The sequence below is a fragment of the Argiope bruennichi genome, chromosome X1 (assembly GCF_947563725.1).
Source record: "Argiope bruennichi chromosome X1, qqArgBrue1.1, whole genome shotgun sequence".
Classification (NCBI taxonomy): domain Eukaryota; kingdom Metazoa; phylum Arthropoda; class Arachnida; order Araneae; family Araneidae; genus Argiope; species Argiope bruennichi.
Genome location: NC_079162.1, coordinates 7825142 through 7967504, shown reverse-complemented (window position 1 = coordinate 7967504; position 142363 = coordinate 7825142). Strand labels below are relative to the sequence as shown.

Sequence of the window (142363 nt, the reverse complement as noted above, 5' to 3'; positions counted from 1 at the left end):
ATTTAACTGTAACTTTATAAAATCAAGGTGACTGAACGTAATTCAATGTATTACATTCTTTTTTAAATTATCTTTAAAATGTTATACAGCTTTAAGGTACTATTGCGATCAATCAAATCTCAAAAATGCACTTTTCCCGGAAGCTTTCCACAATTTTTGCCAACACACACACACACACACACACACACACACATACATACATACATACATACATACATACATACATACATACATACATACATATATACATATATACATATATATATATATATATATATATATATATATATATATATATATATATATATATATATATATATATATATATATATATATATATATATATATATATATATATATAATTCTTTTATTGGCTATGTTCAAATGAAGAAAAGCTAAATCTTATCGACGTCAGCAAGATGTACTTCTTTATTCTGTTTATTTAGCTGTAACTTTTAACAAAAAAAGTGAATTGAACATCATTCAACGTATTACATTATAGAAAGAGAGAGAAACTATAGTCAGACTACGTGTAGCCCGTTTTCCGATAATTATAACACTTATTTTAACTCATTCATATACACATTTTTTTTATTGCGAAGTCAAAATTTGCCACCCATTCTAGAGTGAGTGTTATGCTATACATATAATCAAAATTAATTCATTACTGGCGATAAAATATTTTGCATTCTTATATTTACAGTTATCTTCGTATTGATTACAAAAATACTTTATAATATTTCTTTAAATAATTTCACCGTAAGCACTTAGAGAAGAAAATCCTTTTATTGAGAAAACAAATATTTTTTAACTGAATTTAAATGAATTTTTCTTTTGATTAACGTGATTCACTGCTGTAAAAGATGCTTTTCTGCTTTTGGCTTATATATATATATATATGTGTGTGTGTGTGTGTGTGTGTGTGTGTGTGTGTGTGTGTGTGTGTGTGTGTGTGTGTGTGTGTGTGTGTGTGTGTGTGTGTGTGTGTGTGTGTGTGTGTGTGTTGGCCCAAATCAGAAAAGCATCTACATTATAGAATAAGGTAGAAATGTTATTGTTCAATAGGAATTAAGATGCTTCCCTTCAAACTGTTATAGGAAAGAGAATGTTATATTTTATCTCTGAAATCAATACTTTGAGAAATATTACGTTTTCTGTATTGTGTAGATCTTTGTTCTTGTTCCTACGAAATAAATTTAGTTGCGAAAACAATTATATGAAAAGCTGAATTTTCATTTTTTCCCCTACTGTTTTCTGTAGTTCTTCCCCGAGTTTCTGAAGCTGATCTCTCTCTTTTAGTTGCCTTCTTTGCAATAAACGTAAAAATACGAGCTTAGAAGTGAGTAATGGTTTATATGAATTCATATCATCCTTATAATGCGTATTGTTTCTGAATGAACGACAATACATACCTGCTCTAAAATCAACTTTAGATTTACATTCTCTTCGTTTTCGGCTGATCATTTATTTACACTTTTTCTTTAATATAATAATTTTATAAAATCCTTCTTTATTAACAAATCGACTGAAATACTAATGACATTGCATTTATGAATCATTTTTTAAAAAAAATGAGTCCATTTTGAGTCAGGTCAAATATTTTCAAAGTGTATTATTTGTCTACGTTTCCGTTTCTAAATGGATCATTGGGCGTTTTTCCAACACAAAACATGGTTGAGAAATTTTTATTCACATTCAAAAGAAATGTAGAAACGTTTTTGTTGTTGTTCAAGAGGCTCTTACTATATATTACACATATATTTTGAGAATTGGAGTCTTTTGCTAGAATGATTCTCGTGAGTCCTTTCGAAATAATATCTATTGAAATAACATTTCAATCGCACAGATATTGTTATAAAATACTCATGAAGTATCTTATGTTGAATATTCCCTCATTGGATATCTGACTGCACTTTCCAATGCTCACTTTTCGTTGAAAAGTCATGTCATTGGAAAAAAATAGGCTCATAACAATGAAATATCAAATCAATGGGTAGAAGTCAAAAAGAGAGAGAGAGAAAAGAAACAACGTTCACATTCATTCAAGTGTTGAATTATAAATAGATTGCTTAGAGTTATCCCCATCTCTTTGTTGCTTCGTTTCTACACATTTGCAGTGTGGAGTTGATGTGAATGATGTTTATACATAAGTTTAGAAAAATAAATTTTTATACCGCATATTTGCTTCATTTTTATGTCTAACGTTTATTTTTCTCTGAAAGTTGTTTAAATATCATTTCTATTCATTCCATTTATTCCCTGCCATAAAAGTGGAAGGAAGTTTTGCGGTTCAACATATATTTTCTAGATTTTCTAATTCCTTCAGACGGAACCCTATGAAATATTGATTCCTAAACTTTGAAAGGGCCTATAATAACAATACAATATAAATGGACGTCCAATCTATTATTTGCGAATAAAGAATTTCTCATCGACATTTGTTTTTGATATACACGTTAGTTCATAAATGATCATTCAAAAATTGACTTTTCCCTCCCTCCATAAAAATGCATGCATTTTTTTAGTGTTACTAAATGCTCTTCGAGACATTGCAGGTGGATTTTATCTGCCTCAGGCTGCAGTTACCGACAAGTGAGAATATTGGAGTGTTCTCAAAATTTATGTCCAGGAGATTTTTTTTAATAAAATAGACCTTCTAAGAAAATCTATTATCCAACGAGTCATTGATTATTTTGTTCATCATAATAATGAGAGTTTGATATTTTTATTCCGCATTCCTTTGTTTGTTAATATGCGAGTCACAATGCTTCATACAACTTCCACATTAGCGTATACTGTAGGGCCATGAGACTGTAGTTAAAATAAATATTCATCTCATCATAAATTCTTAAATGTTAAGTAATAAGAAACAACAGAAAGGGACTAGGAACAGAATCAAAAAAGATACATATCACAAATCCTATTCTTTTGTGGAGTTCTGAAAATGACTTCAATGTTTTTCAAAATAATATTCAATAAAGGATGAGTTGAGTATTTTTTGCAGCTGCAGAAGAACATTTTATACTTGAAAACAAAAGCAATTTCAACTCCTTCGTTTGAAATCAATTCAACGAAAGAAAATTGGTTCTTTAAAGTATTGAAATGAATTGTTAGGAAAAATTTTGCTCAAAGACTCGACTTAAAGGGAGAACAGTCAGAGTTAAATGCAATTTTCATTTCACTTGTAGAAAAGATGATTAAAAGATATAGAAAGTTATACAAATCTTAAGAAACAATAATTGAATATGAAAACCAATTTTGAAGCCATTGACGAGTTGAGATCCCTTATTTATGATGCATAATATAGTAACATTTCAACTCAACATTCAATTCATTAACAACATTACTAATATTTATCTTCATCCATATCGATTTCCGGTGTTTGTATCTTAAAATCAAAATCTTAAAAAAAACTACTACGAAATTTTAAAAACATCTTCATTGCGGAACCTCTGGATCGTCCCCAGTACGCCTAGCTTTTAATTCGTGCCTGTTTAGAGTAGCTTGGCTTTTTTCAGCTTCAAGCCCGAAAAAGCTGTGTTGGCCAACCCAAGCTCAGTGTGCTTTAATATTATCGCCTTTTAGGATGAAAACGTTACTTACTGCACCTACATAATAAGAAAAAATTGAATCGAAAATAATGTATGTAATTGTTACGGAACATTATTGCGCCTCTTTTGATGATATATAAATGAGGCTTTTCTCAGAGGCATACACTTGGCTCACCAAAGAGTAGCTTGGCTTTTTTCAGCTTCAAGCCCGAAAAAGCTGTGTTGGCCAACCCAAGCTCAGTGTGCTTTAATATTATCGCCTTTTAGGATGAAAACGTTACTTACTGCACCTACATAATAAGAAAAAATTGAATCGAAAATAATGTATCTAATTGTTACGGAACATTATTGCGCCTCTTTTGATGATATATAAATGAGGCTTTTCTCAGAGGCATACACTTGGCTCACCAAAGAGTAGCTTGGCTTTTTTCAGCTTCAAGCCCGAAAAAGCTGTGTTGGCCAACCCAAGCTCAGTGTGCTTTAATATTATCGCCTTTTAGGATGAAAACGTTACTTACTGCACCTACATAATAAGAAAAAATTGAATCGAAAATAATGTATCTAATTGTTACGGAACATTATTGCGCCTCTTTTGATGATATATAAATGAGGCTTTTCTCAGAGGCTCACCAAATATATCTATTGGATGCAACTGGGATAATAACAGGTTTCCGGCTTCACAATTTTCTAGTTATTTTATAGACAAAATTGAACTCATCAATAAAAGGAACAGACCTCAAATGATACATACATGTGTCCATTTCAACCTTTCATTTTGCATTTAGTCACTCCAAGCAATCCACTAGGTAGGAAGTTAAAGATTCGTTTGTTTTGTGTACTCTTACGCTGATGATTGAAACCGGCTGGAATTTTTTATTTTTATTTTGATATAAGCAATTAGTTGAATGGCAGCAGGGGAATTATTATGTTAATGACGATATTAGTAACGTTCCACAGGAAATTTTAGATTTCTTTATGCAGATCTGATCTAATCATTTTAATTATTTCGACTATTATATGTTAAAAAAGAATTAAGTAAGAAAATAATTACATATACGATCGTAATTTAACCATACTAAAGTTCTATTGATTTTATTTCTAAAAAAAATTCTAGAAAAAAAGTTACTATCTAATAAAAACAAAAACAAAAACAGATAAACGAAAATATTTACAAATTATATATAGAAAATGCACAAAAATAAAAATGAGAAGCTTCTTCAAATTTCTCTACGCACTCCAACCAAGCATGATAAAATCATTTAGCGACTAAAATAGCCGAATCCCTAGCAATAACTTTGGACACTAATATTATTGCGCAGATTATTAGGCTTAAATAGCCGCATCGTCTTGTCTTTTGGATGACTGACATGTTGGTTACTCTCTCACTCCAAAAATAGAAGTGCCTCAGAGGAGATGCAGTTGCCTAAAACAATTTAAAAAAAGAAAAATATACACAATGAATAACAAGTATGAAATAGTAGTCGCAGGAACTCCAAAAAAATATGAAACTGTCTTTCATGTTCGTCATAATAAAAAGGAAACATTTATATACACTCAAATAATTATAACTAATTTTACTTTTACTAAATATGCATCGTAAACCTATCAAAGATTATGCATAATAGAAATGCAAATAAAAATGGCAATACATTTGTTACTGATAGACATTACATTAAAAAAAACTCTGCTTAGTAAAATACTTCTTATATTCATTGTACTTAATTTGAAAATCACATTTTATACGTTATCACTAAATATTATCAATATCCCAAACTGTCATTATTTTACAAAATCGGATGATCGTGCTTTTCTAATGTTTAATACCTCGATTGCATCGGGGGACACCGGTGACCGGCGGACGCATATAAATTACATCATCAAAAATCCAGCGCGGTAGTCAATGTAAAATGTCAATGCTATTGAAAGTATTGGCAGACGATGTGAACTCGCGCATTACCTTTTATAAAAATAAAATTAAGACAAATATCTGACGTGGTAAAGAATCTATAGGTAGCTATCTCACTACACCCCTCAGGGGCTCATCTTCTTTAGATGAGTACGGGAGTCCCAACCCCGAGGTATCCAGAGATCTTTTCTTATCCCAAAGGGTTTACCGTCTTCAGTAAATACGAATGTCGCGTCCCCGGGTTACCCTAGCGATCCTTCATTAATTTTTATTTCCCTTTTTATATAAGTTGAATTGATATCTCATTCCTGTTTGTGTTGGCTTTTTGATTTCTATTTGAGTTATATATTAAACCCATGTGTTGGCCGTGCATGGCGACCCGTTAGGAGCAAAATGGCATTTTGGGGTCACTTTGCGTTCCTTTGGCCTAGGTTGCTCCGTAAGTCGGGTGACAGTAATGAGCCCGTTTCTGTCAATCGGCTGGCAGTATGTGAAACCACTGCTTGAAGGTTGGACTTGTAGTCTCTGTAGGCCTATATCCCGGTGCTACCCCTAGTGGAAGTACCGAGGCTCGGGAAAACCAGAGTTGTCAACTGCCTTCCCTTAATGACCTCCATGGTGAGACGGGGGAGTACCGGGATGAACATCACTTACAAATTATGGGTTTCCAGAATTTAGGTCACGACAGAGACATGCGGTCGTCATGAACTATGAGAGTGTTGAACTTATCGGATGTATGACTCCGCGTTTTAAAGTGCAGATTGTAAACGCTCGATACATAAAATAAACATTTCTTATTTTAGGATATTACGACCAACGATTGAAAGTGTTTTAAAGAAATTAAAATCAAAACACAAACTACTTCAAATCCAAGCAACGGCGAGCATCTCACTCGTTCTATTTATTTTTACAATATGAACCTCGTTGCCAGATGCAACAGCAGAAAAAATAGTTTCATTTAATACAAAATAATATATAAAATATTTTTGATGCAATTACTTCAAAAACAAACATGAACAATTATAACAATTAAACAAATACAAGACATTAATAATTATTTATAATATTTAGTTACATGTGAACCACAACAACTTGCGATGATGAGTTGCGTTACTCACAACCTGTTCCTACAAACTTATTATAGTTAAAAGAAAAAAGACAGATCTTTTGATGCCGTATCAGTGATTTTGATTAACAAAGTAAAAAAAGAAAATGTTGGAGAAGTTAAATCTATAAAAAAATAATGAAAAAAAATGTAAAAACGGTAATCTTCTGGTTGAAGTCTCATCCCCAAAACAGGCCACATCAATAATGAACTTGAAAAACATTGGCAACTATGACATAATTTTTGTTGCACATGCTAGACAACCAATCGAAAGGTGTAATCTCAGAATTAGAGCTACAAAATGACATAGAAGAGGACGTACATGATGAATTGAAGAGTCAAAATGTCACATAAGTAAAAAGGATCAAAATAAAAAGAGATGGGAAACACAGTGCAACAAAACATCATTCTTAGTTTTAATCTACCAATAGTCCCTAAATCTGTAAAAATAGCATATCTCAATTGTTCTGTCCCGTCTTATATTCCAAATCCTTTGCACTACTTCAAATGCCAAAAGTTTGAACTCATAATACAGGCCTGTCGTGGTACTCAAACATGTGCGCAATGTTCTGAGACTGGCCATGAGAGTCAAACATACTCAGCTGTTAACCTCCTGCATAAAAATGATCATCCAGCCTATTCCAAGTCTTGCTCTCGTTGGAAATAGGAAAAGGAAATCAAAACCAAACAAAACCTCACTTTTAAAGAAGCCCGAAAATTTGTAATGGAGCGAACTCCTATAATTGGCATCTCCTACTCTACCGCAGTGAAAGGAGTGATGGTTTCAGCATAAAGTCAAACATAACAGGAAATTAATGAACAAGAAGACAATAACATTCTCGATTCATTCAAACTAAAACTGTAGCTGGAAGTCCCAAAAACACATGTACAATAGACAATAATAACAAACATACACAATCAAGCCCTTTAAAATTCAACAATGAACGAAGATCCTCATCTTCTAACAGTTTAAATCCAATTTCTTTATTGCGCATACCTACTGCCAAATCTGTTAAAAGGATCCACCAAAGAAACTTCTGAAATCCATAAAAGAAAGAAAAGCTATGCAGAAAGCTAGAATACAGTTACAGAAGAAAAACCTAGATGATAAAATAAAAGACTCAATAAAAATCACACGATAACAACAACAACAAAAAAAAAGTTATTAAAACAAACGAAATAAGATGAAGACCATGATGAAAGATATGAAATTAAGATTCATCCATCTGATGCAGTATCAACAAACGGGGAGGAAAATTTAATTATTGAAAGCAAAAACATGGCAATCAATTTTTTTTTTGTTGGAATTACCAAAGTTTCCGTTCCCATTTCAAGATACATATTGCTATACCAGCCTTGATTTACAAGAAACTTTTCTTACACCGGACCGTTCCACTCAAATGAAATATTATAGCTAGAAAACACTACACCCAGGGTGGTGTGGCTCATTTTAATTTCCCGTACAGAGAAACGCCTCTAAATACCCTTATCCAAGCAGTGGCAATATTAGTTCCTTACTAACAATTTATTGTATTTACTTGCCCCCGACGATAACATAGCGCAAAATGTACTTAACAATTTAATAAATCAGCCTTTTATTCTAATGGGAGACTTTAATGGACACATTTTAACTTAAAAGTACATATTTTAACTTAAAAAGACAGCAAGGTGAAGTGTTGATGGAAGATCATGATCTCAGTTTATTGAATAATAAAGTGTGTGCATATTTTCATATACCAAGCCGCACGTTCCATACTTTAGATCTAATTTTATGCTCTCCAACTTTAGCAATAAAATGGGTTTTTAGTGTTGCAGAGGACCTCTATAGCAGTGATCACTTTCCCATTATTTTATTATACAAAGATAATGATGTCACTTATCTTGAAAAACCAAGACGATACATTTTTAATAAAGCAGACGTGGCTCTTTTTTCACAAATAGCTGTTATTACACAAGATATGGTGGATAATGAAAAAATAGACAATGTTATATAAATCATAACGGATAAAATTCTGACTGATAAATTGCTGCGAAGAAAGAAGCCAAAGCCTGGAATAGATTTCGACGTTATCCTACTACGAATAGTTTTATCGACTTTAAACAAGCTAAAGCATGTGCTATATTAATTAGACTGAAATGCCAGAAAAATACGAGGATGGCATTTGTTAATTTAATAAAGGGACGGATTAGCTCCAAACTGTTATGAGACAAAATCAGTAAGATGTCTGGCTTTTTTAAAAATGGATTTCCTTTAACATTTTAAAATTCAAATGGACAACTTATTATAGACATTAAGGCAATAGCAAACACATTAGCTAAGGTATTCTCCAAAGCGTCTAGTGCATAACCTTACCCCCAGGATTTTATATCATACAAATTAAACGAACAAAGAAAATATTTAAACTTTACTACAAACTCTAACGAGGACGTCAGTTTTATAGAACTAAAAAGAGCATTGCAAAAATCTCGGGCTACTTCACCTAGTCCCAATAATATTCATCTCAATATGATCAATAATCGTAATGAACCATCTTTAAAAAATATCCTGCGACTACTTAAGAGAATCTGGCACGAAAACTTTTTTCCTAACTCTTGGAGAAAAGTAATAGTAATTCCGATTGCTATACCAGGGAAAGACGCCAAAGATCCAAACACTACGGGCCCATAGCACTTACCAGTTGTTTGTGAAAAATTTTGGAGATAATGATAAATGCTCGATTGATAGATGATCTAGAAAGAAAAAACTGGTTATCTCCTTTCCAGAGCGGTTTTGAGCAACGTTTTACAATTAGAAACGTCAATCAGAGAGGCTTTCGTGAGCAAGAAACATTTAGTTTCAATAATGTATGATATGGAAAAGGCATACGATAGAACTTGGAGATATGGTACACTGCGGGACATGTATAGAATCGGCCTCCGCGGGAACTTACCAGTTTTTATCGGAAACTTTTTAAGGATGAGAAATTTTCATTAGGCAATATTCTATCGGGCAGTTTCTATCAAGACGAAGGCGTCCCCCAGGGAAGCGTCCTGAGTGTAATTTTATTATTATTAAAACAATATTATCAAAAATCTTCCTCTAGCCGTTAATGGTTCATTGTATGTTGACGACTTTCAGATACATTGTTCAAGCAAAAATATGGGTTTCATAAGGGAAAAGTTTCAAGAAGCGATAAATAACATACGTGAATGGGGAAAAATTAACGATTTTATTATCTCTTCTCAATAATCTGCTGCAACTCACTTTTGAAGAAGGTAAGGATTGCACCGAGATCTGAAACTTAAATAACCAATTGATTCCCTCTGTTTCTGAAATAATGTTTTGGAGTATAATATTTGATTCAAAACTTACCTTCGAACCACACATTAAATATCTGAGTAGGAAATATACGCTTTCTATGAATATAATGAAAATACTCTCCAATGTATGATACGTGGCAGAAAGCGGCTGCTTATTCAAGATATATAGAACAGTTATACGATCAAAACTTGATTATGTAGTTCTGTTTATGGATCTGCTACGAAATCTACGTTGCAACCTCATAATCAGAGTCTTCGAATGTCAATAGGTGCATTTAGAACTTCTCCAGTTCTGAGTTTATATATTATATGAAACGAGCCTTCTTTAGAGCATCGATGAAACATGTTGGCACTTAATTTCTTTTTTAAAATAAAAAGTGACGATTTTCATCCATTACATTATAAAGTCATAAATCTAATCTATAGTTCATTATTCGCATTGAGATCATCATTCATTCCCACTTTTGGTTTCAGGATCAGGCAAATTCTCAGAGATATAGAAACAGCAGACTTTCCGGTCCTTAATAAATCGGATGAAATTCCTCTGTGAAAAAATACGATTATAAATTTTATTGATACATTTAAAAAATGGCGTAATCCGACAACATTAAATTTGGCTTATTTAATACTCACAGACAACAATTTTCTAATTATGAAGCTGTTTTTACTGATGAATCCAAGGCCGGTAACAATGTGGATGCGGCTGTAATGCTTGGGCATGAGATTTTCTCAGAAAGGTTACACGGATTTTGCTCTGCTTTCACATCAGATATTTACGCTTTATACCGGGCTCTGATAAAAATAACAGAAAATGATTACAAAAAAGATATTTTATATACAGGCTCAAAAAGCATAGATTCAAAAATGTTTCTCTTTCAAGTCATCCATTAGTGGTGAAATATGCAGAATATTATCTTTATTTATCAGAGAAAGGCATACAGCTAATATTTTGTTGGATTCCTGGGCACTCAGGAATCAAGGGAAATGAAAGAGTTGACAATGTTGCAAGAAATTCTACAGCAATAATTGAAAATTTTATTCCCTCAAATGATGCTTTGCAAGCTATGAAAAATTAACTTGAGAAAAAATTGCAAAGTGTTTGGGACCAGCAAAATAAAAATAAGCCATATGAAGTTCAGCCCTTGGTACCTACAAAAAATAATGAATTAAACCGAAGACAATCAATTCTTTTTAAACGTCTTAAAATCGGACACATTAGACTAACACACAAACACCTTCTCAATTCGGAAACAGAACCTACATGCTCCTTTTCTCATTATCATTTAACCATTAAGCATATTCTAATGCAATGCCCTAATTCTAGTATATTTAGACTTGACCATTTTGATAAAAAGAATATTCCATTTAAAGACTTGCTCCACCCAAACTTGTTTTTGTTTTTACATAACATTAGAATTGATAAGCTCCTTTGAGTTTGTTTATTAATTGATTTATTTCTCAGTATTTTTAAGAACATTGTATATTGAGACAAGTCATGCGTTTGGAGCAATATGGTCAAATATGGCTTTCGCGCCAAACAAACAAAACAAGACAAACCTATCTGTCCAGAAACTATAAAACCATCTCTGTAAATATAAAATTCGAGGATGTTGCCCCCCTCAGGGGCTCACCTACTATAGGTGATTACGGGTGTCCCAATCCCGAGGTACCCAGGGATCTTTACTCCCGTTATGTTTACTCTCCACTGTGCCTTCTGCTGTCTCCTTTTTTCTTCCTTCCCTCGACGGCAAGCGAGGGACCTCTCCATGAGAAGCTGTCGCCGCTCTGTTTGCTTCTTGCTTCTCATGGACAGCCAAAAACCCCACGTGTTGGCCGTGCGGGGCGTCCCATTAGACGGGTGGTACATTCCGGTCTCCGATGTATCAATCGGCCGGTATCCCAGACATTTAACTGGGCTACTCAAGGGGATCAAGCGAAGGTGTCACTCCTTGGGCTTGGCGTTAAGGGTGGTCACTGTCCCCGGGGGTGACTCCTAGCGTATAGGTTTCGATCAGCACCATGGTAAGTGCCGAGGCTGGGGTGAGCCAGAGCCGGTGGCTGCCATCCCTTGTTGGGCTCCGTGGTGGGCGGTGCCGTCGAGCCCGAACCTTAATCCATATCATATGGGCTCTTCTAACGTTGTTGTAGCATCATCTAATTCTCGTTTCATGATCATTAGTACTCAAAATACATTTCATAGAGTTTCTCCTTTCCTTATAAACAAATTAATACAATCAACAATTGGTGAAGTACAAAACATTAAAAAACTACGTTCTGGTAACCTTTTGTTGCAGACTTCCGAGAAACAAGCTCTTCTTATCAGTAAACTCACCAAATTAGGAGATTTTCCTGTCCAAACAGCCTTACTTAAAACTTTAAACTTTTCACGTGGTATCATTTCCGAGCCGGATCTCATCGACTTATCTGATGGAGATCTTGTAACAGAATTTTCAGACCAGCAAGTATGCGCCGTGCGTCGTATTAACATTCGGCGTAACGGTCAACTTATACCAACAAAACACATTGTATTAACTTTTCAAACGCCAGTTCTTCCTAAGTCAATCAAAGCAGGATACCAAATCTGTAGAGTTCGACCATATATACCTAACCCTCTTAGGTGTTTTAAATGCCAAAGGTACGGCCATTCCCAGCAAGCATGTCGTAGCAAAATGATCATGTGTGCAAAATGTGCTGAACCTGGACATGAGATAAATAATTGCCATTCAGACACCATGAAGTGCGTTAATTGCTCTGGGTCACATACTTCTTTCTCCAAGTCTTGCCCTAAATGGACTCTAGAGAAGGAAGTTATATCCACAAAAATACGAAAAAATATATCCTTCGCAGAAGCAAGAAAATTAATAAATGATAGAACTCCAAAAGTTGGTGCATCTTACTCTGGTATACTTAAAGCAACACTAACATGTAGTAGTGCTCAAACCGATTCTCGTATAACTCAATTACCACCCACTAGTTCAGTTTCAAATCAAACTACAAAATTGCCAGCAGTCTCCTCTGTTCCTTCGATGTCATCCAATTATCCTGTAAATGATAAAATTGTCAAACGTAATTTCAGTAATAAAACAAAAATCTCCACGACATCATCTCTTAAAGCGATTAAAGTAAATGCAAAACAAAGAACAAAAAAGAAAGAATTATTGAATCGACCCCTTGTGGCAGAAGATTTCTTAAAAACTTACACGTCGTCTTCTGAGTTCTCCGATATGGAGTTAGACCCATCTAGTATCTCTAAAAATCAATCAGGTGGGGAAAAAAAGAAAAAACCTCCAGATAAATCCCAATCTTGATGGCCAAATTTATTTCCTGGAACTGCCGTGGTTTCCGTAACAAAACAACTCATATTAAAGATTTAATTAGTGAAACCCATCCGATTTGTATAGCTCTACAAGAAACGCATTTGAAACCGTCAGACACTATGAAAATCAGACGTTATAGCTTTATCCGAAAGGATAATGAATCTGATCGAGCTACTGGAGGTGTTGCTCTCCTTGTATCCCATAATACACCCTCGTCTATCATTCCATTAAATACAAATTTGCAAGCTGTTGCTGTCCGAGTTTTGAACCCTTCTTTGACGACAATATGTTGTCTTTACTTGCCACCCAGTATTTCGGTAGAATTAAGACATCTTAATGCCTTAGTGGATGAATTACCATCTCCTTTCATCATAGTTGGTGATCTAAATGGTCATAGCCCTCTCTGGGGAAGTAAAGATGTTAATCCTCGTGGGCGGCTGATTGAAGAATTTATTAATAACCATTCACTATGCCTGCTCAATAATGGAGAAGAAACATATTTTCATCATAGGAGCAAAACCTTTCATTCACTAGATCTCGCTATATGCTCACCTTCTCTAGCTCCGTACTTTAATTTTAGAGTGGGAACTGACTTGCTCGATAGCGACCATTTTCCCATCTTTTTAGAACATTTAACTGGAAGTGGTGTAAATACTCCACGTCTACCACGATATATTTTTCAAAAAGCTGACTGGATAGACTTTACCTCAAGGGCACAGATAACACATAATATGTTAGAGAATGATGATTTAAATAGCGTTGTAAACCTAATAACCGATACTATTATAAAAGCTGCAGATGCTACAATCCCAAAATCGAGATCAGGAAAAATCAAATATAAAAAACCATGGTGAAACCAAGATTGTACAAAGGCACAAAAAGATCTTCAGAAGGCCTGGAACGCCTTTAGGCGGCGACCAACAACGAATCATTTGATTCTTTTTCAAAAGGCCAAATCTATAGCACGACGAGTTAAGCGACGAAGTCAGAGGACTTATTGGATTAAATTTGTATCGAGCATAAATTCTGATGCAACTTCCAAATATATGTGGACCAGCATTCGAAAAGTATGCGGAATATATCCTGATCGTTCCATCTCTTGCCTGAAGAAGAATGGGGAAGTTATTTCCAGTGTTCGGGAAATGGCTGATGCTCTTGCAGAAGTGTTTGCCTCTGTATGTTCAGCAAGTAATTACACGGAACCTTTCCTCACGCACAAAAAATACCAAGAAAACATCAAACTACGCTTTAAAACAAAAAATCATTTATCTTACAATGCTGATTTTACCATCTTGGAGTTGCGCAGAGCATTATCTGTCACAAAACAGACAGCACCGGGACCGGATGGAATTACTTATTCAATGCTGCAGCATTTATCTGACAGATCCCTCCAAAATCTTCTGTTCATGTATAACAGAATTTGGAAAGAGCATGTGTTTCCCGATAAATGGAAATTTGCAATAATAATCCCTGTACTGCCAGGAAAAGATCCACAAGAGCCATCTAACTATAGACCAATAGCCCTGACCAGTTGCTTATGTAAGGTTTTTGAAAAAATGGTAAACGCACGCCTCGTTCTCATACTGGAGGAAAATGAATTTATTTCCCCTTTTCAAAGCGGTTTTCGGAAGAATCGTTCAACAATTGATAATATTTTGGCCTTGGAAACGGATATTCGAACGGCCTTTATAAAAAGGAATCATTTGGTATCAGTATTTTTTGATATAAATAAAGCATATGATCGAGCATGGAGATACGGGATCATGAAAAATATTTACGACCTTAAGTTTAGAGGGCATTTACCTCTATTTATTCAAAATTTTTTGCACCAGAGATATTTTAAAGTGCGGCTTGAGAATACCTATTCTAATGTTTTCTGCCAAGAAGAAGGTGTTCCACAGGGCTGTATATTAAGTGTGACACTCTTTATTTTAGCTCTTAATCCTATTTTATCTGTTATACCAGCAACTGTCAACAAGACGCTATATGTAGATGATATGCAAATTTCTTGTTATGCCCGCGACATGCGATACATTGAGAGGCAGCTTCAGACAGCGATAAATAACATTGTAGAGTGGTCAAATAAACACGGTTTCACATTCTCTCCTCAGAAAACAGTTGCTATGCACTTCTGCAAACGTCCCCTTCATCCAGAGCCAGAGTTGTTCTTGAGAGGTAATTTAATTTCCATTCAGGATCAGCACAAATTTTTAGGAATTATTTTTGATAAAAGATTGACTTTCCTTCCGCACATTACATATTTGCGGAGTAAATGCCTGAAGTCATTAAACATTCTGAGGGTTTTATCCAATACTTCTTGGGGTGCTGATCGGACGAGCCTACTAAGAGTTTACCGAGGTATCATTCGATCAACAATTGATTATGGATGTGTTATTTATGGCTCTGCTAGGCAATCTTACCTTAAACGTTTGAACGTTGTTCACCATCAAGCTCTCCGAATGTGCATTGGAGCATTTAGGACATCACCAGTAGCTAGTTTGTATGCTGAAGCGTTTGAGCCTCCTTTGTCAAATAGGAGAATGAAGCTATCATTGTTTTATTTCTATCGTATTTTATCCAATAACCGCCATCCTTTTCATGAGAAAATCCGGAATGACGTTAAAGATCGCTTGTTTAATTCGCGCAAATCCTACATACCTCATTTGGGATTGCGTATACAAAGAATATTGCCAAATGATTTTAGCGATATACAAATATATGCGGATGATAGTCCAAATACAGCTCCATGGATGGAGGATAAATTACACTTTGAAGACCCTTTTAAACAATTTAGAAAATCAGACACTGATAGCTCGGTTTTTATTGCACTTTTTAAACATCATCGTGAATTTTATTGTTCTTATGAACCCATCTTTACGGATGGTTCTAAATCATCTGATCATGTGGGTTGCGCATTTGTTCATGGACATCGAATTATAAGTTATAAACTTCATCCTTTTTCTACTGTTTTTACCTCGGAATTAACTGCTATTTACTTAGCCCTCAAATATATTGATGAACAACAGATCCATAAGTCTGTTATTTACACGGATTCTCTGAGTGTTCTGCAGACTCTAAACTCTTCATCTCTTGGTCATCCACTTCTACAGGAAGTGAAGAAGATATACCGACTTCTATGTTTAAAAAATATTAGAGTTTTGCTTTCCTGGATCCCTTCACACATGGGCATTTCTGGAAATGAAATCGCAGACACAGCAGCTAAGTCGGCGAGCGTAATCTTGCCCCAACGTCTTTCTGATAAAGATATGCATACAGCGATTATTCGTTGGTGCTATCGCCAGTGGCAAAATGAATGAGACATGGAAACTAACAACAAGCTTCATTTTATTAAACCACAATTGGCCAACTGGTCTTCAAAACTAAGCAGACGCTATGATGTAATTTTATCCCGACTACGCATTGGTCACACTCGCTTGACACATAGATTTTTACTTTTTGCCGAGCCACCACCAGTATGTTTTAATTGTGGAGATATTTTAACAATTCGTCACATTTTAATAGAATGCGCAAGTTTTACTGATCTTCGTTGCAAGCATTTTAAGTCCAACAATTTTACCTTAGATTCTTTATTGGGTGAGACGCATCATCCAAACATTTTTTCGTACATTAAAGATGTTGATATCATCCATGAAATTTAACTTATAGTTTTAATACCTTCTTACCTTAACTTTTGACTAGTTTGAACACTGTCAGTTACACTTTTTGTAACGATAAACTACTTTTTATCTTGCTGTGAAAATTTTAAACTGCTTCGGTGCAGCATATTCTATATTAGGATCTTGCGCCAAAAATCCAAATCCAAATCGCGGATGTTGCTGACCTGATACCGACTTTCAGGGCTTCTCTAGATCGACAATAGGTAGGAAACTGTATGCAGTTGAAACTGGAACTCATAAATAAAAAAAACACTGGAATCTGTTGCAATGGCGCTTTTTCAAGTAGGCGTTGCAAGCTATCGCCTCGTACTTTAAGACCAAGGAGGGGACCTAAAACTCAATTCAAAGTATACTGCAGTTCCAGACCGATGGCAAATTTTTGGAATATGGCTTCCTCTTTTTTCCTTTAAGAAAAGAAAATGAATGAATGAATGAAATCCGAGCGAAACATAGGGGAGAGACAAAAAATATAGATGAAAAAATCAGACCAATAAACAATTTCAAAAGCAGTAATATTCAATAAGTTTTGAAGATGAAAATATGATTTAAAAATGTTATTATTAAATGAACAATATCTTTTATGCTAAAAGAGTAAAAAGAATTGCTATTAGTCTCGTCTCTTATTGATCCAATGAAAAAGAGAAATTTTGATTCGAATTATTTGCTTTAATCATCACTTTCGGAGCACGTTTTTTTTTCTTTTTTCGCTGGAATCAACTAAAATTGCCAATACTGAGATAATTCTTTTTTTTTTCATTTCAAGATGTGATCGCTTTTCAAGTAAGAGATTTCAATTTTCAATACTGCAAGATCAGTTAAATTAGTAGAAATAGTATACCAGCATTTTTCTAAGTCAAAGAAAAATTCTAAATTAAGTAGGTTACAAATGGCAATGAAATATTTCGATGAATATCTTTTAATGGATTAGCTTCCTTTATTTGAAATCTGGCGGAAATCCATGCTCATTCGTAATGCAAGCAGAGAGAGAGGAATACACAAAGAAACATTTGAGGAATCCATAGTCAACCATACCTTTTTTTATTTAAAATTATGTAGTACAAGAATCAGGTCATGAAAAATGTATAGAATAAATTATCACAATTAAAAGCAAGAAAAGTCATAATTTTGTATTTTGATGCCTTCTTCTGTTTCTATGTTTTTAAACTTTTATCCTGTTTTTGTTGCTTTCATTTCTTTTACCAGCATTTCAGAAGTATCATTTTAATAATACCAAGTTCATACTTTTCTGCACCTTCTAAAATTTAATTTTTTGTTGTTATTTAGCATCATAATTTCTATCATAATCGTTCAAAATGTTTTTAATTTTACTTCCTTTATTAGAAAATATGATAATAGACTGAATTAGATGTGCTTGAAATTTTTCAACAAACTTGAGAAATCGAACTCAAAGGATGTCGTTAAGCTTCCACTAGAATCAGCGTTTTGGGTATTCAGAGGATTCTGTTTAAGGCCTTTTTTCCATTTACGTCACCTCTAAGGATAACTAGAGAGTCCAATTTGAAGACCACTGCATTATATTGATTTAACAGAACACCTAAAATTCTGAATAACCTAGCTTTGACGAGGGAAATTTCAAGCAAGAGAAGACCGTTTAATCATTTTTAGAAATTAAAATAGCTGACAAATATCTTTGGATAAATTATGAGTCGGATTTGAAATAAAAATTACTAGACCTCGCTGCGTTTCGTTCTTTTATAATACTTGAATGAAAATATACCAATTAGGAGGGGAAAATGACTAAATGCACAAAGTTTGACACAATCATATTAATTATAATTCCACTATTTTTTCACGACATGCTTGCCGTTTTAAACTTTTTCCCATCTCTGCAAATGCATTAATCTGTCTAAGGTAAAATGTCAACCATTAACTCGCCTCTGTTATATATGATATCTGATTGACACAGATTACGGTACGGTCACAAATTACAATTTTTTTCAAGCAATGACTCGGAATTGTGGCAATCTACAAAATTTCAGTTAGAACCCCACAAAAGGAAAATTGAAGGTTTCTCAAGCGAAGGACTTTCCCCGCTTCTCAAGATGGCGTCCGTTTGGCGAACGTTTCATGGGCTTGGCAAGAAATAGTATTGTAATATTAAAAGCGACTGCATCTAAGAAAGGGTTAATAAGCTTAGGCCCGATCATAGCTGGTTTAATCAAAGTCTCATTTGGAAGTTAATGGGACTATTTTGGGATATATTCTATAATTTTCAGAAATGACTGGATTATTAGAAAGGCCCCTGAAAAGACCTTTCAAATTCCAGATTTCCACGACATATATATATGCATATATATGAAGAATTTGTTGTTTGACGACAGATTAAACTTGAACTAAGGCCACAAGTTGGGTTTTAAATGGAACTGGATCTTGAACACAGTTCCCTAGCGGGATTCCGAGACATTACCACTAGGCTATAATGGCACTTAGATATTTTAGCCTCCTTAGAAATTATTTAAAAATGTATCTACCTATAGTGAAGAAATGATATATTATTTTCTTTACTTTTCCACTTCTAAAAAATAGTTGACCGATTTATTTTCTTAGTTTATTGCTGAATGTTGTTAAATATTTTTTATCCAATTTTTTCAGGATACAAGCTTGGCTGTATCTGAATTCAGATCCATATATGCCTTTTGAGCGGCTATTTTGTGAATAATGAAGACTCTCTCCCATCCTGATAACCATTCATTGGAGTGCCAGGAATCTGCTTTCATTTCAAAGCTTTTATATGAAGCATACAGAATCATTTATATTGTCTGTAAAAGCATTAATTCTTTGGATAACTGAACTGCTTTCTTCATAGTTTCGGAATGTCTCCTTAGTATACTTCCGAATATATGTTTTAAATAATAGATGAACTTATCAAGCGCAATTAAGATTTTAAACAGGTAAGATTAATTACTTATTTATATTTATATAAATGTAGTATTTATTTTTAATAGTAAATTTGCTTTCATATTTTGAATGTAACTGTAAATATTACTTTGTACATGAAAAAGAAATGTAATGGTCAAAAAAATATTCAACAACGAATTTGATCGTAGTTTTCGGAAAATTTATAATTAGATTATTTGATTTCCTGTTGGTCTAAAAACACAGCCAGCTATGCATGACGTTTGGTAACTGGTCTTTTTCACCAAATATCAAAATTTGAAAGAAATGAGTCAGCAGAAAGACTTCTCGTCCATCCGTTTCAACGCGAACACGCTAACTGAAACATCAATAGCAAGATCAGGGAAATAATTTTGCCAAAGCATTAACTGTCAGTATACCTCCTATATATAAAAGTGATAATTCGGAAAACTTCAATAAAGGAAATATACTATACTGTTGATTCATATCGGACCGATGGGAAGGATACCTCGACTCGGTTCTCTTCACAATGTTTTGAATTTCAAAACGCGTTAGATTGGATTGGTAAAATGAGAAGGTCGAGATTAGATGATGAAAGATGAGAGGGATGACTTGCTTACAGAGAGAGGCAGAAACACCTATGATTGATTTAGAAAATATATTTTTTCCAATATATTATAACATAAAGTAGATATATATAACTATTAATTTATTTAAGCAGAATCGAACAAATAGTAAACATTCAATTAAAATGGAAATACATGAAGAACTTGAACCCAAGATCGCCCAATTTTATGCAGCAAACAAAGTAAACACTCATAACTCATCCTCCTGCAAATGCTTTCATTTTATTAATATCACCCCTTTTTTTCTTTAGAGAATCTTGATAATAAATTAGTCTTATATCCTGCCTGAATTTATGTAAATTTTGAGAAAAATATGAGAGATTTTGCGGTGGGGAAACAAATAGCATTAGAAACAAGAAAATTGATAATAAATTTGAAGGAAAATGGTAAATCCTTAGATGAAATAGAAAAAAACGTTAAAAGATGCCACTGCACAGTGATGAAAATTCTTGACAAATATTCCAAATACAGACAGATTAAAGATTTTCAGGGAACAGGAAGATCAAGACAACTTACTGATACCGAAGGAAGAACAATAAGTACTACTAGAGATCAATACTAATCCAGCTGCGAGTACTATTAGAATATCTCAAAACATGTCGCAAAGATCAACGAAGACAATAAGTGCAAGAACTATAAGGAGGGCTCTTCATGAACATGGGTTACATGGCAGCATTCGACGTAAGAAACCATTCATCACGAAATCGGACCAGAAAAAGCGTTTGCTGTATGCCAAAAAGTACCTTAATAAGGATTTCTATTTTTGGAATATTTTATCTAGTGATGAGAAAAAAATGGAATTGTTTGACACACAGAAGCTCACAAAAATATGGAGACCAAAGAATGAAGAATCCAGTAATAAATATTCAGTTAAGGCAATTAAACGTGATGGGAGATATGTTAGATCTACGGGTGCATGGCGGTAGCAGGAATCGGTAATTTAGTATTTATCGAATCTAAAATGAACAAAATGGGCTATAGAAATATTTTAAAAGATAACGTTGCCCTTAGTGTAACGAATTTGGAATTGTCACGAAGTTGGATCTTCCAACATGATAACGATCCCAAACACACATAAAAAATTATGAAGGAAAGGTTACTTTATCGTGTTGCGAAGACTTTGGACCATCTTCCACAGTCGCCAGATCTAAATCTCATTTAGAAATCTCTTGAGAAAAATATGCCAAAGAACCATTTCTAAAAAGGAAGAATTCAAACTAATTGTCACAGAAGAATGCCAAAAAAATCCCGCCTGAAATAACAAAAACGGGTCACATCTAAGCCTAGACGATTAAAGGCAATGATAAAAGGACCGCAGAGAAAATATTGATATTACAGCTTTCATCATTTTTTGTCTCTTCTCTGTTTACTTTTTCTTGAAACAGAAAATCTGATGCTTTACTGTCTTAGTTGAATTATCTCTTTTTCTATTTTCATATAATTAAACGTTTGCTAGTTGTGGCATCCTACATGAATAAATTAACAGTTGTATATATCTACTATATTTGAATACTATAATATATTTGAAATAAAACGTTTTCTATATCAGTCATGAATGTTTACTTTATTTGACTCCCACTGTATAAACGAATTTATTTCCGCATTTTTATGGTGTGGCGATTGCTTTTATTCATTAAAATGTCTAAGCATGATAAAAAATCATAATTGCAATGAAAAGATTTTTAATCGTTATTATGCTATAGCATTTTATACTGGAACGTCTCCACAAGCAAAAGTTATTTTATATCCATTTATATTCTGTTTACTAAAAAGTAAAATTAAGACTTTTAATTCACTCAAGGCACTTTCATTTAATAAGACATTGGAATTGCGATTTCTAAGTGGTTTTTTTCCCCCAGAAAATATTAAGATTAAGATGAAAAAATTTGCTATTTAGTAGAGAGAAAATGTGACACTTTTAATATTAAACTGGAGAATAATATTAATATTAAACTGTAGAAGATATTAATATTAAACTGTAGAAGAATGTTTTAATATTAAACTGTAGAAGAATGTTTTAATATTAAACAGTAGAAGAATAATGAAATTTAAAGCATAACTTCATTACATTTTATTTAAATAAAAAAGGTAACAAATCAACTGAAATCTAAGTTTTAAAGGATATCATTTGATAGCTATTTTTTAATGAAAGCGGTGAAATATTTGGATTTTTCTATTGACATATATTTAATAAATGTCGCTTCTCTCTAATGAGTAGAGGCAAATGTACTAGACTGCAATTTGCACGAGACTCACTGCGATAGCTAAATTTCCCAATATACAGGGCGATTTTTTTAAAACTGACACTTAAGCGATGTCTGCAGCTGAAGCTATTAGCTGGAAAGCCCCAAAATTTGTTTTGGGAACTAATAACGACATGGGAAAAAGGAATCCGTAAGCAAAAATCTTTCCAAAACTCACCGACAGGGGGAAATTTGGCGCTTTGCGCATAAACTGGAGATTTCACTGCAAAATAAAATTTCTGACTATGCTTAAAAAAATACAGTAAGAAGAAAAATGAATTAAATAGCAGTCATTTTACTAGAAATGTGTTTCATTCAAGGAAATAATTCCCCTAATGGTTGAAAATAACAAATGAAAAACAAATTTGGAATTAATGTTCAATTTTATTTAATTCTTAGTTCATTTTTCTTTACTGAGTAGTTTCATTTTCTCTTCGAAGAGATCGGTCATTTTCAATGTGACCACCGTTTTCTTGGCCCCAAATATTTCCATTCTGTAAACAACATTTTCTACGGCTGATCGTACCATATCACTAAGAATGTTAATGACAGTCCTTGATATGCTATTTTTTAAACTCAACAAGTTCGACACTCCACCAATATAAACCTTCGATTTTAAATAACCCCATAGAAAAAAATCACATGGAGTTAGACCTGGGGAGTGAGGCAGCCACGCAACAGGAAAACAGAGACTGATAACCCTTTTTTCTGTAAAGTGATGCCGCAAGAATTGTTATATCGATCGACCAATGTGTGGTGGTGCTCCATCCAGCATAAAGATTTTCCTGTCTAAGCACTGCGTTTGTTGCAGTTGTGGAATTGCAAAACTTGTCAGCATAACCCGATACTTTTGCGTGTTGACTGTAGAGGTATGTGGTCCTTATTGGGGTAATAGTTTCGTAAAATAATGATCCGATGATGAAGTCTTCAGTAACATCAGACATTTAGTTGTGCGAATGGAGTTGTAGATTCCCACGACCTCTCAACCTAACCGAGATGGGTATGTGCGAATGGAATGGGATTTCTTTAACCACATGGGGATGTTCGGATGCCCAGATTCTGGAATTCTGAGTGTTAGCAGTGCCATTCAAATGAAAATAGGCCTCATCAGTCCACAGAATTTTCCACGGCCAGGAATCGTCAACCTCCATCCGGGCAAGAAAAGTCAGAGCAAATGTTAATCGCTGACCATAGTCGTTGGGTTTTAAATCATGCAGGCAGATAATTTTATAAGAATAAAACTGGATAATTTTTTGCAAAACTTTCCTTACTGTTGAAGCACTTTAGTCGAGCTGTCGTACAACTACTCGCGCGCTGCTACTGCCAGCAGTGGTAACCTGGGTGTTTTCACCAATTGCAGTCATTAACTGTTTGTTCTGATACCGGCATCCGTCCTCTACTTTGGCGAAATGCAAGAGATCAAATTTCTGAATCACGGCTTTCAATACATTAATCGATAAAGGGCCTTTACGCAAATTATTTGGACCCCTAAATTTATGAAGAGCAGCCGCTGCATTACATTGGCCGAGATAAAGTTACGGACATTGTGGTAAAGTGAGACCCATCTTACAGTCGACTAATGCATTCGAATTGCTGCTTTTATAATACCGGATTACTGGTGCTACTGTCGACTACGTCATCAAAAATTTGCATTTTGCAGTTTTACTGGAGTTTTCATGCAAAATTTCAGTTGAAATAAAATTAAAGCGCCACTTTGCCACCTATTGGAAGAAAAATTATTTTCATTCTTTAAATTCTTTTCATTCTTTAAATTCTTTTCATTTTTTAATTCTCTACTGAGTAAAGAAAAATGAACAGAGAATGAGATAAAATTGAACATTAATTCCAAATTTGTTTTTCATTTGTTATTTTCAACCATTTGGGGAAATTATTTTCTTGAATAAAACACGTTTCTAGTAAAATGACTGCAATTTCATTCGTTTGTCTGTTTACTGTATTTTTTAAACATAGTCAGAAATTTTATTTGCAGTTAAATTTCCAATTGATGTGAATTATTATGTCCCCAAACCAAATTTTGGGTCTTTTCAGCCAATAGTTTCAGCTCCATAGCTTTTTGAACAGTGTCAGTTTTAAAAAATCACCCATAATTTATTTTCCAACTATGTTTATGAAAGGATTAGATCCATTTTCATGACTTTGTGTAGTTTTACTTGAGATGCTTATTTTAGTAATAAAATTTAAATTCCAGTGAGTATATATACATACTTTATTAAATTTTATAAGCAAGGAATGTTTAAAATACCTGAATGATATTTTCTTGGTTAAGTTCCAGTAAGTCTCAATTTTCTGGAGCCTTCATTTTTAAATCGGAAAGTTTGCAAAACTCGTTAAATTAATCGTTATTAAAAAAAATGCACTCTGAATTTTGGTCCAACGCAGTAAACCGAATGAATATTGGAAAGAATTATAGAATTTAGAAAAATTGCTCGGAGATAAAATTGACATTACTGAAAAGTTAATATTTGAAGTTTTAAAATTGTGTGAAAATGAATTTGGTTATGAAAAATGTTATCATTTCTAGAAATTTCGTTTTTGCTCAAACGGTGTGTTTCTTTAAACGCTACTCAACATCTCGATACTTCTAAAAAATATGCGAGCAGAAATGCACCATTAAAAATTACCGGTTTCACTGACTCGCCTATAAACGGATCGTATAACGTTTTGAAACTTTCTAATTGAAAGTCTTATACATGAGCAAAATGATTTGTAAAAATTATGTAGTATTAAATATCTTAATCATTGTATGGATTTCTAGTTAAATTAAAACATTCTCGAACCAGAAGTTGTCGTATTATGTGGTTAAAAATGAAACAATTAAGTTAAGAACCAAGCATATGCGAAGGAGGACAAGCCATAAAAGAAAATGAAATGCCTTCATCCACTTCTTTTAGTTCCAAATGCTTATGGAAATCTTTAGTAGCATAGGCTGCACCTTAATTAAAAAGAGGGTTTCATGTATCTTGGGTATACGCCGGATGGTAAAATAATGAGAAAATATTTGTTGCTGATAATGGTTAAGTTTGCTTCAACCGGAATAACACAAAGGCGCCTACACAATTTGAAATATTTTTGGATGAAATTCTGTGTCCACTATCTGTTTCGTTTGACGTGGCGGTGGATTCATCCAGACAAATATTTCAAAAAAATCCCCACTTTTTAAAAATTTTTGAACACATGAAACGACAAAATTCACGCGTTCAATTATGCAGTCATAACATTCAACGACTCTTTTCGTGTTTGTTGCTATTATTCATTCATCGGGGTTTATTTTCAAAATTATTGAAATCTTAAAAATTATAATTCTTCAATTTAAATATTAAAAACCTTTATTGCCGTTTTTTGTTAAATTGTCGTTTCTCTTGCTAATCTCATTTTTAGATAAAACCTTTCTAAGGATTTTTGGATAAATTGTGTTTTTAATGTGGTCTCACTAGCTTTAAATTAGCCGAATGCTACTGTAACTGTAATTCAGACCGAATATTCGAGTATTAATAGGAAAAATGGCCTTGTCGACAATCTCATCAATTGCCAGGATTATAATTACTGCTAATACTGGAATTTTAGACTCCTATGAATAACTGGCAAAATCTATATGGTGGCATTGTATCGAGTCTGTAAATTTAGCGAAAAACATGTTTGTATTCAATCGATTCGATAGTTGGAACGTTGAATTTATAAAGTCATCTGATTCCTGTAAATTTTATTGCTATGTGTCCATTGTAACCGTGGTCCAATTACTATTTTTAAACAATTCTTAACATATTCTTCTAAATGGCAAAAAAAAAAAAAAAAAAAATGTAAATTTTATGCAACGAGTCAATAAAGTTTATAGAGAAAAATAACGAAATATGAATTTTTATGCAATCCCTATTCTAGTCATATTTTGCTAATTTTTTTTATCAAGTTTCGCTTTAAAATTACTTTTCAGAAAAGTTTTAAATTTTAATCACGTACTCAAATATATACATATACAAACTTATTTCTCTACCATTCTGTGATTTCGCATTTTCGTATGTTAGACACAAATTCTTATTTTTGAGTAAAGTTGGTTGATTAAATGATTTTGTTTTAAAATAAAAATTACATTACTTTGAATTACCTAAAATGTATTTGAAACTTGCATAAAGAAGCATCTTATAAAAAAAAATCTGAACTAGTCCTTGAGTTTTCATGTTTAATTTTAACCATATATTAAACTATTCGAATGGTCGAAAAATGGTCTAAATGAAGTAAAGAATATTATTTTTTGCTGTTTGAATCAATAAATATTCTGATGAATTGCGAATTTTATATTTTTATACATACCCTAAATCCTATGAGTCATGTTAAGTAAATTATTTTTGAGATACTAACATTTTAAATAAAAAAGCAGGTTCACTGTATTGCGATGAAAGCTGAATGAACTGTGAATATTATTATTTTACAAAAATGCGCTATTTTAGACTACTCCGTTTATCATCTCTAATAAGGTACTCCAATCAGCTCTTAGTTTGAGTAACCTAAAATTATGAAATGGTAGATGACCCTAAAATAGTGATCTTCATAACTCGTTTAGACTTGGTCGCAGAGCGCTTTTTTTATTTAAAAGTTGAACCGTCTATAATATTTGACAGAGTATCATTTCTTGGGACGAGAGAACCATTCAAAATGTAGACTTTTTTCAGAAGGACATTTGCTGACTGAAACGAAAATATTATTGACGTTATCTCAATTCTTTGAAAATGAAAGTAAAAACTAAATTTTCTCATGATATGGAGATATTTTCTTTGAGATCTTATGAAAAGATTTTGTTTTCTATACTCCAAAATATTTTTGGTTTCAGCGCAATAGTTTTAATATTCATTGAACTTAGCTAACAGAAAATGATAGAACAAAAGGCTTCTATAATAGTACTATCAAAATAGGAAGCTTAAAAATATTTTTAAGAGGCCAAGTGATTTAAATGATTCAAAAAATATTTCATTCAACCCGGAGAACTAACTGATCGACGAAGACAGTAAGTAGTATAATAAAATGGATACAAAAAAGTGAGAGCAAAGGGTCGGAGATCGGAAACTTTGTTTAGTACATACATTGTACACTTTAAAAACGAAACAAAAAAAATCCATACTGTTCGTTATTATTACGATGATGGTATGCTTTTGAAGGTGAGCAACATTTCCCCTCGCTTCTTTATTCGTGTGAGAATTTACTTTATTTCCAAAAATGACTTGTAGATGGCGGTAGGGGCATCAAACATTTATCATCAACTAGATGACGTCGATGAGGTTGGGTGGTAAGTCGGAATGTTTCCAAATCAAAATGTCTTGTCGGGAAAGAGTGGAGACTAAAGGAATGTCCTCTCTTGACAAGTTGTGAATAAACTGCGATGGCAGAACAACTTCGAAGTAAGTTGAGATTTCTTTGTTTCTGATGAAGTGACCTAATATCTTTAGCGAGACATTGCTGACTCGTGTTAGAGGCCACCTGGTTTCTAAGACAAGGTCAGTGAGTTGTCATTCCCTCTTGTTTACGTCTCGAAATAGCTAAAAAGAGACTTTCCGTATTATATGTACTGTGGAATTTTAAGAGAACAGAATTCAGAGGACATAAGCGCTTACTTTTTCAGAAACCCTGACTGATAAAAACTTTTTTATTTAATGTCACTGGATCTTGAATATTCTCTGTTCATCTTCCGTTCAGATGCTTGGAATATGTAAAAATGTTGGCTTCATAGGACATAACCATGTGGTTTGATGATATCATGGTACAATTTTGGCCTCACTGTTATTTGCAGATTCGAGGCGGGGGGAAACAGAATTGTTATTATAATTAGTAGTTAAAGAACTTTCCTATTAACTATATTCCTTTCCTTACCTAAACATCATGTTTTACTTTCACTTTTTTATGTTGAAACCATGTACATATTATTTTATTGATGTAAAAATGCTTTCCATCCTTTTCCCGCTTAAAAATGCCAGCAAAGGAATTATTTAAAATGAAATCTTTTATTGGGATTATCTCGGATTTACTTGGTGAATATGATGATATTTGTATGCTTCTCTTTAACTAGTCATATGAATAACTTGCACTTTGTATCTCCGTGTGAATAATTCAAAATCAATTAACTTTTATATATATAGTATTTGAAACAAGAATACTATTTTCATATGATCCTTTTATTTTAATAAACTCAATAAGCAAGTCGTTTATTTCAAATAATTTTGCTCCAATATTGTTTTTCTAAGAAAGAAAGACAGTTTATTAATGATTTTTACTTTTTAAACTCAGTTCAGAGAAAATTAAAATATATGGATCATGTCATTTTTTATATTTTTGATTTATATTTTTAATTTTCGGATGGAGATCCACTCAACAAATGATTTTCTTCCCTTTTCACCCTGCATGACATTTTCAGCAATATACATATTTCTGTGCAGTTATTTTAGATCATTTTCTTGAATTATTCTCTCGAAAATTTCCATTCTGGAAAATACTCTTTTAGCGCATTGATTTTGCTTCATAATGAATATTCATCTTCGACCCTTTGTGCCGTTTACTTTAAATCAATGAGAATTTCATTTTTAAAAAAATGAGAAGTAAATGCAATTGAAATTGAGATGTCTATCCTGCTTTCTCTTATTTGATTTCTTGCAAAATATTACTTAATGTTTTGAAGATCCGAAAGAAATTTTATTTGGAAATATTTTGTTATACGATCGCATTTAAAATGTGTTTATTTATTTGCAATTAGATTAACGATCGGATGAAAGCAATCGTGTTATTTCAGGATGGTTATGATTGTGATTTTCTTTTCAATTAGATTGCATTAAAAAGGAAGAGCGCAGGTTACTTTACAATATTTATATGTTGACTTTTCCTGTTTCATAAATCATTGGTTGAAAACTATCAAGCTTTAATTAATACACAAATAACTATTTTTTCAGCGCATCAAAGATGACCGAATATTAAAAAGTATTACAAAATATACTATCTTGACATATATAAACAATTATTTACAATTATAACTTGACATTTAAATTATGTGAATTCCCTTTAAGAAAGTTAAATTTTTGTCAGAAGATGTTTTTGTCTCTAAAAATGTCTCTGAAATCCATGTTTTAAATTTTAAAAATTCTCTTTTTTTTAAATATTATTCTTTAATAATTTATCTTTTGTTTATTCGATAATAGAAATTTTATATGAATTGATTGCATACAAAAGTAAGGAAACTCGCATTTTAAAATTTCTTTAATACCGTTGTGTCATAAAAATGAGGGAATGGAAATTCTCATGACTCTTTCATAATTTTGAATGACGGCTAAAAAATGGAATGACGGCTAATGGTATGCGGCTAAAAAAAGTCTATGATAGGCATTTGATTTATTATTTCACTCATTTTGAAGCTTCTTTGTTTTCACAAAATAAAGTTAATTTAAATGTTCTTTTTCAGTGCATACGATTTCATCAGATATTCAGTATGAATCCATATCGATTAGAATTGAACGGTTATTTGTCAAGGTAATATTTGACGTTCTTTATTTACTTGTCAACAGAGGGGGGGAAAAACCGGTGTGATTCCAGCTCGATATTTTGATGAATATCCCTGAATCCAAAGAAAGCAGTTCAGAAATGACGTCTCTGTGAATGAAGCAAAAGCATGAATGAAATTTAGGATGGGATCTGTACATAAGAATTGCGTATCTGTTTGCCAATGCCTGCGGGTGAGTCCGCTCAATCCAAAGGGTTGGAGACCCAAGCGTGCGTAACCGTATTTAATTCTGTTGAAAATCCGTAGTCTTTTCATTCTTCGCTTGGCTGTCTATGAAAATAAACAAAACAGCAAAATAGACGCGTTCTCGTTCAGGACGAATGAAAATATTACGTACATTATTACTCTATAATATTAATTAAAAATTTTATAAGAGTTCAAAATGAATTTTTAAAATATCTTGTAAAAAAAATAGCTTGCTTATATAACTGCCCCATTGAATACATTTTTCTTTTCAAATTGTAACATAGCTTAAAATAATTTCCATCGGAGAGATACTTCCAATGTTGCACTAGAAATTAAAAAAATTGTAAAATGGAGAATCTTCGCTGATAATCCGCACTTCAATAAATAATTTTATATACTCTTGTAAGAAATTTATTGTTGTTAGGAGAAAATATTTTATTCATACTCATTTCTGATAATATATTATAAATCTTATAAAAAAGAGATGGGAAAACTGAAAGAAGATGTACTATAGAGTTTTCTTATCATTACTTAGAGAAAATAGAAACGAAACCATTAAATCCTACAAAACTTCAAAGATTTCAAAATGTATCCTTATGCATAATTTTTTTTCAAAACTGTGATTTCGTTCAAAAATTTTGGATACTTACTATTGATGTCTAATATAAAGAAGTTTCACAAATAAATATTTCTTGCATTTTCGGGAAGTGAGCACGATGCATTAAGATATGAATGTGTTTTGAATGCTGAGGAAGATCAATCGGCTTCTTTCGAGAATGGGGATGCTACTGAAACAGAGGTGCAATACAAGAACGATGGACAGAGTAATGATAAGGATATTTTTCTGAAGGAAAAATTGGATCGAACGTTCAATTATTGTTGCTCATTATTTAAAAGGATTTATGAATTTCAGAATTTGCTTAGGAATACTTTACTGACGGATTCGAGTCATCTCAGTTGAAACAATGAAGCAAAAGTTTTTTTCTTCTTCTGATCTGTAATTTTCATCATTACAGATGCTTCATTTCAGAAGCACGTGATATTTTCAGAATCCATTCCCTGCAGCAAAAGCTTCTTCATTAAGCGAGTTCGTGCTCTGATGACTCTCTCTATTTTCATTTTAAATTGGAATGATTAAACATCAATTAAGAAAGAATGATAAAATTCTCAAGTCCTATGCTGATCAGAAATTCAGTGCCATTGATGGAAAGAGAATCAGAATCAAGTTTTCTGTTACTTCTATTCACAGAAACAATCGATTGAAGATGGTGGCATAATTGCCATTGGGATATAAGGATAGGGTGAAACAATTACAATTGACGTGACTGAGGTTCGTGAATCAAAGGTAATATTAAATTACTTTTGAAAATCCAAATTTTTTTTTCGTCTCAAAATCACCCTTAAAAATAAGAAATTGGATGGCATTTTGGAAACCTTTATTTTAAGCTAAAATTGCGCCAGCTGTCGTTATGTTGAAAAAGTGAAGTGTGTTATTTGCTCTCTAAAGTTTTAAAATGAATTTTGATTTTCACCTTCAAATTAAAAAAAAAAAAAAATTCTTTTTGTTGAAGGCCAGGGAAGGTAATATGCCCATTTTCAAATTTGTTTCAATGGACTCATTTCTACCAAGTTTTATTTCGATTATAAAGATAAAAAGATATCACTTCATTATTTTATGAAGATATTTAATTTATTTATCTTTGAAATGTAAATGAATGACATTTTATTGAAAAATCCATCCCATTTTCCCGTTAACTACAACGTAACGTAAAAGAGTAAACTCACGATATCAAAATAAGAAAGATCGCTTTATTAGATTAGTAAACGCACATTTCCTTATTTGTAAGAGATGCTTTTGACTTACCGTTCTTTCAAGATAGTAAAATTTTTAACTCGCCCTTAAATCGTCTAGTGGCCGTATGATCTTCAGAAACTTTTAATCATTTTATGCTTCACAGGATCAAGACCTCAATAAACTTATCAGATTTGATTCAGTTCGTAAAATGTTCCAATGGAATTGAAAACCAAATCAAGTCAAAATAAGAGGTATTTCATTTGAATTGGAACATTATGTTGGCATTGCTTGGGAAAAAAACATTTAATGAATCCAAACTCCGTACTTCTCGACCTTTCAAAAGTTGTTTAAAAAAAAGAATGAAAAAAATTCTTTCCTAAAGGAAAGATGGGATAGTTTTCCTCACCATAAAGGAAAAGTTAGCGTTTCGTCAGATAACAGTTCCAGCTAAGGTTAATAATTCAAGGCGTTTCCTTCCGTGTGTCGACTTGATTAGGCCATTCATTTCTAAAGGATTGTTCCGTTTTCTCAGTGAATGGCAAACGAAAATTCTGCCTCATTTGAAGGTGGACGAAGACCTGATCATTTTTGCAGTGCCGTCAAGCTGATAAAAATTTGAACTCTCGGTTTTATATTTACAAATTTTTACAAACTTCTGGCCTTTGTTGTTGCTGGAAATTAAGGGTCATAATAAAATATAATCAAATGACCTTGGAATGCTAGTAATTGTTTCTCAGCTCATATGAAAGTTGAATTATTATAATAACGAAAGCTCTAAAAGAAATTCCTTTTCTTAAAAAAAACTTTTGATTCTAAAGTTCTGCTATTCAAGCGGTCTGAACAGATATTTTGAAGTCTATAAAAATGAAATTAGTTATATGATTGTTGTCAAAAATAGCATCGATAATAAAAAAGAAAAAAAGTGGAAGAATGAGCAAACTGACAGAATATTTATATGCCGTTAACAAATGATGTATTTTCTTTGCTACTGGATTAATTTTCGTATCAAATTTTGATTTAACAATTAAGTGATGTTCTTTTGATGTGTTGATTTATTTGTTTCGCTTTTAACTCTCTTGGTACAGTCTCAAAAAGTATACCGTCAAGATGCACTCATAATATTTTTTCTCTTATTTGATTGAATTTTTTCTTACTTTTTCCTAAATGAGTTCATTGATTATTCTGCGTTGTTTGTGAAATTCCAATTTCATGTCATTAGTTTAGCGATTTACATTAGTTGATTGCTTATTATAATTCTTCTTCAGGGTAACTTCTTTATAAAATTCTACTGATTTATATAAAACAATAGTCTAGGAAAAGAGTTGTATTAAAACTTGATTTGCTTGTCTCCAAGGTGTTTTACCGAGTGTAGATTAAATAAACCGTTTGTTTTTTAAATTTAATGCGTTTCTTACTTTATTTATTATTCTACGACTCTTTTCGATTTTGACGAAGGATTTCATTGCCTAAGTTTCATTTTCATTTTCGTCATTTGCGCAGTTTGTGTATTATTTGTACAGTAATTATTATTTTTAACATTTTCATATATTGTAGTTAAACACAAATATTCATGTATCGTAGAATCTGTCATTGAAATCTTGCCTTATTGAAATGCGTTATATTGATTCACTCTTAAAATGACTTGTGTTAAGTAAGGTATATGTATCACTTTGCTCGATAAAAGGTGTTTGCTAATTCTTTTCTTCGAGTAAAGATATTGACGCGTGTATGCTAAAATTGGCATTCAAGTGACTTAAATCATTCGAATTCGCTTGACGTATAATGAAATATCGAACCCAAACTGAGAAGTAAGTTTCTTGTCCTAACCTACTGTTTTACGCTTTGTAAATTTCGGTATTATTATTGTTTCAACTTCTCTACATCCGTCACTAACAAATTCCGTTTCATTTCATTTTACTTCATTTGCTGTGAATATCGTTTAATTGAAATGACCGCATCTCTGTACGTAATGAACTATTAATAACAACTCTGTGGTAGTATTTATTTCGAAACAAAAACAAATTGTGTCCAAAGTAGTAATCAAAGTTTTCGCTATTTGATGAATAATATTTTCAGTTTAATCATTGGAACCACATCAACAAACACTATTGAAGTTGGAATTCATTTCTATTTCAAAATAAAAATTCCGAATGACAGCTCGGATTTCTTCTCATTACGCAGTTCTATTGCTTTGTTTAAATGATAATTTTGCAGAGTCAAATTCTTCGCTTCGTATGGTCTCTTTTGTGTTTTTATATTGCAAAGGAGCGAATTTTCTTATAGCCAAATGTTAGACAAATGAATGATATACAGGTCTTTGACCTATTTTCTTAATGCGCTAATTTGATAAGCTTTTTCATTTGGCGTCGTACATAGATGAGAAATTGTCTCATTCTTCACTATCGCCCTTATTTGAAACGAATATATATATATATATATATATATAATTATCATTAGTCCTGGAAGACTTGGATTCTGCAGTATTTCAACGAATAATCAATCCTTTCAAATAGGTCGATCAACTGAAACAATCCTTTCAAATAGGAATTTTTTCAACTCAGCCAATCCCTCTTTTAAGGGCTAATATTTGAAGTGAAAAAATATCCAGTTGTTCTTAGAAATCTTTTTTGGAGTAAAATTCGTAGAAAAGGCCTTTTTTGTTATTGGAATTTCATAAAAAACATAAGCTGTTTTGTTTTTCGTATATGCTCAGTTGAAAAGAAGTTTCATTCAGAGAAAATAAAAATGAATAAATGGTTGTTGAAATTTTTTTGATTATTATTTGTAGTGCACTCTGGTGTTGAAATTTATGACTGTCTCTTGATTACGACTGTATTAATACGTCATCTTTCTCTTTTAAAAAAGAATTTCACTCTGCTTTCTTTGAAAGAAATGTTTCAGAATAGCACTATCCACAGTTTTAGATGTTTCATTCTTTATGTATACTTTTCTTCTGATTTATTTATTTTTTCTTGAAATTTTCATTACTTTTTCTTTATATATAATAATTATAGATAAAATAATATATTTTTAAAGTGTTTTTAATAATTCTGAATTTATAATTTTAAAGGAAGTATCTGAATACTTCAAATGCTTATGTATTTTCTAAAAATATTTGCTGTATTTTTTGAAACTTTATGGCAGTTAATTGCTTTTGCTTGATTGCTTTACCTCATATATTATATTTCCGAAGTCTTTAATTTCCTATATATTTCAGATATACAAATGTTTATTTTAGCTGCAAAGTTTTGCTAAAGAAAGAGATACAATTTTATGGAATCAATTAAGATTTTTTGCAGAGAATTTTATTTTAACACTTGCGTGTCTCGTAAGAATTTCTTCGCTTGGCTCCGGCAGCACTAATTAAGATTAAGTTTTTGAGGTTATCGGGAGAGTATAAATTGTCAAGTTTTACTAACACACTAAATAACACTAACACCACTGTGGTGTCGCCGGCCGTTAAGCGATACTTTACGTGCGGCACAACTGTTTTGTCGCCGGACGGCATAGTGTTAAAATACCCTTTTTTTTTTTTTCTGTATTGGTAGTATAAAATCTTTTTACCTGAAACTATTCGTCCTACGCTTGTTAGATGATGTGTAATATAAACTGCATCAAAAGTAAAAATATCATCGAAATATATAAAAAAAAAACTTTTATTAATGACTCGCATTTCAAGAGGCTTAAATTTATTTTAAATGATTGCTTGAAAAAAGGAATAATACTGAGAGTATTTTAAACGTAGAGGAATAATATCTTTACATGTAAATTTCAAATCCTATTCAAAATCTCTTCCAGAGCATAAATGCATTAGTGTGATAACTTTTCTGGTCATTTAATCTTAGTCATTTTTGGTTACCGTTAAAAATTTGTAGAACAATTATGAGGCGCATTAATTATAGTCTGTGTAATTTCTATAAGCGTTTCAAGGACACTCCTTTTCCCTACTCTTCACACTTTCTCCTTCTCCGTTGCCGTAGTTTCGACAAAGCTTTTTTTTTTTTTTTTCTTTTTTTTTTTTTCCCAAGCTAGTACGTTTCAGTAAGGACATCAAGCTGGCAGTACCTTAACAGCTGTGTAAAAAAAAAGTGACACTGTTGTCTGCCTCACAACGTTGAGGCAGACAACCAGTAATGAGGTGGAAAATATGATCTTGAACCGCCTACAGAAAATACACAGACTATAGAAAAGGTGACATCTTGGCGATTTTAAATCCAGTCAATGATTAAACGGGATTTCAACGCCGCATCTCTTATTTATATTCTACTGATTAAAATATTATTTGACATAAATATTTTAATTATTTATAATAAAGAAGCCTGAAAAAAAAAAGGATTTTCTCTTTCTCTCTCTTAATTCCTAAGTTATTATGAATTATTTATGAATGAGTTTGGACAGATGATTTAGTGTTTGTCAAGGAGTATGAGAAATGCAGAACGAAGACATGGTGATCCCCCCCCCCTCCACGTGAGGCAAAATGAATGGTCTGTCACCATCTCCTTTTTTTCCTGAGAATTGAGAAGAAAATAGTCTAAAATGTGAGCAGTGGATTTAAGAGGAATGAATCGGAAGCCATAAAAGTGATCTGGGTCTACAGAGAGATTGAATATGCAGGAGACTTCGTCAAGCCCTGAACTTACGAGCAGAGGGTGTCGATGCCCGGGGGCGCCAATCTGAGCAGATGTCATGAAGAAGAAAAGTTAGGGTTTTTGCATCATTTTTGAAAGAAAAAATGTAATAAAGTGCGGGCAAAAACGATATCATCCCCTGGGTGAAGTTTATATTTGCAAAACCTCTGATATTGACTAAAGTTGAAAATAAAAAAACTATTATCGTTGGGCGTTACGCATTGAAATCCGAGACGAGTAAAATCCGCTTGAATCAAATTTCAACAGCGCCGAAGTTGGAGTGGAAATTTCTGTGATAAAACGTTAAATTACGACCCTGACAGAGATAGTAATGTATTTAATCTCAACTATAATAACAATTATTCATCTGTACCTAGTTCATTGTGAAATAATTTTTGTAATTACATTTGAATGTACGAATAATCGAAAATGAAAAGTACAAACAATTGAACTGAAAGTTTTGTGAAAAGAATCTCTTTTAAAAAAATACTACACGTGGTGTTACTTGTTTAGCGACGAAATATTGTTTTTATTTGTAGGCATTTTTGCTTTGCTCAAAGTTTGTGATTTTAATTATCGATTGACTATGATTGAGTGAATTGTGATTTTTTGAAATTCTAATTATTGTAGAGGGAGTATTAAATTATCTAGAGTCGTTTGTGTCAAGACCCCAATAAAAAGATTTAGTATTTACATGCATAAAATGAAACATGAAAAAATAGAAATAAGGAAAGATAAATATATATAATAAATCTTATGATTGCAATAAAATGAATAAGCATTTATGTATAAAAAATTAAGAATTGATATAAAATTAAAAATAGATATAAAGAATGACACTAGCACAAGGGATGTGCTTACGTAGGAAAATATTTGTCCAGTGAAAAAAATGAAAGGAATCTGAATTTAAAAGATTTAATTGGATGAAAATTTTAAAAATAATTCAATTCAAAAATATTTCGTCATTAAGAAAACTCTCTAGATATCGCTTTAAGTATGATGCTTTCCATTACATCACTAATGAAAAAAGACAAAAAGTTGATTGGATTTCGAACAATATAATCCAAATAGTGTGTCTGAATCTACTTTCAATTGTCATTTTCATTTCAGAGCACATTGTCTTTTAATCTAAGGGATCACAATCGGTATTGAAATGGGATTGAAAGTAGCTGATGGAGGTGTTACTGTTTGGAAGATTTTGAATTCTTTGACAAGCGTGTAAGGTGGAAATGAATGCAAGGAAAATAAAAATAATAATGTGCATTCACTATGCAGATGATTTGAGTTCTCTCTTGATATAGTGATTGACATAAGAAGAAAAATACATGTAAATATTTTTTTTTCATGATAAAATGTTCATTAAATTAGAAGAACGTTGTTTAATTTGAGAAATTCCTAATAAATTCAATTGGCCAAAATTTTTATTGGATGGTTAGGGAAAAGATTTTATGAAACTGGCACTGGAAATGAATTATAATAAAATTGAAAATGAGCATCATTTAATATAAATAATCGTTTGCTGTGAATTTGGCACTAAGAAATTAGGGTACCAACCAGAATTATGGGAATCGGAAGATTATTTCTTTGCTTACCACTTAGCCAGGGAGATATGTTCTGTTGAGTATTTCCAATAAAAACGAAATAAAAGAAATGTGAAGGCACCATCTGGACTGGTCATGAGTGGAAACAAGTGCAGTACAAGGGTAAGCGTAGATTTTATTTCCAGATTCCAATACATCTGACGTCATTCTAACGACCTCTTTTTCTTGCAGCATCTGGGAAATTGGTGAGAGTATGATCTGCCCTGATTTAATAACGGGCGAAAACAATATTATATCTAGTAAAGGGGAACTATAAATGCACAAATGATTTGCCAGAATACTATAAGGCTTAACTTAATACAATTTCCGTGATGCTATTGTATCCTATTCATTAATGATCGTGGCTGCATTCAACGTGCAGAATGTGGAAGTCAGCTGGTCATGGCTTTCTACTGTCGCTTAAGAAGAAAGAGGAGAATTTATTTCACATTTTCGTGGGTCATCAGGTGAATAATATAAGCAAGTAATGCAAAGTGTGTATATATATTTTGGAGGTTTTATGTCATTAGATTCTTGTGATCATTTTGCTTACCCTTTCAAAAACCATAAATTAGTATATTTCATTTGTATATTAGACAGCTTTGCATCGCTTTTTTTCATTTTTGCACATTGATTTGCTATAGAATTTGGAGTGAAAATAATATCTTTTCACTTAATGTTTCGAGGCTGTTGACAGCAAATTCCTTCCCGTGATGAACAATGAATGTTTCGATTACCTTGTTTCGCATTCTGTTTGACATTTGATTTCCTTTTTTACTATTGATTTGCGATATAATATATATATCGCAAAAGAAAGCGGCGAAAAATGAATAGATTCCTTCAACTAAATTATACTATCATTGTTATTTTATACATTTTTCTTGCCTTATTCCACTTTTATGTAACGCATACACAACAAAATGAATTATTTCATTAATAGATTCTTTGTAATAGCGTATTTATTCTTTTTATCCTTCTGTCTTAGTCTTACATATCTTTTTAAATTTATATTTCCTTTTTGGAAAAAATGCAGTTCCTTAGCATAGTTTAGAATTTAATTTGTGTTTATTTAAATAGATTATAACACATTATAAGCTCAAAAATGAATCATTCCGAGCATCATCGCAATCAACTTCCGAATATCTGCGAAGATAGGCGATATAATTTATCACATAAGCCGCCTTGATTAGTTTCTGAAATTTTTGATTCATTAAGAAAAAAAAGGAAACATTTTTTTTTTTTATTTCTAAATTTTGTATTTGTATTATGATCTAAAATGAGAGTTATTCGAGGATGAAGGGTTATAGAAGTAGCCATGTTATAACTTCGAATGCGAAACATTTTCTGTAAAAATAAAAATAAGATTTTTTTCTGTGAGCTCCTAAATTTCGGACATGATCTTGCACATTATCATTGCTCTGTTCATCAAAAGTATTAATGACTAAAACTGCGAAGCTTTTTGTTTCCAGCAAGGGAAGAAAGGCATAATTATTTTTCAGTTTAACGAAGTGAGTCACTGATTTTATGAAGAACAATGAGCAATTGAAGCTCACTTTAGTGAAGTCACAATTCTTTGCATCATTTTTTATAGAACGAACGTTTCTGTCAAGATAAACATTTATTAATCTTGGCTGAAACAATGACCGATTTACAGACACTTATTTAAACAGTGCTTTTAACTTCTTCAAATTTTCGAACATTTGGAATTTATAAAGAGTGAATTTAATGCTGACATCATTTTGCCATTGGGAAATGCTAGATAGGTTCGTTCGTCATTGATACTTCCTAAGTTGAAATGAATTTCAGAAACTTGTGTAGGCAAGAAAGTAACCAAAACGAAAGCATTTGCTTTTAAAACAAAGCTTCATCAAAAGTAATCAAATCAAACCGTTGTTTTTCACAGAAAAAAAAATCTATAAAGGCCTTCTTTAATCAATCCTCATGTTTCTTTTATATTAGAATAATTATCAGTTTAAATTTAATTTTCGTATGGAAATTTTATAAATAAATACTTCTCTTCAAGTATTCCCTTCTTTAAAGTTATACTTAGTGAATGATATTGTTGCGTAGCTAAGATAACAGGGTGCCTAGGCTAGGCATAATGTAGTTTGCAAAACGGGCACATTGCATGCATGCGTTTTCGCTCCAATTTGTCTTCAGTGGGTCAGTAAGTCTAGATAAAACATAGCTAATTCATTTCAAAAAATTATAAAGATTCACTAAGTGTTTTTCCGATGGAGCCCTCCTTGATCCCCGTTTGCTACGCCATTGGGCAATGGCGAATCATGATTAAATGGTATCTAAAACGAAACATCCTCATTATTTACACTTAACGAAACCAAAATATGCTTAATTCCTTCAGCTTGAAAAGAAAGAAACGCAAAGATTTCTAAACGTAGACTAGAAATGATACCATAATATTAAAGGGAACTATATGTTATTAATTAAAATAGAAGCGCTCTAAAATAATTGTGACAGATAACTATATATATATAAAATTGGATACTACCTCAAAGGTAAGCAGGTAGAAATTTTTCTAAATATTTCCTTCCCAATGACATTGGACACCAACTTAACGCATTTATTCCACTCATTGTCATCTAAACATCGTCATTGATTTCTTTGAAAATGAATGCATGCAAAGAAAATATTATTGAAAAACAAGCACACAATTTCAAATTTATAAAATCTGTCATATTCCCTTTGCAAACATTTCCATTGATCAAAGATAATAAATGCCTCTTTCGTGCAGTTTCTTATTCGATTGCGCGAGCTATTCATTCAATAATCTACAAACTATAGTTTCTAGTTTATTGATACAATGTGGGTAATTCTGATTTTGTATTTCTAATGCACAACTTAATTTTATAATTCCCTGCTTATATTAGTCGTACATTTTAAACACAAAAGTTGTTCGCTTCTACTATTAAAACTCGCAGAGTATTAGCAGTTGAAAATAAATGGGAATCATATGCAATTTCATTTCTAATAACTATTATCAGAGTTAGAAAAATTTATTATTTGAATGAAATGTCATTGCAACTTTTTTATTGCTTTAAATGTTCAAGAGGAAAGTGCTAAGACAGTTATTCTATTTGAAGATAAATAATATATATATTAAAGCAGTTTGCGTAGTAAACAACTTGATGAGAAAAATAAAATCATTCCATCGCAAAATGAAACATTTATTAAAAAAGGATTATTATGAACGAACTTGAAATAAAATGTTACCGTAATATTAGCTAAAAATGGTTTGTTTAGGCAGAAAGGTATCTGAAAAAATTCTTCTGGGACATTATGGCATTTTTGGACATAAGAATCTATTTCCCTTTCGTAACCTGAATTTTTGACGTAATCCCAATAGAAGCGATTTAATAGATTTAAACCCGGCTATAGCAGGCACACGGACCTCTGTATGCAATAATACTATCCCCAAACTATTGTTTGCCAATTTCAACTGGCGAAGTTGTTTTCTGTTTTTTTCCCTTCATTTAAAAAAAAAAAGTTTGCATTAATTTTTTGTATCAGCAATACTGAATTCGTTTGAATAGAATATATTTAATTTAAATTCAATTTTTATTTCTGAATCATTACAAATACGGTAAATGCAGTAGGTTTTTCATTAAACTCAGAATCTCTCTGTTTATAATCTTGCTGATATTTCGACTTTATTTCATCTTTATTGACTATTCTTATTATCATCTTGTCATGTAACCCTTCATGTGGCTATCCTATTAAATGCAAAATAGTTCAAAATTTAATCAAGCATTTATTTTTGATTCTTAGAAAAATCTGTTTCGTACTAAAAGAAAAAGTTATCAAACAGTTTTAATTTACCAAAAATTAAAGGGTATGTTTATATTTTAACATATTTTAACCCTTATTTCATACTTCCAGTTTGGCATGAATGATCTCTGGAAATGTACTTATTACCCCTATTTTCAAAAATTAATAAGCTACCAGCAAAATTTTGATGATCTCTTACTTTACAAGATCACTTTATCATGATAAAACTCGATATAATTATTGGAGATATCCTCGAATTGCTCTTTATAAATAGTTGAATAAAATAACTAAAAAAATAAGACATATTAAATCTCTTTAGAGCGAATAATTTAATATTAAATGTATTTTCAAAGCATTGGTAATACACTCTCATGTCAAATAACTGAAAGAAATCTAAGCTTAATAACTCCTTAAGAGGGTTCTTGAGACCACGAATTTTAGCTGTTAAAATCGTTTAATATAGGCGTTTTCAAAGTTTCATAACTTGATCCGATTTAATTGTACAAAAATTAAGTTTTTTTCCTGCGAAATTTACGTATGTCACAATTTCATTACTAAATATGAGTGCCAGAACCGAAAAATTGAATAAAAATGAAGATTTCTCAATTTTTTTCAGCATTACATTTATCGACTTAAACATTTAATTCTTTATTTTATTTAAAGCATTTTGTTTAACATCTACATTTCTGCTTCTAATGATTTACATATTAGCTATTGGATCACGATGAATCTGATTTTTTTTTTCCTCTCTTTTTTTCCCCCTTCAGAAACTCGAGTTTTAAAAGACTTTAGTTAAAGCAATTCTGCTCAAAAATAATAACACCAAAAAATGAAAGGTTACATTGAAATAAAGCTACAGCTGTACTTATTTAACTATATCTTGATGAAAATACGACTCAAAAGCTATTCTTTCGCTCAAAGGGAAATTTGAAATAATAGATTTTAAATACCAGAAAAAGAAAACTCATTTAATTCGTAGAACAGGAAATTTGTTTCTTACAAGTGTAACTACTAGAAACTTTAAATCGCTCTATATCATTGTTCGTTAAATAAATATCATGAAATAATACAATTTAAAGGTTAACAAATTTATGTGAGGTTAAATAAATATTATTAAATAAGAGTAAGTAAAAATATCATTTCCAGTCGTTAAACTTTCTGAAAGCGAAATCAAAAAATAGAAGATTATTTAGTAGAAAAATTATTTATTAGATTCTGCCACCCGGAAAGCATGACTTTCTCTGATCTAATGCTATAAAAATGTTGCCTCACTTGCTTTTCGTGTAGATTACAGAAAACGTCATTTTGAAGCTCAGATGTGAATTGAAATAAAACACATTCATTGTATTTAAAGTTTTAAGTTTCTGAGTTCGATAAAAATTTTTGCAATGAGCAATCTAGCTGAAAAATTTCCAATCTTTTTATTTTCTTTTATGCTGATGCTATCAATAATATAATAAATGTCAGTTCGATGAAGTGCATTTCATTCAATACTTCTTTGAGTTCACGGATAATCGGAGGTTTTAATATTCAATTCAAAAATGCTTATTTTCATCATTTGCGCTTTCAGTTTCTATTCCTTCTGCTACATCTCATAATCACGGCACTAAATTTCCTCTGAGATGTTGAGAAAAAAATTTACTGAGATAATTTTTATAAGCTTTAAATTTAATGCCCCTAAAATGTTCTTCGACTTATTTTTTTAAACGAAATTCTTTTAAATTTTGCGATTTTTTTTGTTTCATGCTTTCTCTCCAACTGCTTAAATCGAAGAATATTTGTTTTCCATCATTGTTACCAAAGATCTCTTTGATTTCTCTCAAGTACTTAATTACTCAAGTTTTGAATTTCTTATGGATGCATTTGAAATGGGTCTATGTAAATTGTTCCTATTAGAAGGAAATAAAAAGATCATTTGAAATGGATTTCTATCGGCGTCTTTCGTTACTCCAGAAAATATTTTTTCAGTTCATTTCTTTCTAACATAATTTCTTTAAGTAACGTGAAACTTAGGTAAAGGAATTTTTATTTAATTAAATTGTCTTGTATTGTTCTCAGTTAATTCCAGTTCAAATAAATCTTGCTTATAATTCTCCTCGAAAATTTCTATTTATGTCTTCAGAAAGAGCAGCTGTTCAGTTTGCTTTTATTTTTTGACTCATTCACTTATTCATAACTGTGCCTCCTATTTTTTTTGAGTGGAAAGATGGCACTTACTTTTATAACATGTCAATATTAATATAACAAGTCCACAAAAAAAAAAAAAACTGAATGTTTGTCATTGAATAAAAGAATAAAATCTCACGACGAATAAACAAATGATTCTTCAAATTCCTGACAAGTTTCAACTTTGTGGTGATTTTTAATTCTGAAAGCACCAAGATGTATGTAATATGAAAACTGAATCTTTTTCAGGCTCAAAAAGTTACTTTTCATTTTGTCGATTTGCTGAAAGAATCGTTTGTTAAATGTAATTGGGATCTATGAAATTCATGCGTGTGTTGTATGCCGTCATCGATGTTTTGTCCTCCATTATTATTTCCATCGTATGGGTGTTTCGCTTTTGTAAATGCCCTTGTGCTTTATTATGTTGTCGTTTCCCATAATTGTACTTGTCAGGAGGAAACGTTTAAAATTCATTTAAGACTAATATGTTACGTCGTTTCAAACAAATGTAAGGAAGAAATTTTGAACATTTCATCTTAGCATTTCTTCTTCGAAGAAATGAGATATTCGTCGGTTCCAGTCTTATATTTAGAAGGAGAAAAAGTTAGAGTCAAACAAGTTTGTCAGTCTTCCAGTGGTCTTGGCGTGTGACAAATAATGGAAAACTTTTGAGCTTATTTTTGAGCGTAAATTTACCATCGTCCTGATTTGATTCGGAGTCTAAAATCACAGACAAAGACGGTCAGTGAGTTGAGTTACTATCCAGCAACAGCGATTTTAAATTCTTTACTAAATTAATTCATGAATAAATTTTGATTTTTAAAATGCTTGTTATTGCTGTGCTTTGTTTGTATTTTCTTTTACGTTTCTACTATAACTTTTTATTTATTTAATTTTTTTTATCAAAAATGAGATTTTAGGACTGTTTTCTGCACCATCTTTTATTGCGGTTACTATTATTTTTATTTTTATTGTGTCAACAAGTTCAGACGAAAATCTTTTAACTTTTTTTTGGCTGGAAAAATTATATGTATAATTGACTAAAACAGCTCATGGAAAGCTTGTCATTTATTTGAATCAAATATTTTCACTAAAATTCAAGTTACTTTTCGACAGACTTTCTGAAAGCATTGGAAATGTAAAGTCCCCCCCCCCACCTTCAAAAGTGGATTTTTTATCTAACTACTGTAAAATGTACATACATTTCTTTATAATCTATAAAACTTTTCTTGCAAAATATGTATATATACTACATAGAATATAAGTGTGCTGCGTTCAAAAAGTTTTGGAATCGAATGTTTTATGGGAAAAACTGTAAATGCGAATTGAAAACTTTTTCTTTGTTTAACCACCTATGTCTTCGTTGTTGGCCGCTGCACTTATTTAGAACTTGAGCATTGTTAGTTCTGAATCAAATTTTTTCTGTCCAAACAAACAAACAAAAAAAAAACTCTTGCATGAGCCGAGATCAGAAGAATAAACTGGTTTTGGATGTACTTGAATGTGCTGTTTTGTCAGATAATTTGACAACAATGGAGACACAGGTCTCCATTGTTGTCAAATTGTGTGACCTGTATCTCCATTGTGGGTGCTTCACATTATCATGTTGAAGCACCCACAGGTCTTCCTAAGATCTGGTTTCGAATGTTTCACAAAATCATGTAGATGTTTGAAGCAACAAGTTATGCATTCTCGGCAACAGTTTTTTTCGACGAGCACTTTTCGTAATTTCGTTGGCAATGCCTATTTTATCATTCGTTATAAATACTGATAGACACTTTCCCGCCTCATCATCCACGATATAGTCTGCCCTTTTAAACCATAAGTGCCACTGTAAACTTAAATTAAATTTAGTTCAGCTTATTGCTGTTTCACTGTAAGCTGATTTGATCATTTGAAAGGTTTCTGACAAAAAAATTTCCTAGCAGTGCACGAAGTGTAACATTTGGAATACCTTTCAAAATCCGATGTCTTTTCCCAGCGACGGAAAATCACGAGGTATGAGCATGCGATATACCTGCTTATTGGGGGGGAAATGCCACTTTTCATTTAGATTCAGAAAAATACTAAGACGTTTCTGAAATTTTTAACATAGTAGTATGTATATTACATTCACTCGAATACAATCATATTGTTGTGGAAGAAAGAGTTCATAAAATATTCGATTGATTTCCCAAATAGAATCCTCACGCAAAAGACTTAAATGTTTGGAATTTCACAGCCAATTGACTTGTGTTTGGCTTGAAAGGCCTTTTTTTTTCTTGTGAAACTAGGAAAGTTGCCATAATCTTAGAAAATACTCGACATTCGAATGGATCAGTTTTCCTTCTCAGGCGGAATCAATTGCATGATGGCGTGATCGTATAAGAAACTGTACTGGTTCAACATTTCTAAATGCTTATTTAGTTTTTATTCTTAACGAAAATAGATGGGACAGCGAGGACACTGTTGCATCGACTTTTCACAGGACAAATTCTTAGTATTCGAAGTAAAGGAAAAGACACATTTTTTTTTTCAATAAAATCGACTCCCGTAGAACATGAATTCGTCTAACACGAAGGGAAAAAAATGCGATAATTTCTCACACATTATGTTAAACAGTTCCATATTATGCGTAAGATAGCATTCTCACATAGTTTTATTTATTTATTTTTTGTTAAAAAAGTAAATTTTTACAGTTATTTGTTTTTTTATATATGAATAGTGAAGCTGACAGTTTGCAAGAAACATCTCATTAGCATTATGCGTAGTTGCAATTTCGGAACATGTTTGAATTTGACATAATTTGCCCGATAATGCATGTTCCGCATAATGCGATTTCCTCTTACGCAGATTGCATGATGTTTCAAGAAATCCATTTGTTAGATAATTGTCCTACAAACTGTGTACGTATTTTCTAAGAACATTAGCTTGATCTTGAAAAGGTTAATACTTATCTAAAATTAGGTATTCTCTGTTCATTGAGTTAAATATTTTTTTTTTTTTTAATTTAAAAATAGAATCTGTTCTTGAATTAGGTAGCTAAGAATGCTTTTAAAAAATGAAATACAATTTTCAAATGGCTTCTGCTAAACAAAATTATACAAGATGCTAAAAATGTTCATATGTAAGTGGTTTTTTTTTTTTGACAGAATTTATGAACTATTAAAATTATACACTCAGTGTTAGTGTCCAACCTTCTTATTGGTAAATTTAAACTGCATTGAATTTTTCGGTATTTAATCTATCTAATATGTCTTTTATAGTAATTTTGGAAGAAATAATTATAATAAGAAATCATTTAGCCTGAAAGATATCAAAAAGGTGTTAACAATGGAAAATATTTCATGAGAAAATATTTAGAAAATATATTGAAAAAAGTTTTTTCAATAAATTGAATTGTGATAAAAACACTTCTAAGAAATGAAATCGGCGGATATATTCTCTGCCAAGTTCTACATGATGAGTGAATCAAAAAAAAAAAAAAAAAATTAGACTTATTTTAATTCAAAATTTCTAATAGCCTTTTATTTTCAGCAAAAAATTTAGTCTTCATAATAGGAAAATAGCTTTTGAAAACACAATTTTATGAATGTTCTAAAGGGCAAAATTTTTTTAATTATTTATTTTCTACTCTTTAGCCTTTAATTTACAATCCACTATTATCAATGTTATGGTATCTTGAAACTCGTTTTTTTTTGTTTTTGTTTTTTTCTGAAAATCTCTGTAAGTGGTGCCTTTGCTATGGCATCAAATTTTAAGTAAATGGATTAGTAATTAAATTTTGAAAATATTTAAATAGCACATTGTCTTCGAAACTACACAGGAATGCAAAGTTTCTGAATTCTAGGACAGTGGGGAGTGAATGAAAGGTGAGTGCTTAAAGACCTCCATCTTTCCAACAAGAAAATAAATCAACTAAAACAAAAATGTCTAAAAATCTATTAATTTGAAACTGGAACAACTACAAAGAATAGAATGCATTTTATTACATTAACACAGACCAACAAAAAAAAAATTTTTTTTTATACTTGGATATTTTTAAACGATTTTAACTATATATTAGGTGTTCATTTCTAACATGAAAACAGTTTTTCTCTGTCAGCTCTACTTTTTGAGATTCAGTGTGTTGCTAATTTATAAAAAATATATAAAAAAAACTTTAAAGATTTAACAACTTATTTCTTGAAGAAGTAAAATACGCGAGAAAAAAATACTCTTTTTACTCAGGAAGTCGTGTGATGATTAAAAGAAGATTATGGTTAATTGGTTTGTTGTGGTTTAATGGCTCAAAAGCTAAATTTGCGTCACGAAAGAAGTACGTGATATCATAGCTTTGGTCATGGGGAAGATTAAATTTCACGAATACAAATGGGTAATTTGTGTGGTCTTAAAAATGGTCAGGAGGGATCTACACAAAATATCCTTGCTTTAAGTACCTACGAGGGTTAAGGAATATCCCTGGATAAGAAAACACTCGCCTACAAGAGTAAATACGGTTGTTAGGGAAGAAATATCATTAGAGAACTTTTAGACCAGATAAAATCATTTTGTCTACGCTACATATATAGTCAGAGTTAATGAAACAGTTTTAAGAAAAACTTTGATTTGAATAGCCCCTGCTTTGCATACATCGAACAAAAGTACCGAAATTTTAATTTTTTTAAGCTCCCCAGATCAGATAGCTCCTAAACTGTTCTCATTTTATTTGTCTTTATTTTCAAGAGCTGGGCAACCACATGACTGAAAGCTACCACGGTGCAGCTAAATTGAGGAACTACAATGCTTGTGAGAAAAAAAATACTCTGTAACGATGTTATATTATTAAAAGCATAAAGTACAAAAAAGTGAAATAAAAATAAAATTTGAAAAATAATTAATTAATTGAAATATACAGGAGATACTGGATACAGGAAGAAAATATATCAATTGATGGTTTTAAGAGAGATATATAAAATTATCATAAGAATTTGATTATACTTTCTTTGATGAAATCTTGCATATTTTTCGATCAACTAATTTCCTTAGCAAATATGTACTTGGTGGGTACTTAAACAAGACTGGCAGAATATACATACATTTTTCCTGGATTATCTGATTTGAATATATGCAAAATATGCTATGTAAACTTTAAAATAAGGTTGGTGTATGTTTTGCTAATCTTTCAGAAAAGAACTATACAAAATGTAAATAAACCTAGTTTGCATAAAAAATTGATAATATTTACATAAATACAATGCAAAGAACTTTTGTAGCTTATTTTCACTTATAAATATTGTTACATAATTTTTATACATCAGTGTTTTATTAATAGCGACAACTCTTTGGCTTTGTTGATAAATTTTACAAAAACTTTGATATCAAATAAGGGAAGTAAAATGTCTTCACGAGAAAATATGAAAGAACAAATAGAATTTTCATTCCTCTGCTTTTAACAATCGAAGAAAAACACTCGATTATCGAAACAATGAAAATGAACAACAGTGAAACACATTATTGCAGCATCTTTTTTTTAATGTTTGCACAAATAAATTAGTAGCTTTTTTTAAAAAATTTTAGGCTGATGAAAAAATTATTTTTGTTTGATTATACCTTTTAAGGTTATCACAAAAAATACCCGAATTTTGTCTGATTTTTAATTAAAATTCTAATTAGACTGAATTTAAAAAAGTTCCGAATTGTTTATTTCTAAAATTTATTTGTATCAGATTTGGTAGCACTGGATCTTCTAGACTGTCCGACAGACAACATTTGTCTTCATTATTTATAGAGATTAGAAAGAGAATATAAGTTGAACCAAACAATTTTTAGATATCGTTGATTTTCGAAATGCCACAGGCGGTGTCAAATGAATTTTGAAAAACACCGAAAGCTAATTTTTTTATATTTTGTAAATAGTTTTTAAAGAATGACAGAAAATTAAATTAGCATTGTGAGTGGCGTTTCGGACTCTAAGATACATTCGTTTAATCGAAATATCAACAGTCAAATGTATTTATTATATGGAAGTACAGTTTTTAGTGAAACTATTTATCGAATTGTCATTCATACCTACCTTATTCTTCATTCAAACCTTCCTATTCTTTTTCAGCAAATTTTGAAGAAAATCTGTTTAATCATTTAAACTTTTCTTTTATTTCTATAGGTTTGCTAAAACTTTTCCTTTCGAATTAAAACGTTTCAAATATGATTTGAACAAATATTGCGTATCTAATTTGAAAAAATTAATATTGCAAATGTGAATTTTTCTCTAAGTCAACATTATTTACATCTAAGGATCATGTGAAATTTCTTCTCTTGAAAATGATATCTTTTAAAAATGAATGAGCTTAAAAGCTTAGGAAAGATTTAAAAAAGTATTGAGTCATCCACAATTGAAAATACTGTAGGTGTTCTAGCCGTGGAACGTGATAATCAATAGTTGAAGAGAAATGTTCTTTTGCATTAACGAAATGAAAAACGAGACCAGCAGTATTTCAGTTTCTTCGGACGTTTTCATTTTTTTTTTTCCTTTATCTTGCTTCCAGAATAAAATCGCTGCAATTGCTAAAAACTTATCTCTTTTTGTTTTCTAAAATCCTATGTGCTTCATGACAAAACCTTGCACGAATGCTTGTATCGACTTTTCATTCATTCACGACTTAAGAAGCAAATCGAATACGTTGAAAAGCCAAATCTAATAAAATTCAATGAGAAAGGTGTTTATTTTTATCAAATTTTTCGTTTGAGAAATAATGATAATAATAATCATTTGTCCATAGAAAAAAAAGGCTTTAACACTATTGTCAAAACTCATTTCACATCTGTATTGCTTTTTAATTTTACTTTATGCATTTGTATTCAAAATGTTTGAAATAAATGTTTGCAAACTATTCGTTGGTGAATTTCTGTAAAGGGCTTAGCTAATTCTGAATCCGTGAAAATTCATGAAGTTTCAGCTCCTTGTTATAGATAATAATTATTCACTAATGAATCTTAACTATTAATTTAGCTTGCATTTATTGAAAATTCACTAAGAAACTGTTTTGATTTAAATTTTCTATAATAGAAGACAAGAGATCGTTTTAAAATCTAATCAGTAACGAATTCTTAATAATATCAAGACCTGCAGCTTTATCAGTTGAAAAAGTTATTGAAACCGATTTCAGACTTCTCTAATAATTTTTTGGTGCGTACTTTCAGATATCTCATATCAAAAATCCGTATATGGACTTTGTATTTGTATTCGAATCAGACTTAAAAACTAAACTAATTGCTTTAAAAATGAATAAAAAATGTGTTACTACTTGTTAAAAAAATATAGATTTCTGGAAAATATTCAATTTTATTTAAAATTAATTCATGAACATCAGTTTTAAAAGCATAAAATAAGTTCTCAGAAAGTGAATTAACCGATAAATCATACATGTTTAAAACTAAAGTTCAAACGCTTTCACGTGCTAAAAAAGGAAAATATCAACTGGAAGATAAATCATTTATATGTGCACACATGCTGAATGGTGTCATCTGTAAATTTTCTTCCAATCAATGAAAATATCTGTAATTCGTACTTACAAGATGCAAATCATGACTAAATGGATGCATTCTGAAATACAATGAAAACACTGGGAGACCAAGAGCAAGCTTAAGTCCTAAAGTGAAAACTAATATACCGTACTTTTAATCATGCTCTTTAAGACATCTTGGACAGAATTAAATTTTTAAAGAGTACTGAATTCTTTCGGAGTGGTGAGTTAGGGAAGGAGCAGCAACTTATGTGCAGACAAACCAAATCCCAACTATTTTCTGAAGATTTATCGGTTGAATCTATTTTAAGGCAATCGTTTACAAAGTCTCTTTGTGACAATGCCCTTTGTTGTTCATTGTGAACGTAAAAGCAATTGTAGTTTAGATGGCAATATATCTGTAAATAGAGCACAGACCCAGACATTTCCATTCTAATAATTCTACTGATGACAGAGTCTCAAATAAATGATAAGGCATGGAAGAAAGATACAATGCATGTAACCCCAACTTCAAGTTTTTAATATCTTTCTTATATGGCGTGATATATTTCGCTCAGAGGCACCAAAACTTATGAAAACAAGGTGCTGAGTGGAAGGAATTCTGCGTCTCTTCCTTAATAACGCTAAATAATTGTCATCCATTGCAGTTATAAATTTCGTACGGTCTCGATCATATCTCCATCAGTCTCGTTATAATCCGTTACTGAATGCACTTGTAAATGGCAATCACTTTTGGTTGGCTCTATATGAAGAATTTTTCTTCGCATCTAAAGGCTTTTTCCATTTGGTTTCTTATTCTTTCTTTCTTTATTTTCCCTCATTTTTTAGAGGGGGGGGGCAAAAGAATATTCACTTATTTATGACATGTATAGCTGTGAATATTTAACTGCATTTAGTAAAATGCATAGTTAAATCTTTTATGAACCAATTTGAAATCACACTAATGCATTAGAATTTAATCTATTGTGAATGACTTTCAACAAAACAATCCAATAAATTCCTAGAATTCTGTTCTGTATGCATCTTTTGTAAGTAAATGACATTCTGCATAATAATAATTTGACGACACATTCAATTTTCTGTTTTAGTTAATAACAATTTTCTCGTAATTAGTTTTCAGAAATCACTCATTACTTAAAAAAATACATTCTTTTTTTTCTAATAGAAAAAAGTTTTACCGGGTATTTTTCGTCGATGTTTATCCTTTTTCACTTTTATTTTTTCTTGTCTTATTATCTAAGGAAAATACACCATGACTGCTTGTGCCAGATGAATTTCCAAATTTCTCCAAACCATTTGTATAAAGGAAACAGTTTGAAGGTGGTAATTTATATTGGTAAAGTGGGAAAAGATAATTTTTTTTAATTGTTACTTAAAAAAGGGGTTGAAGACACGGAGGAAAAGGGGTTATGATGATGAATAATGCTAGTTCGGAACTCGGCGATTCTTACAAAGTAATTCTTCTTGACATAAAATTCCGTGTTCTTTTATTTTTTCGTTATTTTCTTTGTAGCTTGAATGACAAGTAATTTTGGAGTAATAATATGGAATTTAAAGTTGTTATTTTTATGTTTCGAAAAAAATGAATTATCGCTTTTCTGCCGCAACTAGAGTATTTATTAATCTTAAATTACATTTTTTTGTATAAACCCCATTTATTTGCCTGCTTGATAGATTATGTTGTATAAACCTAGATTCTGTATCCATTCGTAATGAATAAAATTACTCTGCAACACTTTCTTTCAGCAGTAGTTTTCACCTAACTGTTAGGGTGTGTATTTTTCAGACTTTTGGTAATTCTATTTTCATATCATATTAAATGAATTACATAGATAAATTTCATGTCATGGATGCAGTTTGGGATGAAATGCAAAAATTGGAATGAAAATTTCTTAAAGATTTATAAAATAAAATCTTTTATCAAATTCATCCATTGTTCGGTTGCGAATGCACTAGAATTCTGAACTAATGACTGAACTAGAATTCCAAATTGCTATAGAAGAAACAAGCGGAAGTCTTGATTTCATTAACATTTTGAATGCTGACATAGATTGGTTTATTTTTTCAAAGGACGGCGATCTTTTTGAAGTTTTCTTTCTCAACAGGGATGGCGTGATTAGAAGCTTTTCATTGTTTTTCCTTGAAGTATTTCAGTTAAAATTCTTGAATCATTTTCATTGTGACATTATTTAAATGAAATTTTGGGAGTCACCCACTGTATTCCGCTTAAGTTTCGTTTCATTCTTCTGTTGACCTGATCCACAAAACCGATTATTGTTGAAAGGAATCAATGTCAAATTGAAAATGGGATTTGAATTCAAGAGAAGTTCTTATGGATGTAAGGTTTCCAGAATTTATTAAAAATTGAATTTCAAAACAAAGAAAAATGTTTCCTCAAGGGCTTTATAAATTCTGCATGAATTCTTGGAAGGAAAGGAAACATATTCAATATATTCTGTTGATTTTCATATTTGGGGCGTTATATAGTGAATAAATCAGCAATGTAGTTTCTTTACGCTTTTGAATAAATGAAAACATGTATGGTTGGATACCTTGGTAGCTTTCTTAATTAATTCATCGATTCAATTCGACCTCGAGATGAGTTGTTTTCTGATTTCAAATTTCTTGCAATGAAAGGTTGAAATCATTCCAAAATGCCAATTATCTTATCTACCAGGGCTGTTTTGAAACAATTATATTCAGCTCAGCGAAAAATAATTACCGAAGCATTTATTCGCTATGGAAAAGCCCATGAAAGGATTTCTTTTCACACATTAACCAAACATGAATAATTTTAGAAGACTATTATGCCATTTAATGAATATTTAAATTTTTAATAAAAATTTAGAATTTACTTATGGAAAACTATGCTTCTTTTTAGCAATTAGACTGAATTTTTAAGGACTCTTTGATGGATAGAAGTTATGTTCAAAAAGACCAAATTTATTTCCGCAGTTTTTTCCCCCCTCAGGAGCACACTTTCTTCAGATGTGACGGGCATCACGTCCCTGAGGTACCCTAGTGGTCTGACCTGCTTTCCAGATTCTCCTCTCCTAAGCCTGCTTCTGTTTTTCTTCCTTCCCTTGAAGACAAGCAAGGGAGCTCTCCATGAGAAGCTGTCGCCGCTCTGTTTGCTTTTTGCTTATCATGGACAGCCGAAAACCCCACGTGTTGGCCGTGCTTGGCGACCCATTAGACGAGCGATGAGCTATGTTCCCCCTGTATTAATCGTCCCGTGGCCCGAGTAGTTTGTCTGCTAGGGATCAAGCGAAGGGGTCACTTCTTGGGCTTGGCGTTAGTGTAGTCACTGTCCCCGGGGGTGACTACAGCGTATAAGTAGCATTATGGTAAGCGCCAAAGCTGGGAATATCTAGTGCCGGTGGCTGCCATCCACTGTTGGGCTCCGTGGTGTGTGGTGCCGTCGGGCCTGAATCCTTGTTAATGTCGCATGGGCGCCAAAAAAACATCTCCCTTCAATGGGCATCAAAAAGAACGCAATTTCAAAAGCTGCATTTTGACTTTTGTTTCGGTATTAAACGTGTTTCTGAAAAGAATGTTTCATTTAATTACGTTTCACCAGTCCTTGTTCAGAAGGCCATTACAACAATCATTAATGAAGTCGTTTCTGTCCGAGACGTTCTGGTGACTCTCTAGTAGAAGTAACTTCTAAGAAGAAAGCCCAGCAAGTTATGAAATGGAAGCTTTAGCCAACATTCCTGTTACTGTCAGTTCTCATGCATCGCTAAATTTCTTCCAAAGGAGTAATAACTCGTGGGGAATTTTTTAACATTCCTCTAGAAGAGATCTCTTAGGAACTGAAACCCGAAGGAGTAACTCATATACGCCACATTACCATCGGCGGGATGGACAACTCCTACCCACCAAACATTACACACTTACCTTCCAAAGACCAAAAATACCTGAATTCATGCAGAATATATAAAATTTCCTGTCAAGCCAGTACATCCTTCAATGCCAGCGTTTCGGCCATTCCAAGGTTAATTGCCGCGGGACACTAACATGTTCAGGAAACGGCCACGATAGCGAGAAAGTAATGTTACCGAAAAATGCGTGGGAATCATACATCATTTTCCCGATTCTATGAGTGGTTTAAATTGGAGAAGAAAGTTACCTCTGTTAAATTTAAAGAAGATATAACGTATCTCGAGGCTGGAAGAAAAGTTCTAGCTCAGACACCAAGACTTAATTTAAGCTATGCTTCTGCAATTAAAACAACCTTCTATGCAAATTGCTCCTGCACAAATTATGCAAAATATGCCACCCAATCCATCAGTATTGAAAAGTCATCCGATTTCTAATTTGAAAATGAAATAAACACCGCTCCTGAAACTGACAAACTGGCCAGACTTAAAACTAATTCAAATTCTCAATGACCCCTTAAACTAAAGCTTTCGAAACGACGAATCTCGCCATAAGATATGAGGTTAAAGTTGAAAAAATCGACATCACAAAATTTGTCCTTTTAGACTTGCGAATCAAAGTAATTTCTATAAGGACTTAGCGTCCATCTAAAAGTCCCGATTCCATTTCCCTTCATCCGTCTGACTAGGAGGATGAATTACAAACGAGTTAAGATGTTTCGCCAAATCTTGATAACACTTGCTCCAATAAACTCGATACTTCTGTTTCTTAATGAGTACTTTCATTTCTTGTAACTATTGTGTTCTTCGGTCCAAATTTGTTGGTATTGAGTATATTATTAATGAACTCCATCCTGCTTGTTTTGCCTTTCGGGAAAAATTCCTGAAACATGACATTGCCGTGAAAATTCGTGGCTATAACTGTGCTCGGAAAGATGCTTATATTGGAAATAATCCTTCTGATGAGGTTTGCATCTTAACTTCCTACCTCTATATGAGTTCTCATCGGAATTTACAAACGTTTTTACATGCTGTGGCTGTTCAAGTCTATATACGGACCCTTGTCACAGTTTTTAATATTTATTTGCCGCCACATTATGTCCTTAACCAACCTGAACTAAATAGTTTAGTGGCCAAACTACCCAAACCTTGCTTACTACTTGATGATTTCAATGCTCATAGTACTTTGTGGGGTTCAGAAAATACAAATTCTCGTGGGCGACAAATTGAAAAGTTTATCTCGGTCTGCTCAATCATGATGAGAAAACCTATTTCCATGAGCCCACAGGTATATTTCACAGTCTATACTAACTATTTGCTCTCCCGATCTCTTTCCGTTACTCAGTTTTACAGTTGGAAGTTATTTCTATGATAGTGATGACTTCCCCTTAATGATCTCCTATTCTGATAGAGGTGGCGTGACTTCTTCTCCCTCGCGTTTCCTATTCCAGCGAGCAGACTGGACTGCTTTCATGCAACAGGCAGTAATTTCGGAGAATATGGTCAGAGCGGCTGATATTACAGTAGCAGAACAAAATGTAGTTGACTGCTTAATTGATGCTGCGAACAATACCATCCTCGAAAGCTCTCCACGTCTAATGAAATTCCCTAGACCGTGGTGGAATAAAGATTGCCGCGACAATCACCGAGAACAGAAAAAGCGGTAGAATATTTTCCGCATGTACGCTACAAAAGGAAATATATTTGCTTTTAAACGTGCCAGATCTAATGCTCGTCGTATCCGTAGGCAAAATCAGAGAGAGTCTTGAATTAAGTTCATTTCTTCTATCACAGCCTTTACTTCTTCGAAACTAATCTGGAAGAAGGTTAAGGCGGCTATTGGAATTTACAAAGAATTCTCCATTTCTGTTCTAGATACAGAACACGGATTGGTATCTTCTCTATTAGATGTCGCGAATACTCTAGGATATTCATTTGTACAAGTTTCAGCAAATGATTCGTATAAACCTTCATTTGTAGCTATTAAGAAACGTGCAGAACGTGTTTTATTACTCGAAAATACCTTCCTTACGATACAGAATTTAGGATGCAAGAACCACTAACAGCTTTATCGAAGGCTCATGATACCAGCCCTAATCCTGATGGAATCACATATAACATGTTTCGTCATTTGTCTACCAGTTCTCTTTCTAATCTGTTATTTTTATTTAACCGCATTTGGATTGAACATAAGTTCCCTTCATAATAACATGAAGCTATTGTGATTCCAATCCTGAAACCCGGCAAAGACTCCTCTAACCTTCTCCACTATAGGCCTATTGCACTCACAAGTTGTCTATGTAAGACACTTGAGCTCATGTTTAATGTCCATCTTTTATTTGAACTGGAGAAAAAAGCATCCAGATATGTTTTCGCAGAGGACAATCGACTTTTGATAATATTGTCCTACTCGAAACTCAAATTCGCAATGCATTTGTCCGTCGAAATCATCTGGTCTCTATCTTCTTCGACATCGAAAAGGCGTATGACCGTGCCTGGCGGTTTGGTATTCTCTCTACACTTGCACATTTTGGCTTTAAAGAAAACTTGCCCATTCATTAAAAACACTTTTTTATCATTGCGCACATTTCGTGTTTGGGTTGATAATTTATATTCTAATCCTTTTATTCAAGCTGAGGGTGAATAAATTCCACAGGGAAGTGTCACACTTTTTATCTCCCATTTTAGTCAACTTTTTATCTCCCATTTTAGTCAACTTTTTATCTCCATCTACCCAAGGTTCATTAGATGTGGAGGACTTTCAAGTATATTGACATGGGAGCAATATGCGCTTAATAGAGCGCCAAATGCAAGTTGCAGTTATCAAACTGGTAGGTTGGTGCGATGAAAACGGGCATGCGATATCTCCTGAGAGAACTCGGATGTGATCACTTTTGTAATAAGAGTGGCATCCATTTGGATCCAAATGTAAAATGCTGGAATACCTGTGGTTAATGAAATAAAATTTTGGGGAATAATATTTGATCGTAAGCTCACTTTCCTTCTAATATTTGATCGTAAGCTCACTTTTCGCAGATGCATGTCTTGCATCTGCGAAAGAAGTGTGACAGATCTTTGAACATTCTCAAAGTACTTTCTAAAACTCTTGGAGAGCAGATCGTACATTTTTGCTTCGAATCTATGAAACAGTTATTCTAGCAGGCATGGATTACGTATGATCTATGGTTCTGCAAGATCTTCCGTTTTACGCATACTGGATACCATACACCACTTTGCTTCAAGAATTTGCTCAGGAGCATTTCGGTCCTCACCAGTGGAGAATCTTTACATCGTCTCTCACCAAATGCAATTAAAGTTGCGGCGTCAAAAAATATCTGTACACTACTACCTCCGAGTTATGTCTGTCCCAAAACACCCTATGCACTCTTTGATCCTTCCTGCGTGCCTTCGGAGATTTTATACGGCTCGACCTCCTCACGTTCTTCTATTTTGTGAGAGAGTTACTCCTCAATGATTCGGAACTCCGTGATATGAGTATTCAGACACTTGATTTATTTTCATTTCCTCCTTGGGATATTCCTCAGTTTTCCTTCACATCGTTCTCTGTTTTGACTGCTGAATTGGTTGCAATAACACATGCCCTTGAAGTGATTTCAACTTCTTGTACACGCACCTTTTGCATCTACACTGACAGCAAGAGTGCTTTGGAATCTCTTTCCAATTTCAGTTATTTAATGCATCCGGTTGCTTTGGAAATCCTGGTTTTTCTTCAATCCCTTGAAAACAAAGGGTTCGAAATTCTATTCTGCTGGGTTCCGAGCCATGTCGGAATACCTGGAAATGAAATGGCAGATGCTGCAGCAAAATCCTCAAGCACTTTTCATGAGCGAGCGCTTCCGCATGGCGATGCAAAGACATGTTTTGCTCGGCAGGTTCACATGTTGTGGCAACGATCTTGGGATCAGCAGATTTCTAATAAGCTGCATTCTCTCCAACCAATGATTCGCTTATGGCCTACCATTCCAGTGCGTGGGCTTGATGTAAAATTGGTTCGGCTCCGCATTGGTCATACACGATTCAGCCATAAACACATTTTATTTGGTGAACCATGTCCAAAATGCACGACATGCCATACAGTTTTAAGTGTACGTCATGTTTTAATCGATTGTCCTGCTTTTAATAATCAACGGTTACGATTTTTTAATACAGTGTCTATAGACATGCTTGAACTACTGGGTGAGAAACCTCACTCTAACATTTTTAAATTTCTGCAGACCATTGGTTTGATGCATTTTATTTAAGTTTTGTCCAATTTGGAATCTTTTTCGTGTGTCAGTAATTTATGAACTTTTACTTTTTTCATGGATGTTTTTTAAATACCGTTTTAATGCATCGGCTTGCGATTGGAATTTTTAACCTTGCCTAGTTTTTTTAATCGGAACAACCTCTTTAAATATCTTTGAAATGCTTCTTACCATTTGATTGGCGCAGCATGGCCAGATATGGCTTTTGCGCCATAAAACCTAAACAACCAACCAACCAACCTCAGTTTTCCTTTATAAACCCTTTTCGTGGGTTTCAAAAATCGACAACGGCGCCTGTTTTTTTTTTTTTTTTTTTTTCCCAAAAACTTTTGAGTTCTCTTCGCTGTCAGTATTCAATGTATTTTTCCAAGACGAACGATCATGTTAGTTGTTTTTGACACGGAAACACTCAGTTACAGTCTGTATACATCCTTTTCTGTTTGATCTACTGAATTGATGGCCATTTTTTATGCCCTATAGAAAATTCCTCTCTGCTTCGAAAGTAAATTTTGTTTATATCGACTGTATGAGTTCCTTAGAAACACTTTCATATTGGCATTCATCTCATTGCCTTGAAAATCTTGCGTTCTTTCAGGACCCTTCGCACCAGAGATATGAAATATTATTCTGTTGAATTCCAGGTCATGTAGGTATAGTTGGAAATGAACTAGTAGACAATGCTGCAAAAACAGTGACATTGTTCATGCAACATGAAATACCATTCTCCGATGCGAAGATCTCTTTTGTGAGATATATGTATTTGATATGGCAACAGTTATGGAATCAACGGATAAATAATAAATTACATTGCATAAAATCTTCAATCATATCCTGACCTTTCCATCCTAAGCGTGAGCTCGATGTCAAATTGACTAGACTCCGTATTGGTCATATTCGCCTAACAAACAAATATCTTTTATCCGGCGACCGAGCTTCTTTCTGCTCGAAATGTCAGGTGATCTTAACAATTCGTGATATTTTTATTGGATCTCCTAATTTTATTCTTCATCGTTCACATTTTTTTAAACTTCTCATTACTGGACACGCGAACGCTTTTGGGGGAAATCCTCACAAAAACTTTTTTTAAAGCAGTGTGATTTTACTATTTTATCTAAAACTCCATATTTGTTTGGCGCATCATTAAATTGTTTCAGAATTTTATCGAAGACTTTTATGCATCTTTCATTTTACTGAATGCTCTTTGAATTTTTATACTTTTTTCTTATTGGCCATATGCAGGGCACAGATGGTCTTTTCTGTCTCTTTTGCCATTAAAACCAACAATCCAATCCAAGTCGCGATCAGTTTGTTGATTCATGTTATTCTGTTTTTATCCACCTGTGTTGTTTCTTTCGTTTGTTCATTTTTTATTGATTTCACTGACATATCCATCTCCGGTTTCAGTGAACCTTTGACATATCTGATTCACTGCGATACAACATCATTCGTTTTCATTAAATATTTTAATTTAGTTTAATTTTAAAACTTAGTGTCCATTCCCTTCTAAGAATATAAAATTGTGGAAGAAAATAGATATAAAATTGTGGGATTCATTATCACACTATTGTTTTCTGGATTGAATAATTAATTGTCGAACTGATGAAATATATTTATTAACAGTTAGAACAATTGAAGACCATCAGGTTTACCTGAAATATTGGTAGTACTTTATTTCAATAAATTCTTTTATGCCTAATTTGATAATCATGGTTAAAAGATTTTTTTTTTTTTTTTCAATTTTAAAATGGTAGAAAGATAATTTTTGTGTGATAATATTTCTGGACATTATCAATCAAAAACGTCAAAATTTTGCTTAACGTTTTATGAATTGAAGTCTTTAAAAAAGGCTTTTGAATGCACAATTCCATTTTCCAGAGTATGTTTGGGTGAAATTTGGTCTTCTAAATCCAACCGGTATCCCTAAAAAGAAACGAAAGATTCTCATTTACTTTTATTATTAGAATGGATGCTGCACTCGGAGCTATAGGGCAATATATTCATTTTTTAGCAAAATAAAATAACTACGCATTTATGTTTCTTTACCTTGAAGTAAAAAACGTTATTTCGTACATCAATAATTTGGAACATTGCATGGTTTTAAAAAGAACGCGAAGTCCATTTTCCCAGTGCATATCGAACTTGTCCAAACTGCTCTTTTGAAAAGTTTAAACTGATCAATTTAATATAGTAATAGTTTACGTATGGCGTTGAAGAACGTATTTGAGGTTTAGGTGTTTGACATCTTTTTTTTTAAATAGCATTAAATATCACAAAGAATAAAAACTTGAAAATAATAAATATAAAAAATTTCACCGGTGCATTAAAGTGCAAAAAAAATTTTTTTTTCTAATTAAAAATCTTGAATTCAAAGTAAAAATGCTATAGTATGTGCTGTCGAAAACAGTAGACCATAATAAAAATCATAAGAAATAAAAAAATCTCAAATATGTATTATTAAAAATTTAAAATACTTTATAAATGTATGTGTAACTGTAATCACATGTACATTATAAATGTATATATGATTACGATACTAATTTCCTTGCTTATTTGACTTAAAACTTTTCTATCTACCCCTCACACTTTTAAGGTTTTTGTTTTGACCTCCAGCTTTAAAAAAAAAAAAAAAACTCCTTTTTAATACACTGATAAAGGCGTTTTACTTAATTATGTTTTGATGCTTTTAGAAAGCGTTTTTTGTTCTTGACTTCCGCTTCTAAAATATAACCATTTAGGAAGAAAAGTTATTTCGATTTATGATAAATTCTTTTCGATTTTACTCCATTTTTTAGATTGTGTTAAATTTCTTTTCCAAATGTTGTTCGATAATTAGAATTTTCAGTGTTTTTTAACATTTTCATCAACTAAAATATATTTCAGGAAAGCATCTCCTCAAGTGCGTTATGCGGGCAAATTATGAATTTCTAATATTTATTAAACCAGCATATTATCCGAATGTTTATTTTTTTTTCTTACTATTCAAAAGTATCTAAACACTATTTTAGTGTTTTTCTTCTATGTTAATATTTCAAAAAATGAATATGGATTTAAAAATTGTGTTGATATTTTATTGTGAAAGAACAACAAAAAAATGTTATAAAACGTTTTCGGGAATTTTGTGATGCGCTGCGATTTAGCTCATATTATATATATATATAGGGATTGCAATATCGGACTAAAATTTCAATACCGGTATTCGGTATTTTTTAGATCTTAATACAGGCATTAGAAATTTTAGAAAAAGAAAGAAAACACAGGTGTTTCTTTGTTTTATTGCCAGTTTTATTAGAGAGTGTAAATATCACCAAAAAAAATTTGTAACTTATAAATTATAACAGTATATAAAGAATCACAAAAAAGTAAAGGAATATCTTATTTATTTAAATGACAAAAAAGTGTAAATATCACTATTCAGTCTGTGGTACTATTACAAATTTTTGAAAAGTGATCTTAAAAAAACATAATACATCAATTGTACTGTCATTAAGCCTGAAAAGTAATTTTATGCGAAAATGACCAGCTGTCGAAAACGCTTTTTCGACATCTACGCTAGTTGGTGGTACTGTTAGCAATGCGCGATATACTTTTTCCAAGTATTTACCTCTAAGTCCCTCATCTTCAAATAAATCGATTTCTCGTCGGATGGTTTTGGATAAAGCTGATTCTGTATTGTACGTTGAAATTTTTATTGGTTCGTTGAAATTTTTTTATTTATCGCTAATTCTAATTTTTGTTCAAGAGACAATTCCTTTTCACTATCGACATTAGTGCCATTATCATCTTCGATAACTAAACCGAGTTCTTCTGAATGTGGATAGATTTGTGGATAAAAAATTTTAAGATATTTTACTATAAACTTAATCAGATTTAAATTGGTTATTTTCTTTCCTTCTTTTCCGTTTTCATTTTTAAAATCATTATAATTATGTAAATACCATTAATTTCGGTATGCCTTTCTTCTGTGCGATTTCTCAATGTAATATATAATTCTTCAGATAGTGATGTGTGCTGTTCTTTCAGTGACTGCAACATGAAATTTATTGTTACATTAGCTCTTAATAAATTAGAATCTCTCCGACATAATGCTTCAATAGTCAGTTTTATTGGAAATAAAGCTTATACAGTTCTGGATATTAAGTCGAATTCACTATCTGAAAAATTAATTTTCAGGTTTAAGTCGATTATTGCTTTTTGGATTGAATTTCTCAGTTTCAGAAATCGTTCCATCATTAGGAGTAAACTGTTCCAACGTGTTTTAGAATCTAATATTAACATATATTCTGTTTTATTTTCAGTTAGTATATATTTTAGTAATATGTCATTTTTTATAGGGGAACGTTTAAATATCTTAATAATTTTTTCGAACTTTATAAATTATAGGAAGCAATTTTAGATGGGTAATTTTCATCCTCATTATCAGTATCTTCATCAAAAATTACATTGTCATTATCTTCATTGTCAATATCACTCTCACTCTTACTCTTTTTAAAGTTGGAATCCGAAGTTTCTATATCCACAGTATTTGGATTCTTCTGTTCTTTATTTTTTTTGATATAATACATCTATTACTCCTAAATGAATTTCATGAGAATAGCACAATTGCTGATTTGCACCAATCAACTTTCCAACTTTTTTCATAACTGTTGCTCCATCAGTCGGTATGGATAAAATATCTTCTTTCAGGGTAATCCATGTTTCGCTAATTTAGATTTAAGCAATTAATTAAGCCATTAATTACCTAATTAATTTCGCCCGTTAGGAAGACATAAAAACAAAAACGTATACTATTTTGCTATGTTGGCGATCCCTGAACATATAGTGGAGACAATTTTAAAAATTTCTAGTAAATACCGAAAAAACGGTATTTAAACTTGTGAATACCGGTATTACAAAATTGTACAAATGGCTTAAAATACCGGTATTCGGTATACCGGTATTGCAATCCCTATATATATACATGCAAATTTTATAATCAGAGACGTACAGATAGGTGACAAAATAATTCAAACCCTCATGCAAAATTCATTGTCCGTTTCAAAGAAGTAGAACTCGCATGTCACTTTGCACTCAAATCTGCGAGCTAGTGGGTGTGAAAGAAAAGGTACCAGTCGCTCAACATCAGTCGTAGGTGTTACAAGCATCTACTGTATTTTCTGAAAACCTCGCTAATGACGGACCTGTCAAAGTTGGAGAAAAACATGATAGTTGGAATAAGGTACGTTGATTGCTCAGTGACGGAAACAGCCAATTATTTGGGGCTTGCAAGGTGTACTGTATCAGCCGATTTGACAGCGTACACGAAATGCAGTTATGTGGACGGGGAAGCTTATTGAGAGATATGAAAGAGTCCCATAATGGCCCGAAAGCACAAACAATCTTTATTCCAGATAACGTCTTAGATAGATAGTCGTTTCTGCTACCCTATTTCAGCAAAAACTGTCCAAAGGGAATTTCATGCTTCGAAAGTTTATGGAAGAGTTGCAATTCGTAAACCATTGGCAGCATTACACCATTCTTTTCACCGGTGCCGGGGTGTAAAACATACTGAAACTCGACTCCATAAAGTGGCAACAAGTTAACTGGTATGATGAGTCGACCTTCTCCATATTTCAGACAACTGGACGAGTTTATGTGAGGAGAACACCCTCAGAAACATATTCTTCTGACTGCTCTTTGCTGACTGTGAAGCATGGAGATAGTTCTCTTATGGCATGGGGTGCGATATTTTGGCGTGGTCTTCGACCACTTGTTACTCTCCATGGGAAAGTTACAATTGCTCACTGTGTCGATATTCTGGGGGATCATCATTTTCTCTACACTTTATTTTCCGCAGAATACCCACTTTATCAAGACGACAATGCTCTTATCCACACTACTAAAATTATCCAAAAATGGTTTTTAGAGCATGAGGAGGAAGTAGGACAACTTGCTTTGCCCACTCAGTCTCCTAACTTGAACGTTATTGAATATTTGCGGTGATATTTGGAGCTCCATTCTCGACTTTTTCCACCATCTACGCTTTAGGACTCGATATTGTTCTCTAGGAAGAATGGTCTCATATTTATCAAATGATGTTCATGATCTCTATGCATCCATACGACGTCGCTTAAATCTGTAATTGAGTCTAAGGGTATTCCAGTCTCCTATTATTAAAGCTTTTCTTTTATTTCATGGGTGTTCGTATTTTTTGTCATCCATCCTTACGTTTGCATTATCTGAATATTTTTCTAGAAAATGTTCATCGGGCAATATATAGTGTACATTTTTAGCTTAATTTTCTAAGTAAATATCAAAATTTATGTATCGCAATTTTTTTAATCTAAATAATATTATGAGATCTTTGAATCTCGTTTCAATTTTAATGTAAAATTTCCATTAAATAAAATTAACATCTAGATAGATAATAGATTCAAATGATACTTGATGAAAAAATGGAAATAATTAAAATCTCAAACATCGTTTCGAAAATTTTCATTATATAGATCATAGCGTTTTCTTTTTTATAGGTACTATCTCGTTTAGATTAAAGAATTCTTGGTATTCGACATTAATATCAATAAATTTTGTTAGAAAATTTATTCAGAATTAAGACAGGAATATTTTATTGCAACTCGAATGTGTGTGTGTGTGTGTGTGTGTGTGTGTGTGTGTGTGTGTGTGTGTGTGTGTGTGTGTGTGTGTGTGTGTGTGTGTGTGTGTGTGTGTGTGTGTGTGTGTGTGTGTGTGTGTGTGTGTGTGTGTGTGTGTGTGTGTGTGTGTGTGTGTGATACTTTTTTTCTAAATAAACACACATGATTGATATTTTTCTTTTTTATTTCAGGTACTTTCTCTGTTTAGGTCAAAGAAATATGTTCATCTGAATGTACTTATTATTTGACAGGAATGATTTCTGTGGCATGTTTTCTGTTGGCTTTTGCTTTAGCCGACAGTGGCCTCGTTGAAACCGCTGAAGAATCCACCTTTGAAGATTGTGGAGATGTTCAGTATGACGTCGAAAATGGAATGATTCGTCTTCCTGATTTTTCTGGCGAAAGTATCCGCGATTTGAATTGCTCATGGAGTTATACTGCTCCAGCTGGTCGAAAGCTATTAATCAAAGTAGACAGCGTCCATCTGCCACCATTGGAATTGAGGACATCACAGTTCAAACTGTACATAGATGATACGTTTTACGATATACCTCGAAACTGTGTCAAGTGCCTCAGGGAAATGGTTGCAGGTAAAGTTCTGAATGTAATATTCACGTCTTATGTATCATCCTATTCAGAATCTCATATTAAAGAATTCAACGAAACATCAGTGAGTGCAGAAGGAATCGGATCTTTTCAGATACGCTACAAAGCATTCGATCCTCACCGTTGTGGTAAACCAGAACAAATTGAGAATGGTCATACAATCAATAAGGGCAGAAAGGTTGGCCAAAGTGTATTTTACCATTGTAATCCACCTTATGATTTAATTGGTGATTCTGAATTGCATTGCATTGTCACGGACGAAAATCCAGTACCAGCATGGAGTAGTAAAGTACCTAAATGTGTTATTCAAGACTGTACTGAGGGACCTGTTGTGAAACACAATAGTCACGGTGCTATAGCCAGTCCAGGCTATCCAACACATATATATCAATTTAATGAACCTTGTATTTGGGAAATTATTGCTCAACCCAACCAACAAATTAAAGTTAGCATTACTTATTTGAAATTTCCAAAACGTGTGAATAATTCTTTTTCGGAAAATATGTTTAGATTGTCGCTCTTGGATGGTGATTCGAATAAAAATGTTTTAAACTTTACTGAATCAATATCATCAAATAACCCAGTTAACTTTACTACTTTAACCAACAAGCTGAATGTCGAGTTTGTTGCTGATACTGACCGCAGGACTAAAGAAGAGGCCGGATTCTATTTAGAATATTCATTTGTTTCTAATTCCTGCTCTAAACCAAAGTCACCTGAAAATGGTGAAGTGATTGCTTATAGTACCGATTTGGGATCCACTGTTACTTACAGGTGCAGAACAGGTTTTATTCTTGTTGGAGAATTAAATGCCGAATGTCTGTTCAATCGACAATGGAGTCACCCAACTCCGTCTTGTGAACCAATTAATGGCAATCTACCTCCCTTCATAACAGCTTCTAATGACAGTGATACGGTAACAGACAGGTTATCTGAAATACCAAGTTTTACAGAGACTGCAAAGCTACCCAAAGTTGGTAAAAAGAAAGCAACTGAAATTATGTCACCGAAAGAAGAACTCAACTTAACTGAGACGAAAGAAAAATTATCTGTGCCAAAGCAAAACCAGTTAAATGAACATTTCTCTTCATTTCCTGAACCAGCTGAAACAAATATTAAAAAATCTGAAAAAGATAGTGGATCTGGGGTAAGTGATTTCATTTCTTTTCTATCCGAAACTTATGGCATCTCTACTACGAACGAATGAGATATTACCTGTTCAGGGGCTGACCTTTTTGAGTACTTGTATTTCAATCTCGAAGTTCCCAAGGATTTTTACTCTGTTTAAGTTTAGTTTCCCTTGTGTTCTGTTTTTTGCTGTACACTTCCATCTTGTCACTCTCAGTGTGGCCGTACGTGTCAGCCCATTGGTAGGCGTTCATTGTGTTTCTCTATATCAATTCGGCTGGTAGCTTGATTACATGATTAGTCTGCTAGAGATATCAAACATAGGGGTAGTTTTTTGATCCGGTACACATATCTGATTGTTGTCACTGGAACTATAGGGTCAAAATGCCAAAAAAGCGATTAGCAAATGAGCATTGCACACTGACCTCCCACTTTGAAAAGTGTCGACAAGTGATTTGTGATACTTCTGCTCAGATTTTTCTTATAAATTAGAAGGAAATCAGACAGAACCGAAGATATGCATGCATTCCCTAACTGCAATCGTTGTCTTGAAGTCACTTTAAGCAACTTCTATAAAGTTCACTGTTGTGGGGTAAGACAAATATTAATTCAAAATAACTATAGAGACTCATTTTCCCGTAAAACCAATTTATTTGTATTTAAACTACACTTTGTGCTCTCAGGTTCAAATATTTACGGTCTTAGTGCCAAATTACAAAATGACTGCTGTACAGCTCGTATTTACATACAAATAAAAATTGGAGTCACTGGAAAGCATGCCATCTGTATTTACAAACTTTAGCCACAGTCTTCGAAATAGTTTCTCCACTTTTATGCTCCGACACAAATCGGATGTGCCTATCGGGCCACTTTCTCCAGGACTGACTCTGAATATATATGTTCCGGTTAGTACCATGAAAAGCGCCGAGACTGGGATGCTCAAAACCGGTGACTGCCATCTCTTGGTGGGTTCAATAAATGGAGGGAACGAATCCTTTGTTTCTTCTGTAAACAGGCATACCCAATAGGAGTTACGTGACTTGTGATGAATCTTAGAGTAAGAATACCGTTTTTGGCGCCATATCACAAATCTTGGCATATTCAAAAACTGTCGCGCAACCTTTTGCTTCCCGGCATTAGGTCTGGTCGGCATAACGTTTCTTGAAAAAAAAATTTTTTTTTTTCTTTTCTTTTCTTGTTTTTAGATAATCATTCTTTGAAAACTAAACACACTGGTTTCGAAAATAATGGTTCCTTTTTCATAACACCAGTTGCGGACCGTATTTACTTTTTTACTTTGTTTTTGTTTTTTACATTAATTAAAAATATTACTTTCCTTCTTTAAGTAAACATTTTAATTCTTCTATTCATTTTATTTCTTTCTAATTCTTTTTATTTCATTCTAATTCTTTTTATTCTTCTATTCTTTTCTTCTTCTTTTTTATTTTCTATTCTATTCTTCCATTTTATTCTTCTTAATACTTCTACCTAAAACATCTTTTAATTTTATATTACATGTTCAAATACTTTCTATTATTATTTCAAACAGATAAGAAAACTTTTATGAAAGCAGATTATAAAATTGACTTAAATCTTTTTTTTCTCAAAATACTGTGCACAGGCTTATGTGTATACTATCTATGTTATTAAAGATGGAACTTATAGAATCTTAAACTATATATTAAAGATTTCTTTTGTGATTTTGTTATTTATTATTGCAATTATTTTTTAGATTAAAATTGTTAGGAAAACTTTTCTAAAATCATTTATTTATTGATTCTTTGTATAAAAAGAAATACCTGTAGAAACTATTTTAGTATTTCAATTTAAAAAAAAATGTTTTTAAGAATTGATAACAGATACTTAATTATTTTCGAAAAGAGAGTAATTTTAGTGAATAGTCATACAATAAAATATTTTTTTCCCGGAATTCAACAATATTTTGTTAATCTAACTCAGTCAAAGCTATCTTGTCATTATTTATTAAATTTAGAGACTGGTAGTAACGTAAAAAGGTAATTGTGAAATAAAATAAGGTAAACTGGAGTAAAATTTTGACAAATGTTTAGCTTAACAACTCAAACTGCTGTTTAGACACGTTTTTAATATTTCTATGGTTTAGTATGAGTTTAAAAAATTTCACTTCTGATTTATAATTTTGCTTCAACTACCGCAGAAACAAAAGTAAATCTTTTCAACGTACTTGGTATCTTAAATGTGTTGACTTTAATACAAAATAATAAAGAAATTCGAAACTTTTACGAAAACGGGGATTTTAGTGCATGCCGTAAGTTATTAATAAATATTGACCATTAGATAAAACTTTTATCTCTAACGATAGCATTTCTTACTTTAATATTTTCTTATTTTTACAATATCCACTAGTTTTTTTTCAGATCTTAATTAAATTTATAAGAACATGTCATTGTTACTTGAACGTTTTTGAAATTTTACTGTATAACATTTTCAATAAAACATACATTTGTGTCTCACTAATTCATTCGCAATGATGATTTAATGCTGTTCACAGTATAATACAATTCTTATGATAAAAAAGGCACTGCATATGGGAAATAATAAGGAACTTTATTTGCTTTAAAATAATTGCACAATTATTAATCGGTCAATAATGTTTATATATACACTTGCATTGGCGAGAAAAAAATCTCGCCAAGCTTGTAGCCAAGCACGTGCAACAAATTCGAGATTAAAATAAAGCAAAATATGATGCAGTTATATCAATTTAAATGAAGCTTAATAACAAGTTAACTAAATTAAATACAATAATTAAACCAAACTATGAATTATTATTCAGTTATAACATCAAAATCACTGAGTGATCCAAGTTACAAAATTTTAAATTGATTTAAAATGGATATAAATAGTATATGTTTATTGTACATAACTGTGAAATGATAAGGACTATCCACTGAAACTTTTTCTTTGCATCCAGTTGCATAGCAAAAATGAACCATGGCTTAAATAAGCTTTAAAATTTAATAGTTAAAAGCGACAAATAATCTGCCATTAAAATATGGAGAATGCGTTTACAGCGAATGCAAATTCTAACCACAAGTCACGTGATTTTGTCTTGTCCTACACCAGAGTAGGGTTGCAGTCCCTCTACTACTATTTCAACTCTGTGTTTGGGCTCCATGGTGTATAGTGCCTCCGGGTTTGAAACTCATACAATAACGAATGGGGAAAAAATTCTTAACTTTCATTAAACACAAAAGTTTGGTCATTTTAACAGTTTCTTTGCTGTCAAACGCGTGCCGCAAATAAATAAAAATTTTCAAATTGCTCTTCTTTTCCTTATTGAAACGGACATGGGTGGATATCAGAGTAATCTTATCTGTCCATAAACTTTTGTCTGAAGATTTGTTCATTAAAATCTCATTTAAGAAGCAATGCTTGGAAATTTCTAAGGTTACACGATTCTGGGAATATTCCCATTGCTGCTGACCCATATAAATCTGTAAACTCTTTCAAAAGTTATTTCCTACTGGAGAGTTTTTAAAAGATCTAATACAAGTAATTACCAAAAAAAGGAGAATCAGGCGGAATAAATAATCTCCTGGCACCAGACATCTGATTTTAACCTTCAATACACTAAAATTACCGCATACTTTGGAATCAGGATACATAAAATGTGATGAACGATCATATATTCTCAATCCGTTGAGATGCTTTTAAATATCAGCGATTTGGTTATTCAAAGGTAATTGCCGCTGGACTCTAATTTGCGCCCGTTATGCAAGAAAAAATCATGCAGACATTTTGTATTCCTGTTCAGTTTAGAAGCAAAATGTGTAAAGTGTAAAGGTCAAATACTTTTCTTTTCTCGCTCTTGCCCTTCTTAAAAATTTGCGAAAAAAATGATCGCTGAAAATAATAAGAAAAAGATAACATCTTTAAGCAAAAGACGTGAATGCCAGTCGATGTAATCCTATATCGTTATATCAACTGATGTAATCGCATACAGTTATATCAGTTAGTACCAATTGATAAAATATTTCATTCAAAATTTATTCAAACTAATCTTGGAGATCTTCCCTCTGATTCCAATACCTGCCCGATTATATTTTACCTGATATAACTCTTTCCAAACAATAACAAAAAAAAAAAATTTTTTTAATTGTCTTCACAGTCTGTAAAACTCAAACTTTGAATCTTTCGACCTTTGCGCTTTCTTCCAACATCTCCTATCCAAACAGAAGAAATCAATTTTACAATATTCTATTGCTTTGAGATAGCTAATCTGTGTTTTACCCCTCCCCCGGGTCCGTATTTGATAGTCCCCCTAGAAGTCTCAAGTTCATCGCTCATTTAGAAGATGAGGATGAAAACTTAAAAATGAGTTACGTCATTTCGGCTTCTCCCTCTACTGCTGCTTTACCACAACTTCAAACATCTTCTAATTAATACTTCCCTCTCTTGAAATTGTCGCAGCATATAGCCCAAATTACATGATGTTGAAAATATTATAAATCATCTTTTTTATATTGAACTCCAAGAACCCTTTTTGTCGTTCAATTTTCCTGTCAAATTTCGTGACTGTAACAATGTTCGGAAGGATTCAGTCACCGGAATTAATCACTGTGGAGGTGACTTCTAATCTGCATCCGAGCACACCTTTTACTTTGCACATATTTTAATAGACTTTAGACATGCATGTTCTTGATCGAACAATAAATACTGTCTGCTGCGTTTATTTTGCCCCTTCATGGTATTAATTAACAACGTAGTGGCCTTCTTCTATACCAATTCTCTTGTTAGATGATTTCAAAGAACACAGTTTTTTATAGGTATTGGATTAACATATTCTCATGAGCGAACTGATTTAACAGTTTATACGCAATAACTGTTTCTGTTTACTGAAAATGATTAAAAAATGTTCTTCCATGAACCCACACTTACTTTTCTAAGTGATCTAACTATCTTTTCTTCTGAACTTCTGGCTTTGCTGCGTTTTACAGTCGGATGTGATCTCCTATTAATGATTTCTTTCTCTTAATAGTCTCCCACACTGATAGTGATAGTTCCAAAAGGCAGACTGGACTGCATTCTCACAATTGACCGAAGCCATTGAGACTGTGATTTTCAGAAGAAGTTCAACTTGCTTTTGATATATTAATAAATGTCTCTACTGCCAGCATTTCGAGCATTCAGCATGCCAAGTTTCGCACGTCTAAGAAGATTTTGTAGAATATGATGTAATGAAGCTCGTTGCAACAGCCACAAAATGCAAAATAAATTTCTAAGGTGTCTTACGCTAGAAAACATTATCTCATTTCAGCAGAACAAAGTCCTTACTCAACCCATTCGGTATCGTGTTCAGAGGGAATTTTGGATTAATTTCATTTTATCCATAACATCATCTACTTCCAGTAAACAATTGTGGAAATAAGTCAAGGCTGTTAATAGGGTTTATTGTGAATTCTCCAATTTTAAATACAAGACATGCGACATATACTACTCCATTAGATATAGCCAGTGTTTTCAGGCAGGAGTTTGATTTATTTGCATAAGTTTTTGCAAATAAATCAAACTTCGCATTTTGTTAAATATAATTAAGAATCGAGTAGAACGCTACGTTGCGTTGTACTGCCCGCAAACCTTTTCCCTGCAATTCAGGATTATTATTATTATTTTACTGATCCTGGCTCAGATGGAATTACATATAACGTGCTTCGCCATTTTAATACAACTTCCCCTTTTAACAGAATTTGAACTAAGCGGTAGTATTCATATTGGCAGAATCTATTATGGTCCCAATTGTTAAACCTACCAAAGATCTATCCAACCCACTAAAGTACAGATCATTTGCTCAAGCTGTCTTTGCAAGCATTTCAAGTTCATAGTCAATGCTTATCTTATATTTGAATGAGAAAAATATGGATGCATTCCAGTGGTTGATTTAAGCATTTTGTAATCTTATGCAGTGCTCAATATTATGCCACTCTTTTGGGTCAATTTAGTTTCACATTTTCCATCCATTTTTATTTTAATCAACATGTTAATTATTTATTTTCGATTAACATTCATTTAAGTAAAATTTTATTTATGTTATTATGATTCCACGTTTGTACCCGATCTTATTCAATCAGATACTTGGTGTAATAACTAAGCGGCCTTCATGAAACAAGCAATTTATACTTAACAAAATACTAGTATTCTTTTATTTCATAATTCAGAGAATTTGTATTTTTTATAAATTCATTTTGCAGCTAGATTGGTAGAGTTCTCGAATTTTGTACCATTTTCCATTCTCGATTTTAATAATGTTAGAACTTCCTTACGAGTTATTTATTTAATTATTTAAATTTTTATCCCGTGTGAGTAATGCCACCTGTAATAAAGAATTTATTCAAGATTTCTTAATATTTATTATAATTAATTATAAATGTAAGATAGAAAATAATTAAAATCTCGAAGAAACACGTACTAATGATCATCTCCTTTGCAGCCGAAGTCCGAACCGCACCTTCTTCAAGTGATCCCTCCGAAAGATGGCGAAAAGAAATCTACTCCCGAAGCACCTCGTGTTCATGTGAATTCCACCAATCAACCACTTCCACCTTTAGACAAAGGCTACGCACAAGAGATCGATCTGGGCGGCTTGAAACTCAACCTCATGATGGTTTACCTAATAGGAGGAGCCGGTATTCCTCTCTTACTTATTTTTGTTTTCCTCATTGTTATTCTAATTTATCGCAGGAAATACCCTGTAAGGATGCGATTCGGTCGGAAGTTTTCGACCTTCGAAAATCCCATGTATGTGACGAAAGATGCTCAACATCCCAGAGAACTAAAGCGATTGACCACTTGAGATATGATATGTAGCTGGACATTTGTATCGAAAGGAAAATAGGTTTTGATATGAAGATGGAAAAATGCCAAATATATAACTTTTCCCAAAAGAAAGAGGATGTCCTTTTAAAGTACGCGCCAATTATTTGCGATTTTGGTATGACTTTAAACCAGTGAATGTGTTCCTTTGTCCATTTTTTAAACATATTTATTATTTTAAAATGTATCGAAAGGCCATTTTTATGTCAAAATAATTTTTGTGATGTCTCTTTCTAAATGTTTTATTTGATTGCAATTCTAAAGTGAATACGCATTTGTAAATAATTTTAGCAAAATATATCTGAAAGGAAAGTAGTTTTTTGCTTTTATTTGTTAAGAAAATTTTAATATAATTTTTCGGTTGTTATTTATGTTTCATTTCTCAATCATTTGCAATGTTATATATGTTATTGATTTTCCGTTGAGAAAATCTCCTACCGTTTTACTTAAATTGCATGTTTAAAGTCGCACTTATAAAGAAATGATTGGGAACTTTTCAAAGGAGCTTTGTTCATTTCGGCTGTAAGACTGATTAACACCGGAAAATATTTCAAAAAGCTCTTTTAATAAGTGGTTATTTTTATATGATTCATACATAATCTTAGTATGATGTCCAATTCAGTTAAAAAAATCTGAATTGACATAGTATGATTCAAGAAAGAAAATCTGAACTTTAATTTTTATATTTCTTTTAATAAATTCTCTGCTACATCTGAAGTATTAAATGGTTGACTCATGTCTTGCTGACTTAACATGGAAAAGCAAATGAAATTTTTGTTTTCTATTTTACTTTTGACAGCATCGATAGGTAACAAAAGTTAAAACAAAGTTAAGTTAGCAGTTAAAACATGTATGGGTTTATTTTAAATGAACTATATTCTATTTAAATTGAGTGAGGATTGAAATTTAATGACATTTTATAAGGCACAAAACTATCTCCAATTAATATAAGCGTTGTTCAACTTTAAGAGCCATTTTATCATGCATGATGAAAAGTATTCAGTATACCTCTATTTGGAAATCATACATGATACATTCATATACCGTGGAGACATTTGGCATTCCCATATTGTTATTCCCATATACACACAATATTATCATCGTTTTTCGAGTGTAACATTTGTTAGAAATTTTCTACGGCTGTTTTTTTATTCATAATGAAGATTGCTCACACTCATCTTCATTTTATTTTACTGAGCTCATTTTATGACTAACTATTTTCGTCGCATCAAAATTAGGAGATGGAAATTCATTTCTTGATCGCTGATTTGAATAGATTTTTGGCATTAAAGTTAGTAGATTTTTTTTTCAAATAGTAGTAATAGATACTTTTTTTTTTAATTTCGCTTAGTTTTTCATAGAAAATTTCTATTTCCTTGTAAAAAATTGGATAAAACAAAGAACTAATTTTTTCGCAAGCAATGTCACAGATCTGACTTCATTTGTTATGATGGTTTGGTTTGATTTCAACATAACGTCATCTAGGTCTGTGGCTTTTAATCAATATCGCTAGAGAATTTAAAAAATCCGTTATATTTCCAATAAATTAACTATTCTTTAAATTTACAAACAGTTTTTAAGAAAAATCTAATTTTTAAATTTGAAATGTCCATACATCAGTAACTTTGCAATCTGGATCTTATATTCAATTAAATTTCCAATAATAATACCGTTTTAATTCTTTGGGTGAAGAAATTTCGATTTATAACGCTGGTTTACAAAATATATACTTTAATTTTTAAAGTTATCTTCTTTTAATATTTTATTACAGTGAAACCAAGTCAATTAATCTGATAGATCGTCATTTTAACATTTATTCTAATTATCTGTTTGTATTTCAGCGTCACAATATGTGATTTATTTATTATGAGTGAGAAGTTGGAATCATGTTTAGTTAAAGACAAGATATTCATAAAAACCACTGGTCTGCTTTAAAAAATGAATGCTTGTATTTTCCTCTGCTTCAAATTATTTATCGTCATTTCTTAATGATGTGATTGGATGAAACACCAACTTAATAATTGTTGTCGAAGAGCTTAAACTACGAGAAACATTGACTCTTTTGATATGAATCTTTTTTTCTCCCTCCCCCCGCCCCTCTGTTATTTCCTGCTTTTACAGTGCGCGATCTGATCAAATATTGAGTCACAATGTTTTAAAAATATGTCCTGCCATTGTTTTCTTCTTTATTTTTCATTGTTTTTCGTGTTTGCCATGCATTTTATCATTTTCCTGTTATTTATTTCAAGTTTCTCCGCCTTTCAATGACGTCTTATGTGAGAGAAATGCCATTTTTTCACTGCTGTTCATGTGCGACACCTCTTCCTCATCTTTATTCTCAAAGTGATTTGACTGACCTTTTGTCAAAATTTTTACTATGAAAATATTTTGAATGCATTTTCAATGATGCTTTTAAATCATGTATGACTCTGCGATTAATTTAAGGAATTCAAAAACAGTAAAAGCTAATGAATGAAATCTCAGTATTTTTGCTATTGTTGTTTTCGTATTACTAATATATCTTATTTTTAGTTCATGTGTGATCAAATCAAACTATTGCCAAAAAAAATGGCAACACGTTCTAGTACAGTACACGTTCTAAGCTATGAAAGGTTGCCATATTTACATTCTTTATATTAATACATTTTGCATCACTTTCATATGTAAATTAGTTTAAAATATTCCAAATCTAAATGAAAATGCAAAAATGTTTATCTTATTTAGAATAGATATTGCCTACATTTTATGTTGGATGTATTAAGCTATGAGAGTATTTTAAATGTGCAAGTTTCATGCATTTTTTGCTTGTTGTTCCTGCTTTATATTATTGTTAGCGTTGTGTTGCCGCCGTAAGCATAAAATATTCATTGCACTCGCACTTTAAATTCATTGATTTTTATCTCCTTGGGTAAGTGAGCATCTGTCTCTAGGAAAGGTTCTCAGTTGATATTTTTATGTAGAATAGTATATGTTGACTCGCACATTTTAAATATTAATACATTATGGTAATTTTCGACTATACACGCATTAATTTCTTGTTAGCATCGAAAACGTTTTTCATCCTACTTCCATCCACAAGTTGCGTCCATTTATAAAGATTTTTATCTATTTTCATCAACAAAAAATAAATTACTTTACGAATTTTTAAGCATTAAGATTAAAGTACTTTCTTTTCGGATCGTTTGAGAACTGTTAATTTATCTTTCACAAATCATGTAAATGATAGTCTTATAAGGGAGAAGTCATTATTGGAATGAATAAAAATTTTCTATGTTTTGATGGACAATAGAAGATATTACTCTGGCCAAAACATTTTTCCCCACTTTTCCGAGCACATTGCCAAATTTGGATTTCATTATCAGATCTTTGTTTTTTAAATATTTAATAATATCACATTCATAATGTTTGTTAATTGTTCGATATCGATGAACTTGACAGTTATTCCAAATCTAGATAATTTTTTTTTCTATTTCCTCACAAGAAAATGTGCTTATTTTGTAATAATACCGCGTAAGAATTAATTATTGTTATATGGATTTTTGTCAAAAATTCATATTAACAAAACTGTTTTCGATTTCATCTATTATTCTCTTGCTCCAAAAATTACTGTTCTTACAGAGTTTCCTTGCATATTCGTTTTGCCCGTCCAGTTTTAATCTCTTAACAAATCATTTTCAAGTTACAGGTGCTCATTCACCAGTTGCAAATTTAATAGCAATGCTTGTTATTGAAAATCTGTATTCTGTGTTACTGTTTACTTTTTATATGTAAGTGTCTGTAAATTTTATTTATGTATCTACGAACTTGCATCTATTACATGTTTTTATGCTAGTATTTGTTATGTTGTTGTAAATTCGCAGTTTAAACAATAAAAATAATTCGAAAAACTTGTATTGGCTCTTTACATATAATGTGTTAAAGTTGTGGAATAAGTAGGAGAATGATCAACTAAGTCCAGTGGCAACTCCTGCGTGTTCGGGGTAACCTACAGCCCTTCATCGCGTAGTAATAGTTTGTGCATAGCTTTTCAGTAGCCTAAATTAATTAATAAAGTTATTATTATATTTTTGATCTGACCAGAGTTATTTTTAATAATGAGATTTTAATTAAGGTAATAAGATCAATCGGAGTAAATGGGAACAAATGTTGTCATTTTTTTTCAATGACTGTTTATATTTTTTAAGAATACGGAAGCAAGTTCTACAAGGTTCGTTAAAGAGTACTTTTTTACAAATGAGTTGGTTAATTAAACTGCCTCACTGACACGAACGTTCCTAATGAACCAGGTGTATACCAATTTTTCTCATATTTAGTAGGTAATTGGGAATGCATATGTCGGCTTCTGGTTTCAGCAATGAATTGATGTGAAACGAAGGGATTTGAAATGATGAAAAGTGCTGCATATTACTTCAGAATGTATTTTATAACCTGTTACCTAAGTACTGCTTTTCAACCAAACTATCAATTTCATAGAGTATCGCATAGGAGCTATCAAAATTATTTTATATGTTCAATTTATATTAATTTCTAATCATTCTATAATCAATTTATTACAGGAGAATGAACCTTTATGAAAGCAGAAATTAATGAATATCGTGACATACGATAAGGGAAGAAATCTATGACTTTGAAACACTCAATAATACCAGTAGTTCAAATTAGTAGTAAAAATTAGAAGATTTAATTTTTACTTTTAAATTGAATTACTAGTTTTACTGAGTGTTTCAAAGTTATAGATTTCTCTCCTTATTATATGTCACAATATTCAGTCATTTTCAATCCAATATCCAATATTTTTCTTTCACATTTACATTACCTGAAAAAACAGTTCAATTACTTGAAGAAATTTTACTTAAAAAATGTGATCAAAAGAAGTGAACTTTTGTCCGAATCTGGAAAATCTCGTACTGGGCAAGAAACTTCCAAATAAATTTTGATTTAGCCAAATCGGTGCTCTTAGAACCTATCGCATCCAATTCTACAGGCGTGTGAATAATAATCTGCGTTCTACAACCTTCAGCATATCGATAAAAATATACTTATTTGTTGAAAACTCTGCCATGGATAATTTATGATAATTAAATATATTTGAGTATTGAGGCTATTCAAAGCTGCTGAAGCACGAAGAATACGCCTTGAATGGTCGAAGTATAATCTTTTTTAAAAAAGATTTTTACTTTAGTTGGGGAAGAAGTGTTGTGCAAGCGATTGTGCGAGTGGTGTCATCTTCATATGAGCTAGAAGTCAGGTTTCATACATATAAATGCTTTATGATTTTATTAAAGAAAGTGCAACATAAAAATCTTGTTGTCTTCATTTAAGAAATTTCTTTACTATTTTTTTGATGAAACGTAAGCGCTTTAATAAATATTTTTTCATTTTCATACCTTGCTGATGATTGTGACATTAAATTACTGAAGTATCTCTGTAGCATTAATAAAAATAATCCAGTAATACTGATGAAAATAAAGTGCTGAGTTTGATAAACAATGCAACTCAAAGTTTTCTGTGAACATTTTTAATTTAAAAAGAGTTTAAATTCATTGATCGAATTGAGTATTTCAGCTGATTAAGATTTGATATCAAACTGTATATATATTTTTAAATGTTCTGTATTCTAAAAAGATAGTCTCAAACGTCTATAGAAGTCATAAATTTCATATATCTGTTATTTTTATATATATGTTATATAGATAAATTTGATATATCTATTATTTAGATCATAGAAGCGAGGTTTCTGTCGAAAAAAATAGTTTTCTAATAGGTAGCCCTGTAAGGGAATAAAAAGAAAGTTAGCAGTTCAAAACCAAAAGAGTAACGGACTATTTTATTTATTCACACACCTATTTGCTAAACTTGTCGGTCAGCAATATGCTGAAATCGTATCAATGGCTGCACGCAACATTTCAATAGAGATATAGGAACCGGCGTCCTGACCTAGGGTTAGCACGTTTTCCCCATTATCTAGGCGTCCCGGTTCGGACATGGTTGTTCTCCTCCCTTTGCTCTATCTCTGAGGTGTGTGAAAGAGTAAAAAAAGTGTTGTGCAAGCGATTGTGCGAGTGGTGTCATCTTCATATGAGCTAGAAGTCAGACTTCAGCCCTCGGGAATCAGGAGCCTTTGCCCTCAGAAGCTACTGCACAAACTCAGCTTAAATAGCTGACTTCGTCAGCGGCTTGTTTATGCATAAGTAACAACAACAACAGAAATGTAGAAAACATTTTGTACGAGCTGGCTTTTAAGTCCGCTCCATTAGTTACACTTTCTTGACAAACCCTATTTTTGAGAAAATCCCACAGTCAGAGGTCTCAAGGATTCAGATATGGTGACCTCGTTGGTCTGGTAAGTGGGGAAGTACGCGAGAAGACAAGTTCATAGGGGAAGTGAGCTTCAATCAGTTGTTTACGCATCCTTATCCGTAATTGCAACATTTTGCATTTAACGCTGTCGTGGTTAAATAGACACTTTGCCTTAAAACCAAGTCAGTATGGTTCTGCAGTATCTGTCACTGGTACACCTAACAAGCCTGTTCACTGTGACTCCCTTGAAGAAATACGGGTCAATAATAAAATTCGCCTCCAGGCCATAATTCCACACCATGCCATTACAATTTAGGGAATGTAGCAGCTGTTGTTGCACGTCATGAGGATTTGTGGAACTTCATATGCTGAAAATTTTTGCTTTCACAGCAACATCTAAGTGAAAATGCGCCTCTTATCTATCTATATGATACATTATGACCAGTATTCATCATCCTCACCAGTCAAAATTCAAAGATACTGAGTAATCCTGCGGTTTTAATTGTTGCACGAAATGCATCTTGAAAGGGTACAGCTTCAGAATTTGGCTCAAGCTGTCAAGGAATGTTCAGTACTCCTGTTATTAAGTGGCCATTTAAAATAGCATTTGAACAATTTGTAAATGTTTCAACTGTTGTTAGTATAACTTTCTCCACGATTGCCGGCTTCATTACTTCGTTCCCTGTGCAATATTCTTACCCTCATACCCTTATGCATTTACAGGCATGGGTCCTTTCCTTAAATTTTTTATCAACCGGCAAGCACAAAGTATTTCTGAAGCATTTCTGGCATTCTGATAAAAAAAAAGTTTTATGATCAATGCGTACTCTTTCTTGGTCAGCGACATGTCCAGTGCGGACGAATGATTTCTTCGGACTATATGTATCGCTTTTATAGTGAAATTAAATGAGCTAGACATTAGTAGGGTTAGGTGATGACCAAACTTCATCATCACAATATATCTTCCAACACACTTCGATATTTTTTTTTATATATCGTAGTATCATTATTTATTTATAGCTATTATAAATTATAAATAATATTCCTTAATATACTGGCTAATCAAAACGACTCCAAATAAAAGAAAGCTCCATTTTATATATTTAATAAAAATATTCGTGTTCTTTTCAATAAAAAGGGTTAGAAATTAATTGTGCTAAAACCCCTTTAATAAAGTGTGTCAATGCTAAAGCAGTGTCTGCATGTTACAATTTATCATATTGTGTTTTTACAATAATGTAATAATTTTTAACATTTTACCTTTATTACTGCTGATTAAAAAAAAAAAAAAAAAAAAAAACTACACTTTCTTTTATTCCTCTTTAAAAAAAAGAAAAGAAAAGAAAAACGACATAATAATGCATAAATTTAAGTAGTTTTAATAAAATTCCGAATTCGAAATCTGATTTCTTGAAAAATTAATTTTGTATATAAATTACATAAATTTTTGTTTTTCTTTAGTGTTATTGGTCGATTTAATTTAAATATGCACTAGAATTTTAATAATAGGTATATTAGATTATTAAAACTAATCATTCAATTTACTATTTCAAAATTCAAAAAGAGACGAAACATAGTAATTCCGAAGTGAGTAAAATATTAATAACAAATATTATGAAGGGTAAATTAATTAACGGGCGAATGATGTAATACATAAAAATTTTTAGAAAAGGCAAAAGAAATTTTCATCATGATCAAATAAAAGAAAAATATGGCATTATATATCATAACTAATATAAACTCAATTAAAAAATAAACAGCAATTAAGTACATCGCTATCTTTCTGAATATTAAAATTCTAGCTAATTATCTATTATTTCTAATTATTCTATCAAAATTTTGACGATTATAAAGTTCAAAATGAAATAAAAAATTTAAAATTAAAATAAAATATGAAAAATTAAAATGAAGGGGGAAAATATCATATAAAAACAGATAAAAAATTGAAAAATCACCATTAAAATATTTTTACACTAAAAACAAGCAAAAAATAATAATAATAGTTTGACAAAAAAATTTCTAAAGCCAATTGAATGCAGGAATTTTTAAATCAATTCAAAACTCTGCATATTTGCAAAAAAAAAAAAAAAAAGATAATGAACAAAAAGGGAAAGAAAAGAAAACTCTTTTAAACGGTGTAAAAATCTTAAAAAAGCTCACAAAAAGCGAATAATCTAATCACATAAAGTGAAATAAATCGAAGTAATAAAATGTATCCATTAAAAATAATCTTTATCTGAAATAAAAAATAAAATAAATAAGAAATATGTTACGAAATTGGAAAAGAGCATTTTTTAAATATGCAAAACAAGAAAAATTATATACTTTTAGAAATATAAAAGCGCATACGACAGAAAAGCATACGAAACTAAAATGAAAAGAAAAGAAGAACAGATGTTTTCCACCGATATACAAAACAATGCCTTCATGTCCAAAAAATATTCGTAAAACATTGCCAGGACTGATTAGTCATGGAAATCTGATAAGTATAGAAAATTCGATAAGTATCGGCAATTCTGTATGTATCAAAATTCGATAGTATCAGCAATTCGATAACTATCGGCAATTCATATAGAATTGATATAGAATCGAATTTTGATACATATAGTATCAAAATTCGATAAGTATCGGAAATTCGATCAAGATCGATCGAACACTCAAGCTAGTTTTGAAAAGAGTTGGAATTTCTAAGAGTCCTAATGGTCATCGCTTTAGGAGGTTTGATTTCTTGTCCTTTGTCCATTGTTGTGCCCTTTAAGGCGGAGTTGAAGAGATTTCTATTCACAAAAGGGCATTTGCACGAAGTTTCATTTTACGTGTTTTTACCATTTATGCAAAAAAAAACCCATGTTAGAACAAATGCATAACATATGCTAAATGTGCAAAAAGCATTTTATGACAGGTAATTAAGCTTTCGCATTGTAATTATGATACCCTGATACTAATCTCTGATACTAATAATAAAATCCTGATACTAATAATAAAAATCCTGATATTAATCTCTCTTAAATTATTATTATAGGAAGATCTAAAAGATTTCAAAAGCTGAAGTATTTTTTACTGCATATTGTTTGAGGTCACATATAACTTCATACTTATACTAAATTTTTAACTTCGATACGCAACTGAAATTTTCAATTTCGCGCAGCTGCTTTTATATTTGTTTATATCTGGAACATAGAATTTGAAAATTATATGCTATATTAATTTTGAGCAAAGCTTTTTTTTCCCCTCGTGGAACAATCAATCTACATATCTCGGGGATATTTAACTGAATTATCTTACAGTAAGAAATAATATTTTTATTCTTTACTAAAAGAAGTTGCATTTTGAATTCAAGTTTATTTTGTCAAAATATTTATATATTACGTTACAACCTCTGTGTCCATGGCTGGCAAGTACAACAATACAAAGATAAAAAAATATGTGATTTTGGAGAGTAATGATGATTTCAAAAATTATTATAGTATATTAAAATCGGATTTTAAAAAATCACAAGATCAAAAATTTTCAAAAAAACCGGGCTTTCTTTTATATCAAATTTATCAAAAATTTAGTTTTTTCTTTGAAATATATACTCGTAAGTAAATTTTTGAAATGCATCACGAAATTTAGACATAAAAATTTCTATAGAAACAATTAAGAAAAAAAAATGCTTGTGAAATGTTTAAAACGTTCGAATTAAATATATTTGCTCTAAATTTCAAATTTAAATTAATGTATTTTTATTGAAATGATAGATAAAATCTTACTTACTATTTTAATTGGACTGTAATTTCTTAATTGGATAAATGCTATAAATTTTTTTTAATTAAATCATTTTTAGCATCTGTTTCTGAACAGATGCATTTGGAGTTCAATCATTTGTATGATTTTTAAATTTAATTCATTAAGATATTAAAAATTATTACAGAAGTTCTTTACCATTATTTCTGGAAGATATTTCGCATGTTTAAAATAAATAAAGCATAAAAAATTTAATTGTAAATATATATGAAAATAAAAGATACATAATTCTACTACTATATTAAATATAAATTTGTTGATGGTATCATTCAGTTAGGGAACAGAAAACAGTTTATTCCAAAATAACATGCTTAAATAAGTACTTTTATATATTAGAATATTTATATATATATATATATATATATATATATATATATATATATATATATATATATAACAAGTAATTTATATATTAGAATATGAAATATTAACAACAAATAACAATAAAATAACAGCAACAAAAATAAACACTATCTGGAAACCAAAACGAAATCGAAAACACAAATTAATTGCGAATATCGATTTATTGTACAGCGATTCATCGTGAAGCATGATTTATGATCATGATACCGATGAATCGATACTTTCCAAAAACTGATATCAAAAAATCTTTTTTTCGATAAATTGAAAATCGGCACAGCCATTAGCACATGTTTTTATGGAATCCGGCGCCACCAACGTAAAATGACAAACTATTTTTTTTCGGATGGAAACCTCGGCCCTGTGATCTAAGGAACCAATAAATCAAGTTTCATTTGGATCCATTCTATAGAAGCGGAGGTATGAGTACCGTCAATTTAATTTTCATTCCCCTGTATGATATTAGAATACTTTTCTTTAGAATAGACCTCTGATTTTAATTTATAAAAGGTTTATTAAATATGATTTACAGCATATAATGTAAATCATTAAAAAAATTAAGTAAATTACAAAACAAAATCGCTTATCAACACACTATTTTAATGTAAATGAAAATAATGTAATGATAATAAATTATGTATATCAAAGTGATATTCATACCTCGGCATTTCTTGAAAATTGGAGCAATTGTTTCTGTTTATAAAACAAGATTTAAGAAAAATTTAGCACAGTAACCGAAATATATAAAGCTTCTAGTGTTAATATAGTTATGGGTTTTCGTTTTTGATTTTGCCGGTACTTAACTCATTAGGGGAGAAATTATTTTTTTCCCTTGAATAGAATCAAAAATACATTATCGATGTTTTGTTGCACTGAAGATGGATTTAATAGCATGGTTCTACTATACGATCGATAAAACAGTGTTGGCGCCTCTAAAACAATGAAGAATCTTCAGGAGAGAAATCTCGGGAAAGGTTTATTTAGAGATTCATTTGATTTATTGTCAGTTTATGAACTTTCATAATAGTTTTCTTTTGAAAAATTACTCGTGAGTTTCAATAAACCTTTCGAAAACAGGAAAGTGGTTTCTTCTATTAATTAGAATTTTTTTTAAAATTTCCCTGCTATGTTATATTATATATTAAAGAAAATAATCCTTAGTTTTAAATTTATACGCTAGTATTTCACATAATAATTAATGTTTCATTTATCGTTATTCGATAAATAATGCTCTGTTCGAGGTTCACAGAGTCTTTTCAGATGGCAATATTTTTAGTATCTGAAAATGTATTAATTATCATGAAAATTGCATCAAAGTGATATGAGTTCACCTTCTTTACATTTCAGTTCTGAAATAATCTGAATAAGTTTTCCATTTACTTTACAGAAGCAGAGGGATGCGAGGATAAATGTTTCTGGCACCCCGATCCTCAGATAATTTTAAAATCTAATACCATGAAAGGGGAGCAAAAATCTCTCTAGACCCCATTGACTCTTATTACGCTGATGCTTAAGGGACGATTTTTAGAAACAGGGGCTTTTTTCACATGTTTTCAAATCGCTGAAAGTTCCGAATGATTAAAAAAAAGTAAGAGATAAAACATTTGACGATCATTTGTGGTTCTACAAAAAAAGAACATTATTACTTTAAAAGAAAACTTGCGTCGATTATACTAGCATGATGACTTATTATTACATTACTTTTTATAATTCTAACTTTATCTTAGTTCAATATTTAGAATCAAATAAATTATCATGCATTCGCTAACTCGCTGATTGTTGTATAGAATACAATAGTCATTTATGCAACAGTCATATCAAAGTAATTTTTCTAGAAGCTAATGACTTTTTTATACAATGAAAAAAAATTATATTTCTTAAATATTCATATTCACGAATTACAAATAAATATTTAAAATTACTGAATTCAAATCCTATTAGTTATCAATAAAGAATAAATAAACTGATTAATTGGCTAATCAAATCTAAGAATCCAGAAATCATAAAACGAAATTATTATTAAAAAATATAATAATTATGATTGAAAGCAAGCGAGATTATATTATTGTAAAAAGTCAAAAATGTTTAATTGAAATGTGTTCAGAGGACCTCAAAAAAGGTCAGCGCCACCTTTTATTGCAGCCTTGAAATTTTGAGAGTCAAGCAAACGAAATAGACTTAAATCGAACTGCACTCAATTTGAATAAAATCTAATTGCTTGTTTTGTTTTTCTATTTACATACTTCGACGAAAAATGGCATGCAAATAGTTGTATCATGTGAAGAAACTCATTTCCAAAGGGGAGCAATGAATAGTAAAGAATTCATTGTTGCTATATCTCAAAATAAGATTTGGCTTCAATTGTAAATTAAGAAAAGTGGTATTCAATAACGGAAGTCTTTTTTTTTATTATTTAGACAATTTTCATAGGCTATTTTTACTACTTTGATGTGTATTTATTGATTAAATTATTTCGAAAATCAAGGAACTGCAAAAATTTAAAAAAAAAAAAAATCTCTTTCTTTTAAATTAAAACTATTTCTCCATCGTTGTGTGTTAAAAAATGTTTGGATGATCCAAATAAAGCGAATTTCTCCAGCATTACTTCTTTTTATGAACACTCATTATTAAAACATTTATTAAATTCTTGATGTTATCTGAAGCCATCTGTTCATTTCTGATACATTGTCATATTGATGCTATCTGTAAACCCTATTACATGCGTATGCCATTTCCACCCCCGCATAGTTATGTGGTTTCAAATTGCTTAGATGTACTCTACTTTCTTAAATGGCAATTTTCTTCCTTTATGGAAGACTAATGAAATATTTTGAAAAGAATGAATTTTATAGTTTAAAGAAAAGAGGAAAAATGGAAAAATTTTATTGGAACTGAAGACGATATCCTCGATGGAAAGTTTTTATATTAACTGATAAAAATAAGAAAGATATGTGAAGTTTTTATAAAATCAAAAGAATGAAACTAGCATGTAAAAACGACAAGAATGCTCGTGCAAACGAAAAGTTCAGAATGTCATGATAAAATAAAATATTGACAGCCATCGATTCTCCTGTTTTTTGGGCTTTGCAATTCAGAAGAAAATGCACACCTGCCGTTTTTCAGCTTAGTATCCCATCAATTCCTGTTTGTGCTACAATTCATTCAGTGAACCACAACAGTATTCTTACTTGCGGAGTAGGTATTCTCCGATAGCCTCTAAATGCCAAATCAGAAACTAGTTTTTCTTCCAGAACCGACAAAGGTCTACTTGGAGCGGTGGGGAGAGGGGGGAGTATTCTACCTACCTTGCAACCTTTCTTTTGGATCCTTTTATCCATCAGCCTGAATAATTTCATCTTAGTAGACCTGAAATCCGAGACTTCGGACTGCACAGGTGTTCACCTTCTTCAAAGAAACCAGCTGTCGCATTCAACAGGAGTCAGCTGCTAGACTCTATAATTTGATGGATGCTCTGCTCCCTCCACTTTTCCTTCTAGAAGGCAGGATACATTTTTGAATAAGACATTTGTTTTCATTTTTTTTTCTCTCTCTCTCTCTTTCCCCTTCCTTTCCTGCGTGATAATAAGTTGAAACAGAAGCGTTTTAGTGATAATTCATAAATAGTTTTTAACCTGAATATTCTGAATCGAGAAACTTAGTAAATTTGGACTTCGTTAAAGAAACAGCTCTCTAAAAGAATAATGGATTGAAAGAATTGCTTTACATAAATTTCATAATTTATAGGGTAAATTTTAAAAGTAAACATAAAATTCCTTAATAGGACATTCTCAAGTTAAAATAGTTTTACGTATTATGATTTATAAAATTAACATTATAAATCACACTTAAAGTAAAATAAACGAGTGAATAGACAGTTATTGATTTGATCTTCCTCTAAAATAAACACTCGCATTTTTATATAATGAACGTGATAATAATTACCATGAGATTTTTTCCATCTACGCTTTCCTTTAAAATCATTTTCATCTTATGGCTGCTGCATTTGGATTTCAAAACATTATGATAATAACAAAACATATTTGCTAAAATATTTCGATAAAAAATAATCTATACAATTTATTACATAGCCTAAACCTATATATTATTCTTCATATTTGAAACTATTTTCAATAAACAATAAAAAAATAATTCCACAAAAAAAAATTGTATTAGTGTACTAAAAGGTAGAAATGTATTTATTTTGATTATTTTCGATTTTTTAACCTTCAATTTATAATTCCTTATTATAAATATTAAAGAATTTAGTTGTTTTTTTTTCAAATCACTAACAGGTAGCCTCACCTGTATGGAATTCATTAAGTCATTTTGAATGATAATTAAGCTCTGTGAATGTTAAAATAATGTATAATTTAGTCAAAATTTAATAAAATTACATGATTATTTCATAACGGAATTCTGAAAATATTAAAATAATAATAAATGTCATCGAAACACAAAAATGCACAATATTTCCAAACTTTAATAGATTAGAAATTGAGAGATAAATCCATTCGAAGTTTTTGTCTTAATAAGCATGAAGCAAGTCAAGTTAAATGAGAGTGTGTCACATTGTTTTGGAGATGTCAATTTCACTTTGGAATTTTAACACAATATTAAGATATTATACAAAATGCTTGGAAGCAAACCAACATAAATATTTCTAATTGATTCATTTTAATATCAAAATGATTATGCTAGAAAAACAGAAATGGCGTTTTTAAAGTCATACTTAAAACAATGTTTAAATAGCAAATCAACTAAGAGTTCAACTCAAAAATTGCAGAAATTTATCAATTAACAGAAGACACTACTCTGCATTTCTTGCTATTTTTAAATGAATAGACCCTGATTCTTTTAATTAAAAAGATCCATTGATTCAAATAGAAAACAACATTTAAAAAAAAAAGATATGAGGAAATGAAAATCACAAAGGTTACGTCTATTAACCTTTCCTCCTTCCGCTATCATCTGAAAAGAAATCATTATCCTCTTGGATATTTTCATTTCTTCAAGCGAGGGTTATCACCAAACAAAATAAAATAGAAAAAGTCAAAGTAAAATGAATAAGCCAAAAGTCTGTAGTATTCCATTGAACCGTACCGAACATCCAAACCCGCAGCTTCTCGCAGGAAATGATGACTTGATGCAGTTGTCACAGTTCCTAGAAACAATATCTCAGCTTGACAGCGTCTCTGTTGCCACAGAAACTTAATATCTCCAACATAAAACAGCGACCTTCCTCAAGCCGAAAAAGATTTTGGACCCAAAGACAGATGGCAAAAGAAGATGAAGTTTACTGAAAGATGGGTTACTATGGGGTGAGATGGCGAGGTCAGGCAGAGTCATCTTATGGGGGAGGTTATCACCCTTCTCTGTCGGTGGGTCACGGGAAAGCACCATCATCTTCCTCTATCGGAGAAATTTCATGGCACTAAAAGGATGTTTTAATAAGAAGAAAAAGTGCATGCCCTTAATAACATGGCCCTTCATCTATTCAAAATTTGAAGCAGCATTTTTTTAACACGTTGCTCTTCCACGATGGCGTGTAAGCCAGGCTTTGTAACGAATATCCTACTGCGTTGGCAATGAAAATGGCAGTCATTTTTGTAACATCTGCTTTTCATCTAATGGTGCGGTAGGAAGATAGTTTGCTTTCATTTAGACTAGTCCATTCGAAACGAAAAACAATTGGATCTGCTGTATCATTCAGTATTTTTTCTTTTACGTATGATATAATGGTTTTTCCAAACGATCATGAATACTGCTAATATATTTCTCTTTAAGAAAAGAAATAGCTGCCTGCGAAATTTTAACCACAGATGTTTAGATATTCGCTTTCACAAATTAATATTAATGTTTTTTCTTTTTTCTTTTTTTCCTCCGTAATTATCATAATGAAGAAAACGTAGGTTTACTAAAATGCATGTAAATTATTTTTATTAATTTTTTTTATTTCACTTAAACTTCATATTTTGCTATAGTTTCAAATTAATTATTTTATAATTAAGAATATTAATTACATATTTTTTAAATATGAATCCTTCATAAAGTACAACAACTGTATGATCTGCGTAATGCAGAAATAACTGATTAAGTAATTCAAAAAATAAATACTGTAAAATGATCATAAATAATTTGAAACACTCATTCGAAGGTTTCCTATAAACGATTGAAAAAAAATTTCATTATCAATTAATGCTTAAAATAATGTACTCCGAATGCCTTGTGACAATGAACAGAATAAAAAAAGTTATCTCAGCGAGCTGAAAGGCGAAGGCTTTTTGTATAGGTCGATTGCCTGCAATCCTTATACTAGGGCAATAAAGTATTGCCATGATTTCAACAAGACAAGAATCATAAAACTAGAACTGGATTTTCTTATCCACGAGTAGGGAGAACAAAATAAATTACGAAAGGGAAAAAAATTTTAACTCGTAATAAATATACCTAACATGTTGCAACTCCAACTGAATTATGAAGGGGAAGTCAGTTTTGTAAAATATATCGCCTGCTTCAAATAAACGTTCTCCTAAATTTCATTTCGTTGATTTCTTTTCTACTTTTTTAATGTTCATTAAATATATTTTATATTAAATAAAATATTCCCTCCTAGCAACTGTTCTGAAAAATCGCAAAAAATATTTTTTTAAATGTACAAAGGAAATTACTTTTCGACCTATTACATTTTAAATAACCAATGCTGTCCTTTATCATTCTGTTCTAAATTCCACAGGAGTTTCATGAGACTGAGCTTCATATAAAGGACAGGTTTTCTTTAATTCTTTAACATCTAACCAACTGTAGATGGGATTTCACTTCTAGTTGTCTTCTCAATTTACAATGAAACCTACTCTTCATTTCAAGGATAATATATCAGGAAAGACACCTATATAGATAAACTTAAAAGGCAAAACATTATCTAAACAAAAAATTTGATCCAAATCGGTAAAGCCGTTTCAGAGATACACGAAATAAATAAATACCGAGTGCGGCAAAAATTCGCGCAAACTTCATAAGATAATAATCAAAATAGTAATGCTCGAAAAAATTGCGGTTTGCGGGAATACGTTCAGAGAGCCTTTAGATTTTGTTATTTCCATTAAAAAAATTTATTTAATAAAATGACCGATAGATTCCGCTCACAAGTCATACCGAGACTGTTTATGCAAATCAGTATAGCTATAAAACACAAGGCTGGAAATGGATTTGTCATTCGACGCCAGTAGCATGCTATCGCTACCGGATCGAGCATTATTGGTGAAACTGTTCTATAAGAACGGTGAATCCGCGACTAAAGCATTGCGACAGTTACGGACGGTAAAAGGAGTTTAGGCGAAGAAGACCCCAATTTCATTGAATGGGATATTGAATTTAGTTCGCCGTTTTGAGGAAACGGAAGATTAGAGGATCGTCCACGAAGTGGAGGACCATCCTTCAGCGCTGACCGCTTCCCTGTTGTCCAAAGGATCATGAGAAATGTGGCAGCCGAGATTTCAACGGGGAGTTCCAGTGCACGTGAAGTAGGGAAATTAACAGGAATTCCGGAAAGGTTGATCCGACTCATTCGACACGAAATCTTGAAGCTGCATCAGTACAAGATAGAGGTATTTCACCAGTTGTTGCCAGCAGATTGCGAGAAAAGACAAGCCTTTGCAACATGGGTGCTCGCACAAATGGAACGTGACTCACAATGGTTACTGAACATCATGTGGACAGATGAAGCCCACTTTTCATTGCATGGTGACGTCAATACGCAAAACCGTCGTATCTGGGCAGCATCAAACCCTCGTGCGTACAAGACCAAACCACTACATTCTCCACATATGACTGTTTGGTGCGGTTTTACTGCGTCCTTCATTCTAGGCCCTTTCTTTTTTGAAGAGCGTTGTCTTGTATCCGGTTGGGAAACCTGTTCCGTCACCTATCTTAGGCTTTTGCGAGAGCACGTTATGCCTGCTTTGCAGCAAAGTCGTGCGTTATCTTCCGTCACCTTCATGCAGGATGGTGCGCCACCCCACGTTGCTAGTTCCGTTAAGACATTCCTCCTAGCCACATTCACTGAGGACAGAGTGATAAGCAGAGGATGCAAGAATGAGTGGCCAGACCTTTCTCCAGCGGAATTTTGGTTGCGGGGATACCTGAAGTCTCGTGTCTACTGGGGCTCTCCTGCCACTTTGATGGAACTGAAAGATGCCATTCAATTGGCCGTTCGCGGCATCGATGCCGACATGTTACACGCAGCTGTAATAGGCGTAGTCACGCGCCTCACTTGCTTAATACCTTGTGGTGGCGGTCATGTTGAGCATCTTTTGCTCAAATAAATAAATATATCTAAAATAAATGTACTATAATGTTTCTGTGCTCTGTTTTGCATAAACCGTCTTGGTATGACCGTGTGAGCGCCATCTATCGGTCATTTTAAATATTTTTTTTAATGGATATAACGAAATCCAAAGGCTCTTTGAATATATTCCCGCAAACCGCAATTTTTCTCGAGCATTACTTTTTTTTATTATGATTTTTTGAAGTTTGCACGAGTTTATGCCTCACCCAGTATATACAAGAATTGCATTCATAGGTCGAGTTGCGTTTAAAGTCATAAGATATCCTTTGAGAATGAGAGTCCCGGAGACAAATGGATCGCAAGAACAGATATTTTTTTAGCACTCACTTTAATTCACGTTCTTAGACACTCACTAGATCTAAGTTTCTAGACTAAGATCTTGTGATTTGTTTCTAATGATCTAAGTTTCTTTCTTCTACTTCCAAATCTAAGTTTCCCTTTATATTTATTTCCATTAGAAAGAACTCGGTGAAAAGACTGCTTAATGCGATTTTTGATTGTTGCCATTTTCAAGACAAATTTGAACTCCCATGTATTAATAACATTTTCTATTTAGATTTCAAAGTATCTTTACCATTAATTATTATTATGTTCACGATTTTAATTCCTGAAGTTCGTTAAGTCATTCATTTTAAATTCACATTTTCACGCGAAAATACTGTTAAACATTTCGTCGTCTCTAAATATTTTGGTCTGATTTCTGTTTTCATCCATAATGTAACAAAAGAATTCTCTTTTAATTATAATATTTTCAGGTTCAAGCAACAGGTTCTGAATCTGTTGAAAAGTTATTTCAGTCATGCTAAAAAATTCTTGATATTACAACTGAACGATGTCATTGTCTAAACTTCTGCGTCGCACTGTATAATAACTGCTTGTGTTCCAGATTTGGTCTATTTTTTTTTTTTTTTTTTGAGATTTCATTGCCTTTTTTCCTTGAATTATTTTTCTTAATTCATCGATTTTACATTGAATATTGAGTTTTAAATTAGACGTTCGCCTAACTCTGCATTATGTTTCCATTAGGTCTTTTTTTATGCTTCTTTTGAATTATACAGTTTGATTAACTTTGAATTATTAAAATTATTATTAAAGTTCACAGTTCTTCATATTAACTTTTTTCCAATCTGAATTTAGCATAAGTTCTTTTTAACAAAAGAGAAAGAAAAATAAAAAATCACTTTGATTTGCTTTTCTAAAATGTTGTTTCGTATTTAACAGCACATTACATTTTTGATTCACTTAGACGAATAAAATTTGTAAGAAAAATAATCCTTTTCTTCTACAATTTAATTCTAGCCTTTAGAAATTTAAGTTCTCTGTCAATAGTATAAAAAAGAGTTTCAAATGTTAATTTTTCACATCGTTCCCTGATTTAATAAAGCCCTTCATTTATCCTATCACAGTAAAATATTGCCTAGAGATAATATTCCCAAGGTATGAGTCCAAACTTCCTGATATCCTTAGGAACAGGCATGATCTGGGGATTTTTCCTTATTCGCCATTAGAGTTGCATTTCCGGTAAGAGAACTCCTTCGATTTTATCAACTTTTCTTCTTATCTATATTAAACGAATCACAAAATATAAGGCGAAACACTTATTATATTGCTAAAAATGAAGCGTACTTTGGTATTCGATAATGCTGAAGTGATAACAGCAGATGAGAATAGATGCCGTCATTTTGAACAACGGAAAATTTTCGACGTATATAATGTGCACCCATAGACGGTTGATCATTAATGAGCCCACAATTTTCTTATTGTAATTCCAGCAATTACGATGTTTGAAAAAAAATATTCTGATCAATAAACGCTTACTTAAATTTCATGCATCAAAAATTTGATCATGAATAAAACAATGCTTATGAGGCATGTAGTTTGAAGAATTGAATTGATAAGGGTTGAATATATAATTGAATATCAACGCCAGAAATGCATAGGTTAACAGAGGGTTCAGTGAAAGATTCACTTCACAGATTTGATTAATTTTCATCACATGCGCAATTTGTAAGGCATAAACATAATAATAGAATCAGTCAGGACATATATGTTTTTAAAATAATGTAGAGGTGAAAATCAAAAGTACCAGCAGCGCGATTCGATCCAGAGACCTTGAACTTGAGCAGCGGATATCTTGGCTAGTTATGGGCTGCTTGAAAAAGTCGAACTATTTAGAATATTGAAACATTTTTGAGTTTTTTAAATAGAGAGGATGGACTTATGATCTTTATAGTTTAGAAGATGTGGTGACGCTTAAATGCAATTGTTTTCAAAAATATGCTATAGTAACTTCTAATCATTAAATGTTTTCGATTTTTAAAATTTGATATTTTTAAAATATAGTCTTTGCAAAAATTTAAGATGAATCAAAGCACTTAGGCAAATCTTAAAAGCTGGTTGAAACTCAAGCACAAATATAAAAATGACACGTTCACGTTGTAAATTCAATAGTTGGATTATTTATTGAAATTTAGCCTATTTTATTTATATACTAAATGCACTGTTCCACCAGGCAGAATAATCAAACTCTATTTCACGGAATTCTTTAATAAAAATATCACTCATTTCGAATGATTGTTATTGACGTTAAAACTGTTGTTAGATAAAATAATCCCTATTTTTCATTTAAAAGCAATCATACCGATAAGCTATTTTCAAAATGAACCGAAGAAGCACTCATCGTGCTTCGAATCATATGAGCAAGGTTTCAGGATGGCATTCAATGAATTTTCACAAACGATTTGAAGATTTCTTTAAAAGCCAAACAATTATATATAAAAAAAACGTTTTCTTTTCAGTATATTATAAAAAGTAATATGTCTTTAACAGTTTTTTTTAAATTAATAAAATTAGTGGCTTCGGGGAAAATGGCAAAGTTACCAAAGATGTTTACTAAAACCTTCACTTTCCAAAAATGTTTTCAGCATATTTATGTCTCACTGGGCATTAGTATGCTCAAAATATTTCAGCATATTGTCAGATTAATAGGATGTGATCGGATATTTTTCCCTTTCTATAAAAAATCAAAATCTTATGGGAAGATGCATTTCAATGATGCAATATCTCTAGTTATTGCATTGTGCGATTTGCATCTACCAATAATAGGAATCGCAGTTGAAGATTTGAAACCTAATGAAATGATTATTTTGTAATAATAAGTGATTCTCTTGGTTTCTCTTAATATTTTTCTTTCTTCGCATTACTTGAAGAGAATTCAAAGTGATGCCCTTTGTTCTGTCTCTATTGTTAAGACCGACAGGCTCAGTTGCTTTAAAGCCATATTTTCTGAAGAAATTGAATCAGCAAACCGGTGTCCAAAAGTTAAATAAGGAACGTTGAAAAATAATCGATTGACTGTAGTAAATCTTAGTATCCGCATATTTAGTATCGGTAGATATCTAAAGGTAAAAATCCCTAATAAAAGGAGGAAAATCTTTTGAATATGCAAATGATATTTAAAATGATCAGAAAATGGTACCTAATATTTTCAGAATTATCTGGCTAATAATAAGTGTCGCTACTCCGTTGTGTTTTACAAATATGTCCGTGGCTTTCATGCTGCAAATGATGTTACTGATAAATGCTAATGACAACAAAGCCTTTTCTTTTAACAGCAAAGATATGAATGTTGGGCGGCTTTAGGAAAGGGTTAACACCGTGCAGAAGTGCTACTCTAGATCATCCGAAAAATGCTGTATCAGATATCTAGTGATCTGGCTGTACCATTCTGTGAAAACCCTCCTTTTCAAGCAAATTATTCACAAGCTGAACTTTGGATACTCAGTACTTAAAAAAATCGTATTCCTTAAATGGTTCTATTCAAATAAGGAGGAACATAGAAAATGCAATCCTTTTTTTATTCTGGATACCAGTTCACTCTAGGGTTTTCAAAACAAAATAATAAATGGAGATCTGAAGATCCAAAGCTTTTCTCAAATAAGATAGGGGTATGCTTGAACATACTTCGATCTTATTAAAGAAAGAAAGGTAAAATTCGATTCATTTCTCCATTCTTCATAAAATATGAAGTCTGTATATTAATACCGCTTGGATTTCCGCTTCTTCTGTGTTCGCAGAAAATTAAAAATAAATCATGTTTTCACAGAACATGGAACGAAATATTTTTACTCATTTCGTAAGGTATAAAAAATTCAATCCCAAGTTGTTAAAATTAAGAATTTATATGAATAAAAAATAATGTGTATAATTTTTCATTATTATTCATGTTCATTGTGTTTCTTTTGCACAAGATTAAGTTTTTGTATTTATCTTAAGCATTTTTAAGTATAAAATCAATGAATATGATTTTCTTATATGTGAAAATTTCTAGTAAAACAGCTATTCGAATTTCTTATTTAAGTACTTTTACAATGGTTAAATTTATATGCTTCAAATTGTCTGAATAAGTTTAATAAATTTCATTGAACACTTTCGAAATGATTCTATAAAATTTGTATTTTAGACATTTCTGTGAAATATCCTAATGATACATAAACTTGTATTTAATATCTATTGTGTAATTGTCTATACTAATATTAAAAGACAATACTGTACCTGGTTCTACCTCCTGTTGGCATGATGAAGAGCCGGCTGTTTGTTTTAAGATTATTTAGAATAAATTTGCTTTGGAGAATGGATATATGTATCTGTAACAGATAAACTTTAAATAGAATTTTAATTAATTAAAAAGTAAACGAAATTTCAATACTTTTTATGAGAGCTTTTGATTATATTTGAAAATACTTATAACGCTTACTTAATAGAAAAAACTTATCGGATTAAAACAGTTTTTATATAGTTTAAAACTCCAAAAACTATCATTTCAATGACTTAAATTTAGTTCTTGCGAAATTTTCTTTCAATTTTGACAAATATTTTTAAATATGATTTACATTATTTGCATTATCTGTTGAATTTCACTCCATTGATTCATTAAGCCTTTAAATCTTTTGTTTTTCATTCATTTATATTTTCTTTGTCTTTCTGTACGACAAATAAGGTTTTAATAAGTTTATATTTTTCTTATGATGTTTGTAAAGTGTTCCCAAATTATTTAGAAGATTTTTAGAACTCTATATATATTTTGAATCATATTCTTTACAAGAAATTTTTCTTGTTTTAAGAGTTAAAGTATCTGTAGCTATTAATTGAAGTTATTAGATTAAAAAATTACTGTAAAATTCTCTAAAAATGTAATTATTGTAAAAAGAATTGTGACATTTAAAGCAATTGGGAATAGAATGGTTAAAAATTTTAATACTGAGTGGCTTATGCAAGTCGGATATATTTTTTCTCACCAACAATTCAACTTTTTTTAATTTCACGACTTATGAATACTAGTTTTTTTCCTGTTACGTGTTATTATGAGCATGCTATCATTTATATTACATAATCCATCGCGAATTACAGAAAACGGTGCATTTTATAAGTAACTGCATGATTTAGATAGTTGCAATGACATTTTTTTCTAAATACACGAAGTCTTGCATTTCATAACTTTGTTTATTGTGTAGTAAAAAGGATCTGCAGCTATTAATTCGTGATTCAATTAACTCAGATAGAAACATTACTTCGTTATATAATATGTATGTTGGTAGTATATAATGCACAACTATTGCAATTTAAATAAAATTAAATAAAATGTAATTTAAAGTAATCGATGATTCACTAAAATTATAAATAATCTTTTTTTAATTTTCATAATTTTAGAAAATTCCTTTGCTTTTTTAACAGTAAAATATAACGGTGTAAATCATTCACTTCATTATCTTCTACATATCTTCGTTTTGTTCATGCAAATTTACTTCAAATAATATAGCATGTTTCGTATACTGTTTCTTCATGGCATTTTTCCAACTTATATCTTGGTTGTTTCAAACAACAAATGCTTCAAGAGTACCAAAAATGAAATCAGTTCTTAAATTAAGACTGTCATTATGAAATTATGGTTAGTCTGGGAAATATTAATCATACGTTAAAAAATGTTTTATGCGTAATTATTCAGGTTTCATTGTAGGTTTCAGAGGAAGGCAAAATGATAATATGCGGACTATAATTTAAAGGCAAAAGCGTTGTTTTTGTATTTGCCTAGGTGCCGTTATATAAAGCTGCACCTCTAAGTGAGACTGGCCACCAACAAACCATCTGAATGCAGCGTCGAAACGATCCCCATAATTTATTTTTATTTTGATCAGTTAGTTGCGGACTTTTTTGCTAACTAACTTCTGTAGAAAAAAATCTTCCTAGTAATAAAATCATTCAGTTTCCCGTTGTTTTTTTTTTTTCCTTTAAAAAACAGCATTACTTTTTAAATAACTAAAAGACACCTGAGATAACTTGCCTGTTTTCATTCTTTACATTTTATAGGATAAAAATTCTTTTGAAAATCGGAGGCACCTATTTTGAAATCGGAGGCACCAAAACAAGTGTTTGTAATTTATCTTTTCGTTTCCAACGCACGATTTGCTTAATTTACACTTTTTCATTACCATGCTTGTCATTCATTAATTTATCAATGACAAAAAAAAAAAAAAACATCAGATTAAACGGAATCAGAAAGATTATCAACCAGAGAACTGTCGATTATATGTCACTTCTGCATATATTAGTTGTTGTTTTTTTTAAAATAACGTTACTCCATATATAAAAAATGCCATATGAAGGAAGCCTAGTTGTATGTCCGAATCAAATATGATCAGCTATTATGAAAACCTTTCTTGTCAATCTCTAACTGAATTGAAGTCTTCAACTTCAGTAAGTGCGGCTGATTTAGCATGGAGTCTTCAATAAGTGCTGGTAGAAGGTAGTAGAGCATTCAAGAAAGGCGACAGAAAAACGAGGGGTAATGTGATCTCGTCACAGTCCATCTCTTTCCGAAAGACACGTGCGGGTGAAATGTGGAGTGTGGGGGAAATCCAGGTCAAAAGTCTTTTTTAGTGTGGATGTCTAGTCTATTCGAATCGAATCGAATAATAGAAAAAAAATGCCCATTCTACCCAAACCAAACACGTGAAAATTTGATGAGGAGCCAACTAGGCAAAACAAATACTGTTTCATTTATTTTCAGAAAATCTGTGTAATAGTGAGAAGCCGAAGTCTGCTTTTACTTTTTAAAAATATTAAATCATATCAAATGACTTGCAAAAAAGAGAATTTTTAAAAATTTTCAACAATAATTTGGATGCGACATCAAATGACTAAATCTAACGGATAAGAATAACCGCCCTAATTTCCTCACTTTTCATATTATCATGTTAAGCGTCACAGGCAACTGCAACTGAATTTTCCTTTCGGTCCATCTCAGTTATCTGTGATTAATTGACAATATGCTTTTTATTCAAGCCGCTTCGATGATTATTCAATCCTTATATTAATAATGTTTAAATAATTTCAAGAATGTCCCTTCAATACGTCTCAAAAACTTTCAACGAGCATTATTGAACTGTATTGAAACACGACCAATTGAAGACAAGGCATCTCGCGGAGAAAACGAAGTATTGACTGCGCTCAATATATATATTAGAAATATACCAGAAGTATTACATGCAGTCTAATCGTAACCATATATGGAACCACCAGTATATCGCTGAAACTTGATGTTCCTGGCTAAACTGAAAAGAGGCCCAACCACGCGTAGAGTTTAACGTGTTAATGCCATGATTACAAGCCTTTCATTTGACAATCGTCATTCATAATTTGCTTATTTCGAAAAACTATATAGTATATTATGGCATCTTGAAACTTTTTCTATTTGCAAGTCGAAAAAATTTTCCCGTTCACATTTACTTCTGAAAAATTTCGCCATGAAATTAAAGTGAGGGAAAAAACCCTGAAAGAATAAATATCAGTTCGAAATAAAAATGGACTCGATTTAAAATAATTTTAGCAAATTTTATCTAAATCACATACCTATTTTTTCGAAAAATATATAATAGTATTTCTCGCTCCACCAAGCAACAATGTTTGCAATGTGACAAAGATGTATATAGGTAGTTCCGCCTTTTGCTAGTAAAAAAAACTAGTTGCAAGACAGTTTAGTCAAGGAAAAAAGTCAAAAAAGGAAATCAACCTTTATATTGTACTTATACCATGTCCTTAAGTGCTCATTCAAGGGTGTGCCATCATGATTTGCTTCATTGTGATTTGGCACTCATTCTGTTTTTCCATCCCCTCTAAATACAACACAGCTTCTTCTTGCTTCTTGCGTACAGCCGACCACCCCGCCACCACTGAACGTAGCAGTATCGACAGGATTTGTTGTGACCGACTTCTATCTTGAGCATTGTCCATCCTTGCATTGACCGATTTGTCAAACTGACATTCTCCTCGAGGTAATTGGTCACAAAGTGGTCAATTACTGTCCTTCTTCCTTATCTACAAACTCTCAAATAGTTGGTAAAAAACTGACAATTTTTGACATCATGTCCTTCAGAGTTTTAAGATTACCTGGTACCATCAGTACTGTACTTAAGTCATCATTTATAATTTTCAGATTTTTTCTTAACTCCGAGATTTCAATACATTCCTTTAAATAGTGGTAAACAGTACCGATTCCTCCACAAATGCATTTATTGTCCTGCATTCTTCCAAATCTTTGGAAATATGCAGGAAATCTCCCATGTCCTGATATAATTTGAATTATCAGTGGATGGTATCTTCTTATTTTTATTTCTGGATTAGGAATAAAATCGAAAGTTACTCTTCCGTTTTTGGACATATACCATCTGTCAAACCACTGCAGCTTTATTTCTTCTCTTAATTCCCATTTTAAGACACCATTTGATTTGGGGACAACCATATCAATACCCTCTTTCTGTGCCGCCAACTTTGCATATTGATCCGCCTTTTCATTACCATATATCCCAATATGGGCCTAAACCCAATTCAACTCTATCCACTTGTTAGTTTTTACACTTTTTATCTTTTCTTTTATCGTCCATATTTCCTTATTACAATTGTGAGATGATTGTATGGCTTGTAGGACTGAGAGAGAATTTGAAAAAATTGAGCCCTTCTGTCCGTCCTCCACCCTGTCACAATATTCAATGGCCATCTTTAAAGCTTGCACTTCTACCTGGAAACTTGTGGCATGGTTCGATAATTTCACAAGACTTTTATCGATCTCTTTCCCATAGTAGTATACTACTATTGCAGCTCCTACTTTATTTTCATCTTTTGAACCATCTGTAAAATTTTCTATTCCATCCATATCTGGGATTTTAATTTGAAAACCGTGAATACACCATTCTGCAGGATGTTGTTCGAATTTGTCAAAATACATCTCATAATCTTTTTTGCTGAAGCATTTGTTTCCTATTTTAACTTTATTACTAGAAGTTCTTATTTGAAATTTAGTGAAAATTTCCGCTGCTCTGAGGTCCATTGGCAAATTTCCCGTTATCACTTGAAGGGCTTCTGTAGAAATGGTTCTATAAGCCCCAGACATAATGATGAGAGGGCGCCGTTGGATTGAATTTAATGTTTCTCTGATTTTCTTTAGATTTAGCCTATGTCCCCATGCTCCGTGCCCGAAAAGAACAAATGGCTCAATGGCCCCAGTGTAGATTCTTCTTAGATGGTATTTCCTTTTTCCATAAAATTTATCCGCAACTGTCACTAGTTTATATGTTAATACATCCACATTTTTCTTGACCTTATTAAAATGTGACGTAAATGTCAATTTACTGTCCCATGTAACTCCCAAGTATTTAATTTGATTTGACACATTTATATTGTTATTGCCCATTTTTATGTTAGGCGGATCTGTTAATTTTAAACGTTCTCCAAATGTAATAGTCATTTGAATTGTTTTCCTTTCATTAAACTCAAGTTTATGAATTTTGCCCCATTTTACTAGCCTATGAATTATTTGTTTTCCTTTAATTTCGAGTTCATCTTTTGTTCTTTCCGAGATTATTAGTAGCACATCATCGGCATACGCCTGCATAAAGCAGTTCACTGGAAGATTGATTTTAAAGGCAGAATTCATAACCAAGTTCCAGAGTAACGGTCCGCTGCACGAGCCCTGTGGCACTCCTCTATCCATTATAAATTCCAACTTATTCTCTCCATCTTGGTAAATACATTTCCAAGTAATCTTTAATCAATTCAAAGATTGCTCGGGCAATTCATTTTTATAAGGGATTATAAAATGCTTTTCCTCCATACGGAATCAAATGCTCCAGCTACATCCAAAGATATAACTGTTGTTTTTAGTTTTTGATTCATCGAATCTTTTATTTTACTCCATAGTGCATTTTGGGCTGTTTCACAAGAGTGGTTATATCTAAAACCATGTTGATCATGATGCAGTCTATTTTGTGCCTTTAATAAGTGCTGTGCTCTTTGAGTTATCAGTTTATCCACGATTTTACTTGCTGTTGTTAGCAAACAAATTGGTCTATAGGATTTAGGATCCTCTAAGTCTCTATTAGTTTTAGGAATTAAAATCAGTTTTGCTACCTTCCACTGATTAGGGAACGCACCTAATTCTAGGCACTTGTTGTATAACTCTAAAAGTATGAATGGATTCTTTCTGTTAATTTCAGCAAGCATCTCCATTGGGATGTTGTCTAATCCAGGTGTTTTCTTTTTGGCCATTTTATTAATCGTTGTTCTTATTTCATTTATTGTAAATATTTTATCTTTTTCTTTTGTTTTATATTCCTCAATACTTTTCCTCATTTTCTTCTGCTTTTTACTTTCTTGTTGGGATTGTTCCTCTTTGAAAAGGCATCTCACAATAGTTTCTATAGTTTCTTTTGTATTTTTGGTTTTTGTACCATCCTGTTTTTTGACACCGTGCAAAACTGTTTTCCTTTTCATTTTATCTGCCGCTAATTTATAAGGTAGCTCAAAAGGGTTCATTCTCGTTATTTCGCTACATAACTTTTCAAAGCATTCAATACTTTTCTTTCTTAACATCCCTCTGTATATTGATTCATTCTTTTTATAAATTTGTCTTCTCTTCATTCTCTCTTCAGTGTTTTTACATCGTTGGTATCTATGCCGCAAGGCTCTTGTCAGTTTTCTTTGTTTCTCCTGTTCAGTGTCCCACCATGGGACCCTGAGATGATTTGTCTCTTTACTGTTCGATCTTTGGCTAATTCCTTGAATGAATTCTGTAAATTCTTCTACCCATACTTCTAAATCTTTTTTAATTTTTATCCTTTGCATTGTTTCGCTTATATCAGCATATTTTTCAGCCACTTGAAAACTAATTTTTCGTATTTTCCACTTGCTTAATTTAAATCTTTCTGCTGAAACAACTTTGCCACCCATATTAATTTGAAAATCCAAAAATCCATGGTCACTCAGAGTATTTTGGATTACCTTCCAGCCCATTACTTTGTCATGCAGGTCTTTAGTTGATAAGGTGACATCAATCCAGCTTCTTCCACGTGCAGATTGAAACGTTGGCAATGAGTTTGGATCATTCGAAATAACAAGGTTCTTCTTAAAAATGAATTCTATAAACGAGCCGGCTTCATCTTGTGGTATATTATCGGGAATTTCATTTCCCCACAGACGACTATGAAGATTGAAATCTCCGCCAATTAGTATGGATGATGTCCCCAACTGTTCAAACAGATTTCCAAGTTCTTTGCAGATTTCTTCTTTATTGTGAGTCGGTGGGAAGTATGCCGATACCATAGTAATTTCACTATTTCCCACTGATAAATTGGCTGCTACTATGTTTTCGCTAGTAAATCTTGTCAAAACAGAAATATCTTGTTTTCTTACTGCTATAATCGCCTTCCCATAAGGGTGAGAAATTATTCTCCATCCTAGGGGAAGTCCTATTATTTTTCCTTTCATTGTATATGGTTCTTGTAACAAGTAAACAGCTGGAATATTGTCCCCAAACAAATTTGGGAGTTCCTTTGTCGCATATTTACCCCGACCTATATTATGTTGAATAACACGCCAAGAATTATCATTGAAAGGCTTATTATTCATAATTCGTCTGTTTAATCAACTGATCTCTCTCCCTGATAAATACAGGGCAATGGTCCGATGTTGCAATATGATCCGTTCGAATCACAATTTTTGTTCTTTTGCGATATTCTTTACAGTTTCTGTATTCTGGATTTTCCTTTGTGCAATTTTTATAGTTATGCATTTCCGAGCACTTGGAGCAGCTATCTTCTTTTTGCATACATTTAGATCGAACATGCCCAAATTTGAGACATTTGAAACATCTAAGGGGTTCCATAAATTCTCTAAATCTATACGATCCAAAACCACACTGTAATCTTGCTTTATCTTTAATTATTCGGAACGCTTTCGGATCCAAACTTATAACCCAGTGAGACGAGCTGCCTCTTCCTTTTTTCCTAAATAGAACCCGCATATTCCCTGCTATGTCATTGCTTAGCTTTATTTGATTGAGAAAATCCAATTCCTCCTCCTCCCTGGGTCTCTCACTCTTTTCCACATCATATATAATTATTTGAGGCATTCTTATCTGTGGAGTAGTAGCCTTGCATACATTTTGCAAATTTGTATGGCTATTAATTGCATCTTTTAACTTTATTACCATTTCCGGTGTTTCAACTGGAACCACAACTCCATTTCCCATTGCTGGCTTCAAACCCATAATTTTAATTTCCATCCCCTTTGGGTGTGATATTCGCTTCTAATGTCTTTCTCATTTTAATCGATGAGTCTATTGTCTCTGCAATTGGTCTAACCACCAGTGTAGGCAGGTTTGCTTTAGGTCTTAGCAATGGTGTTGTTTTATTATCTTTTTCATTCGCGTTAATTATTTTTTGTTGAATTTGATTCCTTTCTTCACCCAACAGCTTTTTAGAGGCTTGGATCCTTCTAATAAACGTTAAACCTGGTTTTAATGGAACTTTTTTTTCCACTATGCCATCACTGTTAAAATTTTTCACCACATTTGCGAATGTTGGTCCATGATTATCATCTGTTGAATTCATTTTGGTTGCTGAAGAATTTGACAAAACATTCAAAAATAAGTCTCTCAATTCTTCAGCCGCGTTACCTTCAATCCTATATTTACTGATAATATTTTCAAATGTTTCCAATATTCCCAATGGTCCAAAGGGTTGCTTATTTTCCTCTGGTATTTCGTTTTCACTTGCATCCACATTCTTTGCCTTTTTAGCATTTGCAATACCATCATTTCTTTCTTTCTCTTTGCCTTTACGAGGAATGCACGGTCTTTTATCTTTAGGGAGATTTTCCCTTGTTTTCATTTTTACATTTTTCTTTTTCCGTTTTGTGGCCATTTGTATTTTGCTGTCCGTCTGCATTGACGGTTCAATTATCTCATTTGAATCAGAATCCGATGATTTTTTAAAGTCTTTATATGTCAATCCTTTAAATCCTTTAATTGGAGTTGGTGTATCGGGGATTATCATTCCCGCTCCTTTTGGCGAGTAAAATAAATTCTCATCATCAGTTAGAATATCGCTATCATCAGCAAAGTGTTCCCTATCCGTCTTGTTTATGTCTGATTCCATTTTTTCCCCCCACAAAGTCTCAATTTCTAGTGCAACAGAGAGTAAAGCCTAAGCAAGCTTTTAACGAAATGTTTGGAAAGCTTTCCCAATTTTAAATTTGAATTATTAGAAAAGAATGTAAAAAAACTGTCCAAATAAAATCTCAATAATTTTTTTTTTGCACTAAAAAACAATCTAAAGTGTAACAAGAATTTCTTCTAATTAGATGCACTAAAGAGATCTGATATTTTCCAAACAATTTTGTTGTCAACTAATATTCAACACATTTATGGACACTTTCCATAAATTGGAATTAAAATTGGTAAAAAATCACAAAATAAGAGTCTGCCCAATAAAGAAATCTTTCGATACAGAAGGACAATAGCCGAGTCCTGCAAATAGTTCATGCACTGAACGCAGATATCGATAGCAGTTTCTAAATGGTAAACAAAGAACAAAATGGCTACCCAAACAAGTGGGCGTTTCAGCCACAACTACACTTCAGAAAGTCAAAACTTCTAAGATGCTAAAGAATTTTGGAATAAAATTCAAAAACCTGTTACTCCAGGGTTTCAGCTATACTTGATTATCACATTCAACAGAAATTATCCATCATTTTTCATTTTATAGCCATATTTTGAAGAGCATAAGAAAATATCAACCACGCCGATCACTGCGGATCCGAATTCTTCAATACAACACGGCTCCTGGGGAAGAGAAGCTGTTGCCACGTTATTTGCTTTCATATTTTCATAGAAATCACAAATCTCATGAATTGCTAACAACTATCTAGACGGACAGTGTACTGTTTGTCAATCAGGATTTTGCTAGGAACTTAAGTAGAACTGCTAGAATTAAGCAAAAGGATCACCGTCTAGAGTTTGGCATTAAGGGTGACCAACGTCATATCGGTCGCAAAGGTACCACGGCTAAAAAGGAAAAAAGGCGAGATCAAAAAGATTCGGGAACTGCCTTGCTTTATTGGAAGGCGATGCAGCCGGGACTTAAATTTTATTTATACTTTGAATGGATTTTTTTGGAAATTCTTTTTCTGGTGGGAAAGTATATAAATCGAGAATATGCAATATAAAATGTGTGCAACACTTAACTACATCCTACATTAACTTTATGTCGTCTTATAAATCAAAATATTTGAGTAAGTTTCTGTTCACTTACAATTCATAAAAGTATAATCAGAATCAGTGCTAAACCGTGACTCTGAAACAAAATTTGGAAATTTTTTTAAAAGAAAGTTTCTTTTCTTTACAAAATAAATTGTGTCTTCTAACTAAAAAAAACTGCTTGATATGTAGTATAAAAATTTTTGTTCGTGTAGTTATCTTAACATTTGACAAGCTCAAAATGGACAGAAATTCTTGAAATATTTTTTAATCAGATGTTAAATGAATTGATGTGAAAAAATACAAAGAATTTTGTCCAGTTGTGTACATCCTTTAATCAAACGGCCTTCCAAAGTTGGATAATTAAGCAGCCATGTAAACATTGTCTAACTCGCTGCTATGAATATTAGTGCTCCTGCCACGTTAAAAATATTTGTCAAGAAACGTTGATTTGTTCAAAATGCAGCTTCTCATTTATAGATTGTAATTAACTTTCAAAGCAGGACAATTGTCACATCCTTCAAATTCGATATCTTGTTTAGAGTGGCATATTAGAAAAAATAGTTAAAGAAGTTGAAATAAAACAGGATAAGACTATTTTATATGCAAACAGTTCTTCATACTTAATCTAGGTCTATTTGAAAAATGTACCGATATTCCAAGACTTTGTTAACAAGCGGCGTCCAAGCCAATCAAGTTATGGTATAAGTATCATGTCCACCTATTATTAAATTAATTCATTTTCCATTTGATAGCTGCCTACCTTCAACTTTGGTATTTCCAGCGCTGTATGATGATTTGGCTACTGTAATTAAATCGTGCTTTTGGAATTCTGCAATGAAACATTTAAATGAATCATCTTCTGGAATTTCTTAAACTTCCTCTATTGTCTCTCTAGATGTCCTTGACCTTCAATGATGACAACCTTCAATAATATTCATGCATCTGAAAAAAATCTAAAACCAAGTTCCAAAAACCTCGAACAAATATTCTTTGGCATAAACAAAAATAAAATATAAGCGGAAGTGAACTTTTTGAAGAAATCAAATGAATTAAAGACTTTAAATACTTGCGACTTGATTCAAACTCTTCAAAAGAAATGTTTCGTCGAAATGACGAAAATTATCTAGTGTAGATTTTAGAACATTTGATTATGAGTTTGAAGTTTGATATTCAAATGAAAATATGAAATAGGTTTCTTTAAATTCTTTTCTAATTTACCGATTTTCATTCCATTTTGTTTAAGAAATATGGTTATGCTAATAGCTCTTATCATTTCAATAAATTAAAATCCAAATCTGACGTCTATGCCTAAAATCATTACAAATCTTTTATTCCGACCGTTTCATCATTTTTTCGATATTCTTCAAATGACAGAGAAATCGGCAGGAGATAAAGGGTAGACTATTCAGTTCTTGACTTTGAGCTCATGATAATAGATGATTTACTTCACTAGCCTCTTTGAGGGAGAAAGGGTTATACCCCCATACTATCATTATTTTTATAATATCTTATCAGTTGACGTTTCCCAAGAAAGCTAAAGCAAATGTTTTATTCCTTTTGTAAATTTTCCGAGAAAGAGAAATCTTCAGCAAAAATAGCAAAAGTAGTGCTAGATATAAAAGTATATGTTTTGGAGTTTCACGTGAGAGATTGTCTTTTCACCTGTTTAAGAAAAAGTTTTTTTATTACTATAAAATAAATCTTTATGCTTTGCCTTATTACAGTGATTATGCAAACGACTGTCAATTTTCAGGCCTAACGTTCGAAATCATTTTGTTTTAGAACCCTTCTTACCCTTGATTTAGAGAATATTGTAAACTTTGTATTATGATTGGTAGACATTATTCCAAAAATGTGTTTTCCCGCCTCAAACTTGGAGATTCGTCAAAATCATGGTTTCGTATTTTTAAATGACTTCAAGGCTTTCTTTGTCTCCCTCATATGCGAGAAAATAAAAAAGAGGAAAAGAATTATTTGGAGTCAATGCATTCGCATTCCATGTGTTTTATGTGTAACACAATATTATTCAATACAATTAGAAAATTCCAGTTCGGTCAGTGGCGTAATTAGTTACAATCAATGAACGAAAAGAACCAAATCGTTCTTTCGCGAAAAAAAGAATCCATCTCATTCATTAGAGAACGAAAGAGCCGGTTCATTTGTGAAAAAAACTGAAGGAAACAGGCCGATATGGTGAACGAACGCCTTTGAGTCGAATCTTTCAGTTGAACGAATTTTCTTATTTCTAATTCACAGACGTGTATAGAAAGAAGGTGCGTGCTTGCACATCACGCATGGGTCATTTATCCTACTCCTGATCAAACTTTGCAAAAACGTAAAACCTGTGAATCAGATTTTTTTTTTGAAAGAAAAATGTTTATCGATGTTTTTGTTGAGATTAGAGGTGAAATAATAAAGCACGCTGATATTAGTAAGTGATAAATAATAATTCCTCTAAGTCCTTTGTAACCCAATATTGGAGACCATATTCTATAGATATTAAAATCTGGGAAAGATAATTCAATAAAAGTTAACGGTTTTTAGATTGCCTCTCTCTTTCTCTCTGTGTGTTTGTGTGTGTATTTTTTATTTTCAGTGTAGGCTTAAAAAGGACAGAAAACTAAAAATAATTCGTGCCTCCATATTTTAGCCAAAAAAAAGAAAGAAAAAAAAGAAAGAAAGGTGGAAAAAAACTAAATTATTTTATTTTGCATATTTATTAAGAAAATAGGATGATCCCAGACATCCATGATCGATGAATCCTCTGAAAACTGAAACGCATCCTCCCCCTCCCCTCAGCAAACTGAAAGCAAAACATGAGTGTGTCTAGGAAGATTTTCCCTAGACATTTTATACAATTGGACACTCACTATTTTTGCAATTCTGGAAATAATCCTATTTTTAAATACTTTGCATATACGATATAAATTTCTTCTGTAATTTATTACGTTTATCTATTTCTTTAATTCCTGTTTCTAAAAAATATGACGAGTTTTGGGATAATTTAATGAAAATTTAAATAGTGCCATTCCGCATTGTAATTAAAATACTATTTTATTAGTTTTAACACCTGAAAACTATTATATGTTTTGTTTCTATCTTATGTTCATCAAATGGACCAAACAAAATTTGAGAAATATATTATAGTTTCCGAGATATCGCTTAAGACTTTTATGATTCATTTAATATTGGATACGCTATTTTTCAAAACTCACGAAATTTTAATCAGAAGCTTACAAAAATTATTTTGGCGGTTAATTTTAGGACAAGCAATCGATTTCGTGATTGACATGCGTACAGAGAAGATATTAGAGATACTAATTAATTAATTATGTTAATTAGCCTAGTTAATCAATGTAATAAACAAATAAACCTGTTCCCTTTCCATCGATACCTCTTTTGTGAAGATCCGATTATAAAAAATAAAATTACAGAGATGCCCCTTTATTTTTGATGACAATTGTACCAATTTAAAGTCCATTGAACATTTAGATATATTACAGCTGTATAAAAAAGGGGAAATATAGTTAGCAGAAGAATTACATTTATAATCAATTTGTGAAGTAAAATTGGCACTCACTTGCCTATCCGTACTATATATTGTAATGTCTTGATCTAGGCTGATCAAATAGCGAAGCAGAATTTTCAGACAATTCTTTATTTTACATCCCTATATATACGAAAGAACAACTTGTTCTAATCTTGGTTAAATAATAGTTATTTACACCTGTTGTAGGAGACACAACAGTCGAAGTCGAAGGCTTATCTTGAAAATTAGTTCTCCATCAATACGGCGAAACAACACCACAGAGAACTAACAGGTTGTTAGTCAACACGACCACTCCAGGGGCAGTTCTCGAACTCCGAACTCGTGGGCGTAGTCCAACAGTCTGAATGCTATCCGTTTCTTCTTTTCTCCCTAAAAAAATCTCCGCATTTTATTTCGGCGACAATGTCCGCCTCTTAATTTACATTGGTCATTTTAGCTCTCTTTCGGCTAGTCAGGGTTCAGCAATATGCTCCCTCAGCGGCGCCAGTAGGTCGTGGGGAGGTCCTTTTAGTGATGCACCTTTCATAACTGACTACTTTGGGACACGGAGTTATCATAGCCCTTTCGCAATGAGAAACAATTAGCATCCAGATGTTTGGACACCCCTTTCTCTTTGAAGGTACTATCAATATCTCTTGGACGAGGAATCCCCACATGTGGTCTTTCACTGTAGTCGCTAATGAACAGATGCGAGTCCACCCAGGTGAAATGATCCACCATCTGGCTATCTTGAGGAGTTTAGTAATTAACAGCGACGACACAGCTGGCTGTAAATGTCTTATCAGTACTGGAAACGGAGACCCCCCCCCCACCTTGTAGAAAGGATTTTTTCTTGGTTTTAACGAGAAAAAATCCTGATTATCTCCAATAAACTTGTTTATACTACTGACAGAGGCCTAATTAAAGCATTTAAAATTTAATCTTCCTGAATACAATATGTAAACTAAAATAATAATAATAATAATAACATATTTATACACTTTTTAATGTATGGCAACACTCTGCCTTACCTGCTAAATCAAATATCATTTATTAAGTTTTTTTTTTCACAAAATTTAAAAAAACAAAACCAAAAAAATTGTAATTAATTTGCAATTTCAGTTCGAATTTCAATGAGGCTAAGATCGTCAGCATTTAAATGTTTTCTTCCTGACTTGTGCAGCATATATATTGGAAAGGTTGTAATTCCAAAGACCATCGCATTAACCGCGCATTCGATCCGGAATTTGAATTCAAATAGACCAAAGGATTATGGTCCGTTTCAATTACAAATTTCTGTTCATCTAAATAGTATTTTAGTTTTTTTATCGCGTAAATAATGGCTGCACTCTCCCTTTCCGTTGTAAAGTATTTGCGCTCAGCATTCGAAATTTTTTTACTTAAATATAGAATGGATGTTCTTCTCCTTTTGAGTCACGTTGTGATATCACGATCCCTATTCCGATATCCGAAGCATCCGTCTGGAGGATAAATTCCTTTTTATAGTCAGGAGCGTACAATATTGGTTTTTGGGTCAGACTGCGCTTTAACTCTTCAAAAGCCTGATTACATTCTTCTTTAGAAGTAATTTTTTTCTCTCTTCATTTTCCCTTTGAAAACATTTGTTAAGGGGGCTGCAATTACTGAAAAATCCTTTAAGTAGTGAGCGTAATATCCCGCTAAGCCCAGAAAAGCTCTAATTTGCGTTTTTGTAGTGGTTGTAGGAAAATCTAAGACGGTCGTGATTTTGGCTTCCGCGGATGTTCGTACTCCTCTTCCTACGATATGTCCCAAATATTTAGTATGATTTGGGGCAAATTTGCATTTAGACGGTTTAATAGTTAAATCTGCGTCGCCTACTGGTTTTAAGACTTCTATGTGTTTCAAGTGATCCTTCCAATTCTGCGAGTAGATCGCTATGTCATCTAAATACGGAATGGCAAAGCTTTCACAGTTCTCTAACACCTGTGACATGAGCTTTCTAAAGAAATACGGGGCGTTAACCAAACCAAAAGACATTTTTAACGGGACATAGGTTCCGAAACTGGTCACAAACTCAGCTTAACGTTGTGCTTGTTTACTAAGGGGAATTTGCCAGTACCCCTTTGCTAAGTCAAATACGGTAATAAACTTTGCGGTGGACACTCTTTCGACACGCTCTTCGATATTTGGTAACGGGAAATATTGTGTTCGCACAATTGAGTTCAAACGTCTGTAATCTATACAGGGACGAGGGTCTTTTCCCGGAGTTTTCCACTAAGATCATTGAAGTATGATCGGATTGACCGATTTCAATGATTTTTAAATCCAACATTCTTTTTATTTCAGTTTTAAGAATCTCAGTCTGGCGCTGAGAAATACGGTACTGTTTCGACCTAACTGGTTCATTGCTAATTAATTGTAGGTCGTGCTCGACTAGGTGCGTTTTTCCGGGCTCATTCGAAAAAACCCTTTGATACCGACCTAGTAATTTCCTCAATGCATCAATGTCTAATGAACTGATTCGATCCTCTAGAGCGCTATCCCTAATTATACCTTCAAAATCATACACATTTGGATCAGAGATTGGATAGGGAATTTCTAAACCCTCTGATTCATCTTCGAGTTTTTCTCTCCTTTCACTAATAACCAGATTTATTTGTTCGGATCTTTGATGGTACGGTTTTAAAAAGTTCACGTGGTATATCAGAGTTCCGTCCCTTTTGTTAGCCATTTTTACAATATAATTGGTGTCTGATAGTTGACTTTCAATTACACCAGGGCCGGTCCACCGTACTGCCATTTTATTCGGTTGAGAGGTTGCGAAAACTAGAACCTGATCCCGTTCTCGAAATTTACGACGTACTGCGTTATTGTCGCACCAAGTCTTTCGCTTCGCCTGGACCTCCGTCATTTTTTCCACGGTTCTATGGTACTTGCGCTCGATAAATTTCCCCCTTTCCGCTCAAGTGTCAAGAAAGACTACCACATTATAAACTTTATCTTTGCATGTAAGATTTGGCGATTTTACAATGTACGCCAAATGGTAATCAACTCACTATGAATGAGAAAGATACTCCTTGTCTCTGATAACGAAACGAAATTTCCTTGAGAAAAATGCTGATGACCTTACCACGTTTCAAACGAGTGTTGAATATAATAAATATAAAGTGTGAGAAATTTGCTTTAAAAATGTATTTATTAAAAGGAATACGTTTATAATTTTCCCACACGGAAGATATTTATAAAAATTATAATTCTGATGTGCATAATACAAATTTAATCTTTATATCTCTTACGTTTTAACTTTATTTAACAAAATGAAAAGAAATGCATAGAAAGGGCTTTAAATTCAAATTTAAATGGATATCAATAATGTTTAATTCTTTCTATATGTATGTATGCTTTTATGTATATACATTCTACAAACTGATACTTGAAATGAGCTAATGTATTTTTTACGTTAAAGCTGTTCAAATAATTTTTTTTTTTTTTTTTTTTTTTTTTTTTTCGCAAAAAAATAAGCTTTTTGGCTTGCTAAAATAAATGATAGGAATCATATTAATAATTTTAAAAACAGCTGCTGGTTAATTCTCAGGAGAAAAAAAAAAACATTTTCAATAAGAAAATGTTGATAATTAATTTAAATGAAACATCTAAACGTGCTACATTAAAACGCTTAATTCTCAAATACAGTATCATGAGCTTAAATTTTATTCGCAAGTAATGTAGTAGCAAATTTCTGCCTATTTTCTTAAAAGCGCTGCCAATGATATATTACTAATTTTCAATTTGTCTTAAATCTATGCACGAAAGAAAGCTAAAAATAAAATATATTACTTTATATTTTATTCGTTCTTTTGTTTTTTTCGCCCCTGAATTTCTTGCCAAAAGTATAGATTTATATAGATTGGACCTTTATCGTAATCAAAATTGAAGTTACAATGGTAAATATTTAAATATTAGGCCTTAAGATAAAAACTAATTTCACAACTATGTAAGCATGGTTTCTAAAGTCACTTTTTTTTTTAAATATTGCATCTAAACGTACTTCGAATTACAAAATTTCATTAAATAAGATAGGCAATTGTACAAAAATTGCAAAAATTAAATTTTTTTATATCCATCATAATTTCAAGAGTGAATTAGTATATATTGATTCTTATTTTCATCTATACAAAATTTCACATTTCTATCTAGAACATTTGTAGGTATATGCTTAGTTTTAAATTTCGAAGGACTGGCCACAAATGTGGAAGAAAGCGTTTATTTCGGAATGCAATTAGTACATCATCAAGTCATTATGGCTTTAAAAGAATTTGATAATAATAACGTTGTTCATTTTCACTCTTCAGCAGTTGCACTATCGTCTTTATAAAGAAGGGAAGAGAAACTTGGGGAACTGAACATTTAAACCATCTCAGAGACTTACTGGAATACTCAGCAAGAAAAACATTGTTTTTGTTGCAATGCAAAATCAAAACTTTTTTTTCTGAAAAATGTTATTTGAAGAGACGAATGTTGCTTTAATCTAGATAGAAACATTAATTTGAAAAAATTTCACGTTTGGAAAAGTGAAGACAATTTTTCGTGCAAGAAATTCATCATTACTCGCAGTTTTCTGTTCATATGTTACAACTGCCGTTTTAAGAAGTCCTTGAGTTGGTCTCATTTTCTACAAAAGTATATTGTATGGTAACGATAGATTCAGTTAATTTTTATTGGCACTATATCTGAACTAAGAAATGAATTAACTTTATGAATAGATATTTGATAAATCTTTGCTGACTAACTCAAAAAGCCAGTCCTCATGTCACATGAACTCAATCACATATGCTCAAGCATTATTAAGTTAATGTAATTCTGCATAGGTGTTGAAGGTGTTAATTTGGAACCAATTTTTAAGCACTTTAATCAATAGAATATAATTCTATTTTTTTTAAAAAAAATGCAATGAAAGTTAATAAATGTTATGTTTTATCAAAGGAAAGATAGAATTTCAACCGCTTGAAATTAAGCATGTTATATCCTTTGAGAGTAAATTTTATTGACCACAGTTTAGTACATATTATAGCATAATTTTATTCAAATACTTTAAAGATAAGGTTAGGTTATTCTTTTTTTTTTGGTGGGGGGAGGTCCTCCAAAAAGGGCTTAAATTGGAATTAAAATTATTACCTGAATTTGAAGAGGTCTATCGTAGCTCTCAGAAAGCAGTTATAAACATTATCCTTAATTGAAATTGGAAAAGTCTAAAGCAAAAAGATAATAATTAATATAAAAAGCCACCAATCAATAGAAAAATTAAGGCTGTATTCTTTTATATCTTGAGGAACAAACGAATAAAAAAGGAAATGATATCGTTCATAAAATATCAAACTTGAGTTCAGATTTTATATGCTGATATGAGCTTGAAAATCAAAACCTATTTTCCATTATTGAGCTTAAAAAAATTAGTGATGTAATTTGTGGAATCATTTTCTGTAATTGATCCGATGAAACGATTTTAATAGGCTATATTTTTTTCTACATTAAATCGTATTTCTCAGAGTGTTTATTACATTTTTAAAAGTAAATAAACTACAAAAAATTTACTGTTTTTCCTTTATTGAAATTATTTTTCTGTCAGATTTCATTAAAAACTATTTTCGTGATTCAAATATGACAAACTTCCCTTATTTCTACTATTTTGAAAATACTCCTATTAAAATAAGCAATATCAAACTAATTTTTTTTTCTTAACCAATAAATATAATTACGAAGGAAACAGAATCTATAAAATGATGTGGAACGCACTAATCATTCTATTTACTGACCAATTACATTAGATTTTTTGTTGTTGTTGTTGTTAATTGATATAGTTGTATCACTAAAACCTGAATTTGAAGTCAAAACTTATGTCTTGTCGTAGCCTAAAAATTCAATTCCCTGTGTATTAGATATCCTATTCTATCCAAGATATAGTATTCAAATTTCGCATGTGAAAATGTTCTCTTTAGGCATCTATTTTCTTTATCTTTTTTTGTAAAACATAATTATTTATCAGATATAAGACATTTCTTTGCATAAAAGCAGAATTGATTTTGTAAATAGAATTTACATGATTTAAAATATTTTTTAAAAGAATATTTAACAAAAAAGGGAGTTGAAATAAACAAAAGTAGGTTTTTCCAAACGAATGTATTGAAAGAAAAAGGCAAAAGAATTCTTGAAATCTATAATATAAGACTGGCAGATAATTGGCAGAATCCTATGTTCAAATTAATCCACTTATGTACATTTTTTTTTTTTACTAAAATTTCTTTTCCATTACGAATCTAATTTCAATAAATATTAAGACAATTTTACTTTATGACATAAAACATGAGTACTATTGAGATTAAAAAACATAAAATTGCTACGTGAACTATTGTAATATATATACATACACATACATTTTTTTCCCTTTTATGAGTAAAGATAATAGCGATTTTGAAGAAAATTCATTTAGAAATATGAGATTGTTCAAATATTAGTAAATAAAACAGCTATAGATTCTCTTATATCTTACTTCTTTTTAAATGCATTTAATTCCGCTATTTATTTTTCTGATAAAAACAGTCTTACTTTTCTATTAATAATAGAATTAATTATCATTTATTGCAAGGTATATGAATAAGATAAATGTATGTACAAGATCTCATAAATGAAAGATGAAATAAAATTATCGCCATTCCATTATTACCAATTAGCCCGACCGGAAATGCAGCTATGGAAAACTAAAAACCGTCACCCGCGTCAAGTTTTCTTGCCAAAGGTCCAAATCCCAGTAAACCTACGATGCAACAGGGGTAGGGAATGATTTACCGAGCGCAAATGTTCCGATACCTCTGAGACACTACAAATGAGTCTGCACTAACCTTCAAATGGTTATAAGCGTCCTCTTCACCGGGGGATAAACTAATGTGAGTCAACGCGTCCTTAATCATTATCGCTGGAATCTAGGTGGTGACAATAGCTTTCGGGGGAGATTGTTTGGTGGTTTGGCTACGGGTAACCACCGCATTCAAATTCGTGGTTTGGTTTTGTTCCGATATCAGATTCGCGGTTTCCGTTTCCTAACAAATAAACTCCATTATCTAGACTAAAGTCTATGATGGCTGCTTTTGTTATAATGCGTCCAAAATCAGGGTTTTGAAGCTCTACTTTTGCGAGAGGAAAGCAAGTAAAATTTACATCTAACAATTATTTTACAAAGACGGTCTCCCCTGTATAATCTTCAGGGCTGACATAATTACTACTCAATAAATCAATCGTCGCTCCCGAATCTCTACTAAGAATCATTTCTACATTATTTACAAGAGCCTTACTCATATAAGGAGCAAATAAAACATCCGCATCTTTAGTCGTCCCTTCACAATTTAAGAACTCGTCAGGTCCATTTTTTCTTAATTGTGGACAATTCAGTCTTAAATGTTCAGTGGAATGACAAACATAACACGCTGGTGCTGTCCGTCTTTCAAAATTGTCCTTCCTCCAATTTCCCTTTGCAGTGAATTTTTTCCAGTACTGGGGGGGGGGGGTGGATTTTTCACCGGGTTTATTTTTAATTTCTTTCATCGGCGAAGTAGATCCAGCGTTTTCAAATAATTTCCGCTCGGAAATTTTAAAATTATTCGGTTTGCGGTTATGCCTGACCGATTTGTATTGGTCTATTTTTCTGCTAATTTTAATGGGTCCACCAATGTTCCCCATTCGTCCAGAGAATGATCTTTCACCTCACTCGGTACGCGACGTTTAATCTGATCTGCGATCATAAGATTTTTCAAGATTTCAAAATCCCTTCAACCCTCCCCTTTCCCTCCAACCAGCCTTCTAAATAGTTTCGGAGTTCAAAAACTAATTCTTTTTAGAATCCGCCGGGTTTTTTTCTGATGTTGCGTAAATTTTAATCGGAAAGTTTCCGGTTTCATTTTAAACCTGTCTAACAAAACTTCCTTTACGTTGCCATAATCCTGCATTTTTTCTTCTGGCTCTCTAATGATAATTTGTGCTAGATCCAATGGTAAAAGTGAAATAAGTTGGGACACCCGTTCTGTTTTCTCCAGTTCTGCCATGCGAGTTTGGCCCTCAAATAATCCAGATATAAAGAAATATCTGTGACTTGGGCATCAAATTTTTGCTTAAGATTTCTTAGACAGGGTCGGTGTTTATTCTTTTCGCTTCGATTTGAAGTTACACTAATTGTTTCCGCGGCACTAGTTATTCTTAATTTCTCTAATTTGAAGTCCAGCTTCTCTGGCCTAAGAACTTTCTTCAGCTTCTCTGGTCCTAGCCATTTCTTCAGCTTCAGCTTTTCTGGCCCTATCTTCCGCAGTTACTGAACTATAACTTCCAACTGATTTTTAGCAAATTCTTCTTCAAAATATGGGGAACTCTTAATCTTTCCGCATATGTTTACTACTCTATCAGCAGGGGTAATTTCGCTCCCTAATTCCTGGGCTATTGTGGTCAAATCTACCTTCATAAATTTCGCTAAGAAAGCCATTTCATTGTTTTTGTTGTTTTTTTTTGAAATAAGGAATTTAAGTAGATAAAAATACACAGCTCAATTCAAAACTACAAATCAGTGTCAATTTTTCTAATTTGCATGATAATATTCTACTGTTAATTTCAATTCAGTTAAATACAATAAGAATCCCTGAATAAAGTTTAACTTAACTTGATGATACTATCACTGACAAAATTACTCTTAGCCTCGTGAACTTTTGAGCTTAGACTTACATACAAAGTACAATCTACCAATTTTACAAAGCACAGCAATGAGAAAACAAATTCAAAATTAATCTAAAAATTTAAATTTAGCTGTTAAATTTAATAACAATGGACTGCAAAACAAAAGTAATAAAATGAATATATATATATATATATATATATATATATTTCGAAATAAATGTTCACTATAATTTTCAAAACTATTCGCCTCTGACAGTAGAAAATAAACAAGCTTACCGTTTGGTCGACTGCTCGTTCTTTTACTGTTTTCCAGGCTGGTTCCTTAGAAAGAACTATACGATCTATTCTGGTCGTTTCTGGTTTCAGCCACTGCTCGGTGTCTCACTGGTCACTGGAGTCGATTCTTTAGAAGAGCGGTAGGGTCCGGTCTTCCACGAAGTCCACTGACGAAGGAACTTTATACATTTTTAGGACTAGAAAACTTCGGGTCTAACTTAGACGTTGTAGCAAATTTTCTCAGGCTAGAAATAAATCTTCTGAGCCCAAATCGCAAGTCCAGATATCTAATGATAGATTACTGCACAAAGCTCTTAACCTTCCAACTTAGACATTGTAGCAAATTTTCTCAGGCTAGAAATAAATCTTTTGAGCCCAAAACGCAAGTCCAGTTATCTAATGACAGATTACTGCGCAAAGTTCATCCGACCGCTGCCACCAATTTTATATAAGGCTGTAATGTCTTGATCTAGACTGATCAAATAACGAAGCAGAATTTCCAGTACAATTCTTTATTTTACAGCCCTATATATACGAAAGAACAACTTGTTCTAATTTTGGTTAAATAAATAGTTATTTACACCTGTTGTAGGAGACACAATAGTGGAAGTCGAAGGTTTATCTTGAAACTTAGTTCTCCATCAATACGGCGAAACAACACCACAGAGAACTAACAGGTTGTTAGTCAACACGGCCACTCCAGGGGCAGTTCTCGAACTCCGAACTCGTGGGCGTAGTCCAATAGTCTGAATGCTATCCGTTTCTTCTTTTCTCCCTAAAAAAAATCTCCGCATTTTATTTCGGCTACAATGTCCGCCTCTTAATTTACATTGATCATTTTAGCTCTCTTTCGGCTAGTCAGGGTTCAGCAATATGCTCCCTCAGCGGCGCCAGTAGGTCGTGGGGAGGTCCTTTTAGTGATGCACCTTTCATAACTGACTACTTTGGGACACAGAGTTATCATAGCCCTTTCGCAATGAGAAACAATTAGCATCCAGATGTTTGGACACCCCTTTCTCTTTGAAGGTACTATCAATATCTCTTGGACAAGGAATCCCCACATGTGGTCTTTCACTGTAGTCGCTAATGAACAGATGCAAGACCACCCAGGTGAAAAGATCCACCATCTGGCTATCTCGAGGAATTTAGTAATTAACAGCGACGACACAGCTGGCTGTAAATGTCTTATCAGTACTGGGAAACGGGGAATGTAACAATCTTCTCCTCTGAGTATATTTTTGAATTCATGGTTTGATAGAAAATCGCCTTTCCTGGAAAGGTCAAAATAAGAAAAATAATTATATTTTCCCGTACTTATATCAAAGCACACTGAGGTTTCTGAGCGAATTTTTTCAACATTGCGAACATAATGTGGGTGGGATGGGTCTTAATGCATCAGTAACTTGTATTAGCTTAATCGTTTTATTTCTTGATTAACAAAGGATGATTTTTACAAGTGAGAATTCAATGATGAAGAAGGAATTTATATTACACGAAGATGGACAGTTGATGTTGTTCAAATGATCTTCCCTTCCTACGTGTGGTACATTGGGCGTTTGTAGATGAATTCTTCTAAGCAAGAATTCCAATTTCAGCCTTTATCAGACTATCATATCTTTTCGAGCTTCCGGTCCCACCTTTCTCGGCTGACGTCTCTCTCTCCTCTTTGATGAACTCTGAACTCTGCCCTCTGGCTATTATCGGAAGAATGTAAAGCGCCTTCTTGTGGATTAATTTATCACATCACTCGGTCATTGACATGCGAGATCCTCCGAACTCTGAAACACACAAATGAAGGCGAAACAATAGAGGAAATTGAAGAGAAATGACAAAAATATAAAAACGGGAGATAATGAAAAAAAAAAAAAGTAATGCATTGATCTCAAGTTGCAACTGCATCAGTCCAGGGTTTCATGTGATCAGCTGAAATAAAAGTTTCTTCAGGTCCTTCATGATATCCTACTTTTGCTACGTCGTACCGATCATGTGACTTTATCTTGACCACTTTGTAAGGTTCTAGGAACTTAAGTCTTAGCTTCCGACCTCCTCCTAACTGGCTTCTTTTAATTGCAACCAAGTCGTTTATTTTGCAGTGTGGGGCAATTCTACGATGTTCATTATATTGGCGTCGGTTCTCTTCTTGCCCTTTGAAGATGTTTGCTTTGCCTTCTCACGAATAATTGTCTTGAATCATGAAGTGAAGGAATTCTTCATCAAGTATTTCTTTGATTCTTAGGCCGTTCTGGTTCACATCTTCACACCTGTCATTAATTCAAAAGAAGTGAATTTGGTGGATCTGCTTAGAGTACTGTTAATGATTCTTCGAACATCTGATACGAACTTGAACTACTTGGCAGGATCGTCTAGTGATAGTTTTGCCAGCACTGGAATAAGGGTTCCATGTATCCTTCTTATTTGGCCATTTGCTTTTGGCACTCCTGTTGTGATTTGTATATGTTGAATACCTTCATCCTTGCAGTAGTCCTCAAAGTCTTTAGAAGTAAAGGTAGAAACTTTGTCGGAAATAATTCTCGAAGGATTTCCGAAGACAGCTTGTTGGATCTTTAGTTTTTGCAGCGTCTCTGCTGCTGATGTTGTTTTGACTGGATAGAATCAAACGAATTTGTTGAAGGCATCTACTACTGTAAATATGTGTTGATATATCTTGATTGTAGATAATAAGGGACCAATGAAGTCAATATGGTATGTGCTCGAAAGAGTATTGTCCTTAGGAATTGAACTCAAAAGACTTTCTCCTTTGCCTCTTTTTCTATTACAGAGGATGCACTGAACACGATTCATTACGACTTTTTCTATTTTCTTTTTCGCGTTCGAGGTATGAAAGTCTCTTTTCAGCAAATCTTCAGTCTTCTGTAGAGCAAAGTCTCCTTTGTTGTGGATCCCGCGAATAATTTCTAGATCCATCACTTCCGACACAACGATGAGTTCACGTCCATCATCTTGTACGTACAAGACATTTTCTTTTTATAAGGTAATCATCTCTGAGTCCTTTCTCGATCAGAGTGTTCAGCAACTGAAGATGCTCATCAGCTTCTTGCGCAGTTGCGATCTTAGCCGTAATTTCGCTTCGAGAGCGGGTGACCATGCACACTGCATTCCTGCTCAATGCATCTACATTTCTCATTTGTTGATCTGCTCTGTGAACTATCGCATTCGAATTCCTACAGAAATAATACCCATCTGGCTATCATGGATGCCAGGTCTTTCGTTTCCATCGTCTTTTGGAAGGTATCACAGTCGGTGACTGTAATAAATTTTATCCCCAAGAGATAAATTCGAAATCTCTTCAATGCGTCTATAATCACTAGCACCTCGAGCTCATAACTTGACAGTTTTTCTTGCTGTGGTGATCTTTCTACTCATCTAGTGAAGTGGATGTAGTTGTCCATCATCTTAGAGTTGTAATAAAATCGCTCCGAAACCAAGGCCACTAGCATCTGTATGCAATTCAAGAAGTTTCCCTTGCTGGAAAATGTGTAGTACGGGACTTTGACACGAAAGTTCTTTTAGGTGTTGAAATCTCTGTTTTTGTAATAGCCCAAATACAAATTTCTACACTGTTGCGAAGTAAATCACTTAGTGGTTTTGCAATTCTTGAATAATTTGGTACACATTTTCTGAAATATCCCGTGAGACTTAGGAAGCTTTGCATTTGTTTAATATTTTTAGGTTCAGGGAAATTTTGAACAGCTTCAGTTTAATTTGATAAGGGGCGAATTGTACCCTTTTCAAAAATATAGTCCAAAAATTTAATCTTCCTTTTTAAAAAGTAGCACTTTTTAAAATTAATTTTTAATCCACATTGGAAGCTATTTTTTAAAACGCGTTTAAGTTTTTCCAAACCCTCTGTTTCATTACGAGAAGGTATGATAAAATCATCTAAAGGGTGTTACTGAATTCGACCGACAAATTCAGAAGGGTGATAGTAGGCATCAAGAGGATAAAGAATCACCTACAACATGGGGTCCCAAACGACGTTTAGGGGCTGAAAGTTGCAAAAATATAGGGAGTCGGAGAACTGTTGGAAACTGTAAAAAATTGATAAAGAAATAACAAATGGTGTTTCAACTATGAATTTTTTTTAAGTGAAAGCACATTCTTAAAAGTTCTTTTTTTCATGTAGATTAACAGTCGGATTTGATGATCTAGGGGGTCGTAAATTGATGAAAACGAAACAGTAGTTTAGAACCCATATTTACAAAAATATTAAAACCTAAAAAAAATAAAAGCTTGAAAATATAAGGAATTGCATATTCTATAATTTGACATAAGCTTGTCGTGTGAAAACTGGGGAGTTTTAAAGATATTCAAGAAAAACTATAATGAAAACCAGAAAACATCGCTGCAACATCAGTAGCGATGTTCGCAGAGAGCGTTCTCAATCTCGAAAGATAAATTCAGAGCAAGGATAATCGGCATTAAGTAGTCGAAAAATTACCAGAAAACATAGGGTCGCAGGTAACGGTTATTCAGTGAAAATCGCAAAAACAGACATCAAAGAGACAATTAACCTGGCGAAGAGAATGGCTTTATGAATCGAGGATCTGGAACAACGTAGTCGAGACGAGAATCGAGGATCTGGAACAACGTAGTCGAGACGAAGAACCTTTCTCGTATGTAAATTTTCCATGCGTTCGAGGAATATAAAAGCAGCTATCATTGCAGAATTGATGGTTCGATGAGTATAAAATCAGCTTGTATTCATTAAAGAGCAGTACAGAATTGATAGTCGATAAGTTTCATTCGCAAACAACATGTTAGATTTCAAGAATGACGAATATGCAGATATGCATTTACACTTATGTCCATAAGTTAAGAATTCAGAGTCACGCTGAAATCGAACTCTAAAATACATATGTCACCCGTGAAATAACTACACATATCATCAAAATCATATGCAAATTGCAGGAAGCCACCAGATTACACCGATAATGCGTCACAATGACGAGAGTGTAAGAGAGTCACGTATAAGGAATACAGGCAAAGAAGTAAAATTGTTCTCAAGCGCTTTATAAGCCTTTCAGTGCAGTAACCGCACAGTTATGACATAAAGGACGCATTTGGAATATTTTTTAGGCTGTAGAAATATCGGCTCTCTGGAATGTGGGCGTACCCAGCTGGAAGTATCCGAGGAACTAGGAATAGCCCAGTGCCACCTCCAGGCTTTAGCAACGATTCCAAGATGATGGTAATGTGAGTAGACGTTACAGCATAGGTCGCCCCCGAGTTACAACGCCGAATGAGGACCGGTATTTGGCAGTTACTGCCAAAAGAAACAGACTGAACACAGCATCAGGCCTGTCTCGTCAGCTCTCTTCAGCCACTGGTACGACAGTTTCAAGGCAGACCGTGTACAGACGCTTAGGGCATATTGATTTATATCAGGGATGGCGAACCAGCGACACGCGTGCCAATCATGGCACGCGACACAATATTTTGGGCACGCCGCCGATCAAAACAGTCTGCATTTTAGTTCAAAATAACAAAATTCACTATAAAATATTACGAACAAACGCGAGTGTTCCTATTTCATTTAAAATTTCCCATTCCATTTTTTAAAAAATCACATATATTTATGCAGCTGTTAAAAATTCGCTTGCTGAGAAAGTAATTGATTTGAAAAGAATTGTTTCAGTAACTGATGGTGCTCCAAATATGGTGAGAAAAAATGTTTTCGTCAGTTTATTTCAAACAGACGTAAGGCATTCGATTCTTGAACTCCACTGCATTATTCATCAACAAGCCTTTTGTTCTAAGAGGGGTTTAACTTTTTTTGATAATATAATGGCCACAATATAACGATATATAATGGATCTTTTATATCATGATAAGATATCTTATAATATGTAAGGTTCTCTTATATATGATATATAATCATCTCTAGATAATATAATGGACTATGGTTAGTTACAAAAATAGTCAACCTCATATCGTTGTAGGCTTGAAATAAGAGAAATTAATAATAATAGAATAGGTTTAAAGTAAGCGAAAAAACTTTAATTGAGGCTTTGTGCATGAAGTCAACTCAGTGTATAATGGCTTACAAATATACGATAATGTTCGCTGGTTGAGCCGCGGGAGCGTACTTCAAAGATTTGTTGACTGCTTGGAAGAAATCAGACTGTTTCTGCAAAATGAGGGGGAAATTGAAAAATACTCACAGTTGCTAGATGTTATGTGGCTCTCAAAATTGATGTTTTTACAGACATATGGCAACATTTCAATCAACTGAAAGTAAAGCTTCAAGACACAAATAAAGCAATTATCGTCATGATGGATCTCATTCGCTCTTTTGGCGCTATATATATATATATATATATATATATATGATATTTTAGTTTATCACTATTTTTGTCTGTGTAGTCTTTGCTTAAGCAAACCACAATTTAGGCGAAACCACAGTTATTTTTTAGTATCAGCGCTCAAGGTTTTTAAATTTTATACTGTATGAATAAAAAAGAAATATGCAACATAAGAGAAGTATTTTTCAATTCAAAATCAATGCACCCTAAATGGAATATCTATAATGAAAAAATAAAACCTTTTAAGCTTAATTCTATTCTTTAATGAATATATTATATGAAACCAAATTAATGTTGCAAACAGTAGAATAATGAATTTTTAGTATATAGTGAGTAATAATATCTAATGACAAATATTTTTATTGATAAATATGAACGCATTGTAGCGAGTTTCAATATCTTTATTTATTTCAAGCATAAAACAAATTCAAATCGCAATAGTAAGATTATTCCGTTAGTAAGGGTTAGGGGAAATTGAATCACAGCTGGATTATTAAATAGGACTTTGGGGGAGTGGGTGAGGAAGATTTTGAGAATAATTTCTTTTAACTGAATTCTAAAGGCCGCACATTCAAATTCAATTCTTTGAAAATTTGGAATATTATTCTAACAGCATTCTTAAATAACGGTCTTTTGTTAAATTATTGTACTTTGCAATCCTAAAAAAAGGACTATTCCTTTTATCAAATAGAATTTTGATTGATAGAATTTTTGTCGTGTTTTTTTTTTTTTTTTTTTTTTTTTTTTTTTTTTTTTTTTTACTCTATCGTATAAAATTACTTTTATATTTTAATTTTGCAATTTTTTATGCTCGTTATACTGAAGACAAATCCTTTAAAAGTGATCCGCAATTTAATATTTAACTATTTCAGTGGAATAAAATTGATATTTAAAATTGCTTATATAGAAATGAATGAAAATCAACAAAAATATATTTGACTTTAGAAGTTGAGGAGAGCGATTCACTGCGTAAAGTCTAGAGGGCTTCATTCACCCTGCAGATTTTTCTTTCACAGTTGATTCCTTCTCATTGTTAATAAAGTTGCTATAATATTCTAAAAATAAAAAATTTTGTGTTTTATGACGAGCAAAAGGATCATTACCTTAAAAAGTAATTGTGAAACTTACGATATGAAGAGAGTTAAAAGCGGCGCTTTTGAAAGAATGGGCTTTGTTGCTCCAAGCATTTATTGACACCTCTCGTTGTGAAGCCTGTATAGCAGTACATGGTGGTCACATTCCATATTAGACAGGCGTTTCCCGAGATAAAGGCTTTATCTCTGATTCATAATGTAACGCTTTTTGATATATCCTGTTTTTTAATTCCCAACTAAAATCTTTTTCATTTTGTTATGTGTCTATGTTCTTTCTTCCATTGTAGTGTACCTCTGTGCCAAATTTCGTGGCAACATAGTGAATAGTTTTTCATTTTTCGCAGATTTTATGTTTGAGACCTTAATTTTGGACATGAGTGTAGATAGGAGGTTGTGTTGTGTATCGAGGAGTTACCCTTTCCTATATGTTATACGAAAGATTTAGATTGTTTGCTTCTCTCCATATGTAAGAATGGAGAAGAATCACTCTGTAAATCAAAGAAGAGCTCCTCAGTTAACAGAGCACACCTCCTCTGTTTTTCAGTTAGGGCACATAGTTTGCATAACTATGTGCCCAATTCAAACAATGTCTCTTATAATAAGAGGTATTCTGGACGCGGTCATAGAATACAGATCTTCATGAAATCTTCTGCGTACTCTCTTGGATTATATTACCATTCATGTATTAGAAATAAGCACAAATATAAGGTGAGATGAAGTTCCAGTCCTGTTGCAACTTGTTTTAAATATCGATCATCTGAAGAAGTGGTAACTCCTAGTCTACCATCATTAGGTCGTTGAAAACTGAACCAAAAGTCAGAAACTCGTTCCACAGCTGGCTGACCACTGAATAGTCGACATTTAGTTTCTTAAAACTTCAAGTTATCTTTTAAATGCTTTAGCTTATGGTTGGTTCTATTTGCAGCTTTATCATTGGCCTGTGGTTCTATACCACAATTATGCTGTTAAATGTCACTCATTTTTATATCTTGCCATTGTTTAATATACCACCATTCAGTGAATAGAGATTCTTTCCAAAGCATCTTGCTTTAAGTTGTATCGCATTTATCCTTTTAAGTTGTATCGTACTCTTTTGCATATTTATTAGTCGATACAACTTACTTTTATTTGTAATATAAACAAGCAACTTCGAAATATTTTTCGTCATTTTTCAATTTGTTGTTTAACTTTTGAAAACCAGTGCATTTGTCATTAAAACCTGATTAAATTAAGAAAAATCAATAAAAAATATATGGTTTAGAGGGGAATACTTTCTACTTATAATAAAAGAAAAGACAGGCCTCCCGCATTTCTCACGTTATAGAGAAGACATGAATTAACACAGGGATGATAAAGACAAATTTCTTAACAAACGTGATGAACCTGACCGACACTCAACCAATTATTCCCAGCGAAGCGCCATACCAGTATGCTATTAACTTTCAGTACTCTCTAATGTGGAAAAGTGGAAGGAGAAAATCATGAGATAAAATAATAACAAAAAAATGGAAGCATTTTCTCCACTACCAAAGATTATAAATTTTTTATACGAAGTATGATAAGAGAAAAAAGTTGGAATCCTTAAAGAATTCTCCCCTGAATCTCCAAATTTAATTTGGAAGAAACCAATTTTGTAATGGTAGATCGGTTTGTACGTTCAATAACTTAAAATCGCTAAGAGCTGGAAGAATCAAATTTGTTATGTGGTCATAATACCCAAATTGTAGATTTGTATCGATAAGAAGAAATCCGTTTACAGGACCTGGGTCTGTTTTTTCTCCGTTTGCACGTGGGACGAAGAAACGTGAAGAGCTGAAAGGATTCAACTTAGTCCATCATTCGAATCACCCATCTGCATCATAATATGGATCCAATGGGTTGAGAGTCTATCTAATAGTCTGCATGTGAAAACTAGAATTCAAAAGCGACATAATTGTTCAAGATAGTTGCTCTCTTTTCTATGGAACCTAATACGCGTCGTATTGTGTATTTAATTTAAGTACTTCTTCTCAACTCTAAATGTTGGCGATAAAGATTTAACAAGAGGCAACTCAGAAAGGAGAAGCTGCACAAAATGTGAACATTTCAAATGAAATTTTATATTTCTGTGACTGGACAGTACTAAATAAGAAGATTTTAAATGCCTATTTGCGCTCTTTCATGTTATCGCTCGTTTAAGAATGGATTCCAAACTATGTTTATATTTGAATAACCTTCTGGATCTGATTTTACAGAAGAAAACAACTAAAGCATACATGGCCAACAGGGACGAAATTATGAAGAAAAAATGGGTAAAACAATGAGAAAATTGTCTAGTGCCCTTTAAGTAGGGATATACTGTTTGGCTAAACAATTCCATTGCACCTTTTTTTTTTTTTTTTATTCCAATTATATGCTCTGCAAATGACTTTTAGAGTTATTCTGAGCAGCTCTTTCGAAAACTTGCAACGGTTTTTCACAGCCAGGTTTAATAATTATTGTGTGGTAAAAGATAATTTTTACCTTTAACTGTGCGAGAAATGTTAATAATGTTATGAAAAAAAAACTCTTTTCTTCTGTGATCGAAATGTCCTAAGAAACGGTTCTAATTTTTTAAATTTTATTAAGCTATCGAGTAAAAGTTGCTGCAGAAAATACAAATGTTATTTTTCCGGACTCAAACACCTGCTTCCCTCTTCTTTTTTGGAGTGACTGAACGTCTGTATTTGAAAAAATTTGTCTCCGAATGAGAATGAACAATTCAAAAGAAACAATGAAAGTGATTCGTATCTCTCCTTTCTCTTTTGGATGTTTCACGTAGATAAAAGATGATCCAAAATCTGGCTCTGAAATTTTAGGAATTCTTTTGAATAATCATTTATTCAAATAAATGGGGAAATCATTTAATTGAAAAAAAATTAAATATTTATAAATTATAAATTTAAAAATTTTAAAAAAATGTAATAATAGTAATTTTTAAAATTTAATATTTTTTATTTGATAAAATAAATAGAATTCTAAATTGAATTTTGGGAATTTTTTTCTATATTTCTAGGATATATTGTGTTATATATTTAGACATTAAATGAATAGGTAAGATTTTGAATCGCTTTATAATATTTATCATAACATTCGTGTTAGAATTTTTTTTAATCTTCTAAGATGCTACTCTATAATTAGCATGTTTTACTAATATTTTCGTACTTTTTTTCCGTTCATTTCGTGAATGGAAAATGTCATAACAGATATTAAGTAATAACAGAAATAGCCAAATATAGACGTTTAGGTCAACATCGTATATTTAGGATAAAAACCAATTCTCAAAATATATTCGTTCACAGTTCTTTAATTGCAGCAATCATTTCAATATGTTTACTATACTTAATTCTTTATAAAATCAGGTTGTTTTTATTATATATGTTCATTTTAAAAATTTATTGGTATGTCAAAAATATTCCAAATCAGAAAGGTGAAAAGGTCAGAAATTAAAACAAATAAAAAATATTAAATACTTTAATTTCTTGCAATGGCCATTTCATGTTGACAAAAAAAAATGATTTTCAAAAGGTTAGAGTTCCTTTATTTTCCCTTTAACCCTTAATGCAAACGGAGGATAAAATTTCATTCTATTCCAAATCAGGAAACTTCAATGAGCACTGAAACATCATTTCTCCAAAAGCTCTCTACTTTCATGAAATCAGCCTGTTTTTCCGATGGATCAATTAATTTAATGATGCGGATTTCTTTTGATTCTTTTGAGGGCATTTCTTGCGCAAAGACTTTTAAAAATAAGTTGTTGTTTTTTTCAAGACTCAATCGATTGAGTTGCTGGTGGCAGTTCTTGAAAAATTGAATTCATTTTTCTGTGCGTTAAGAGGAAGGTAACAATATTATTAAGTAGCAGACTCCTCAAGGAAGTAGGTTTATTTTTTAAAACATTTAAATAGAAAAACATTACAATTAATATTTTTCGTATTATTTGTGAATGGGCAATTCTTTGATTGGAAACTCCTTAAAAAGTTTCCTCTCTGTAATAATTATTTTGGTTATAAATATGAAATTGAGGCAAGATCTCCGTTTGGAGTGAAAAGAAACAAATATTTAGTTTTTCAGTCATCTGAATAGTTATTAATGTTGAAATTTTTTATAAGTTGTTGCTTTTTTATTTCAGTCAAGAATGGAAGCATTTGCTGTCAGTTTTTTTCATTTCCAGACTTCGTATCGAATAATGATGAAATGCACTTCTTATTCGAAATCTTTTCAACTTATTCTGAAGAAGAGAACAGGAGAAGGAATCGCTTTTACTGTATCGTTTTTTAAAGAATAATCCACATATAATGCATTGATATTCAATAAAATATCGACATCAAAAGACATTTCATCTGAAAGTTCAAGAATTTTTTTTTCTCTCTTTCTTTTCCCAATTTGCCTTTTAGGAAATTTTGGTTAGAAATTCAAATATGAAATAAAGAAAGGTAATTCTCATTTCCATTCACTTTATCCCAACTCCTTTGTTTCTATCCTCAATACAAATCATGTTTTCAATAGAAACAAGAACAGCTTCTTAAACTATCTCGATACTTTTTTTTCATCTTTTCATTACAAAATATAAAATCACCAAAAGTTTTGATCTCACGATTTGGAAGAATTTTCTTAGTTTTTGAGTCCAGGAAATACATTTTCAAAATAATGTGAATACGATAACTCAAAAACGTAACGCGCTTAACCAATGGTATTTGACGTCGGAATTGTATCAAATATTTCACGAAATTCATCGACTCAATAATGCAATAAGAAAATCCATTTTTCTGACATCCAATTATAAATTTGAAATTCATTAGGATCGAGAAGAAATCAATTTTTTTTTTTTTTTTTTTTTTGACAAATCAGCACACAAAGCGAGCCCTTTTATGTGAAGGAACACTCCGGTCGGCTATTTCATCCGCTTCGTCATCTTATAACAATTCATCAAAATTAGCTAACAAGTATTTTAATGCAATTTATCAGTGATTAATGCTTCATTTTTTTTTTATCCTGGGTTCGTTAAAGGTTTCTTCAGAAAAAAATGCATTGCTTCCAAAATAAGAGGTCGTATAATGAAATATCCTGAAATGGAGTTTCTCAAGGAAAGTCCTTCACTTGAAGACCAATGTGAAAAGGTCATATCTAAGGAAGATGTACCCTTGAAGGCGGCATTTAAATGGGCTTCAAGGATATAAGTAATGCTTTTATTTGCCTCGCTGAATAGAAAATATCGAAAACGTCATAATGATATTTTTAGTTTTAAGTGATGGAAAAAAGGGGCCTCAAACGAAAATAAATTTTTATGTCAAAGCAATAAAATTAAAGAATTCTTACTTCTAAAATAATAAGAAAAATTTAATAAGTTGTTGTTTTTATATTATACTAGCCGCCTTTGGCGACCAGCCGGTTCGCCAATCTTAATGTTCGTTAAAATTTTCATAATTAGATATTTTATGCAATTCCTACTTTAATAGCTTCTTCATCAAAATATTTTAAAACTTCAAATTTTGATAGGCATATAATTCACTCATAATATTATAAACGCCTTCAGTCATAACGTAATATGTATCTCTCTCATTTTCTGTTGGCTCCCATAGAATTCATACTTTAAATTAAAGTGGAAAGGATTAATCTGCAATTAATATAATAATATTTTTTACTGAAACAAAGCATTTTTTTTTTTTTGTAATATGATTATTGAAAACAGTCACTGAGTGTTTAAACTTTATGGGCACTAAAGAATATCTTTCTTAATTTATGTAATAGTTCAAAAATTTGTCAACAAAATTTTCTCAGATTCATCATGACCAGATTGATCAATTAACAATGTTTAATTTTAAATGCATCAAACACTAAAAAAAAAAAAAAAAAAAGAATCGTTTAAAATAATCGGTCGAAAACAGGTTAAAAAAAACTACTTAAAAGACGATGGTCTTAAAACTATAAGCATACACAAAAAATATGTAACTAACATAAATACACTTTAATTACAAAAGCATGCAACTAATCTAAAAATAATTTAAATCGTCCGTTGATATTCGTTGTCATGTCAACAATCAGAACACAATGCGCATGCGTGAATTTACAACGCTAGTTACGGTAATGCAAATGCGTGAGTTTTTCTAAGCCAGTTGGGGTAACGCTATGCAGATTAGAATTAATCTGAAAGATCGATTAATTAACAATGTTTAATTTTAAATGCATCAAACATTACGAAAATAAACAGAATCCTTTGAAATAATCAGCCGAAAAATCTTAAGCCTAGCCTCATTACTGTTGGGGAAAAAAATGAACTCTTACTCATTTGGTGGTAGGGAAAATGAATAATTTTTTGTCGAGAAAGTTAGCTTTTAATTAATAATTAAAATTCTAATTAAAAATTCAAAAAAAAGGACCCCAGGTGCACATTCCCAACCTCTAAGGTATACATGTACCAAATTTAGTAGCTGTAGGTCAAATGGTCTTTTCTGTGGAGCGCCAACACACACACACACACACATTGAACTTTATATATAAGTATAGATGTTTTTTTAAAGCAAGCGAAGAGAGGAAAAACTATTCTAAAAAATTGGGTAAAGCAGGTGTTCTTATTAAATAAGTAATTTTTTAAAAAAATGAAACGAAAAAGGGAAAAAGTTATTCTATAAAATTGTGTAAAGCAGATGTTCTGTCGTAGAAACTTCTTTTCCCTTTCCAGCTGTGTTGCCATAGAAACCGGCGCACAGCTGTTTACACGTTCATGTTTATCTATTCAGATTTTATAACATCAAATCAGAGTAACGGTGAAAATCAGTGTGTTCGTGTTCGTCAATAAATGTTAATTTTTTTAATAACATGATTAACGAAAACAGAGTCACTGAACATTTAAACCTAATGGGAACTAAAAAATATCTTCCTTAATTTATGTAATATCTCAAGAATTTGTCGACCAGCCGGTTCGCCAATCTTAATGTTCGTTAAAATTTTTATATTTAAATATTTTATGCAATTCCTACTTTAATAGCTTCTTCATCAAAATATTTTAAAACTTCAAATTTTGATAGTCCTATAATTCACTCATAATATTATAAAGGCCTTCAGTCATAACGTAATATGTTTCTCTCTAATTTTCTGTTAGCACCCGTAGAATTTATGCTTTAAATTAAAGTGGAAAGAATTAATCTGCAATTAATATAATAATATTTTTTACTGAAACAAAGAATTTTTTTATAATCTGATTAATGAAAATAGAGTCACTCAGCGTTTAAACTTTATGGGCACTAAAGAATATCTTTTTCAATTTACGTTTTATCTCAAGAATTTGTCAACAAAATTTTCTTAGATTCATCATGAGCAGATCGATTCATTAACAATGTTTACTTTTAAATGCATCAAACACTAAGAAAATGAAACGAATCGTTTAAAATAGACGGTTTAAAACAGGTTTTAAAAACACTACTTAAAAAACGATGCACTTAAAACTATAAGCATATACAAAAAATATATAACTAACATAAATACATTTTAATTACAAAAGCATGCAACGAACCTAAAAAAAATTTAAATCCAGTCCGCATCCGTTATAATAATTCGTCAACACAATGCGGAATTCAGAACACAAAGCGCATGTGTGAATTTTCATCGCCAGTTACGTAACGCAAATACATGGGGTTTTTTTCTACGCCAGTTGGGGTAACGCTATGCGGATTAGAAATTTTTAATTTCCTTTATTCTGTTTTATTTTAATTCAAAAGTACTTCAGAATGAATCTGAAGGATCGATTAATTAACAATGTTTAATTTTAAATGCATCAAACATTAAGAAAATAAACAGAATCGTTTGAAATAATCCACCGAAAAATACTAACCCTAGCCTCATTACTGTTGGGAGAAAAAAAAACGAAAGCCTTGCTCATTTGGCGGTGGCGAAAATGGAAAATTTTTTTGGCGGGAAAGTTAGTTTTTAATTAATAATTAAAATTCTAATTAATATTTCGAAAAAAGGGACCCCAGGCGCACATTCCCGACCTCTAAGGTATACATGTATCAAATTTGATAGCTGTATGTCAAATGACCTGGCCTGTAGAGCGCCAACACACACACACACACACACATTGAGCTTTATTATAAGTATAGATAAGAAGTTTTAATATTTTATAAGAAGTTGTTAAAAAATTTAATAAGTTGTTGCCCTTTCACGTGAAAGAGCTCGAAATACTCAAATCAGTCAAATAGTAACAATCTTTAGAATCTTAATCAGATAACTAATTTGTGGCGAATTTATTAATCAAGAGGTCGATACTTTTTGAAGGGAGAGGGATGATTTTCAAACCATGTTCTTCGAAAATAACTCTAGTTTTTCTATCCATCCAAAAAGTGAGATTAAATTAAGGAAACACAAATTTATCAGGGCATTTTAGCATTCTAGAGAAAAACAAAACTGTTTCAAATGATAAATTCAATTCAAGCAATAATTTCTTTCAGAAAAACTATAGCCTATTACGCCGAGCAGATCTCATAAAGATTTTAACACAAAAGACAGATAGACAATTACATATACTTAATATTTTCAGCATACTTTGAAACTGCTTACATTTGAACTGTTGCGGTTGTTTTAGCTCAGTTTTATTTTATATTTTATTTTGAATGCTAAATGCTTTCTATAATTATAATACGCAGAGTTATTTTATGAGATTAAAATGCTTTCTTTTCCTTACAGTTATAAGTTCTGATCTATGAATTATAAAGTATGGGGGATGAATTATGAATTATAAAGTTTTTATGGGTTTTTATAATTATACAATCACAACTAGTTCACTAAAATACACATATGTATTACGATTTTGGTAAATTGCTAAAGTTGTTTGACAGTGTTGAGTTTATTTCATCATTTCCTCGTTGCTGTTTTAATTCAGATTTCTACTTTGTAATTTGAATCATATATCCATTAAGCTATTCAATATGTTACAAAAAATTCCAATACTATCTGCAGATGAAAACCCAACTGAGTTGTTTCTTAAAAACTTTTAACTTCCAATGAATAAAGCGAATGTTTTGATTCTTATCGCATTTATTTGAATGTTTTTCATTTATTAAAATAAGAATAATGGCATATCATCACTTGGAGAGCAGGAACTCTTCCTATTACCTACTGATCAAAGAAAAAGGGAAAACGCGACACTTTCTCGTGCAGTATCAAAAATTATCATAAGTGACATGTTGATCCCTCCGATTGCGTGCAATGTACAGTGTTAGAAGACTGTGGCGTATGCATTTTTGATGGCAGACAACACTGAATCAAAACAACATATTCTCTAAGAACAAATTAATGAAGAAAAAATCCTTTAGAGGAGAAAAACTGTTTTGTAAGATTACAAAGAAGAGTTTTTTGTGCCTTTAACAGCTGTCAACAGATTGGCAGTTAAATTTAAGTTCACTCGGACGAATCTTTCGAGAAAAAAGGTGAAGAAGATCTTTTACATTTGGATACATTGTTAGGGGCTCCATTGATGGCAAATGAAAATAATTTCAGTGTAAATTTAAAGTCTAAGGAAACGCATATTATGGAACAATACGATAAGGAAACGCATATTATGGAACAATACGACAGCAAATATGATAAAATAAGCAATAAATCATAAGCCTGAATGCTTATGATTTCTCACCAGAAAAATATAAAAGATTCTTTGCATGCTGAAAAGAACAGCATGCAAAGCTCAACTAGCAAAGTAACTTTTTCAGCAGAGCTAACAAATCTGAGAAAAGTAGTGGTAAGTTTTATAACAAGTTAGAGCAAGATAGAAAAATGTAAGCCTCCTTAAAAGAGTATTTTAATTTCCCGATGAACATTTAATTAAAAAGATAGAGTAGTGTTTTCAAAATTTACTTGACTTTCCTACAATTAAAGATTTTCATCGCATTACCAATACCAAATTATCTTTGCAGAAAGGAGGAAAATATGCTGCCGATTGAATCGATGAAAATCCAAAAATGTTGAAAGGAAATAAGGTCATCGCATAGTGATTATAAAACACAAGTAGAAGAATAGCCACCATGTAAATCAAAAAGAGAAACACCGATCGAGGTTTTTAAAAGATCAGAAGAAGCAATGAAGAATATCACATAACGAACACAGTCGAGTTTATGAGAAAATCTTTCATTTTGTTATTGCCAATGCTGAAAAAGGTTAACAAAACTGTTTTTAAATTCAAACGTAAATTTTGCAAAATGAAAAGTTTCTCAGTAAAAGCTAAAACTAATATAAAAATTCAACGTTCTAATGTACCTAAGAAATATCTTAATACCAGGAAGAGTTGAAGTTTGATGAAAATCATCTGGCAGACTGAAACATTTCAGCTATGCAATCCCAACCAGATTTCTTGTGATAACAGAACAGTTCCAGAAATGTATGTCAACATCTTTCCATTGTTTGTTTGCTTTTAATTTTTTCATCAATGTCAGTCGTATGTGTTATTTTTAACATATTTACACTGATTTTTTACGTATGTAATTTCTCCTTTCATTTCTTTGGAAATATCATATCCCAACAAGGGATTGCAATATCGGACCAGAAGTACAATATCGGTTTTCGGTATTTTTTAGATCATAATACCGGAATACCGGTTTTAATATCGGTAGTAGAAATTTTAGAAACAGAAAGATAACACAGGTGTTTCTTTGTTTTATTTCCCAGTTTTATTATAGAGTATAAATATCACAAAAAATAATTTGTAACTTACAAATTATAACAGTATATAAAGAATCTCAAAAAAATAAAGGAACATCTTATTTATTTAAATCACAAAAAAGTGTAAATATCACTATTCAGTCTTTGGTACTATTACAAATTTTTGAAATGTGATCTTAAAAAACATAATGCATCAATTGTACTATCATTAAGCCAGGAACATAATTTTGTGCAAAAATGACCAGCTGTCGAAAACGCTCTTTCGGCATCTACGCTAGTTGGTGGTACTGTAAGCAATGCGCGATATACCTGTTCCAAGTATTTACCTCTAAATCCCTCATCTTCAAATAATTCGATTTCTCGTCGGATGGTTTTGGATATAGCTGATTTCTGTATTGTATTTTGGTTTATTGATTTTTTTTTATTTATCGCTCATTCTAATTTTTGTTCAAGAGATATAAGTGTCATAATCTTCGATAACTATACCGAATTCTTCTGAAACTATACCGAATTCTTCTGAATGTGGATAGGTTTGTAGTTAAAAAATTTTAAGAAAATTTACTATAAACTTGATCAGATTTGAATTGGTAAGTTTCCTTTCTTCTTTTTCATTTTCGTTTTAAAAATCATTATGATTATGTAAATACCGTAAGACATTCTGTATTACTAATTATCTGTAATGTTTAAGTCTCATGTAACAGCGAGTCTTCATTGTTAAATGTAAACATCTAATCCTTTCGTCTTTCCCCTCACCCCTATTTTGTCGAATCACGCCCTTCTTCTTCTTCTTCTTCTTGCGTACAGCCGACCACCCCGCCACCACTGAACGTAGCAATATCGACAGGATTTGTTGTGACCGACTTCTATCTTGAGCATTGTCCATCCTTGCATTGACCGATTTGTCAAACTGACATTCTCCTCGAGGTAATTGGCCACAAAGTGGTCAATTACTGTCCTTCTTCCTTATCTACAAACTCTCAAATAGTTGGTAAAAAACTGATAATTTTTGACATCATGTCCTTCAGAGTTTTAAGATTACCTGGTACCATCAGTACTGTACTTAAGTCATCATTTATAATTTTCAGATTTTTTCTTAACTCCGAGATTTCAATACATTCCTTTAAATAGTGGTAAACAGTACCGATTCCTCCACAAATGCATTTATTGTCCTGCATTCTTCCAAATCTTTGGAAATATGCAGGAAATCTCCCATGTCCTGATATAATTTGAATTATCAGTGGATGGTATCTACTTATTTTTATTTCTGGATTAGGAATAAAATCGAAAGTTACTCTTCGGTTTTTGGACATATACCATCTGTCAAACCATTGCAGCTTTATTTCTTCTCTTAATTCCCATTTTAAGACACCATTTGATTTGGGGACAACCATATCAACACCCTCTTTCTGTGCCGCCAACTTTGCATATTGATCCGCCTTTTCATTACCATATATCCCAATATGGGCCTTAACCCAATTCAACTCTATCCACTTGTTAGTTTTTACACTTTTTATCTTTTCTTTTATCGTCCATATTTCCTTATTACAATTGTGAGAAGATTGTATGGCTTGTAGGACTGAGAGAGAATCTGAAAAAATTGAGCACTTCTGTCCGTCCTCCACCCTTTCACAATATTCAATGGCCATCTTTAAAGCTTGCACTTCTGCCTGGAAACTTGTGGCATGGTTCGATAAATTCACAAGACTTTTATCGATCTCTTTCCCATAGTAGTATACTACTATTGCAGCTCCTACTTTATTTTCATCTTTTGAACCATCTGTAAAAATTTCTATTCCATCCATATCTGGGATTTTAATTTGAAAACCGTGAATAAACCATTCTGCAGGATGTTGTTCGAATTTGTCAAAATACATCTCATAATCTTCTTTGCTGAAGCATTTGTTTCCTATTTTAACTTTATTACTAGAAGTTCTTATTTGAAATTTAGTGAAAATTTCCGTTGCTCTGAGGTCCATTGACAAAATTCCCGTTATCACTTGAAGGGCTTCTGTAGAAATGGTTCTATAAGCCCCAGACATAATGATGAGAGGGCGCCGTTGGATTGAATTTAATGTTTCTCTGATTTTCTTTAGATTTAGCCTATGTCCCCATGCTCCGTGCCCGAAAAGAACAAATGGCTCAATGGCCCCAGTGTAGATTCTTCTTAGATGGTATTTCCTTTTTCCATAAAATTTATCCGCAACTGTCACTAGTTTATATGTTAATACATCCACTTTTTTCTTGACCTTATTAAAATGTGACGTAAATGTTAATTTACTGTCCCATGTAACTCCCAAGTACTTAATTTGATTTGACACATTTATATTGTTATTGCCTATTTTTATGTTAGGCGGATCTGTTAATTTTAAACGTTCTCCAAATGTAATAGGCATTTGAATTGTTTTCCTTTCATTAAACTCAAGTTTATGAATTTTGCCCCATTTTACTAGCCTATGAATTATTTGTTTTCCTTTAATTTCGAGTTCATCTTTTGTTCTTTCCGAGATTATTAGTAGCACATCATCGGCATACGCCTGCATAAAGCAGTTCACTGGAAGATTGATTTTAAAGGCAGAATTCATAACCAAGTTCCAGAGTAACGGTCCGCTGCACGAGCCCTGTGGCACTCCTCTATCCATTATAAATTCCAACTTATTCTCTCCATCTTGGTAAATACATTTCCAAGTAATCTTTAATCAATTCAAAGATTGCTCGGGCAATTCATTTTTATAAGGGATTATAAAATGCTTTTCCTCCATACGGAATCAAATGCTCCAGCTACATCCAAAGATATAACTGTTGTTTTTAGTTTTTGATTCATCGCACCTTTTATTTTACTCCATAGTGCATTTTGGGCTGTTTCACAAGAGTGGTTATATCTAAAACCATGTTGATCATGATGCAGTCTATTTTGTGCCGTTAATAAGTGCTGTACTCTTTGAGTTATCAGTTTATCCAAGATTTTACTTGCTGTTGTTAGCAAACAAATTGGTCTATAGGATTTAGGATCCTCTAAGTCTCTATTAGTTTTAGGAATTAAAATCAGTTTTGCTACCTTCCACTGATTAGGGAACGCACCTAATTCTAGGCACTTGTTGTATAACTCTAAAAGTATGAATGGATTCTTTCTGTTAATTTCAGCAAGCATCTCCATTGGGATGTTGTCTAATCCAGGTGTTTTCTTTTTGGCCATTTTATTAATCGTTGTTCTTATTTCATTTATTGTAAATATTTTATCTTTTTCTTTTGTTTTATATTC

The 142363-nt window shown here is 32.1% G+C and overlaps 1 protein-coding gene across 1 annotated transcript; it reads left to right on the top strand.

The window, feature by feature from the left end:
• The first annotated feature begins 27880 nt into the window (after positions 1-27880).
• LOC129958515 (CUB and sushi domain-containing protein 1-like) lies at positions 27881-78994 on the top strand. The gene is made up of 3 exons (XM_056071040.1): positions 27881-28010; positions 66746-68307; positions 74758-78994. The coding sequence occupies exons 2-3, from the start codon at positions 66808-66810 to the stop codon at positions 75118-75120; spliced, it is 1863 nt and encodes a 620-aa protein (XP_055927015.1). The 5' UTR covers positions 27881-28010; positions 66746-66807; the 3' UTR covers positions 75121-78994.
• The last annotated feature ends 63369 nt before the right edge of the window (positions 78995-142363 follow it).

Coding starts and splice junctions, on each gene's coding strand:
- LOC129958515 (XM_056071040.1), top strand. CDS start 66,808: ATGATTTCTGTGGCATGTTTTCTGTTGGCTTTTGCTTTAGCCGACAGT. Junction 68,308..74,757: donor AAAAAGATAGTGGATCTGGG/GTAAGTGATTTC, acceptor TCTCCTTTGCAG/CCGAAGTCCGAACCGCACCT.